The 127,611-nt window shown below is 35.8% G+C and overlaps 9 protein-coding genes across 10 annotated transcripts; 2 read left to right on the top strand and 7 right to left on the bottom strand.

Annotated features, from left to right (window-relative positions):
* Window positions 1–310: 310 nt before the first annotated feature.
* On the bottom strand, window positions 311–1,162 carry LOC136797450 (uncharacterized transmembrane protein DDB_G0289901-like). The gene has a single exon (XM_067054025.1). It carries the CDS (start codon window positions 1,160–1,162, stop codon window positions 311–313), a length of 852 nt encoding a protein of 283 aa, XP_066910126.1.
* A 4,270-nt stretch (window positions 1,163–5,432) lies between these two features.
* LOC136797500 (eukaryotic translation initiation factor 3 subunit L-like) lies at window positions 5,433–33,717 on the bottom strand. Its single transcript, XM_067054076.1, has 17 exons — window positions 33,430–33,717; window positions 21,988–22,073; window positions 21,501–21,535; window positions 20,992–21,071; window positions 20,722–20,783; window positions 20,168–20,231; window positions 19,319–19,476; window positions 18,563–18,808; window positions 12,187–12,357; window positions 11,760–11,822; window positions 10,927–11,097; window positions 10,391–10,464; window positions 9,031–9,088; window positions 7,743–7,781; window positions 7,453–7,545; window positions 6,997–7,077; window positions 5,433–5,524 (listed from the first exon to the last, which is right to left on the bottom strand). Exons 1-17 carry the CDS (start codon window positions 33,452–33,454, stop codon window positions 5,492–5,494), a joined length of 1,539 nt encoding a protein of 512 aa, XP_066910177.1. The 5' UTR covers window positions 33,455–33,717; the 3' UTR covers window positions 5,433–5,491.
* Window positions 33,718–36,164: 2,447 nt separating this feature from the next.
* On the top strand, window positions 36,165–43,286 carry LOC136797499 (uncharacterized). The gene is made up of 6 exons (XM_067054075.1): window positions 36,165–36,271; window positions 37,494–37,648; window positions 38,769–38,969; window positions 41,641–41,837; window positions 42,057–42,206; window positions 42,931–43,286. The coding sequence occupies exons 2-6, from the start codon at window positions 37,512–37,514 to the stop codon at window positions 43,137–43,139; spliced, it is 894 nt and encodes a 297-aa protein (XP_066910176.1). The 5' UTR covers window positions 36,165–36,271; window positions 37,494–37,511; the 3' UTR covers window positions 43,140–43,286.
* A 23,484-nt stretch (window positions 43,287–66,770) lies between these two features.
* Window positions 66,771–82,871, bottom strand: LOC136797502 (mediator of RNA polymerase II transcription subunit 7-like). Of its 2 annotated transcripts, XM_067054080.1 has the most exons (7): window positions 82,638–82,871; window positions 70,300–70,375; window positions 69,742–69,836; window positions 69,178–69,255; window positions 68,161–68,234; window positions 67,411–67,648; window positions 66,771–67,143 (listed from the first exon to the last, which is right to left on the bottom strand). In XM_067054080.1, exons 1-6 carry the CDS (start codon window positions 82,815–82,817, stop codon window positions 67,426–67,428), a joined length of 726 nt encoding a protein of 241 aa, XP_066910181.1. In that variant the 5' UTR covers window positions 82,818–82,871; the 3' UTR covers window positions 66,771–67,143; window positions 67,411–67,425. The 2 variants fall into 2 exon arrangements, with proteins under 2 accessions (XP_066910181.1, XP_066910180.1); XM_067054079.1 differs by having other exon boundaries at window positions 66,771–67,648.
* Window positions 82,872–82,901: 30 nt separating this feature from the next.
* LOC136797503 (NADH dehydrogenase [ubiquinone] 1 alpha subcomplex subunit 3-like) lies at window positions 82,902–88,361 on the top strand. Its single transcript, XM_067054081.1, has 3 exons — window positions 82,902–83,066; window positions 87,641–87,721; window positions 88,136–88,361. The coding sequence occupies exons 1-3, from the start codon at window positions 82,961–82,963 to the stop codon at window positions 88,225–88,227; spliced, it is 279 nt and encodes a 92-aa protein (XP_066910182.1). The 5' UTR covers window positions 82,902–82,960; the 3' UTR covers window positions 88,228–88,361.
* A 1,604-nt stretch (window positions 88,362–89,965) lies between these two features.
* Window positions 89,966–92,088, bottom strand: LOC136797505 (patched domain-containing protein 3-like). Its single transcript, XM_067054082.1, has 4 exons — window positions 91,958–92,088; window positions 91,540–91,673; window positions 91,006–91,246; window positions 89,966–90,339 (listed from the first exon to the last, which is right to left on the bottom strand). Exons 1-4 carry the CDS (start codon window positions 92,073–92,075, stop codon window positions 90,305–90,307), a joined length of 528 nt encoding a protein of 175 aa, XP_066910183.1. The 5' UTR covers window positions 92,076–92,088; the 3' UTR covers window positions 89,966–90,304.
* Window positions 92,089–92,767: 679 nt separating this feature from the next.
* Window positions 92,768–107,181, bottom strand: LOC136797449 (NPC1-like intracellular cholesterol transporter 1). Its single transcript, XM_067054024.1, has 13 exons — window positions 106,993–107,181; window positions 106,443–106,655; window positions 105,467–105,586; window positions 104,576–104,849; window positions 103,830–104,048; window positions 97,754–97,877; window positions 96,790–96,965; window positions 95,621–95,872; window positions 94,559–94,696; window positions 94,110–94,317; window positions 93,528–93,646; window positions 93,115–93,282; window positions 92,768–92,917 (listed from the first exon to the last, which is right to left on the bottom strand). Exons 1-13 carry the CDS (start codon window positions 107,166–107,168, stop codon window positions 92,768–92,770), a joined length of 2,337 nt encoding a protein of 778 aa, XP_066910125.1. The 5' UTR covers window positions 107,169–107,181.
* On the bottom strand, window positions 98,331–103,795 carry LOC136797498 (uncharacterized). The gene has a single exon (XM_067054074.1). The coding sequence runs from the start codon at window positions 103,136–103,138 to the stop codon at window positions 98,540–98,542; it is 4,599 nt and encodes a 1,532-aa protein (XP_066910175.1). The 5' UTR covers window positions 103,139–103,795; the 3' UTR covers window positions 98,331–98,539.
* A 7,473-nt stretch (window positions 107,182–114,654) lies between the features above and the next one.
* LOC136797448 (uncharacterized) lies at window positions 114,655–120,997 on the bottom strand. The gene is made up of 2 exons (XM_067054023.1): window positions 120,796–120,997; window positions 114,655–118,910 (listed from the first exon to the last, which is right to left on the bottom strand). Exons 1-2 carry the CDS (start codon window positions 120,995–120,997, stop codon window positions 114,655–114,657), a joined length of 4,458 nt encoding a protein of 1,485 aa, XP_066910124.1.
* Window positions 120,998–127,611: the final 6,614 nt, after the last annotated feature.

Raw genomic sequence — 127,611 nt, 5'->3', positions numbered from 1 at the left:
AAATTTCCCCTTACTAAATCGTTTGTGGCTAAAAGATTTCGTTGAGTGTTTCCCTTTTTTTCAAATATTAAGGGTATGGCGCTTATTATTGTTTGTGGTCTTAAAAAAGTCGGCCAGGAAGCTCAAACAATGAAGAATATGTAACAACATTATCTAAAAATTTTTGTCTTCGGCCCTATCAGATACAAAATTTGATAAGCTAAAGCCCCTGAGCGGGGTAGTCAAGTTTAAGAAAAATAATACTTAACTAAATCAAACAAAATATTGAACTGTTTAAGATTTTCATTGTCCTGTTTAATTGCACGATTTATCAGTTTTTTTTATTCATTATGCCATTGTTACACTGGGCAAATGATTCATTCAAAGAAATTTGTTTATTTTTTTCAGATTGATCTAAATTTCTTTGAATCTTCCAATCAACTCTTCGTGCCTTTCTCTCTTTAGTTGCTCGATTGTTCTTTGCATATGCGGCCGATTCAGTTACAGCTCCCATGATAAGCGTTGAAGATAGATTCTCGTCTTTATTTCCAATGGTGGATATCCCAGCCTTTGTCACTCCTGATACTGCACCAGCAGCCACCCTGGAGACTACTTTTCCTGTTCCACGGTTGAGATTGAGATTTGTAGCCACACTAGCAGCTTTGTCGTCAAGATTTCTAGATGTTGATGATATAGCACTTCCTGCAGCTCCTGACAAGGCACCTTTCCATAATGCACTTCCATCAAATTTTTCTCCTGCGGCTACTCTTGCTCCTTGCCGAATAGCGCTATCTCCGACCCCGACAATAGTCTCTGTAGATGCACGAGTAACAGCTTTGGCAACACCCCTTGAAGCAACCTGACCAAACTTATCTGCAGCTTTATTTGCCACGGCACCGCTAATTCCCGCTGCGGCTCCACCAAGTGCGCCTGTGGCTGCCCCTGCCCAGAGTGCATGACCGTTAAACTTGTACTCTTCATCGCCAGCAAGGCGATGCTTGGCAACGTTGGCCCCTTCAACAATGGCTGAGGATCCAGTCTGAGCCACTGCTCCAAGTACTGCACCAGCAGCAATCTTGCCACCGGTTGTAGCGGCTTGGGTAGCAGCGCTACCCGCTCCACCAGTCAGTGCACCACCAAGTTTACCTACTTCAATGTCCAAAACATAAGAAGCAGCATTCATTTTTTCTTTTTTTTGCAATAGCTGTGATTCCATTTGTTGCAGAAGATACGCCTGCACCAAGAGCCATACCACCAATACCACCAGTCAAGACAGTCAGAGCAACGCCACCTACTGCAGCACCAACGCCACCGGCTATCGCAGCAGTTTTCTGCGCCACATCGTGATCACCACCAACATTGCACTTACAAGTGCACGAGAAAGATCCCTCACACCAGTAGCTAGAGTGATTGTCAGATTCGTGATTCTGACAGTAACTGCACTTTGATTGTGAGGTACCCATCTTGCTGAAAATAAAACACAAGTTTTTATGCAGGTTGTGCAACCAGGGAAAGTGTCATTTTGTGTTAATTCATGATATGCACCATTGCAACGTCTTCCACGTACCCAACAGCTGATTGGTTGTAAGTGACGTAAAAACAGTCAATACGTTTCAACAAATCAGCTGTTGGGTCCGTGATGGAGGACATTACAATGATGCATTATCATCATGAATCGGACGGAAGGTGATTGAACGAATTCCCATTTTTAGTTCAGTTAAAAAGCTAGTTCAAAAAATACGTTGAATTTCGTTCTTTCACTTACATCTTCTACCTATTTCTTCACAGAACTTTGATGCTGAACCGAGCTTTATTGGTCAGCCCCGGTGACCCTTCAAATCTCTTTCACGATTTTTTTCTTCGTTTAAGACTCAACTTATAATTCCGTTTTCGGATTATTTTCGGAAAACAAGTTATCGGGAAAAATTTGGCGCGAAAAATATTTTTTCTTGGAAGACAAAAGAAACACATTTGCGTGATTTGCGCATAATAATAAAAGAACACTATAATTAAAAAGAAGAAAGTGAAAAATGATTTTTTTTATTTATTCAATAAATTGTAAGAAGCCATTGTATTGTAAATAAATAGAGAATGTAAAAGAAAGTTTTTGGTCAGCCCCAGCTGAGCATTCATTTCGCTATTATTCCGCAGCAGCAGAAGAAGTAAGAAGCAGGGTCAGAAAAAAAAACGTGTTTCCCCGATTTCTAAAGTTTTTATCCGATCGGGTTAAGTTTGGTTTCCCGATCTGTGTATTTGCTCTGCAGCTTTTTTAGGGCAGCGTTCCGGTTGGGATACGCTTTCAATTCATCCAATCGGGCTAAGTTTGGTTTCCCGATATGTGTCAAAAACAATTCAATATGGCTGCCAAGGCGGTGCTTTTTCGTTCGTTCGGTGTTTATCTCTTGCCAGCTTTTATTTATACAATTATATCATTATATCTTGTTGAAGTGGCTTTTAAACTTATAACTAAGGAAGATACAACACTGGAGTTAGATTATAAGGATGTTCTTTTCTTTAAAGTATGAAGATTTTAACTTATTTGCTCAAGTTTTTTCCTGAATTGTGAGTTATTTTTTTACCTGTAGACCTCATTATTTTTTTGTAGCATGAAAACATATTTTTTCATTTTGGACTTGAATATAGAATAACCACCAACAATTACTGGAATTTGATGGAGTGTATATACCGTGAGATTGGGTAACTTGCATCAGTGAAGGCTAACATGCATAGCCCTCAAATGAATGACCTGGCTGGTCATTAAAATAGAACTACGCAGCTCCACTTGCAGCTCTACTCTACCACTTTTGTTTTGATTTAACTTTTTATTTTAATGACCAGCCAGGTCTTTCATTTGAGGGCTATGCATGTTAGCCTCCACTGATGCAAGTTACCCAATCTCACGGTATATTACAGTTCACAGCTTAATTATCTGATTATTCACAAAAATAATGTTTTCTCGAACTTGGTGTTTTCTTTTGATTTGATAGACATTTTATATGCTTGTTCTTCTGGACTTGGAGATAATATTGATAAAGCGTAAGTGGAAATTGATCAAGTATACTAAAGTACCGCTCCTATGTGAATTTGAGAAAGACTGAAGTTCTTCATCAAATTATTGACGCAAAAATGATTTTTTCCTAGACTTTGTGTGTTTGTGCGTTTTTCACTGGCAGTTACGTTTGTTTTTCGGACCGACTGGAGATAATATTGATAAAGCGTAAATGGAAATTGATCAAGTATACTAAAGTACCGCTCCTATGTGAATTTGAGAAAGACTGAAGTTCTTCATCAAATTATTGACACAAAAATGATTTTTTCCTAGACTTTGTGTGTTTGTGCGTTTTTCACTGGCAGTTACATTTGTTTTTTGGACCGACTGGAGATAATTATGATAAAGCGTAAATGGAAATTGATCAAGTATATTAAAGTACCGCTCCTATGTGAATTTGAGAAAGACCGAAGTTCTTCATCAAATTATTGACGCAAAAATGATTTTTTCCTAGACTTTGTGTGCATTTTTCACTGGCAGTTACGTTTGTTTTTTGGACCGACTGGAGATAATTATGATAAAGCGTTAATGGAAATTGATCAAGTATATTAAAGTACAGCTCCTATGTAAATATGAGAAAGACCGAGGTTCTTCATCATCAAATTATTGACGCAAAAATGATTTTTTTCTAGACTTGCGTTTTTCACTGGCAGTTACGTTTGTTTTTTGGACCGAATTTGAGATAATTATGATAAAGCGTTAATGGAAATTAATCAAGTATATTAAAGTACAGCTCCTATGTAAATTTGAGAAAGAACGAAGTTCTTCATCAAATTATTGACGTAAAAATGATTTTTTCTAGACTTGCGCTTTTCACTGCGATTTGATGGCGGACACTTAAACATTCTGGAATATTAATGATAAATAATAAATGTATATAAATGGACTAAATAAAAATCCTGAATTTTCTGACCCTTAGAGAGACTAATTTAAAACTTTCAGATTTTTCCAACCCTTAGAGAGACTTTGAAAGGTGAAAAAACCGACCCTTACCGTCCGCGCATACCAATCATCCATTTTTGCCTAAGTACCCCCCCCCCCGGGACTGATTTACAGCATCTTAGTTTTTGAAACTTTTTTGATTTTTTGTCCAGCTTGAGCTTGAATATATAATTATAAGTCTAAGCTTAATAAAAAATGAAAAGTGTATACATTTTTTGTGATTTTTGATAAGTACAGTACATGTTTTTTTTTTTATAAGCATAACGCTTATAAGCATATGAAGGCTCAGATTTGCAGTATTCCTAAGCATAACATGAGCATATATGTCAGCCATAATATTTTTCAAGTGGTCATTTTTATCTGTTTTTGTTTCATTTTTATCTGGTTTGGTAGAGGTCAAGTAAAAAATAAGACATTCCACGGCTAGCTACATTCCACTGCTCCCAAAATCTGAACAATTTTTTTACAAAATTTCTGAAATTTCATTAAAAAACTTGGCTCGGGGTGAATCATAAGCATAATTCTTAAGCATATAATAAGCATAAACTATGCCTGGATGCTTTGAGAACTTAAGCATACACGAGCCTGACCAAGGGGCATAGACTTGCTTATAAAAAAAAAACATGTATGCCTTGCATTTAATTTCCTTGCAAGGATTCTTATTTTCTTGAATCTGTTGTTGATGTAGCCTTTTGTTGCTGTTCATCTGTATATCTAATTTTTATTATCTAAATATCTATCCTAATTAAGAGACGAATAATTATTCTGTCATACAGATTGTAACATGGCATATTTTCGTTAATCCATATTGTATACAACCGTAAATTTGATGATTACTCTCGTTTTAGTGAATCATATCAATTTTTAACAACATATCTTTCTAATCATATTAAGCAATTTAGGCTGACCTTCCAGCGCAGCTGGTTTATTGTCATTAGGATGTATCAAGCTGTGAAATCAGTAGAATAGAAGGTTCGCGTTTTTCCATTCCTTTATTAATAAAATTGAAAATAATGAAAAATTACCTGAATCCTCCTCTTCCCGTTAACTAAAAAACAACTTTTAAAAATTAGTTTGTTCTCCTATGATATTGCAGGTCATATGATTACATTCATGTCTAAGCAAAGTAAAAACTCATCCTACTTCGATTGGCCTTAACAATGAATGGATGTCAATTACTCGTCCCAAGTTCTAAGAACTTTCACTCTTTGGAAAACCCTCGGATACCTCTTTTAGGTTGAAAACACACTGAATAAATAACATGTTTATTCTAGAGAAATGTTATCACGTTACAGAAACAAACAAATAGTCTTTTTTTCTGTAGCTAGCTCCTCATCCAAAACCGGGATGTCGTTGATAGCGTAGAAAAAACGCGGGCAACGTCTATGAGCTATCCTTCTGCCGGAAAAGTTAATCTCAAATTTCAAACAAACAAGAAAAAAAAAACAAAAAAAAACGGCAATTTGACTTTATAATCGATGAATTTTCTTTCCGTAAATGACAATATTAGTGAAAATATCCTTAACTATGCATCTTCACGAAATTTCGATTGATCTGTAACAAAGAAAGGAGGTAAAAATGATTAAAGGTAAAATACATAGAGCTTTTTAAGGTTTTGTTTTTAAATAAGAGAAATATCGTTTGCTTACTCATCAACTTTAATTTAGAAGCTTTTTCGTATTGATTTGACAGAAGGAGGAAAATAAAACAAACTTTTATGTTTATTCAGCACGATATAACAATAGGGAGACAATGTCTAGATACGAAATATGTGTCTAATATGAAACGGGAATCTTTATGTAAGAGTAAAACCGTTAAGTCGCCAAAGCTCGGACTTCATTGTGGGAATTACAATCACTACCGAAACATATTGACACAGTTTTAGGTATTTTAACCTTTTTCAGGATTTAAAGCTCGGCTGAGGATTACGATTTCAGTATTTCCACTTTGTTTCATTGGAATTTCTCGATTAGGTAAAAGTTTAGTGGCTTTAAGGATATATTCTCAGCCTTATTGAGAATGTTCTAAATATTAAAACTCATGTTAAAACTCTACTTTCAAAGCGGACTTTAAAATCATTTGCGGTTTTAAAATTTTCAGGTAATTCTCCGTTAGTGCCAAATATTACGGTGGTGATTGTAGTTATGGCTAACTCGATTTATCGATGACCTGAAAAATACTTTTTGTAATGAAAAAAGTACATATTTTTGTACAAAAGTGACGTGGAGTTGCTGCTACAACAATGCAACAGGGAACTTTATATTTTGTACACGTAAGAATATACTGTACTCTGTTGAACTAACCGGACTACTGACACTTTTTCGTACGCCGATAACTCGCTACCGTATATCACAACGATAATCCTTTTCAGACTTCCAAGGACAGGGGGGGGTCAAGCAGTTAATCCAGAACATCATCCGTAGTAACTGATTTTGGATAATATTTAGGACCACCCACCCATTCTGACACTTAATCCACACTGGATTTACTGTTTTTCAGTCACAATCTTTGTATACCACCCCCTAAAACAGTCCACCGGGGCATTTTGGCATGCATTAAGTTATTTTAATTGATGTTGGTCGCCTTTCTAAGTAATTTTCGCAAATTGTCTACCATTTTTAATCTGTTTTAATCGGATTTTTGTTTACAACAAAAGGGGCGAATCACCCGATTTTATAACATCTTGAAAATTAGTGAAAACGGAATTTGTAAACAAAGCAGGAGAAAGTTAAAGCAAGACTTTGATGCAGTTTGACGTTTAAAGACAGAAGAAGAGGCAAAAACGAGCATGAATCAGAATAAATGAATTTTACAGAATGACAGAAAATGCAGTTATTTCACTTTTTTTCCCCAGAATTCTTTCAGAGACCATCCCTTTGGTAGTTAATCCACTCTTGGATTAACTATATTTTTCAAAATTTGAAAATGGACCACCACGGTCAAAACAGGCATAGTGTTTTGGATTAACTGCTTGAACCCCCTCTGCCAAGGAACGAATTAGCGAAACTTGGTGGAAAAATGCTTACCTCGTCAATTTTGTTGATTTGTCGAATGAAATAATCACCATAGCGACGAGCGATTTTTGTGTCGGCGATGTGAATCATATCCTGTAAGGAAATCAGAGTTTAATTTAATATAGAACTTCTCTAGACGCATTTAATCTTCGTTTCATTTTTTTTCTTTTTCTTTTTCTTTGATTGATAAGGTATTTATTTGTAACATTACGCAGTGTTCAAAGCAACGTTCTTATACTCAGACATAAAATAGACTTGACACAACCCAACCAAGTACAGTTTGGCCCAAGAATTCGTAAAACATCATTGAATTTTTCTGAATATTGGGACAGAAAAGTTTCTTTGTAAACACCATGATTACAGTTGGAAGGGGGGGTTAAAATGGCCATGACGAGGGTTCAGTAAGAGCCAGTTATGTTTGTGTTAGTAATTTATTGATAAAAGAAAAGCAACAATATAAATCCTCACATTGTTGATGAAGAAGTCAGTTTCCGGCGAAGACTGGAACTCCCCTTCTAAAGCATCAGATCCTTTGGTCCATACCAAGTTTCTTTGTTTGTGCTTGAAAAAAAATACAGAACAAAATTATACTTCTTTTATCAAGCCGTTACTTGTTTCTACTAGATTTATTGACCTGTTGTTTGTTGAGCAAACAGAGCTGCTTTACTGTATATACGAACAAATTACGATCGAGATATTCTTGATATATCATGATAGTAATCCACTCATATCTGTTCAAACAGCAACAAGGGGTTTACCTTGAAACAAAGCAAGGCTGTTTGGAGTGTGCCTTCGTCCTGAAATAAAGAGAAAGATCAAATAAGATATACTTGAACATTTTAAAGTTCCCCTAATTTCCCTTTATTGGTCAGCCCCGGTGACCCTTCAAATCTCTTTTTTCCAGCGTCTCCAGTCTTGCTTTTTATTCCGATTTCAGATTATTTTTGGAAACAAGTTATCGGGAAAACTTTGGCGCGAAAGATATTTTACAAAGTGTGGCGTAACATAAACTTAGAATCGTCATAACTTTTGATTGAGTTATCGAAACTGGACGGAATTTCCTAAGCAGCTTCCTCAATATAAAATGCCCACGCTTGAGACGTATAATGTACTAAATGTTAAGTCTAGTCCTAACCTAAGAATGCTATAATAATATTTTAGGATGATTTTCCCAAAAAAGTTAAGAATATCCATGATGAAATGGATTTACACCATTCTTATAAAAAAGCGTGTACTAGACAGCTAACTGTGCCCTGGGGGAGGCACTTAGGCAAAATTGGGTACGTCTACTTTTATTTTCGGGGCGAAAATGGGAAACTTTTTTAATTTTTCGTTCTGACCAGGGTCCCAATTTTGTCAAAAATTCATATCTGACAGAGTCCACTTTTCAAACTCCAGCGGCACGTCCCCGTCGACCGCCAAGGTCAATGCCCCCCCCCTGGAACCGTGCACACTCAACTTTAAACGAAGGGCGGCCTTGACTGGAGAAAAAATACATAAATCAACATAAAAATGCCAAAAATGAACAAAAGTGACGAAAGCCGCAGTGAACATATTATAAAGCGGCCGCCTCGGATACTTTCTCAGAGAATAAAGAACAGGTTTAGGACATTCTAACGAAAAGATTTACGTATGTGAAATTCCAAGGATGAAATAATCTATCACATCTCTGTCTGCTTTGGACAAATTCAACTTTGTGTTAAAGTTTTTTTTGTCTTAAGTTCAACCAAAATGAGCTTTTCAACCTCTTTGGCTTTAACATCAAATTAGGTTTCTTGATTGTACTTCCTTCTATAATCGTTTTAAGCTTATTGGGCTGACCTTCCAGCGCAGCTGGTTTATTCAATTAAAAAACGACACCCTTAGTAAAAGGTTCATTTAAGAATAACATCTCCTAGTCTACACAATAGACAGCTCCAGGCTTTTATACCTTAGGTTTTACAAAACGAAGGCACATACGACGTAGCCTAAACATCTCCCGCTTGGCACTTCCTTTTCCAGATCTTTAGAAAAGTTTGAGGGAGGAAATATAATAAAATAACTTACAAGTTCGGACAAGGAGGCAAGCTTTGGGATTGACATCGTTGTATACAGCTTCAAATAACTGAAAAATAATGAAGGCAGAGGTTATTCATGTTTTTAACGTAATTCCCGCTATGGCAGGGGGTATTGAAGGGGCTAGAGATGAATCTTCTGTCCCCCCTGATCATGGAAGAAAACGTCCAAATCTGTTGTAAAATTGAACAATTGCTTCCATAACGGCACAAGTTAATAAACGTAGTCTCTATAACGTTGTTAGTACATAGGGCACACTTTTTGAAAAACAATTTTACACTTCCACTGAAAGGGTATAATAATAATCACGAACAAGTGATACTTTTATGGACCTACCTAGTTATGCATTTAACACATATATAATTGATATCTACGTGAGCGTGACCATTAAACAATCATTCAGAACACAAATAGTGACAATCTATTAAAATTAGTCATTTGTTTCTTATAAAAAAAAAACGTTTCGAGACCAAAATTTCATGCTCTTGAAATATTCTTTCATACTCAAGACTTCATGAGCAAAAAAAAACATCTATCTCATAAAAAAATTGAGTAATTTGGCTAACAACATTGATGTATGCTTATTAATAGTGATTCTTATAGATAAACATGCGTTTTTTGAGCCAACAAAACTTTTTTGAAAAAATCTATTGAGCCATCTTTTACCTATGATGGTACCCTACCTTCATGCAAAAAATCAGAAAAAGTTAATGATCCAATTTTTCACAAAGTCCAAAAAACCCGTTTTTTAGTCGTTTTTTGGCCCAAATTTACCCCCAAATTTTTTTTTTCGAAAATCGGACTCTGTCACATTTTGAGAGTTTATAGTTATGCATCTTCGTGGAAAAAATCAGAAAAATGTAATGAGCCAATCACGAGGAAAGCTAATAACGAACGGACGAACGAACGAACGAACGAACGGACAAAGGTTACTCTCGGGTACCTAATAGCCGGGGGGGGGGGGCCCGCTAATTAATTTTTCGAAAATTTTCCACCCAGGACATTCTTATTCCAACCCCCCCGCTTATTGATCTTTGGGAAAATTTTTTTGTGAAAGTTACCTCTTTTGCCCTAATTCTGCTGTATCAGCCTCCTTTTCGAACATTTTCCACCCAGGACATTTTTATTCCAACCCCCCCGCATATTAAATTTTGAGATTTTTTCCAATCCCCCTGCTTATTCCAAACCCCCCGGCTATTAGGTACCCGAGAGTAATTTATAGGACCTCCACCCCACCGGGGTAGGTCCAATAACAGTAGAAGTAGGAGTTTGAGCATGAAGAACAGATCCAGTTTTTACCCAATAATTTCAAATATGTTGTGGAAATGGCATAAACATTTCGAAGAAGTACCTGCGGATGACGGGGATGATGCTTTGTTGTTGGACCTCAACCATGAACATTCGAAGTTGTAAATTGAATGGGTCCTAAAATGAACGTTAATTATAATTACAGTGGAGCCTCCATCACTCGAACACGCACGGGGTAACACAAATGTATTCGAGTTAAGGAAATTTCGAGTTTTGGAGTAAGCTTTGCAAGGCATAGTTAACTGAAGGAACAATACTTGTTCAAATTAAGGAGTTTTGAGTTAAAGAGACTCTATTGTATATGATCAAATAAATTTTGATAATAAATTAAAATAAATTTCACATGATTATGATGGTTTAAAACAATTCAGAATTGTTTAGGTGAGGATGAATTATTCAAAATCTGAATGAAGGTCAATGTTTTTTAAGGTGACTTCGCAATTTTTTTAGATAATAATTAGGACACTGATTAGGATTTAACTTAGGATAAGCAATCTTCAGTATCAGTACCGCCAGAATCACATCACTACTACTGAAAAATAGAACTAAATCAATTTGACATCGAAGAAATGAACCTACCAGATGTGAATTAGCAGGTGGATTGTCGTAATTTGGTGGAATGGGTGAGATGAATTTCGGACAAGCGAAAGAAAAACATTCTTCAAAGACCGAGATATCACCTTTCTGCATTTTCAACGTTTTATCAAGGTTCTTCTCCCGCAAGTGTTGGTTCACACTTTCGTCGATTCTCTAGAGAGAAACAAAGGGATATTGACCAATCAGGTTGTTTAATCATGGGATATTGACCAATATCAGGTTGTTAAATCATGGAATATTGACCAATCAGGTTGTTAAATCATGGGATATTGACCAATCAGGTTGTTTAATCATTTATCCTGCATAAACGTCATATAAAGGCCTAGACCATTGATTTCAAAGCTAGATCCGAAACTCCATGATCAGAATTAAAGCCATTTATTTCCCATCCTTAACACGTGACCCGTTAGTTTTTCAAACAAAATTTCCAAATGCGGGGCAAAGTTAAGACTTCATTTTTTCTTGCTTGAGAAAGGTGGCTTCTAACTCAGTGGCCTGAACTTTAAAATAGTAATGTTATTATTTCAAAGGCTTGCTTAAGCCGGCGTAAGGCGAACGGCGTCGAAAAAAATAACGATTCGATGCTCCAAGAATTTATTCATGGGTTTGTTCTTATTACAACAAGGGTAGCCTTTTTGTGTTTGTCATAGGTCGTGAAGAGCCTTTTTTTTCTAGAATGTTTTTTTATCCCTTTTTTTATGCCTACTGATTTACAAACACTTTGTTGACTTTTAGGGTCATTCACTCATTCAGACATGATTCAGTTTGTTCGGGAAAAGTTTATAAATGAGAGGCGTCTGGTTGGGCGTACTTACTTGAGGGCAGAGAACGAGACAAATGCACAAGAGGGTGTACATTTGATCAACCTTCTTCTTGATCTAAAGGTAGAAAAAACAAAGCATTATCACATTGATACGTCAATAATACCCACTATTCTAAAACATTTCCGTGAAGAGTATCTATGAACCCGACCGTAGACTATTGTTTGAGCGCGTGATATATCTGACAAACTCTCACTGGTACTCAAACAAAGATAGATAATTACAAAGATAGATAATTACAAAGGCACTTATGATTACAATATAAAGGAAATAAAACACGAATCATTAGACTCCTAAGAAAATCGACCAGCTGTTTTTTTTTCATTTGGCCGTTTCAAGTGGTTGGAACTTCATCCTAGATTAGTAAATTTCTCAGGTAAGCAAACTGACAAATTCACACCTTTGAGCTGACAAAACTGACCTGTTCAAACTGGTATGATTTAGTCTGGATGATATGTTTTGCACGTTGAACATACAACAAAACATTGACGAAACTTCGAATGGCATCCTCATATCGTCTCATCATCATGTATGCGAAACCAACGTAGTAATAGGTCGTCACCTGACATGCTGGTACTCGAGAGTATAACGACTGAAAAATTAAACGAAATGAAATCTTTTGCTTACTCATCAATCTTTATTTACAAGCTTTTACACATTGACACGGGTGTGGAGCAAGATTGGTCAGAAAAAGGAAAAGGAAAACACAATTTTACGGTTCAGCATAATATAACAATTGGAAGACACCGTCCTAATAGGAAATATGTGTCTGGTACGAAACGGGAACACTTATGTAAAAATAAAACCTTTAACTCAGAACTTGCTAGAATAAAGGCATTAGACAGTATTAGCTTTCAGGTGTTTTACGACAAAATTTTGAACATGAGGTTTTAACTTCCTTTAAAGCGAACTAATTTTGGCGATAACAAATTAATCATGTCAGACAAAGTGTCATAGCAAGTTTAGAGTACTACTCCCTCACCAAACACTTCGTCAAGTTTTCAATAAAGAAAACATTTTCTTTAATTTAGCAAAACAAGTGTACTGAAAGTACTACAGAAGTCTCAAATACCATCAGCGATTGATTTTGCAAAAGAAATTTAAAGACGTGGGCAAAAATTTCCCTTGTCAGACTTATAACGAGGGAATTAAATGTAATATGTAATTCATATAGCCTTTCAAAACATAACGATTAAGAATACATTTTAATTAGAGAATCAGAGAAAAATAGTCAAATAATTGTCAGACCAAACGTCATAGCAAGTTCAGAGTACATTACTCCCTCACCAAACATTTCGTCAAATTTTCAATAAAGAAAACCTTTCTTTAATTTAGCAAAACAAGTGTACTGAAAATACTACAGAGGTCTCGAATACCATCAGCGATTGATTTTGCAAAAGATAAATGAAATCGTGAAACAGAAAGAAATGTGTTTTTGAATACAATACATAGGGTATTAATTGAACTCAATGTGACAAAAAAACAAGAATGAATTTCATTTTGCAAGCATATTTACTGATAAAACTATAAATGAAAGTTCCACCAGTGATTGTGCTTGCAAAACCTGGTCAGGAAATACTCAAAGCGAGACAAAAAACACACAGAAAGGACAAAATAAAATGATATGGAAAGTAAATGTTGGACAAAGTGTCATAGCAAGATCATGGAGTGACTCCCTTACCAAACATTTCGTCAAGTTTTCAAAAAAGAAAACGTTTTCTTCAATTTAGCAAAACAAGTGTACTGAAAGTACTACAGAGGTCTCGAATACCATCAGCGATTGATTTTGCAAAAGATAAATGAAATCGTGAAATCGAGAAATTTATTTTTGAATACAACACATAGGGTATTAATTGAACTCAATGTGACGAAAATACAAAAACTAATTTTTGTTTCGCAAGCATGTTTACTGATAAAACTATAAATGAAAGTTCCACCAGTGATTGTGCTTGCAAAACCTGGTCAGGAAAATTTTCAAAGTGAGACAATAAACACACAGAAAAGATAAAATGACATGAAAGGCGAAAAATGTTGGACAAAGTGTCATAGCAAGATTACAGAGTGACTCCCTCGCCAAACATTTCGTCAAGTTTTAAATAAAGAAAACTTTTCTTTAATTTAGCAAAACAAGTGTACTGAAAGTACTACAGAGGTCTCGAATACCATCAGCGATTGATTTTGCAAAAGATAAATGAAATCGTGAAACAGACTCCTCAAGAAATGTATTTTTGAATACAACACATAGGGTATTATTTGAACTCAATGTGACGAAAATACAAGAATGAATTTCATTTTGCAAGCATGTTTACTAATGAAGCCATAAAATGAAAGCTCCACCAGTGATTGTGCTTGCAAAACTTTAAGAGAAAATGCTCAAAGTGAGACAAAAAGCACACAGAAAGGACAAAATAAAATGATATGGAAAGTAAATGTTGGACAAGAGGTCATAGCAAGATCATAGAGTGACTCCCTTACCAAACATTTCGTCAAGTTTTCAAAAAAGAAAACGTTTTCTTTAATTTAGCAAAACAAGTGTACTGAAAGTACTACAGAAGTCTCAAATACCATCAGCGATTGATTTTGCAAAAGATAAATGAAATCGTGAAACAGACTCCTCAAGAAATGTATTTTTGAATACAACACATAGGGTATTATTTGAACTCAATGTGACGAAAATACAAGAATGAATTTCATTTTGCAAGCATGTTTACTAATGAAGCCATAAAATGAAAGCTCCACCAGTGATTGTGCATGCAAAACTTTAAGAGAAAATGCTCAAAGTGAGACAAAAAGCACACAGAAAGGACAAAATAAAATGATATGAAAAGTAAATGTTGGACAAGAGGTCATAGGGACATGTTTTTTAATTGTTTCGTTTTTGGCATTTTCAAAAAAGCTAAATTTTGATTGGGGTAACTTGGAGGTCCGAAATTTTCACAGGATGTTAGTAGTGATGATAGGAACCCAAAAAGTTATTTTCCCAAAATTCTAGCTGTTGTAGGGGCCAGTTAGGAGCAAATTTTAGCATTTGTATGTGTTTCGGAAAATGATCTAAATCAGAGCTAAAAACCCAGGAAGTTGTCTATCTGACCAATGATTCTCATAGAGGGATGGCAATTAAAGTAGCCTATTGTTAAAAGGCCCACATTTTCCTATTATGGGGCCCTTTTTAGAGCACTTTTTTAGCACCTATTTCCCCATTGACAATAAGTGCCAAAACACCAAAGTAAAAGGCTTGATTAGGTATAAGACTTCCATAGCTTCTTTTGAAATAGTTGAATAATCAAGTTATTAACACCAATATAGCACTTGAGCTGTTAAAGGGCCCGTTTGGAGCTAAATTTAGCATTTTTCCACTAAAAATACTGCAGCAGAATTACTAGTATGTTTCTAAACACCTAATTAAAAGGCTGGAGTGGGTGTAAAACCTTCATAACTTCCTTTGAAGTAGTTTAATAATCAAGTTATTAACACCAATAAAACATTTCAGCTGTTAAAGGGCCCGTTTGGAGCTAAATTTAGCATTTTCCACTGGAAATACTGCAATTTATTCTGCTTCTCTTACTAAAATTAACTTTACACCTAGTCTAATTTTTGCTAAATTCAGCTCATTTTGAGACCTAGGAACATAAAATAACCTCATGAAGTTCTGTTCAATTGTGTATCAAACATTAATGATAACTTATTTGATGTTCAAAACCTTTTCAGGGTCCAGAATCGAGCAAATATATTTAACATTTTCCGTTAAAATGCTAAAATACTGCTCGTTTTTGGTCCATTTAACTATGACAAAGATCACAGAAAAGACTTTTTAAGCTTCGTGAATGATCCAAGCATCAAATAGCGCCTAAATGAGCTATGAAATAACAATAACCTTCGGGTTTTCAAATTTTAGCATAAAGACATGGCCTTCAAGAACTCTGTGTCCAGTCAATGCTAAATTTTTGCTCATAAAAGGACCCTGGAATGCTTTATATCGGCCAAATTTGGTTTTTCTTTCTTTTTGAATGCCTCAAGTATGCATACTATCAATATCATAGTTCTTTTGTGTTTATCTTAACTGTGCTGGTGGATTAAAAAAAAGCCACACCCAATGCTAAAAACATGCTCATAATAGGACCATACAACCATTTTTAGTGATTGCTTATGTTGGTATATTGATCTTATAAGGTATAAAAAGGCATGTGCAAAGTATTAGAGTCATAGCCGAAAAATTGAGAGAGATACAAGCCTCTATATCCAAATGCTAAGTATTTGCTCCTACTAAAATGCTAAGTATTGGCTCATTTTTGGACCGCACTTTGTTGAAGCATAAGTCATGACAGATTTAAGCTTTAGAAAAAATTCTTTTAAATTTTTAAAGTTCATCTTTTCCACGCAACCATCATCAGGGCATAATTTTAGTTCATTCATTATATTAGAAATGAATGATGATTTCCCAAGACCCCTAAAAACGAAACAATTAAAAAACATGTCCATAGCAAGATCATAGAGTGACTCCCTTACCAAACATTTCGTCAAGTTTTCAAAAAAGAAAACGTTTTCTTTAATTTAGCAAAACAAGTGTACTGAAAGTACTACAGAAGTCTCAAATACCATCAGCGATTGATTTTGCAAAAAATAAATGAAATCGTGAAACAGAAAGAAATGTGTTTTTGAATACAATACATAGGGTATTAATTGAACTCAATGTGACGAAAATACAAAAACTAATTTTTGTTTCGCAAGCATGTTTACTGACAAAACTATAAATGAAAGTTCCACCAGTGATTGTGCTTGCAAAACCTGGTCAGGAAAATTCTCAAAGTGAGACAAAAAACACACAGAAAAGATAAAATGACATGAAAGGCGAAAAATGTTGGACAAAGTGTCATAGCAAGATTACAGAGTGACTCCCTCGCCAAACATTTCGTCAAGTTTTCAATAAAGAAAACTTTTCTTTAATTTAGCAAAACAAGTGTACTGAAAGTACTACAGAGGTCTCGAATACCATCAGCGATTGATTTTGCAAAAGATAAATGAAATCGTGAAACAGACTCCTCAAGAAATGTATTTTTGAATACAACACATAGGGTATTATTTGAACTCAATGTGACGAAAATACAAGAATGAATTTCATTTTGCAAGCATGTTTACTAATGAAGCCATAAAATGAAAGCTCCACCAGTGATTGTGCTTGCAAAACTTTAAGAGAAAATGCTCAAAGTGAGACAAAAAGCACACAGAAAGGACAAAATAAAATGATATGGAAAGTAAATGTTGGACAAGATGTCATAGCAAGATCATAGAGTGACTCCCTTACCAAACATTTCGTCAAGTTTTCAAAAAAGAAAACGTTTTCTTTAATTTAGCAAAACAAGTGTACTGAAAGTACTACAGAAGTCTCAAATACCATCAGCGATTGATTTTGCAAAAGATAAATGAAATCGTGAAACAGACTCCTCAAGAAATGTATTTTTGAATACAACACATAGGGTATTATTTGAACTCAATGTGACGAAAATACAAGAATGAATTTCATTTTGCAAGCATGTTTACTAATGAAGCCATAAAATGAAAGCTCCACCAGTGATTGTGCTTGCAAAACTTTAAGAGAAAATGCTCAAAGTGAGACAAAAAGCACACAGAAAGGACAAAATAAAATGATATGAAAAGTAAATGTTGGACAAGAGGTCATAGCAAGATCATAGAGTGACTCCCTTACCAAACATTTCGTCAAGTTTTCAAAAAAGAAAACGTTTTCTTCAATTTAGCAAAACAAGTGTACTGAAAGTACTACAGAAGTCTCAAATACCATCAGCGATTGATTTTGCAAAAAATAAATGAAATCGTGAAGTCGAGAAATTTATTTTTGAATACAACACATAGGGTATTAATTGAACTCAATGTGACGAAAATACAAAAACTAATTTTTGTTTCGCAAGCATGTTTACTGACAAAACTATAAATGAAAGTTCCACCAGTGATTGTGCTTGCAAAACCTGGTCAGGAAAATTCTCAAAGTGAGACAAAAAACACACAGAAAAGATAAAATGACATGAAAGGCGAAAAATGTTGGACAAAGTGTCATAGCAAGATTACAGAGTGACTCCCTCGCCAAACATTTCGTCAAGTTTTCAATAAAGAAAACTTTTCTTTAATTTAGCAAAACAAGTGTACTGAAAGTACTACAGAAGTCTCGAATACCATCAGCAATTTATTTTGCAAAAGATAAATGAAATCGTGAAAAAGACTCCTCAAGAAATGTATTTTTGAATACAACACATAGGGTATTATTTAAACTCAATGTGACGAAAATACAAAAATGATTTTCATTTTGCAAGCATGTTTACTGATAAAACTATGAATGAAAGTTCCAACAGTGATTGTGTTTGCACGTTCATGTCATGGTGACAGATTTGACCAAAATTTGGTTGTTGTAGAAAAAAATATGCACGATTCCAAAATTCACAAAATTCCACAATTTCAAAAAATGAATCCTCGTGCCAGGCAAAACGTCATAGCAAGTTCATTTTCAAACTAACGTCAAAGTTATACAAATAGTTCACTAAATTTAATTCTTCCAAAGGCTTATCATTCGGACAGAAAATTTCTGATTTAATCTAAGTGACAGATTTCTGACTACAGATGGTAATGTTACATCAATGAAACCAAAACATAGAGAAAAGATAACAACGGGAACCTCTATTATTCTGAGGAAGAACATATCCTCAGAAATCTTTATATATAGTCTCTGTCAACAATAAACGATTTTGAGGTAACTAGACACGGTATAACAAAAGAAAAATTGGACCCACCTTTTTATTTAGATCAACACTGCCTAAAACCTTGATAGCTTGGTGATAGTCGCCCAACAATGAATGAAGACGTAGTAATCCAATCAAGCTGAAATAACCCAACATTTTGTATAAAGGAAGTTTTCCATATTCTCCAGCAACTGTATCAGGGTCTTCGTCATTGGAATAAACCTCAAGTTGCTCATTGATTCGAGAGGTGTCCACCAGACAGTAAAGTACATTCAATACGCTGTGTACATTCCAAACCTACAAAATTAAAAAATAGTTATCAGTCATTATAAATTATTGAGCTCTGGTAATTTGGGTTGGAAATCCCCTTGTCTTAAAATAAGGTTTTTCTCACTATCACTAGCCTGGAAACCTGGAAACGAAGACATGTTTGCTGAATCCAATCTTTCTGATTATTATGATGGTCATAGCATAGCTTTGGCATACGGGTTAGGTTGCCAGGAGAGACCTAGCACAAGTTTCTGTGTGTGTATTTTGATAGGCTTAGAAATCCCTGAATTGATTTAGAAATTCTGATCTGAAGTTTGAAAAAAATGCTAATAGACAAGCTACATGTCATTTCACTGTTTGCAATTATGCCGTAGCCTTTGTCTAGTTCCATTTTAAAAGTTTCAATTCATAGCAGAGGTTCCTTTGAACTTTCAGACAATGACAACAAAGTTCAATATGCTAAGTTATATGTGAGACACACTGTTATTTTTATTTAGTTTTGTTTGTCCGGAAATAAAACTTACGCTTTAACTATACCTTATGTACGTTATCCTTCAGTGATTTAATATCATCCTCAGTTTTATTCATAATTTTAGCACGGTATTGACAGAAAGATTGGAATTGGTAAATAAATTCATCGATAATATCCCACATCCATTGATTAGGAAGAACTAAGGAAGATGGTGTTGTGTCGTCTAAAACAGAATCAAATAAAGCAATGTTACCTTAAGGAAACTAATGTTAGCGATCAGAAAAAAAGTTCAGAAAAATCAGAATTCGCAGGAACTAGTTTTCACCAATTTGCCTTATTTCGGACACATTACTTTCATTTTCCTAGGCATTTTTCAACTTTTTTAATTAGGTACTCTTAGGTGCCAAATAAACGGGCCCCCCCCCGCTTGTTAATTTTTCGATTTTTTTCCAACCCCCCCGGACCTTATTAGGACCCCCCCGTTTATTAATTTTTGAAAAAATGCCCAGCTATCAAAAGGAAATTTCCTTGTTTTACTCTAAAAAGCCTAAATTTAGTCTATTTTGACCCTTTTTAGGGTTTTTTTAAGGTCCATTTTCCAACCCCCCCCCGGTAATTAGGTCCCCCCGTTTATTTAATTAAAAAAAGTTTTCCACCCCCCCCCCGTTTATTCATTTATTGGGCACCTAAGAGTACAAAGATTTAGATTTGATAAGAATATCCGAGACTGTGCAGATGAAGGTTAGGGTCGTAGCCATTGCATTTCAAGTCACTTTCTTTGTAAACCTGAATTTAATCCCATAAGGCTTATGGAATAAGGGATAAAATGTTGAAAATGATAAAATTGAAATAATATTACATTATAAGACTGCTTTTAGGCTTTAGTAAACTATTTGAACAACATTTGAACTTACCAAGGATATAGTTGAAAAGTTCACAATAATTGAAATATGATTGATATCTATGTTCAATGGTAGGCTAAAATAAAGACAATATTTTCAAATAATACCTTGATGATAAACATTTTGATCTCAAACACAGGTTAATCAAGGTTTTCCATATATATTTTGAAGTGTCCTAATGGACCATTCCACCATTTTATAACCATGGGGGTGGACGAAATTTCAGCTAGTCCCAAAGAAATTACAGAGGGGTCTAGAGAACTTTTACGTTTTTCCAGAGACCTAATTCAAATTTCCAGGGAGGTCAAAGTAATTCTGAAATTTCCAAGGGGTAAAAGATTGCTTTTAGTCTGCGAACCCTCATTTGCAGCATAAAGTAGATTTTTTCCTAGGTTGATTAAATTAAGAAGAAACTTTTTCCAGAGTATACAATCTGCACGATTTCAATAGTTTTATTTGGCTTGAGAAGGTTTGTCCATCACATTGTATGAATTTTAAATGGTACAACTACAACCAAGTGGTGTACAATACAATTTAAATGGTTAGAATCTAGAAATCAAGCTCACCTTTAGTTTTGAGTAAATATGTCTGTAGTAAAGTTCTTTGTATAATGTGAGGAAGAGTTTATCTATGGAAAAAAGGACAGAATATTGGAATAGCATTTTTAATAATAAAGTCTCAGATCTTCATGGCTTGTATTGGCTGTTTTCACATTTAATAACGAAATCCTACAAGTCAATTGAGACAGAAATCCTTGTGAAAAATCTCAACTGATGGATTAAATTATAATTCCTGTTTATTGACAAATAAATTTTATCTTGGGTATTATTCCCTACCATCTTGGACTAAGGGAGCAATTGATTCAGCTTCGGGCCATGGACATTTTGTGAAATACTGTTCTGTTAATCTGTTGAATCTGAAAAAGAAAAAAACATACTTTAAAAAGTTTGCAGTGAATAACCAGCATGATGCAGTAAGTCATAGATTTTAATGATCCTCTTAACATGAATAATTTAATACTTCTATTCTAACTTATTATATATTAATATCTGCAAAATGTTTATTATATTATAGTTTTCAATAGTCCATAACTACAAATATTTTCTATTAATTTTTGCTTATTTATGGGCCTTCAATCTCCAGTCCAATTAATTTTGTGCTTTCATGCCTAATATCAACCCAATGTTTTTATCCATTATGCTTGGTGTCAGGCAGATGAACATAACGTATCAGAACGTATTAAATCCAATAAAAATATCATATTTCTTTGTCATTGGTGTTGCAAAAACCAAGCAAAAATTGGAATACATACTAATTAGCAAATAATAAAGATATGGAAACTCACCCTTCATCATATATTTGTTGAATTTCAAATAAATTCTAAAACAAAAAAGAGAATTATTATCATGAAGTGAATATAAAGAATATTGTCTTCTTGCACGATATTATAATAATTACTGCTTTATTGCAGTATTAGGGCTGTATATCATGCAGTGCTTGTCCATTGAGTTTAAAGCTTATAGAAGAAATATACCATCACAAAATAAAGATTTAAACAAACATCCTTCATCGTGATTGCGGCGCAAATAAAAAACTTTTTCTAGCCTGGAAATGTTAAAGATTCTCCACCAACCCTTCAAGCTTAATAGCTGTTTAGGTGATCACAAGCACAAATTTTAATAATGATAGCCTCGTCTAATTGATTTGCCTATAACAAGACAACTGTTGCCTAGAGACAAAATTATTAGTCCCGTTTGAGTGCCTCTTAAACAGGCAAAAAGTCTAATAAAAAGTTATATATTCTAAACACTCTAGGGCATAAATTTACTTACACGGTCACAAATCTGTTGGTAAAAATATACAATAAAATTTTGAACAACTTCTGATACTAAGTATCCTGGGACTTGTGGATCACCATCTAAAAGAGAGAGAATGTAATAGAAAAATTAGCTTTGGATTATTATTTTATTAGATTATTTAAACAAAACTGTTTTCCAGTCAGTTCCAGCGATAAAGCAAACCTTAAAAAAAACTTGTGAGGCAAAAATAAGTCTATGTATTTCATACAAATAAACATCCCAATGGATGTAACCTGCAAGCATTCCTGGGTTTACTTTTTTGATAACATTGATGACTGGAACTGCTAGAATAGCGTAAGGTTGACCCTAAAAAATATTTTGTTTTTGGTCTACTGCCTAGGTGAAAATCTTTTTCATTGTCCTGTGGCTGCACTTCAAACTTTTGCAGCTCTTCCAATTTTCATCAAATTCTCTCATAATTCAATATTTTTTACACTCAAGTGATCAAAAAAATCGTTCAAAAAAATGGGTCAAAATTAGTTTGAATACTGAAAGAACACAACATACAATGTGAACACATCTCTAAGTTTCCCATCATATGATTCCCTACAGCTACTTATTTTAAATAAATGCCCTCCTACCATAGAGGAGAACTTCAATTTGCCTAAGGGGTAGGGTGTAGCGGTTGTGGCGGTTGATTTCTAGCAAAGAAATTTTCATCAGAAAAATATCAATTTTTAGAGAATTTCATTCCATGCAAAAAGTTACTTTTCCATGTTTCTTTTTGATTGGATTTATTGGTGACAGTGTTTTATTTCTATTTTTATTTGTTTGAGTTCCAGCTGGCTCTCAAGCCCATTTCGCTACCGTGAAGTCGGGTACCTTAAGGGAACTTATTTTGGCGGGAACTAATTTTGGCGAGCGGCAAAAATCTTAAAAAAATTTAATTTTGGTGGGAACTAATTTTGGCGAATGACAGCATAATTATTTCTATTTTGCCTTATTTTGAGCAATTTTGATGAATTTCAGGGGTTAATTAGGCAAGGAAACAAAAAATTTAATTTTGACGGGAACTTATTTTGGCGAGTAAGCAAAATATTTAATTTTGGCGGAACTAATTTTGGCAAATTTCGTCTAAATTCGCCAAATTCGCCAAAATTAGTTCCCACCAAAATAAGTTCCCTTAAGGTAACTTGCATCGGTGAGGCTAACATGCATAGCCCTCAAATGACTGACCAATCAAAGCAGCAAAATTTCAAAACAAATGAACTACGCAGCTCCGATCGCAGCTCTACTCTACCATTTTTGTTTTGATTTAACTTTGTATTTTAAGGACTAGCCAGCTCATTCATTTGAGGGCTAGCTATGCATGTTAGCCTCTACTGATGCAAGTTACCCGCCTTCACGATACTATAGACTCTTTCAATAGACCTTATGCTAGACACAATGTCATGTTGCATAATTGAACACACCACATTAAAACAATGAAGCATTAACAGGGTGTCTACGGATTGTTTTTCTGGATTTTCAAGGTTTTCAAGGTTTTTTGGTCATTTTGAAGTGGTTTTTCAAGGTTTTTTGGCAAAAACTTTGGCACTTTTAAAGGTTTTTTTCTACAGGAATTTTGGTTTTTATTCAGGCTGGAATTTTTGTTGGTTTGCCGTCACCCTACCGACCCTGCCTCGAAACCTGCCGACCCAAAAAAATTTATTGCCATTTTAAAGAAGATTTTTTTTCCTTCAAAAACTTCAAACAATAAAAAATCAAAACTCGTATCTTGTTTGTCTCAAGCATAAGAATCGTAAATTCTCTGCTAGCACTTCTGTTATTTATTCAAAATTACCTAAATGTAAACAAACTGTTAACCCTTCCATAGAAGAAAATTTCATAAATCGCCAAAATAAAAAAAAATTCCGATCGACCGACCCACCTCCAAAATCTAGGGTCGGGTGGCGGCAAACCGACAATTTTTTAAGCCCAGCCTCAGAGTGGTACTCTCAGGTGCCTGTACGTTTATTTTTTGTGTGTCAAATTTCCCGCATGTACGCACCTTATTAGGACCTGTACGTTTATTTATTTTGAAGAATTTTCCCGCCTGTACGTTTATTCCCTCCTGTACGTTTATTTATTTTGACTCAATATCGCCTGATTCATACTGGAAAAAATTTGTTATTTTCAACATGTGAAAAAAGTTCAAGATACTTTCTCTTCTCAAAACTGATAAAAAATATTGACTCAATTAATTTATTCGTTACTTACAGTAATGAAAGATTATTTAAGTACTTGTCATTGATAAAAAATAGAATCTCTTATAGATCAATGACAAGTACTCAAATAACGACTTAAGTCAGTCGTTTCGACCTGGATGTTCTACTTTTGAAAAATTGGTAGATTTTTCCCTGTACATTTATTTTAGCCTGTACGTTTATTTATTTTAGCTCTGATTTCTCGCCTGTACGTTTATTTCAACCTGTACGTTTATTTTGGTCTGTACGTTTATTAGGCACGCGAGAGTAGGTGAAAGAAAAATAGAGGACAGCAAATAAAATTTATTTGCTTTTGGTGCCCGGGGAATTACTTCCACAGTTAAATTCCTATCTCCCTCTCGAGAACAATACCACAAAAAGAAATACTCCAGCTCCCTAGTCTTCCAACTGTAGAAATAAAGAATTAGAAGCAAAACCAATTGTTTACAGTGACCGAGGAGGCGCAACCATGGTTTGCGCAAACAAGAGAAAATTTTGATTTCGACTCTTTCAAATGGCTAAAAAGCGCTTTGTTTCTGAATTTTTTTTAAACAAAAATCAATTGCCAAAAGAGTTGTTTTAAGGAATCCTCGAAATTTTATTGATGAACGGCCATTATTCCAAGACGCCCTGAAGCGATTTGAAAATTGGGGAACAGTCAATTTCTTAGGGCTCATGCTAACGGAAAATTAGTGACAAAAACTCAGCTAATGATAATAGAATGTTGCATTCGTTGCGACAGGATTGCAACAGAAACAAGGAAATATGGAATTCTCTAAATGTTATAAAGGTTTAGCGCCGCAGACTGTTTTTTACTTATTCTTACTTTTCGAATGACTGGATAATGCTTTTCAAGGTTTTTAACGATTTTTCAAGGTTTTCAAGGTTGGTTGGTTAATTTTCAAGGTTTTCAAGGTTTTCAAGGTCCCGTAGACACCCTGATTACTGTATAATTATTAAATAAGAGTTAGGGAAGCCATCCAGGATCCGACTGAATGTTTACACAGATAAGTTTCCACAAAGCACCAGCAAGAACAAAATGGCTGAGAATGGCTGAAATTAGACCTTTAATAAATATAAATCTTTTGGTAAAAGCCCTGTTAATTCTGTTTGGCTATATGAAAAGCTTATTCTCTGTCAAGATCTTTTTATTTGAGATTGATTGCTTTACCACACTTCTGTTTGGTTTTGGAACGCAAACTACCGATGTTTAAACTTTTCAATATATCTCCAGAACTAACAGATTTTTTGAAAGTCTGTAAAAAAGTCCAAGTTCCTAAATAGTTTTACTATGTTCTGTGAAAAAATCATAACCATCAGTAAAATACTTGTTCATCTATTTAAGATTGAAGAAAAAAAATTTGTGATGAAAAAAAAACCTTGAGCACAAAAAAAAGGTATAGGAAGCTTTACTGAAGGCGGCATGAGGCTGGGACTATTTATTTACAAGATATGAACAAAAAAAGGCACTTTTTTGGGTGATAATTAAGATTTATTTTACAAACTTTAATTCTCTTACCCCTGTCCCACGCCGCCTTGATGTGAGCGAGGGAACCATGTTGGCTACCGCTAATGAAAATTTCAGATCAAAACAAACAAGGAATAAATTCCTGTAACTCGATGAAAATTGGAAAAAGCTGGTTTTTGACTGTTTCTGAGCCTAAAAAGTGCTATTTTTTGGTAAAAGCTATGCAATTCATGTTTGGATTTCTAGAAAGCTTACCCTTTCATTGTCAATATATTTTTCATTTGAAAGTAATTGCTTCATGGAATAAAAAGATATAGTCAAATCTTGTAGGGTCATTTTTCAAAAAATTTTTACCTATTAAATCAGTTTTTGCATTTCGCCATTTTACCCTATGCAAATGCACGTGATATTACCAAGAATTTGCAGCAGTTCAATGCGATTGCCTCAACCAGTTTGCAGAGTATGGCAAGGCTGCACTCAGGCCATATTTTAGAAAGGCAAGGCAGCGTCCGTTAGTGGCCAAAAAGGGCACTTTTTCCAGTGTTTTTCCACTAAAAAGACTCTTTTTACCAGTATTTTAGTAATTTCAAGACAGGCAGCGTCCGATAACCGGACGCTTAAAGGGCATGAAAAATGGCCTGGCACTCGAGAAAAAATTCGGAAATACCAAGTTCCACACTGGAAGAATGCACCAGATAAATCTTGGTCTGGACAAGGTGCACCCATACGCAAGGGGGGGAGGGCACTGACCTTGGGTTGGCGGTCGAGACAGGGTCGTGGGGCTGGAGTTTAAGAAATGGACCTTGTCAGATATGAATGAAGAAGACCATATTAGTGGCAAAACGTTGGAGCGTTTGACGTCACTCGCGCGACAAGGTTGGCAAACGATATCATACTCCAGGATGCATCGTCTCTTATTTTCCCCCTATTTTCTACTTTCCTATCTTATATCCTGATTTTCTATCTTTCTCAAGTGTTTCTAACTGTTTTCTAAGTATTTTTCTGAAATTTGCCCGTACCGGTGAAACAGGTCACCAACCGCGGCTCGAACCACCAAATGCAAGCAACCTTGGTTTACAAACCCAATTCCTAACTGCTTGCGCCAACAAGACACGACAGAAAATTGTCATTCACAAATAAATATAGCGTGTAATTTACAGACCTTAATTAAGAAAGCTCCAAACCCTACCGGTGCCCCTACAAGGATCCCTACAGGATCCAAAGTTCAGTCACAGGGTACGAATAGCCCTAAGAAGGCCTTTGGCCTTATATTGTGACTCTCGAGCTCCAACCCTAACTGATAATAACCGAACCCCCGTCTACGTCCGCGGATTGAAAAATTTCACTTGCATCCTGGAGTATGATATCGTTTGCCAACCACGCGACAGGTTACCCACTCGTTATTTGTTGATCCCGATAGGCGATATTGCTAAAATGAGCTGCATTGAGGAAAAATAACTGAACTCATAGTGGGCAACACCCCTCCAACCCCCACCTGAAAAAGGTTACCCCCACCTACATAGGGTTACCCCCACCTGAAATCTCATATCAGCCCAACCCCCACCTTTTTCAGCAACCCCCACCTTTTTCAGCAACCCCCACCTAAATTTGTAAAATCTTCGAACCCCCACCTGAAAATTCAGTTTATCCTTTTTTCCTTTAGGAAACATATGTCGTCATAGGTAATGGATATAAAGAATGTGCTTTGTTTGAACACTCACTCATTAAAATTAGTTTTAGTTTTCTTTTAGGTTTTTGAAGTTGAAAAAGACAAAAAAGTACAAAATCAAACGAAGTTAAATACAGAAAACTTGACAACCCCCACCTGAAAAATGTTACCCCCACCTGAAATTTCTCATCAACCCAACCCCCACCTATTTTTAAAAATCTGAAAATCCTCAACCCCCCCCCCAGAATCCAGGGGGGGTGCCCACTATGTGAACTCTGCACTTAAGGTTAAAAAACTGTCTGAACTACTTGCACCTGAAAACCTCAACTATTGCACCTGAAGACCTCAATTATTGCACCTACACTCAACTTTTTCTGAGTTGTGCACTTGATCTCAAGCAAACATGCCACTGGCTTCAATATTTCCTAGCAGTTAGTCACACTAGGAAATCAAGCTTTCAGAAAAAAGAACATCAGTCATCTACAGGATGTATTTGAAACAACACGGATGAGAGTTACCTGAATCAAGTTCGAGTTCCTAAGACAATTAATTAAAACTTGAAAACTTAAAATGAGACAAAAGGACAAAATGCGAACATGCAGCATCCAGAATATCAACCAACCAAATTTTGTCATTCAATTCCCGAGACAGCGCTTCGATGTTTACATGCTAAAGTAAAAATAATTTCAGACATGTAGATTTTAATTAATTTTCGGTTGCGTGAATGCGTGAAAACTGGAAAAAAAATGCGTGAATGCGTGAATTGAAAAAACTTGCGTGAACGTGAAAATTCATTTTTTGATAGCGTGAATGCGTGAATCTGGGCTATTTCGTGCGTGAATATCTGAATTTTCCCTTTTTTCCACCGATCATCATGTGCAGTTTTCCTGATTTTCCTATTTTTCCCCGATTTTTCCTGAAAATTTTCCGATTTCCTGAAAAATCGGGTTATTGCGTGAAACTCGAGGAAAATTTGCGTGAATGCGTGAATTTCAGTTAGGGAAACCATCCAGGATCCTGCCATTCTATCAGCCAGCAAAAACTGAATGACACTTGTAAACTTAAGTTTCTTACCATTTTCCATCGAAAACAATTACTGCTTCCCAAAGCCGGAGACCAAAGCAAATGATCTTTCTTGATAAGGGCGCCCTTTTGGATCTATTGTTAACTCACTTAAAATGGTGGACAAAGTTGCGGAATAACGAAGGCGCCCACTGCTTCGAGGGTGGTAACGCCAAAACGCCCAATATGACCAGCCAACAGAAGGCGAGTTTGTTGCCGCGCGAGTTACGTCATGCACTCCACCGTAGCGAAAGCGCGAATGACATTTCACAATTATAAGAATATCTTATGTGTTTAAATTCTATTTAACTTTGAGAGCTTCATGGAAGATGAAGAAGAAGAAAGATGAAAAATGCGCTGGTTAATTTTTTTTAAATAGGTGTGTTCTATCATTGTTGAAAGTTGAAGAAATTTCTACCGACGCATATTTTTTTTTACAGCTAATTAAAGGCACAGTCTGCTTATACTTACTATGTATGCTATATCATCTAGGCAAAAAACGGTAAAAAAAGACACAAACACAATTTTTTTATGAGCGTGGTTATGATTTTTTTGATTGCGGCCGCGTACAGGAACTCGCCAAATGTTCCTAACTGAATTTCGAAAAAAAATTGCGTGATTGCGTGAATTGAGGGTCGGCCTCATTAATCCCCTTAAAATTTTTGTGCCGCATTTTTTTTTGCTTGCGAGTCAAGTAAACGATGTAGCACTTTCGCAGCATTAATCTTTGATTCGCATTTTGGAGTGACGCTAGTGTGACTAACTGCCTAGGAGCAGATGTGTTCTAAATTATTGAAATGCATCAATCTATGTTCAGCTGACCAAAATGACACCTAAAAATGACAAAATGACCTGTCAAGATTTTTGCTGCATTCCACAAATTGCAATTGCAATTATTCGATTGCGTTCATTTGTGTTCAATTGATTCGGCGTTCGATTCGTTCGATTGATACCGTCTTGAAATGGTAACACACAAGTTTTATTGCCCCGTAGGGGCTTTTGTTGCTTCACGTAGCGGACTTGCTCGCCAGAAAAATATTCATGATTCAGATTCATGTTGTTTCGTACGATTTTTTTCGTGATATTTTTTTAACTTTCGTGCATTTTACACAGAGCATTTGTGAAAGCGAGAAATCGAAAGTCGGAAAAGGATAATTACAAGGTCTCAAAAGAAGGTTGTCTATAGCTCATTCCGACATTTTAAATTTTCCGGGGGTTTTGTTGTTTGGAATTGATTAACTAAAAGTTAGGTAGGGTCAGGGTTGCTAGTAACGGCTTGTCACTGTGCCGGGTGCATACTCGGCGCCTTGGGCCCCGCAGGGTTGCTAGTAACGGCTCGAATTTCAGTCAGGTTATAAGTCGATGTCGGAATGAGCAGTAGACAACCTTCTTTTGAGACCTTGTAATTATCCTCTCCCTCGAAAGTCCCGTCTTCACTGCCAGTCCACACAGCTAAGCTTTCCTTTCACAAACAACAAACAGCACACAAGATTTCTGCTTGGTTAATATCTTTTTAACATAGTTGCTCAACTGGATTTACTTGAGGGACATTGTTTGCTACTAAATGAATAAGTATCAAACTACTGATATTGGATCAAACCTTATACGATTGTCAGAATGGACGAGTTGCAGTTATGCGCTGCTCTACACGTTGCTCTACCGAAACCCTACTGATACTATAAAGGCATAGAAAAAAGGGAAATTGAATGTTAATTCATATTGTTTACCTATATAGTGACTTCATTTTGAAGGAAATTAAATTTATAATTTTTTAAGCCTTGCTTGCGCCAAAACGTGCCAAAAACTGGGTACAAACATTGAGTTTCTTACAGAAGGTTTAGTGAGTGAGACATGCCAATGAGAATATACTATGACTAACATGAACTGATTCATTCTCGTGGACATTTGAAGCACAGTGTTACAGCAAAAAATGGTTGAGCATGGGGATTAGCGAGCAGAAAAATGTAAACAGAAGCGGAACAAAAGCCGAAAAACGATGGATTATATGGAGTACTGTATTTGATGCTATTTTGTGAATAATTCTTTACGCCAATATTGAAGCTTTAGCAAACTTTAAAAATGCTGTTTATGTCACTGTGCCAGAACGGTACTTTACTTTGTGTGTATGTACGCGGAAGATTTTTAGCCTCGTATTATGAACAGACTCGAACACTCTCTCTACTAATACCACAACTGCACACTGTACCTTGTTGATGTTGAACGCAGGAGCGTACTTTGCTCAAATTAAAACTGAACAAACTTTTTGACTTTTTAGAACCAGACGTCCAATAAAGTACAAACACAATGTTGTACCTACCTGTGAAATGAAAAGTTTTTAACCATGTTGACGGTGGTTACAACGGGACACGGTATCTGAAATTCCCTTAGCTTTTATTTTCAAAACATATGGATTGAAGACAAGATGAATCTGTTTTTATGGGAGCGAAACAAACACACTTGTTGAAATACAAAACAAAGCCTGGCACTACTTTAATTGGATCAATTTATATAGACCTTTTCGCCTTTGCGTCCGCCATATTGAATTGTATGCAAAAATTTAGGTGGCCGAATTGCCGTGGTGAAATTCCCTTAGAAAGTATGCAAAACATATGCAAGTTTACACAAAGATTAAAAAGATAACAAAGCATCTTATAAATAAATATTATAATCATTAGAACAATAAAAGATGGAATTTCTTAATCCAAAAGGAAATATTTACAGAACAACAAAAGCCTTTTAGGAATTTGTTCTTAAAGACATTGCATATTCTGTTTTCATGCCATAAAAAAATTCCACGAAGACGGAGTACACACATCAAACTTTCAGAACACGCAAACTGAAAGCAGTAATTATGACGTCACACTTTCTCAATGTTTTGATTTGATCATTTGGCGGCTCTATTCCCCCCAGGAGAATAATTTGCCGTCAACCGAATAAGGATTGTTTTTTACCTTCGCGGGTGATTTTTCAGTTTGAGTTTCTGTCTAATGTTATGGTCTTTTGAAGTGCTTGTTCTAAGAGATGAGTGAATATAATTGTTTTTAGTTTCAAGAGAAGCAAATTTAATCTTTCTTCTACAAGATTACACTTTAATATAATGCCAATTATGCATGTAAATTTTAAATTAATACTTTCTTTTTGCATATGTTTTGCATACTTTCTAAGGGAATTTCACCACGGCAAATTCGCCACCATTTTTTTTGCATACAATTCAATATGGCGGACGCAAAGGCGAAAAGGTCTATTTCGCAGGAATTACCTTAAGAGTATGAATTTATGCATTTATGCGAGGATAAATTAATGCAGGATTAATTAATTGGGCCCTAATTCGCATTATTTAAATTTGGCAATTTTTCAGCCAGTCACATTGATTAATTCCGCATAATAATTTATTCTACTATTAATTTATAATCACGGTTGGGCATCCACTATCCACAAAATTTAAGCTTTTTGCAAGGACTTATTTTCGTGTTTTCCCACGTTAAGTTATTTTCAAAAAGTGATAAAATAAGTTTTGGTATTTTTATGTATTAACAGTCATTTTGTTGAAGAATCTCCACTTTCTTGCTTGCCAGGGAAGTGGAAGTGGATTACAGCAATAGAAAAAATTGTGTACAGTGGCGTATTAGATGATGTTTTAATATTTTCAAGGTGACTAATTTTCGCTGAAGGCACCTTTTCAGATTTTCTTAGGATTTTATTTTAATATAGTCCCGTGAGTGGTCCTAAATCCGACAGCCCTGCCTAATTCCGACCCCCCAAATAAAGGTTATGAAAAAAAATTCTATGTTTACAAACACTCCTTCTCCAAGTTGAACGAAAAACTATTGCAAGAATTCTCAAAACAAATTCAAAACATCTAACAAGATGGCTATAATGTCAAAATGTCAATAATGTAATTAAAAAGTGTGAGTTGTAAAAGTCTGAATGTAATTACCTTTTATTATTATTTATGATGTTTGACATATTGCAAAAAAAATTATGTTTCGTATAAGAAGCAATTATTGTTAATTATTTGGTTCAACTGGTTTACTGTATCAAATTTCCCAGTTTAGTTGACACTTTGGTATTTTCGTTGCGTCACAGCAAAAGGTTTTTTTTATTTTAGTTTGTATCTTTGAAAGACCACGTCGGATTTAGGCAGGGCTGTCGGATTTAGGACCACTCACGGTCTTTCGTAAATAAGAACAAAGGCTGTGAAATCGGGGAAATTTTTAATCCCTGAAAATTAATACCTTTATTAAAAGTATCTGATTCAACTGCCAATTTTGAGAACATATCTTTAGAGCAAATTCATATCTTTAGTAACCACGAAGAAATTTTTTTCTAACTAAAAACTTTTTGCAGAAACACGTATAAAGATTGTTAAAGTTTTTCAGATAATTTTCAGTAACCTTTATGATACAAATAAATTATATCTACAGTATCCCACCAGTCCAAAGTTACTTACTTTTTAAATATAAAATCAAATGACTGAAATTGTATTCAATTTCATGGAATTCACCTTTAATCTGCATTATGTATTCTTTATGGGAGGGAAGCACTTTCAGTTTCACAGTACACATTCTTATGATTGGGTTTTCAAAAGTGATTTTTATCTGGTGCTTGAATAGAAAATCAACTTTGATATCATTCTAGTTCATGTTGCGAAATCTTTAATGGTTTTAATTTAGGTCACTTTGCATCAGAAAGTGTAGATTTAACATGTTTTTTTTTTTGGATTGACACTTTTGTTATGTATGGATCTTACTGAGAGAATTTTAACCGCATCGGCTCGTGTTTCTTAGCTTTAAACAGCTCTAGTAACATTGAGAACTTTTTATGAAGACTCACTTCAGCAATTTATAGTCTGATTATGATTCCCTTGCTCTCTTCATGGCTAAGTTCCTCTGGGCTAATATCTGCTATCGGCGGGGCATTCATAGCGACAGCTACTTGCTAGTATATATTATATACACCTGTAAGTGGCAATAATTTCAATTCAATTTTCAAGTATATATTTCATTGTATTTAAAGAAAAGTATATTTACCTTGACTAGTGTGTTGTTCTTCCATATTTCAAAACAGCAGCATAAAATCAATGAATTATGATTAACTTTTCAGGATAAAAATCAAAATGTGAGTGTTTTGCTTTTGTACTTGCTTGGTGTGTGTGTCCTTCAAGCAGTTTCTTTCTCGTGGTGTTTAGCGTTTTTGAAAAGGTCGGTTATAAAACCGTTGTTGAACTGGGAATTGAAAACCTGCTGAAAGAAGGGAAACCAGAATATCTCCAACGAACTTGATAACCATTCGATTACCAGTTACCCCGATTATAACCCCGAAAAGGAGCAAGAGCCGCAAAGATACAAACAAAAAATCAAAATTTCTAAAAAGGGTTTCCATCACGCATTTAGATTTACTGCATATGTACATATTTTTCAGGCTATTTCTATTCTGAAGAAAAATAACCTTGATCATTATAAAAGATAATTGCTTTCACTAGATTTCTAAGCCAATAAAAATACGAGGGTAAAGAAATCTGGCTGACCAAATCCGGAACGCCATCGCCAATATAAAAACCAGAAAATTACTGCCACCGCAGCGAGCCTCAAGCGCGTGAGCGAGGAGGAAGCATAGCTTCACGCAAGATATTGGACTCGAATTCTTGCGCGTTTTTGTTGTCAGTATTTTAGTTCCGGTTAATATAATATTTGATGCCCGGTTAGATTTCATAGTCAGAAGCTCGTCTGTTTTGGCATGCGCGGCAGACGTTTGATATTAATTTCGTATAGCAAAAGTATTACTTTTCAAAGCAAAAATCTGAAAGTTTTAAATTAGTCTCTCTAAGGGTCGGTTTTGGATGTCCCGTCCGCACATACCCCTCATTCGCCAACCTTAGTACCCCCGGGATATCACTACATCAACACATACAGCAGGTATGATTTTTTAACAGGTAGAAATAGGTGTAAATTTAAATAGTTGATCTAGTTGTGTATGACAGATTATCAGTTACTAAGTATTTCACAGAGGAATTTATGGCAGGGAGTGTCCTGGGGAATATTTGGGCCACAATAGATTGGTATCGTTAATCTACTGTAATGATATTAGGTAAGCCAGACTAGACCTATGATTAATCGAACTTATTGAACCAATCGAACAATCAAACTCCATCGAACGATTAAAGTTCGGGTAAAATAAATTAATCGAATTCTGATAAGATTTTGTCTTAAATTGTGCGTGTCCGATCAAGTTCGATCAATGAGTTGCGGTTGGATTAGTACAATTTTTCAACTGGTTCGACAAGTTTGATTGAACAATCAGGTCTGGACTACATTAAAGAGGGCTCCATTACATATCAGTTGATCGATTATTCAACGATTGGCTCTACTAAGATGATCGACAGATCGATTGTTAAACGATTGCAAGTTCAATCAATCATATCAGCAAATCAATGATGAATACATCCAGATTTTGGAATAGGCTCGATTACCTCCCAAAAGTTGGTCTAAGACCGACAGACCGTCTTTTCAAAGTCGTGGTGACGGGAAACGCGAGCTATTTTTTACAAACAGTCTAATGTCGACATCCCTCATGTAATTCCGAAGGATTAAAAGGAAGGTCAAATTACTAATTGAAAAAAAATGTTTTCCTCGCTGACCCTTTATCAGAAATTCCGACCTTTTATCATTCCATCCCAGCTGGCACACAACGTTGTTTCAACGTTCATATAACAGTATATGGATGTTGTGAACGTTAGATAAAGGTCGAAGCAGCGTCGTGTGTCAGCTGGGATAGTTTGAAGAAGGTTATAGAAATTAGATGATGGATGTCAACATTAGACAAACTTACGGTATTGATTATTGGAGCCAATTGATTGGTCAATGATTTAAAAATGTTTCGATATACCGGGTGTGCCACAAATAAGTTACACCAAATTTTAAGTTAGGCTTTCCTCTGAATGATTCCGAAATAATCTTTGGAAAATCTCTTTTCTACTGCCTACAATATCAAATCAAAGAGGGTAACTTATTTGTGGCACACCCGGTATATATGTGAAGAAATAATAATTTCTGTCCAACTATTATTCCCTAAGGAGATTCAGGACATTTCGTCCTTATTAGGACTCTTCAGCACTGCATACTGCTATATTAAATACTATGGTGACCGGACGTTTCCCCGACGGACGTTTCCCCGACAGATTAAGTCAATCATAAATTCTCAAAGATGTTTTATATAGCTCCACTTCCAACGATACCGTCGTTTTCTGTAAGATTCTCATTTCCGCACTTAGCTTCCTTTGTCACTTTTCTAGTGGAAAAAGACCAGGACTTAGGGTAGTTGAGAAACAAGCTTCGGAAACTTAGACAATTTCATGAGTAACACAAGATTTTCCCTACCTTTAAAGATAAACCCTTTCCAATCTCAGGAAAAATTGCGCAAAGATTCTGGAAAGATGACAAGAATCTTAGTGCAGAAATGAGAATCTTATACAAAACCACGGTATGGATCCGGGGCAAGCAACAGCAGTAAAAAAATTTTAGCTTTAAGGGAAGATATCTTTATGCAGAAATCCCACCCTATTCAGCCAATTTAAAATATTTCATGTATTTTTCAAAATTTATGTTGTCTGATTTGTTCTTATAAAAAGATTACACCATGTTGAATATATTCATTGCTGTTGTCATGGGGATTCAATTCATGTAAAAATAATTATCAAACTCCTGGGACCTCTATTAAATAATGTATGCATAGATTTCCCATTTTTAAAATTGAATATTTATAGAGTAAGAATAAGCTGCTCGAGCTGTTTTAAAAAAGAAACTGTATAGAATATCAGGAAGAAAGAGTAGAGAAAAGGGGAGTTTGAAAATTGGTGAAAATCCTGTATGAAAGGTAGGTTACGAAAGTTGTTTTGACAAAAATTGAAAATACTTTTTGAAAACAAATTTTAACACAAACTTTACAAGGAAATTTGTGAGGCCTTGGATTGAGGACCGAACTTGAAGTGATTATGGTAAAATAATGGAGTACATTGAGATTTAGCCAGAGTGTTAGGCGTGATGTCTAACCAACCTGCAAATTTTCACTACACTTATACAATACAGACGTCCAATAACCCCCTTCTCACAGACCCACTGGGAACCCTTCCCACTGGAAAAATTGGCAAAAATATCTCCCCAATTGTGCTATTTCTTCTATCCCTCTGAATCTTCTGGCTAAAAAACAATGGAATTCAAGTCCCCAGCCATAAAAAATATGGGAATATCATTCCCAGTCCAATTTTGGTCCGGTATTTTTACCACTACTAGCTGATAAAATCCCAACGGGTCTGTGAGAAGGGGGTGTCCCAATCGCAAACAAATCTTCGTTGCAGTTCGTTTTATCGCATCCAATCAGATTTGAGTATTAAGGATGCCAATGAAAACGACAATTTCTCGTTTTTGTGTTTTGATAGAATGTTACGCTCCAAACAAAGAGAAAAAGTTTGTCATTTTTGAATGCTCTCGAGAATAACGGCTACCTTAACGGAACTAATTTTGGCGGGAATTAATTTTGGCGAGCGGCGGCGAAAATATTTAAGAATTTTAATTTTGGCGGGAACTAATTATGGCGAATAGTGAATGTTTTTAATTTTGGCGGGAACTAATTTTGGCGAATGACAGTGTAAATCTGTTCTATGTTGCCTTATTTTGAGCAATTTTGATGAATTTCAGGGTTTATTTAGGCAAGGAAACAAAAAATTTAATTTTGGCGGGAACTTATTTTGGCGAGTGCGCAAAATGTTTAATTTTGGCGGGAACTAAATTTGGCGAATTTCGTCTAAATTCGCCAAATTCGCCAAAATTAGTTCCCTTTAAGGTATGTTATTGTTTTGGCCTTCGATAACAAAAAATATTTCTTATCGTCTTGATTCGATTTGTGGCTGACACTGACCCCTAAAAAGAAAGATCTTTCGGCAAAGGCGAGCATGTCTTTACCGAGTTTGTTTTCAACAGTTTACATCTGATTAAATTATGCTATTAGTTTTCGGTCTGAATCTTGGCACGTTGAGATTTACAGTGGTTTTAAAGCTAAATATATTACTTGATTCCAGCTTAACCTATTCTTCTTGCAGAGAATAAAGGAATACAAGATGCCTCCTAAACATATTATGATTTCATACAATTGGGACATCCAAGACCTGGTCAAGAAAGTTGTGAGTGGGTTAAAATCACGTGGTATCCCGGTATGGATGGACTTAGATGCCATGAGTGGTGATATCAATTCAAGGTGAAAGAAATATATACATCCCAGTGTCACAAACCCGGGGGACTCAAACACAACTGGAAATTTGGCCCTTTTCGTTCCTGGTGGGGAAAATACACTACAATATCCCAGTAGGAAGTTGATCTTGATTTCATCAAAAAAAATCATATCGCAACCATTTTGATTCCATATAACCATTCCTCATGGTGAGCCGGGACAATAGAATTTCGATCTCTATTAGGATTTCGATAGAAATCTTCATCCCGCTTTCCACCAGGGCATTGTTACAGGGATGTAAATACAGTTGATCCTCTTCTGATTTTCAGACTTATACTTAATTGTCTTACAGTAATACAAAAAACTTTTTCGTTAGTTTTAATTTGCGAAATACTTTAAAACCTGTCTCGCTGATGCCTTACACGTTTTTTTTTTTTTTAAGAAACACACTTTTAAGAAACATGAGGCTCAGAATGCCTAAAAACTAAGAAACATCTAAGAAACATGCTGAGCCTGAGAATGAGAAAATAACATTTTTTAATTCGGTTTTTCTTAAGAACCTTCCAATCCAGCCTTCCATGAGGCTGATTATGTCAAAAAGTTTAGAAACATGTAAGAAACATTCAAGGCTCAAAAGGCCGATTTCTTAAGAAACATTGAGGCTGCTTGGTAAAACTAGTTTCTTAAAAAAAAAAAACGTGTACAAAACGATTCATTTTTACACCGACGACAATGATTTGGATAGAGCGGATAGCTGAAATTGCAACAAGGTCTTTAGGCAAACTAAGTGCTCATAAGAAGTTCTTATTGGGGACCCCTATTTAGAATTATACTGAAATTTATATCTTTCTCGAACCCAGTTCCTTAGTTTGCTTGATACACCTTTTTGACCGCAGTCGCGCGTTCAGGTGCGTGCCATTTAATTATTTAATTATCCCACTAAACTCGATCCAATCCTTTTTTGACACATTTTTCTATTGCGAAAAAAGGACTGGGACGGTTTTAGTGGGATAAAGCGGACAATTGGCAGCTACGGTCGAAAAGGTGTATTTTGATAGCGCTCTCGATTACGTCCATCAATAAAATAAAAGTGGTGCAATAGTTCATATTTTAATAAACTGTGTACTTTATTTTCACTTTTAAACAGCATGGCGGAGGGAGTAGACGGTTGCAAGGCTATCGTTTGTTTCATGACACAAAAATATCAAGACAGTAAGAACTGCAAACGAGAATTGACATACGCTGACCAACAAGAAAAAGATATTATCCCTTGCATGGCTCAAAAAGATTACAAAGCTCAAAGCTGGTTGGGAATTGTCACTGCTGGACTTTTGTGGATGAACTTCAGGTACCCTTTGATTCTCACATAATCTCACAGCAATCAACAAAATTATTTTTTCAGGTTAAGAAGGTTGCGAGGTGGTTCTTCGAGTATCCATTTTTTCAAGAATAACTTATTCCAGCAATCTACTTTAATGGGATATACTTTCGCGGGGATTAAATTTCGCGGGGACTTAATTTCGCGTGTAGCACTATTGGGTGGGAATATTTTCATGATTTTTTGACTTCTACTGTCAAATCATGCATGTTGGTTGTTGAAATACACATTATTTGCGCTTCTTTGACGCAGGTAACCATTCAAAAAGTATTATTTTACATATTTAATCCCCGCGAAAGTTTATCCAATTAAAGAATAGACCTAAGAATAAGAAATTAAAATTCACCGACTTGGCAAGATATTTAAAACTTAAATCTCGGTTTGTTCTGCTTTGATAGTGTCATATTTCTTTGATAATATGTAATATTTTCATATTAAGGGGGTAGTCATATCAGATTTTGAAAATTGGTGAAAAATTTATCAATTTCCGGATTTAGGGCTTTTTAGGATCCTTTATCCTTCCTGAACATACCCTGAAAATTTCAAGGCCGTAGCATAAATATCTGCCGATATATTGGGTTTCTTATGAGCCGTGATATACAATTTTCTCCTTAGCAACGGGAAATCGCATCCGTTGCTAGGGCCTCATTTCCGTATGGGATGAGCTGGAGTTTTTACAAGATACTTCACTAATTGGTCATTCAAAGTGATAGAGATGACGCGTTCTTTAGAAAAAGTAATAAGATTCTTTTATTACATCTTAACGACCACCCAAATCAAATAAGAGCTTGTAAAAACTCCAGCTTGTCCCTTTCCGTATGGCTGCTCTAAACATAGCATCATGACATACCAAATGAAAGCTCTTTTTACGCCCTTTTTGGGCGTCTAAGTCAATACCGCCTTTTTTCCCCGGGATTTCTCAATATGACGTAATTAAAGATGGTAACCGAAGAAGTGGTATTTTCAAAAACATTCACATTTTGGAGGCAGTCAGCTGTGTTTTTGACATGGAAACTGAGCTTATGTATTGTTTTGGATTGAATTATGATATTATTGAATGTTTCATTTCATTTCTCACATCTGGGAAAGCTTTGGAAGCCTATATTTTGAGTGAAAGCAACAATTTGATTCTGCGAACTGATGTTTTCGAACAGTAAAACTTGTACATCGAAAAAAACTTTTCAAAGTGATGGACTATAGACTTTGAATAAGGTTTGAAGCAAGGAACCAAACACATTCAATGATGTATCCATTATGATTCTTAAATCCAGTGGAAATCTAGTCTTTGATGAATCATGGCACTCATGGTGCCAGAGGCGATCCTGGAAAATTGAGTAAAACTATGCATGATTGACGTTCAACCTGAAGACACGTTTCCCTAAGATCAACACTGAAATTCAACTGTAAATGATATAAACAGATTTGAGAGAGCACAAGGATGATATATTTTGTTGGCAATATGTTTTTTGATGAGAAAATGCACTTTAATTGACTTAAAGCCATGTTTACGCGTTGTACGCAGAGTTGACGCAAAATACTTGGAGATTCCCGGAGCACGTGAAAGGCCATTTTTTTCAAAAAACTTAGACTATTTTAGTATTTCCAGTACCTTTTCAACATTAAAAGTTATGTATCAATCCATTTTGGTCAACCACAGTAAAAATTTTGTAAAACGGTCTATGCATCGCAGAAAAATTGAGAAAAACCTCTATTTTCAACTTTCTGCGCCGTTTTCTCAAAACACGTTTTAGGGGGTTTTCGCACACCTTGTCAGCCTTTTCTCAGGATTGAGAAAAGCTATTGACTTGAAATTTTCAGGGTAGTTTTCCATTATGGTAAGCCTCAGGATGAATGAAGCAGTTTTTCAAAAAAATCATTTTTTGACTTTTAAACTGAAAAAGTACAAATTTTAGGTTCCAGACCCCCTGGCTTGAAATTTTGAAAAATTTTTCCACTCATTCTGGAGACTTTCATAATATTAACCTTCACCAGAAAAAATTTTTTGAATAGCTTTCTTAGCTTTTCCTAAAAAGGTGACACAATATTTTTATAGCTTTTACCCCCTGGACGATATTACCCCCGTCTTTGCTATTTTTAGAATTTTTTTTTAATTTTTCATATCCTTTATAGTTGTGCTACAGTTGTGGAAAGTTTCATTGAAAAATATTTACTACTTCACAAGATATAACAAAAAGTTTAAAAAATGACATTTCAAATTTCTCATATGACTACCCCCTTAAATCTTGATGATGTGTACAGATTTTTATCATGAGAAAATTTGGTATATTGCAAATGACATTGTCTCAAACGTTCATGGATTGTTTACCGTGAATCGTATATCGGGTTTTCCTTGAAATACAACCTGTGATTCTCTAATTCGATCTTCAAGGGACTAAAAATGTTCCTCGAATTACAGAAAGATTTGAATTACAGCGAATACTTTGTACAACTTTCCAGCTAAGGGGACCAATAATTATATTCGAAATACAGAAAAATTCGAATAATTTAATAGAGGTTTGAATTGAAAATCACTGCAGATAGATTTTTTCGCAATACGCTATCACAGTGTATATTCAGTATGACTCACGATAAAGATTGTATGTTCGAATCTTTTTCATTTTTTTTTATTTTCACGTTGTAGGGACGATAGTCAACTAGAAACCAAAATTGATTCTCTAGCTAAGGAAATAATCTCTCAAACCGGAAGTGACTGGATGAAAGGCGTAACAGGCTCCACAGCTAGGCCAGCCGTTGCGGAATCAAGGCCAAAAGATCTGGAAGATAAAGTGAGCCGGGCTTTCAAGCATTGCTCAACTGGACAGTTCTTGGCAGAATCGGGTAAATAAATTATTATTCAACATCAAACTCAGGGGGGAGCAAAGAACAAACCGATATTTTCTGAAAGTAGATTCAACTGGAGTCAGTTTTTTGTCAATTTATTGAAGCATGGGAACAAATGAATTCCTGTATCATGCCGAAAAGAAGCAAGTGTATTTGAAACAAATTGCACTGAAATTTCCTTTTTAACTGCCAAATGAATTTTCTTTCTATTTTCAGGCCAAACAAAATTTCATCCAGCCAGTGGCAACAGAAACAACTTGGTCTTACGCAATCAAGCAGAAGCTACAAGTTTCTGGGTGCAAGAACGAAAGGGTGGGAAGGGAGAAATTATTTTCTTCAAAAATTACAGCACTAATGGATATTTAGGTAACACAAATTTTACTCTTTTTAGCATTATCAATCACCCTCGTTAAGCTTGGGGAGTCGAGCCCTTTTATATAAATGACCTTATGACCAGGTCGAGCTTGCTCGGCTTGCGATGACACGTTCTCTCCACTGTTGCTGATGTCCCATGGCATTTGGAAGGTCTTCCTTTGAGCAGCCTGCACCATCTCTCAGTATGTTGATGTAGGTTTTGTTTGGTCTACCCCTTGTTCTTTTTCCGTGAAAAGGCTCCCAAAGTATTACCTCTGAGGCTAGCTCATTTTTGCCCCGCCAGCCGTGGCCAGAAAAACGTAGGCGCTGTTCTCGGATTGTTGATGTTATAATGATCTTATACGGTCACATTAAGTCATATCAAGAATGAAGAATGGCTAGTGACTGATGGTAAATGATATATGATACCAAGGAAATTTTAAACCGTCCAGTAACCTGAGCTCCTTGCATGTTTTTTATCATTATTATGCTATAGTTCTTGTTAAAAATCCCTCCAAAGACTGTTAACAGGGGTTGGAGCGGAGGATTATTGGGCTGTGAGCTACCGGGCACGTGTCGAGCCTCGGACTTTTAATAGAACGAAAAAAGGGAACTTTTGTGTTGGGACTACTTTGACCAAATTTTGTTTTTTCAAGGGCAAAAAAGTTGAAATTTTCCAAATTTTCTGACCCTTAGTGTGACTGAAATTAGCCTCGTTCGAATTTTCTAATTGCAGGCTATGATGCAAACGGCGACTACACTTACACCAAAGCCCAACATTACGGCGCCGAAGAGTGGACACTGAAGGTTGATGAATCTGACAATACAGGAAAGAGGGCTGTCGTTATTTTCGCCGTTTACGGTAAAAAATATCTCGGAATTAAAAATGGAAAATTATCAGGATTCCCAAGTCTAAATCCTGCTTGCAGATGGTATTTGGAATAATTTTTTAAAATTTTTGTTTGCTATTGTTTGAAAATTGTCTATTAATATTTTATTAAATTTCCTAAGGGTATAACCTAACTAACCTAAGTAAGAATTGTAGTGCGTAAATAATATTTAATTTTTTCTCAATTAAAACTTGAATCTTAAGGTGGGAGTCACATGAAGGATTGAGAAAATTGAAATTTTACATTTTTCATCATATCTTTTGAAGCAGAAAAGATTTCTAAATAAAACTTTCCAGAAATGTAATATAACTATAGAGAATGTGAAAAATTAAAAAAAAATTCTAAAAATAGCCAAGACGGGGGTAATATCAGCCAGGGGGTAATGCACTATCGAAATACTATGGCAGCGTTTTAGAAAAATCTATAAAAGCTATTTCAAAAATTTTTTTTGGAGGTTGCTAGTATTTGGATAAGCTGTGGAATGAATGGAATTTTTTTTCAAAATTTCATTCCAGGGGGTCTGGAACCTTAAAAATGGAAAAAAATTTTTTAGAGTTAAAAATTGAAAAGTGATTTTTTTTTTCAAATCTACTCCATCATTCCATAGCAAACCATAATGAGCAACCCCTGAAAATTTCATGATCATAGCTCTTTCCAATCCTGAAAAAACGTTGCCAAGGTGTGCGAAAACCCCCTGAAACCTATTTTGAGAAAATGGTCCGTAAAGTCAGAATTGAGATATATATCTCTATTTCTCTGTAATAAATCAACCGTTTTACAAAATTCTTTCCGTGTTTGACTAAAATGGAATAAAGTACTACTTTATATACTTTAGAAAGGGCTTAGAAATACCAAAATAGTCCAGAAATTCCAAATTATCACTTTCACGTGATGCGCGCCAATCCTTAAAATTTTGTGCCAAACTCCACGTCAACATCTATTTAAGTCAATTTTAATGTGTTTTCACAACAAAAACCACATTTTCAATGTAATAGATCAACCTAGTGTATTTTCCTCACTGCATCTGTCAGTTATAAGTTAATTTAAAGTTGATCTGTAGTGATACAAGAATCCACTTGTACTTGGACGTCTAGCCGTAAGCCGTGCACAATTTCTCCTCGTGAATGTAAATAATCCAGAGGGTGGAGGGAGCGTCCCAGACCTTCAATAATTCATCACACACAATTGTTAAACCAGCCTCCAGGCTTTCAATTTCCTTAACACTTGGATCTTTGAATAGATACATCATTGAATATGCCTTCGGTCCATTGTTTGTTCTTCAAAGTTTTTCGGTGTCAAACTAAGTTCATCGGAAACGTTGAGTTTGAGAATCAAGTCTTTGGTTTCACCTAGCTCAAGCTTCCTTAGTTGAGAAGAATGACATTAAAGAGCTAAAGATGTCATCAGTCAGTCCAACATTGCCAAATTCAAACAGTTTTCTTGTCAAAAACACTGCTGACAGCCTCCAAATTTGTTGTTTTTTAAAAAATATTACTTTTTTGGTTACCATCTTTAATTACGTCATATTAGGAATTCCCGCGGAAAAAAGGCGGTATTGACTTAGACGCCCGAAAAGGGCGTAAAAAAATCTTTCGTTTGGTATGCCATGATCCTATGTTTAGATCAGCCATAAAGAAATTGGGCCCTAGCAACGGGTATGATTTTTCGTTGCTAAGGAAAATACTTTAGATCATGGTCTAGAAAAAACCTTATATCTTAGGAAATATAAATGCTACGGCCTTAAAATTTTCAAGGTGTGTTCAGAAAGGGTATAGGGTCATGAAACGCGCAAAATCCCGAAATCGATAATTTTTTCACCAAATCTCAAAGCTTCATGTGACTCCCACCTTAATCTAATTTAATTTTTTTTCATGATGATCGCTTGTGGTTTTACAAAAAACTTCAAGTAACAATCATCCCAGTTTGCACTACACTACTAAGTTGGAGCAGTAACATCATTAAAATAAAATCCCCAAAGACACTAATACCGAGAATTTATAGCCGACTAAAGTCTTTTCCGTAGAAAACTAACAAACTAGGGGTTGGGAGAGATAAAGAATTTAATACGGAGCCTGAAAAGAGAACCAAGAATGAATGTACGTCAATTTGTATGAAGCTATCTGTGGTCCAAACAAATTATTAAAAAGCAAATACAACATTTTGTAATACACTCCAGGCTTGACTTGAGACTTTGTTATTTGTCAAACAAATATAAGGATTTTTGGTGTCTTATAATTTAAGCTAGTAGTGATCTTTGAACTCAGTTTAAAGGTCAAAATTACTTTTACCTTTCGCGAAAAGGAATTAGCTGGTCCGTCGCCCAATAAATTTTTTATTTGGTTTTAAGTTCCTAATCATAAAAAGGGGAGATATTTCTTCCTTAAACGTTTTTTTTCAATTTCCTTAATAATTCAGCACAATCTTAAAATGTTCTTGACTTGTTTTTGAAATTGTAACGGTCATATATCATTTATGCTTATAAAAACATTTAGTACTCATGTCCCCGAGTGTTACTTTACTACTACCTTAAGGGAACTTATTTTGGCGGGAACTAATTTTGACGAGCAGCAAAAATCCTGAAAATTTTTAATTTTGGCGAGAACTTATTTTGGTGATTGATGATTTTTTTTAATTTTGGCGGGAACTAATTTTGGTGAATGACAGCATAAATCTGTTCTATTTTGCCTTATTTGAAGCTTTTTTGTGAGCTCAAGAAGTTTTTTTAGCAAAATACCAAAAAATTTAATTTTGGCAAGAACTTATTTTGGCGAGTAAGCAAAATAATTAATTTTGGCGGGAACCAATTTTGGCGAATTTTGCCAAAATTAGTTCCTGCCAAAATAAGTTCACTTAAGGTATGTCCCAGAGCAAATTGCTAAATAAACAAGAGCGTTTCTTATTCGAACTACGTCGCTAAAAGATATTTGTGAGTGGAATATTATCAAGTTAAAAATTTGGAAAAAGAAAAGAAAAATAGAAATGAAAAATGAAGAAGAAAAAAATCAACTTCTTTTAGAAATGTGGTATAATTACCATTTTCACAAGAGTGATTCTTCAATCTTAGATCATCATGACTGTGAAAAAATCTTTCAAAAATATTCATTCAATCAACGGATTAGAATAGGTGGATTAAGAACTCATAGAAAACACTCCTCGTTAGGTTATCAAACTTTTTTACGAGTTTGCTAGCAATTAAAACTTGATAAGTTGTAAAAAAGTTGTAAAAAATCATTACTTTCAACATTTTCATTGGTCATTACGTATCACGTGGTACATTTTAAATAAGAAAATGCACTTTTTTAGCCCTTTCTATCCAATGCAGAAATTAGCCAAATAATTTGAAATTTATTTTCCTAATTCTAAATACAGTCTTCTTTCACCAGTATGCAACCCATTCGTGACCCATCGATAGTTTCTTAGTTATAGACCATACGTTAATTTTCACTTATCTGAAGATTGCCATTGACAAAAGATTAAAAATTTACATTAAAACTGGTCTAGCGTTTGTTGATGCTAAAACTTAAGTGCAGGATTTAAAATATTTGCAAAATCATCAAAATTGATCGAATCATAGGACAAATTCGTTTTCGAAACTGTATAAATTGGAAAATTGTTCTTATAAAAACAATGAAAAAACTAAACGAGGAGTGCGCAGAGTCATTTATAGATTTTTCTTGTAACAATGAGAAGACAATGGATCTCTCTTGGGAGCAACGAGAGAAGTTAATCCACCTATTCTAATCCGTTGATCAACCAATAACAAACTTTGTTTGATATCTTTTGATTGACTGAATATTTATGAATTTATGAAAATTCTTTTCACAGTCATGATGATCTAAGATTGAAGAATCACTCTTGTGAAGATGGTAACTATACCACATTTCTACAAGAAGTTGATTTTTTTCTTCTTCATTTTTCATTTTCTTCTTTTTCAATTTCTTTTTTCTTGATAATATTCCACTAACAAGTATCTTTTCAACGAGCACAAAATCGCAACTTGATTCAAATTCTATCAAAATTTACAGCCATTTTTGTCTCAGCTGCAAATTATTTTGAGACAGACTTTAAGTTTCTAAAATTCAAAAACACGATACACATCCCCTATATCGAAACATATCAAAGGGGATGTGTGTAGTCTATAGTCTTAACTATAAAGGGAAACTTCTTGTACTGTTAAATGTCCTTAAAAATAAACTTCAGTGGAGTACCACTTGAAAATCAATCACTCAATTCTAAAATTAACCTTCACAATTTCTGACGTATTTTCGTTTAAGTATTTTTGAAAATACCCTAAATAAATAAGTGAAATTTTAGACCCTTGAAGAAAAATACCATTTGGCACCAATGTGGAATTTATATTGCTTAACACCAGCTTGCACAGACATTAGGGTGGGAACTTCACTACAGTAAGATGATTCTGGGATACAGAAAAATGTATACATCAGAAAGCATTCTACATGTTTTTTTCTTTTATAAGCATAACGTTCATGAGCATATGTAGGCTCAGTTTTTGCTACCTAAACAATGGCTCTATTGTTTGAGAATAATAGAATGCTTTGCATAATACGAGGGATAGACTCTTGCTTATAAAAAAAACAACATGTATTCCGGATGACCTAGTTATCCGCTCCCCAAAATCTGATGCAAAATTTTTGAGTCTGGACAGTAAGAAAATAATAATATTTGCAATACAGTATATCTGATGAGCCGACTTTGCTAAAGTTTTATCTTAACATAACAAAAAACAACTTTGCAGGTTTGGACATGAAAATCAAACAAAATGCACACTGCTTTGAAGTGACAGAAAATCACAAAAGGGTCAAGTGGCACGCGCTTGCTCTCATTGCAAAGCCTGACAGTCATAGACTTTCTTAAAACATAGACTTTAGACTTGATGTTCAAAGTCAAGATTTCATCACCGTGAGAAAGTAACGAGCACCATGGATATTGGGCCTACCTAATGATAAATATAGAATGGAAAAAGAAAAGGAAGTAAAATAAGAAACGGCATATTTCCGGCATTTTCGATAAAAAAATCCGAAAAATCGAATGAGCCAATCCTGAGAAAAGCTTGCATCAGACGAACGGAAGGACCAGGTTAATTTATTGGACCTCCGCCCACCGGGGTAGGTCCAAAAAGGCACGGTTAGAAACGACATGTTGTATTTTACCGAATTTTAGATTCTGTTTAGATAAAGAAGCTTTCAAAAATCACGATTTCAAGATTTATTTCAGACGATGCTATTGTCCATTAGAGGGCTAGTAGACCGCAAGGCTTTGAGCCATCACGGCAGCTTACGAAAAAATAGCAGATGAGATGGAGTTTTTGTAAGATACTTTAGAATACTAAAGATACTTAAGATTTGGTCATTTGAAGGAATAAAAATGACGCTTTCTTTAGAAAAAGTAACAAAATTGTTTTATTACTGGTTAACGAACAACCAAATCAAACAAGAGCTTGCAAAAACTCCATCTCGGTAGACTTTGGAAACAACGTTCACTGTAAACACCTCCCCCACTGCTCACTCTGCACAAATTTATCCCACCTCTTAAATTATCCTCTTTTAGTGACCTTGATTGTGTAAACGATGGGATCGTCTACTCTCGGGTACTTAATAGCCGTCCCCCCCGCTAATTAATTTTTCGAAAATTTTCCACCCAGGACATTCTTATTCCAACCCCCCCCCGCTTATTAATTTTTGGGAAAATGTTTTTGAAAGTTCCCTTTTTTGTCCTAATTCAGCTGTATTAGCCTCCTTTTCAAAAATTTTCCACCCAGGACATTTTTATTCCAACCCCCCCCCCGCTTATTAAGTTTTGAGATTTTTTCCAACCCCCCCCCCGCTATCAGGCAACCGAGAGTAAGTTTATTTCTATCTTAACTGGCAAAAAATTAGGCTGGATCACAGTAATAAGTTTCGGACAGATGGGAATGGTAAAAAACCGATAATTCTTTTGATAATTTTGAAATGCAGATATTTTTTTTCATAATTTCGTTTTAAATAAATATATACTTCTGGTTTTGTATAGAAAAATTAAAATTTGCAAAAAAATAAAAATAAATTAATATTATATTATTTACGAACGTAACAAATGCAATTTTTTACCCCGTGAAAATAGCAATCCTGCGAATTTTGCATGAAAAACAAATTCATTTATAATCATAGTTTGGTTTCACGTAGCGATAACATGATTGATTTTCGATTGATTTTTGACTCGATATCCTCACGAATGTCTGTATTATTATTTTTGCCTTGTTTAACCAAACTATTCTTCGTGTTGTTTCGCTTCAATAGTTTTTCTACTTCTTGTTTGACGCTTAATTGAAGTTCAAGTGTATCATTAGTTTCCTCGTCAAACGAGGGCTCTGAAATAATCGGTAACTCGCTAGCACTACTCGCCAAACTCGATCTTCGCGAGTTACGCGGTGAAGGAAAGAGTTTTTCGCCCGCCGTCCATGACGAGCGACGACCTTCATAGAACGCAGGTAATTGTGTGTTATTCATTAAATGTCGGCAATTGTAACAATAGTTAATAATCGTCTGTTGAGGTTGATCTAATTTCAATTTATCGATTGAATCGGTTGATTTCGATCGACTACAGTTTATACACCGAATATAGTCGATTGAGTCTTTTGAGTCGTTGCTAGCCTCGTTATCGATTTCATCCTCGCTTTCACACTCTTCGATAACTTCAGGAATACTACTTGCGCCACTACTACGACGTGAATCGCAACCACCGCTATACGGGAAATTCTCAACACGTTTTTTTAACCCAACAACAGGCGATCCACGTGACGTAGGTATCTCTGAAAGACGCGAATCCAGAGAATTGTGACTGCGATTTTGAAACGCCTCTAAACCGCATCTGGAATCATTGAATATGTGAATTTCCTCGTTTTCAGGTAGAGAACCTTTACGTATAGCTAACGGCGACGGAGTTTTCGACACGTAACGACGTCGAGACGTAAGAGGTGAACGCACATCCATTAGATCACTGACTATGTTCATCGAATTGATGTTTTTACGGTGCGGCGACAAATCTCGGGCGGGAGTTTCCAATATTTTGGTCATTTTTCTACAATACAATTTTGTTGGTTCTTTGTTGTTATTTATTTTACTATTGCTAAAATGAAGGAAGAGATCATTTTTTTAAATGAATAAAAATCCGTTCGTATCTCTATTACCTATCAATACACCTTTTCGACCGTAGCCGCCAATTGTCGCGCGGTCATTTTTTTGTCCGTTTTACCACCCTAGAACCGTCCGAGTCTTTTTTTCTATTGTCTATAGGTGCGAAAAAAAGACTGGGAATGTTTTAGGGTGGTAAAAAATCAATTGGCGACTACGGTCGAAAAGGTGTATTTCCATCAATATTTACAAAGTAAACCTTCCAAGCAGGCTATATGCTTCACCTTGTAAAAATAAGATAAGTATAAAAATTAACGAGAATATTTTAAGTTAAGCTCCATTAGACATTCCTATACTGTGGAATAGAAAGTTTCCTAGCCACTTATCATTGTTTTGACCAAAGTTTAAGATTGGAATCTAGACTAGAGACAAACGCAATAAAACTTTTTTATAAATATATAATATACAGTTGACGCTCTCTAGCTCGACGTTCTACTATTCGATAAGCTCCATTATTCGATAAAATTGAAAGTCACCATCAAAAAGAAACTCTCAGAAACGACAACTGAACATTCGATACGCTCCTTTATCCGATTAAAATTCAATTCCCATTGAAAATCGAATTAGAGAAGGTCGATTGTAAAATTGGGAAAAAATGCAACTGACTTCACCCATATCCAAACATAGCCAGATGCAAGACATCTTAAAAACATAACTTGAGAAACAAAATTGTCAAATCTTTTTACCAAAATTGTAACAAAAAATACAAAAAGAATCAAGTTACCCTAGAAAAACAAGAGGACAATGATTTTCAACGAAAGTCGATCCATGCTTTACTCATAACAGTAAAGACTTGACAGTTTAGGGAAAATTAATTTGTCACCACAGATCTATTGAATGAGTCAATAATAATTTTCATACATTTTCACATAAGGACCGATTAAAATATCGAAAGTTAACCTTTTGACGCAAATACCAAGTGAAAACAAAAATTAATGCGTTCCACAGACCTCTTTTACAGTCATAACCAAGTTGCATTCGCTGAGTACGATTCATTGTCCTTAACAAAAGTCACAAATGTATAACCATCATAGCATTACAGTGATATTAGAAGGAAAACTCAAGGCCTTAAAAACAGTTAAAACACTAAAAAAATCACTTCAAAAAGGTGAAAGTCTGCTCACTGCCAGGCTTGGCATACAATCAAATGAACCTAGAACACAAGTCCAAAACATCAACACTTCAATCCTCAAAAGAGATTAGAATTATCTGGGAAAGTCACTAATACAGTTATGCAGACTGTCACATATGACCGTGAGAACTCCTTGAATTGATCGTATAAGTCCCATGCTTCCAACATAAGCTGTTTTTCACCTCTTGACGCAATCCCAAATATTTTACGTGGGATAACAAAATAGTATAATACAAATACAAGCCTTGTGCGTGACTTGTGAGAAGAGAGGCTATTTGCCCATACTTAGGAGTGCAAAAATTGACTATAAGAACTAAAACACAAGAATAACGCAACCAACGGGACAATACAGACAACTGAAAAGTTGTTTAAATTATTCTCTGCAATTCGAATCTTCCTCTGATTCCAATCAAGTTTTGATCCCAATAAGATCGAATTAGAGAGAGTCAACTGTACAATCAAAAGGATAAAGCGTTTTATGAGGAGCCAAAGGCGATGACTGATTGGTCTAACACGTCAGGGCAACAAACCAGGGATCTGCCAGTTTATCATGTGCATCCTTAATGCTGGATAGTTGCTAGGTCTACTTACGAGTCAGCTGGCCGTGGATGTCGTAGACATGCTAAATACACAGTTGACGCTCTCTAATTCGGTCTTCAAGGGGAATCGGATTTCATCGAATAAGGGAGCGTATCGAATATTAGAGCGTGGTTTATGAGAGTTTCTTGTTGACGAGGACTTTAAATTTCATCACATAGTAGAACGTCGAATTAGAGAGCGTCAACTGTATTGCTAAATGTATTTCGCAGCGTTGCTACAGAATAACTCGAACAAATAACTTCTAAGTTCTAAAGTTTAATTTTCAACCAAATAGTTAAAATTTATTCCATGTGTTTCTCCTTCTATCTGTGTTGATCTTACAAAAAATCAACTTCAAGTATTTGAAGTGGTTTATGGTCAAAATACTTAATACCAAAATGATAAGGTTAGAGATATCGAATGTTTAAAACCCACGCAAACTCAAAAAAGTCAATATGGCATGGAATGGAAAGAGGTTGTTTCCTGTTTTGCAGAAATAAAAAATTATATCGATATTTTTTGACGCATGATAATTTTGTTTTTATTCGGGAGTTTCACAAAAATTAAGAATTTAAGTCAAAAAACATCAATTCCAATCTGTTCTAAACAATTCTCACAAAATCAATCGTTGTCCAACGTCTGAACGTTACGGTGTTGTATCACTCCGAAACGAAACGGTTCCGAAACACTGTATGAACGTCAAAATTAGAAAAGCAAAACAGATCGAAACGGTTTCGCTCAACTATTTTCATCGATACGAAACCGCAACGTTTGAAAATTGTATATCTGCAGCAGATATGGTGCGGTCAAAATTAATTTGCACATGTAACACCTTTCAAAGACTATCATTGCATTGGAATCCTTAGAGCTCTAGAAGAACAAAACATTTCTTTGCAAAACTGTTACCGAAAACTCAGCTAAAAAATAACCTTAACCTAACCTAATACTAAAATCTTAGAGCCGAAGAGTTTCTTTTCTAGTGTTTTTAATAGTTTAGTTTTTGATGTTTGCTTATACAATAGTCAAAGCCTGGAAGAAAGTATGTAAAAAATCGCTTTGGAACAAACAAAAAATAAAATGCAACAAATCTGCAACAGACACAATTATTTTAATGTTATGATATCTATGAAATGAGACACTAACTTCTTACTGTAGTACATCTATTAGAAAAAATTGGAAGCTAAATACAGCTTTTCGACCGTAGCCGCCAATTGCCGCGCGGACATTTTTTGTCCGTTTAACCACCCTAAAACCGTCCCAGTCTTTTTTTCGCACCTATAGACAACAAAAAGAAGGTGTAAAAAAAGGATTTAATCGAGTTTAGGGTGGTAAATTAAATAATAAAGTGACACGCGCCTGACCGCGCGACTACAGTCGAAAAGGTGTACACTAACGGTGTTATTATCTATATATTTTTTATACAAAAGCAAACCTTTATCATTTAGTAAAATCAAAAGTGAGGTAGGTCAAGCTGAACTATGACGTATTTTAGAGGATCTTTATCAAGCAATATACCAAAAATAATATTCTTTATCAGTGTTGCGATCATCACCAACGAAGAATATAGTTTGAAACAATTGAAAAACAGCAAAGAAACGTCATACGAAAAACCTTCTCTTTACGCTAGAGATTAAAAACCAGCATGCAAAATCGTCAAAAACAAGAAGCAACTTTGAAAGCGACACGATTGTGGTAGTAGCATAACAATCCATTGGAACTTCGAATTTTTTGCGCTTTCTTAATACACAGTGAAAAAGCCAATACAATCCATAATACAATTCACAAATATCTTAACTAAAACTATCTACCTCAATGACTAATATAACAATAATATTAAGATCAAATTGCTGCGTTATGCCATTACACGCTTTTTTTTTTATAAGAATACACTTTATAAGAATGTCCATGATGAAAATGGCCAAAAAAGTAAGAATATGGTAAGAATATCACCATCATGGAATTTAGCAACTAAACCTAAGAATGTCATTTTCAATGCAATTTAACCTGTAGATTGCCAATTTCGATCTTAAACTAAGAATACCGTAAGAATATTTTTGGATGATTTTCGCCAAAAAGTTAAGAATATCTATGATGAAATGAAAAAACACCATTCTTATAAAAAAAAAAGCGTGTATAATATAACAGGCACGCTATCCTGCTGTTTTACAGTCTAAGAATAATTTTATAAGAACAGGGAGCTTAAATGTTCAAAAAATAAGAACAATTTAAGAAGATCCAATTCATCCAAGAATAGCTACATTTTAAGGAAATCAAATTCAGAAGAATGGAAATGGAACAGAAAACCCAAATTTCAGTCAATTCTTTTTAGCTAAAATTAGAATAGAATCTTGGCTGAATGTTGAGAGAATAAAGATTTTAACAGTCCAGTTTTACAAAAAATTAAACAGCAAGTTGATTCTTACAAAAAGAGTATATTGATGAAAAGTCAACGATGGCATACTGAGACAGACACAAGTACATAACGCTTCGATGGCCAAAATATTAAAAGCTTTGCGGACTCTGAAACACCCTATTTCTTAGGAAGATGGACAAAAATACTCACAAAATGGTGAAAATGAGAAAATGTTAAGAACATTTTAGGCTTAGAACACAAAAAATTAAGAACATCCGTAGGATTAAACAATTTTGGATGTTCTTATAAAAAAGTGTGTTCTGTTGTGTATGCGGCAAAAGATTGTCGCGCAGGATAATTTCGTGAGAAAGACGGATATTAGAATTTCTTGATTTCTAGCAGTATTTCCGTTACAACTCAGTTGATTTTCAGAGAACAGAAAAATAAAACTGAGGTTTTTTTGGTGTCAACGGTGTCAACAGAAGGTCTACTTTGTGAAAAAAAATTGCTCGGCGTCAGAAGGGTTTACCTTCACGGGAATTTAAATCATCCCAAATTATAGCTTGAGTTTGCAATCTACGTAAGAATAAAGTTAAGTAAAATTAACAAACATTTTTGATGACATCAAAGAATTAAATCGTCCGTGCTGTGAACGTAAAGCGATTGAAAAAAACGGTCGTGAGAATTACTAATATAACGTTGTGTGTGTTAGTATCAAGAAAATTCGACTTTGTTAGCAGGCATCTTTTTAGCTTAAGAATGTTGTTTTCCACTTGCATCGAAAATCAATTGAATAGAATACAATGAGGTTTAAAAATGTTGAAAAATAAGAACAATTTAAGAACAATATGGACTCGTGCAGGAATTTAAAATGAAATGAATTCCAAGCAGAATTTTAGACAAATTGAGACAGATTAAGAGCCAAACTAGTAAAAATAGGGTACAAAACCTTATATGCCTCAATTTTACCTTCAAAATAGGAACACGATAAGAACAATTTGAAAATCAAATTGCCAATATAAAGAAGAACAGAAGAACCTCAAAAAGATTACTGGCTCTGATAAAGAATAACTAGTAAATTGTCCCAAACCGACACTAAAATCAGCTGTTTAGTATTACACAGCACACCTGTTTCCTATCGATCAGAGGTACATATGAAAGTTATAATGAAATTAACAGCAATATCACCATGAACCAAAAATACCAAAAAAACAATGAATCATTCATCTGTCTGTCATCATCCAGGCTGTCATTAGCGAGTTTATGTATTTGCCCTTTTGATGACGGTAGAGTGACTGAAGTGTTTTGGAATAACCCGCAGTTCTGACCCGAAAGATCGTCCTCAGTTGTTCAGAATCTAGTCAAATTAGAACCTTACCGTCTCCGTCGCAGAAAAAAAACACATACATAAACTTGGTATTAATACACATAGGCCGTAGATCGAGAAAAAAAACCAAGACTAAAGTTCAAAAGCATCATCATAGAAATGACGCTATCGACAACTGAGAACTAAATTGCAAAAACAGCATTAATTAAAAAAAAAGTTTGACTGTGTATAAAAATATATTTTCTTATATACGTAAGACGACACTGTTATTACAATATACAATATTTGAAAAATATTGTGCCTTATTTGGCATTGAGTGTTTTGGTCGTGAATCAGCACGACTTATATACATCACGAATAGAAACAGAAAGATTTAAAAAAGGAAAAACATTGACCTGTTTTGTATTCAAATTAAGCGGACACGATTTTGTTCCTCTATTTAGATTGCAGTAGCGTGGTGGCAGATTTAGATATGGCAGTTTTCGGCCAAAAAGAGAGAAAATACCCCATAACTTTCGTACTCGCTTCGTTAGCGTAATTATTAAAAAACATATTTACTTTTCACAGGGGGCACCGAAAATTTTCTAATAAAATTGCCTCCCCAGTTTGGCTGAATTTTATTCGACCTCTACTGATTGATTGGAAGGCAGACAGTTTTGATTTTAAACTGTCATACCTCTAAATTTTGAAGGACATTTTCATATTTTCTTGAAATTAAATTACAAGGTTTAAGAATTAGAAGATCGTCACCAAGACAATTCAAAAGGTAGAAATCGTCTATAATTACAGGGAAAATAATCTTTCTCTCGCGATTGGCCATACAGCACCTGACCCCGAGAATGTAGGTGAAATTTGAATCAGACCTGAAAGATGTAGATTTGAATTTTTAAAAACAATGAATGTTTTCAATGAAATTTTGAACCTCCAAAATCCTTTCCCAGGGGTTAGTTTCATTACTTTTGATAGATAGGCTAATTTTTTTTGTCCTTGAAGTTGACTCCCATTTTCGTTATAACCCCCAGAATGTAGGTTTGGTTTTATGGCTTTAAATCTGGTAATAGTAAAATGTTGATATTTTTTCAAATGGATTAATTATAACAGCAAATTTTAGAAATATTTTGTGCCAAAACAATATTCTAAAGAGCATTTTGTTATTCTGAAAAATGGATTTTTTCGCTTTTTAACCCCCAGAATGTAGGTGAAAAGATTTGGTTGTTGAGAGCAGAATTTCAGTATTCATCCGAAATTATTAATTTCTAAAAGAAATTCATACTTTAGAAATATACTCTGACAAAAAATTAACAAAGATATTAATTTTATGTGCTACAAATGAGGAAAAGTAAAAGAAAGGAAGAAAAGAAGAGACAAGAAAGTTGTTTTTATTTTGTAGGTTGAAAATATTTTGTTAAAATATGTGAATAATGTAACTATACCCCTGCCTCACAGCCATTGAGTTTCAAGCCGAAGGCTAGAGGTCAATCTCTAACCTTTCTCAGGCAAGAAAAATTGAAGCCTTAAAATATGCGCCGTATTTTTCATGACGGATTGAATCTAGCAATTCCTTTGTTTTCGAGTGATATATTTTTCAAAATGAAGCGGTAAATTTTAGTTTCAATCTGTCATTTGTGTAAAAACCAGGCGGGTCGCTCAAGGCCGCGCAACTTTGGTAGGATTTGTTGGCTTCAAATCCTACCAAGGAGATTGACCTCTAGCCTTCGGCTTGAAACTCAATGCTCACAGCCCCGTTGGAACTTTTCGAGTCTGCTAAATTGCGTGGGTTGCGTGGGTGCGTGGGTGCGTGGGTCGATATTTTTGCGTGGGTCATTTTTTTGCGTGGGTGCGTGGGTCGAAATATTTTTTGCGTGGGTCAAATTTTTTGCGTGGGTCATATTTTTTGCGTGGGTCAAATTTTTTGCGTGGGTCAAATTTTTTGCGTGGGTCATATTTTTTGCGTGGGTCATATTTTTTGCGTGGGTCATATTTTTTGAGTGAGTCATTATTTTTGCATGGGTCAAAATTTTTGCGTGGGTCAAAATTCTTTCTGTAATTCGAAAAAATTCCTTCCCTTGAAATTCGAACTGGTCACATCCAAAATGTTGGATGTGTTTTATACATAACACGTTTTGGTTTATTTTGTTTATTTTGCATAGCTGTACAGTTCTGTACTTTCTGACTAATAATATGGTGAATTTGTTCCAATAAACGAGGTCGGAAAGAATGTTTCCAACAAAGGAGTGTCTTTTTATAAGTGGAAGCTTTATAGAATCTTTTTAGAAGCTTTATAGCTTCTTATAGCACGCTTTAATCTTTTGGGTTTCCTCTGAGTGTTTAAAGAACAAAGCAAATGGCCTCAAAATCTGAAATTTTTTTTGCAAAAGTTATATTCACTAGGCGACCGATTACTAAACAATTTAATCGTTGTCAATTATTTCGTCCACCCCACTTGTAATTTCTTTGATTTAAGTACATTAAAGGCCAATTTAAAAAATTGGACGAAATAAAGACGCTGTACTTTTTTTCAAACCAAGAGAAAAAGGGAGGAAAAAATTCAATAGAAAGGAAAGAAGCAATGGACGGTCATATCTCATTTTTTTGCTTAAAGTTATAGTGTTTATTTCCATGACACTGGAATCCTGAAATATAGCATGCGAAAATTCAAAAGTGTGATCCTGAAGTGTGTCTACAAAAATTAGACGGGTGTGTGCTGATTCTGTATAATATTATAGTAAATATAAGTGCAGCTATGTAAAATAAACCACAAGGTGTTACTACATAAAAACTGTGTGCTTTTGTTTAGTTTTCGTAGATATATACACAACACATTTTTGTATAAGATAACTTGAAAATTTTAATTTGACAAAAAAAACGTGTTAGCTAGCTCGAAAGTTTTAATTTGGTAAACAAATCGAGTTAGCTAAAAAGTCACCAAAAAAATAGTGACCCACTCAAAAACTTTGAACCACGCAAAAAATAATGATCCACGCAAAAAATATGACCCACGCAAAAAATAATGACCCACGCAAAAAAATATGACCCACGCAAAAAATATGACCCACGCAAAAAATTTGACCCACGCAAAATTTTTGACCCACGCGAAAAATATTTTGACCCACGCACCCACGCAAAAAAATGACCCACGCAAAAATATTGACCCACGCAAAAATATTGACCCACGTACCCACGCAACCCACGCAATTTAGCAGACTCGAACTTTTCCCACAACGGGTACAAAGATTTCTACTAAAGTCCCAATGTGGATAGAAATTCTATTGTTTCAAACTTAGGCAAGTTTTCTAATTGGGGTGGGGTCCCAGCGGGTCTGGGATACGTCGAAAAAGCTCAAAATGTCAACATCAATCATCTCTCAGGTAGTACTTTCATGTTATGGAAATACAACAAATAAGTTTTACATAATTTGACAAACTTTTTTGTGTCGGATTATGAAAGCCCAAAATTGAAGGTCGACTAACCCCAAAAAGTAGGTCAAACATTTTCGTCAAAATATCTGACTTAGAACAATAAATTTTGAAATGGACTATTTTTCCCATTTCCTTTGTTCATTAGGAGTAAGAAAATACCCTATCATCATAACTTAATTCCCATAGATTTCGATTTAGAGAAGATTTATTCAAAAAATGCCTCAATTCAGGTTGTATCCGATCAACTTTGATTCAGATTTCCGTTGGAAAATACTAATTCAAGTTTAAATTTTATGTCTATAAATGATAAGTAATATGTAACAGCAGCCTCTGATACAACTTTTTATGAAGTTGAACTATCGTTAACGCTACAACGCTAAAAAATGAGAAACCTACATTCTCGGGGTTTACTGCATTCTCGGGGTCAGGTGCTGTAAGCATTCACGGCGACTTAGATTTGATCCTTAAAATTTATTGTTTACAGGGACAATGATATCATAAATTGTTAACGGGTGTCTAGTTTATAGTCCGTTGAGATCAAATCCTAATTTGAAACCTTCTTTCAGTTCTAAGATTTAAAATTTAATTTAAGATTTAAACAATAGGACAGGTTTGCTAGTTGATGCATTTGATTTATCCAAGAGTCTATTTGTCAACAAACAAACACGAACGTCAAACACCTCTTAAGCACGTTCATGCTATAAATAAAGTTTGGAGTAACACGATACAATTTATCAAAATTCCAAAACGTTATCATTATTTAGTCAGCTCGTCAACAACTCTTATACTAACAATTCTAAAGATGGAATTTGTTGTCGATAAACCGTAGATATTTAGAAATACTTCTCGCGCATACTCTTGTGTGTGTAGGGGGGGATATTGCAATTTTTGGAAAAGAATCAACCCCAAAATGACCCCCCCCCCATTTTACGACCTTTATGCTACAAAGTGCCAAAATTGGCCAAAAACCTTCATTTTCCTAAGGATTTTTAGCAAAATCGCAATTAATCGTGACCACCACCATTTTGCTGATTTTTATCTGGAGTACCGACCCCCCTGCTTATTCCACCCCCTACAATTAAGCACACAAGAGTACGGAGTGAACAACTCTATAAACTCAAGGTTATGAACGCGGATAGTGTAGTAGTTGATAGCCCACCTGACGGTTGCCTGTTCACAGACCCAGTATCTACGGCTAATTTTAAAATTCATTGCCGTAGAGGGTCTGTTGTCATTGTCTTTTCTCATTCGAGATTTTTCAAACCGACCGCTGCGATGGAGTGTTGGTGAAAGAGGGGAGACGAGTAGAAAAGTGTTGCTATTTATAAATCATACCTCATCGCAGATGTCTCCGTACGGGAATTTTAGATCAAACAGTTAAACAATTAACAATTCCCCTTTTTAACAAGATATTGTATCGTAGAAGATTGCGACTTTAGCCTTTGACAATGACTACGGAATAATTCTCGCGAAAATCAATCCCCTTATAGCACAGATACTGTACCAATAGCACGAAACACTTTAGAAATATTCAGTTTTGTTTTAACATTAGATGGGCGTTGTTTCGATGTGGCAGCGTGACTTTTTCTTCTGATACTTCTAAATTGTGTGAATAACAGAAAAATTAAAAGCAAACATTTTGTGAAATCTTAAATCCCTTTTAACGTAAAAAGTCGAGAAACAGAGAATTTTAATCGGATTTTTGCAGGGAATTTTCCTTGCTAAGCAAACAAAAAGGAGCAATATTTACCCTTTCTTATGACGTAACATGTACGAAATGAACTTTCCGTTCGTTATTGACCAAGGATGAAGCTGTGAGCTTGAAGAATGAACAATCAAAAAATTGACTGATCGATGAAACGACCAAACAAAAGAAAGAATTAAAGGAAAAGCAGAAGAAAGAATGATATTGCACCAAAGAACGAACGAACGAACGAACGAACGAACGAACGAACGAACGAACGAACGAACGAACGAACGAACGAACGAACGAACGAACGAACGAACGAACGAACGAACGAACGAACGAACGAACGAACGAACGAACGAACGAGCAAACGAACGAACGAACGAACGAACGAGTAGGGTAGTAAGAATACACCGTTTTACGGTTAGCTGCTTCGTATAAAAAGTCACTAAAATTTCGAGTAAACAAACCATCTCATTGGCTAAAAGCCGACTTGTTTACTCAAAATTTTGGTGACTTTTTATACGAAACGGCTAACCGGAAAAAGGTGTATTCACCAAAGTAAATACAAGTTTAATTGAAATATCTTAAATATCTATGACACTTGTTAGTTCACGTCCTAAATATGACAAGGTTCAATGTAAACTCATCTTTATAAATATAACATAAATATATAGCTATGACATGCCTTTCCTTGTACGGCTAAAGAACCACATTTTCCTCTCAATACTTTAGTTCCTCTGTGGATACTCCTTATATGGGAAATCTCGTGCATTTTCTTCAAAATGTTATCGTCCTTTTCTTTCAATTGTGGATTCTATATTTTGAGTTTTATTCTTCAGCTTCTTTTCTAACGGTTGATAATAATCAACCAACGTTTGAGATAAGAAGAGATTGAAATCAAGACTAACATTCTTCTGGTCACGGCAAGTGAAAAAGGTAAACTTCAAAGATGGACGGAAAATTTTTCCCTCCTTTTTTAATATTGACATGAAAATATGATTTTGTGACCGCGCTGCGATAAAAGAGTCTCAAAGAAATCTCACCAGATGCTTTCTACTCGCATCTACTTTTGGACTAAGTGCAGGGGGGGGGGTTGGCAAAAATCTCAAAACTTAATAAGTGGGGGGGGGGGGGTGGAATAAAGTTGTCCTGGGTGGAAAATTTTTAAAAAGGAGGCTAATACAGCAGAATTAGGACAAAAGAGGGAACTTTCAAACATTTTCCCAAAATTATTGAGCAGGGAGGGGGGGTGTTGGAATAAGAATGCCTTGGGTGTAAAATTTTCGAAATATTAATTAGCGGGCGGGGGAGGCCATTAAGTACCCGAGAGTAACCGATGCAAGATTGAAATTGTGGCAATTTTTCATGATGAGTTGATTGCTTGATCTCCTTCGTCAATGCAAAGGTCCTTTCAGAGTTTGACGACTTTTCAATCGTTTGCTAAACGAAGGAGACAGAAAAATTTGATATGGTAAAAAAAATAGATGATAACTACCTCAAACCTCAATAACTCAAAACTCTAAAAAAATTAATGACTCCTTGTTCTCGAGAGAACCTTTCTTGCTCCCCTATAGCTCGAAAGACAATTGACCATTCTGATCAAACCTTACAGAAACTAAAACGAGAAAGTTGGAATCTAAGCTATCATCAAGTAAGGACAATTTACGAAGAAGAAAGAAGAAGAAAAAATGAACAAGAAATATCACTTTGGTGCGAATCTTACATGAAGCTTTATTTTTCAATTTTCGTCTAAATTGTCGGCAAAGATGTCAAAAAGAAAGCTAAAAAATGAAGAATGTGTCTAAGTGAAAAAGTCAATATTGAAAGGTTGATAAGATCTGTTGTTTTGTTTTTCCGAAGCAAAGGGCAAAGTTCATTTGGGTTAAATGCTTACTTGCTCTTCCGGAAAATGAACAGCTTTTTACCTTTAGTTCTATAGTTCCTCATAAACTCCACTTCATTTGTTATTCTTTGGATTTTTTCCAACCCTCGACACCATTGAGTTACAAGCCCGAAGGGCTAGACTCGAAACCCGCGTGGATTTCACACGAACGCTAGATATCGCCAGATCTCGAAAAATATGCCGCGTGAAAACAAAGAAAGTGCTAGGTTCAATCCGTCATCCTAAATGCGGCGCAAATATTAAGACTTCACTTTTTCTTCTTTGAGAAAGATTGAAAACTCATATCTAGCTCCTTATCTAGCCCCTTCGGGGGCTTTAAACACAATGCTTGACACCCCCGACAAAGGCGTAAGCGCCGCATACCGCTAAAAAGCCCTAGATTACTGGGCTATCCACGCAAAATATCGATCATATCTACTGTATTACACTGATTATACCACTCCAGGCTATACTATAATCTATTCCAGATAAAGTGACAACTTAGGAGAAGAATATCAACAAACACCCACCCACAAGTTTTTCTAACTTGAAATAAAAACATTGTAATATATTATGTATACTCCCCCACACGATATGCTAATTTTAGAGAAAAAAAATAGAAATTATTCGACGTAATGAACATGAACATATACTAAATGTTTTTAAATATCTCTCTTAGTTGAAGAAGACACTGTTCATGAGAGAAAAAGTAACGAAATGTGGAAGGTTATTTTCATAAAAACAAACTATTATAAGAACATAATGCCCAAATATTAAGAACATGTGAAGGCTTTGTTAACTATAAAACACCAAATTTTTTGGGAAGATGGAAAAAAATTCTCACGAAATTGTGAAAATAAGAACATTTTAAGAACATTTTTAGAGTTAAAACTCAAAAAGTTAAGAACATCCGAAAGCTTCGAAAATGTTGATAGTTCTTAGAAAAAAACGTGTAAAGTATGTAGCTGAAAATTTCGAACTGTGCCTTTACAGTGTTTAGCTTGTTTTGATTTAAATTTAAATTCGAAAAGTTCTCTACGTTCTTTGTAGAGCTCGAAATATATTTTTTTACATCTTGAGTGACTTAGCTTAGCATGAAAACGATAACAAAGAAATCAAAAAATAATTGAAAATTAGAAAACCTTTCACTGCGAGAAACCCTTTGCCTGTCGAGTAAAGAAAAATGATAGAAAACTAAAAATGATGCTCATAATATCTTACATGACGCAGGCGAACCTTATCTACACGGTTTTTATAAGTATCACGTTTATAAGGAACTTGAGGCTGAAAATGGTTCGAAAAATAAAAAAAATTGTTAAGGAACTGTTCAGGGTGAGAATTTGAAATATGGTGTTTCAGAGTTCATAAAGCCTTAAAATGTTTTTAACTTGTTTTCAACATTTTGGCCATCGAGGCCCTAAGTTCTTATATGGTTTGTTCTTATACAAAACGTGTACTTAATTGAGCTACATAAACCGCGTACTGCAGACAAGGTGGTATTAATACAAAAATATTTCTAAAGATGTTTCAAGCCCTATCAATTGAAATCTCCCAACAGTGACAAAGTGAACTGCCAGCAACCAGCAAAATTGAATATAAATCCAAAAAGTGTCGGATAATATAGCTAGCTACCAGATTCGAGTGTCTATCCTACTTCACTTCCTGACATGTACTACGTATATTAATCTTAGAGAAGACTATATTATATGAATGGATCTATTTTTAACATCCTCTTTCATTTTCATTTTTCATCAAAATATGTTCGAATAAATGACGTCATGAAGATTTATATACGGAAAAAAACTCAAAATCCTTCTTCTTTATTTCGCACCTTTCAATATGCGAATATTTATTAATATGACGATATATCATGAACATATGAAAACGCATAAGGAAATGAATGATTGAGAAACTACAAAATTGTTTATGTGTATAAAAACATCAACGAATTTTATTAAGCCCAATACTGTATATCCCTAGAACCGAATGATATGTAGATTAGCAAGCGTCTGTCTTTCCTTGGACATAGAAACACAGGAAGAGTGTTTAAAAAGAGTTCTTATAAAAATAGGAATTACCGCGGGAGAGTGGTTTGAAAAGTGAACATAGCGAGTCCATTGCAAGCGTAAGCTGCAGCAAAATACAACGCCGTGGTTTACTAGTCTAAATGATGTATTGTTGACCCTCTCTAATTCGATCTTCAAGAAACATAAAATTATCAAAACACATTTTTTACCCACAAATAAAACTTTTTTATAACTTTGTCTACTACACTTTATGGTTAGCAAAACCAGGCGCCTGACCTTGAACATAGCATCCAAAAAAGGTCCATCTAACGTTCATAAAATTCTTATAATAACACGGTAGACCAACGTCGCTATGTGAAATGGCTGCACTCCATGCTAGGCTAAACCAGGAATCCAAAGAAATTCTATGTGAGACAGACTTTCCCCTGCACATCTATGTGGGAAGGGGCCAACAACATACCAATCGAAACTGAAAAAATTGTGAATTCGTAGACAATCAAGAGAGACTTTTCCTTATACATCTATGTGGGAAGGGGAAACGATGTCTGTGCTCATGTGAAGCTCATATGAGAGAATTCAAAGATATCACAATATGAAATACACAGTTTTTTCTCTAAGAACAAAGTGTATAAGAATATCATCAAGCGCTTCCAAGGCTAAAAAGTATAATGACATTAAATGTCAAACTGGTCTTTGCGAACATAAAAAATGCAATTTCTAGGAAAACCATATAATAAGGAAATACTGATCATTAAAATATTTTTAGAGGAACATTTTCTAGGCTTAGGCAGACATAACTCACTAAGGTAAGAACATCTGAAGATCTCTTAACTATTTGAAGTTCTTTAAAAAACCCTTTAATAAAAGCAAAGTGTAGAGGTCAACTGGCAAATGGAAATTACATATTGATGACGACCTCCTGATATCGAAAAGCAGAGAACTAAAACTGAAATAAATGATGAATTTCAAAGATAAGACACACGAACAAAATTTTTTTGTTTTGACTTTGTCTTCATTATCTTCCCTTCTTTCGTGTATTTATATTAAAGATAAGATTATATAAAAGTGGAAAATTCATTACAACGTGAGAGGCAAAGCTTTTCATTTACAAGTCTTTTTATAAGAACAAACTATATAAGAACATAAGGCTTCGGTGGCCAAAATGTTAAGACCAGTTTAAGGACATTTTAAAGCTTCATGGACTCTAAAACATCCAAATTCTTAGGAAATTGCACAGAAACACTCATAAAATGGTGAAATTAAGAACATTTTAAGAACAAACTCAAAAAGTTAAATTAACATAGAAAGGCTTCAACAATTTTGAATGTTCTTATTATAAAAAACATGTAGATGATAAAAGTTAAACCAGAAATTAATTTTCTGATCCTCTTTTCACTTGTTATCCTCAATCTGACTAATACCCCTCTGCTTCACATTCATTAAATAATTCTTTATTTTTTTAATGGAGTTAACATTCGAGAGTACGTGACTGATTGAAAATAAAAGAATATTCTTTTTATCCACACGATTTGAATTCTTATGAATATTTCTAGAATACCGTATATATGCGTAAAAACATTGAAGACTAATCAATCTTATTGATAAACAATAGAAAAAAATAATGTTTTTCCGCGTTAAACTTATATCAGCCTAGTTTCCATAATACATATTTTTTCTAAGTACATTCAACATTTTGAAGCCTTCGGATGTTCTTAACTTTCAGAGTTTTTAAAACCTTAAAATGCTTAGCTTTTCCTTGTTATTTTGGCCTTTGAAGACTTATGTTCTTATAACTGTTACACGTTTTTTTATAAGGGCATCCAAAATTTGTGAAGCCTTAGGATGTTCTTAACTTTTTGACCTTTAAGCCTAAAATGTTCTTAATCTCACCATCTTGTGAGCATTTTTTGTCCATTTTGGAAAAGAAATTGGCCATTCTAGAGTCTTTAAAGCCTTAAAATGTTCTTAACTTGTTCCTAACATTTTGACCATCGAAGCCTTATGATCTTATAGTTTGTTCTTATAAAAAAACGTGTAGTCGTCCTATTTTCCGTGAATTATGAGTCAAGTAATCGAGGAGGATAATATCATCAGAGGTTCACATTATTTTCATTATGATATAATGCAAATATCTCAATATTTATGTGTTTTTATCTGTGAAAGTTTTGAAATGTTTTAAACGAGTTCAGTATTGGTTATGGCTATCGTATAAAAATACATATAATCTGAAGTCTTCACGCATCAACTCGCTTTCATTGTCCAGAATAAAAACTGCAAAGGTCATTTTCATTCAAAAGCTGACCATTTTGGGTTTGTTTGCTTCTGAAATAATATGCACTGTTCTCGCAACAAGATTTTGAATTTAAATTCCTTTTAAAGCTTCTCTTGTGTCAATTTTCTCCTCTCGACATTGAGCCAATTTTCCATTTATATTTGATCATTATGTCCATTATTGCCCATCTTTAAAATGATATCCATATTTTATTAATATATCTGAGCCCTTAATAAACCATTTGACTCATATACTATTTCATTTCATATGCAATTTAAATCCATCACCCCAATCCACGGCTTTCCACCTACAGTATCGTACCACGCCTTTGATGGTTGGACCAATACCTCCCGATTTTAAGGGACACTTCAAAGCTAACCCAAATGTGATAGATTTTATATATAAAACATATCATATTCACATAATCAATGAATGAAACGAAAATAAGGGAATACCTGACACCCCAAATATCATGGTATTCCATCCAAAATATCAGCCATGATTTTATGTTGGAGACTTGCTAGTGTGTCTTGGTGCTCAGTTGAAATAACTTTCTTGTTGTCCGAAAGATTAGGTTTAGTTTCGGACACCTCTTGTTGTTCTTTGGAAGTGTTACCACTGGTCGAAGGTGCTGAAGGGGTGTTTAGGTTTGTTAAGCTATTTTTGAGTATAGTTCGTGCTTTCTCAATATTTCTGAAATAAAAAGAAAATTAGGGAAATTAAAGTAATGATCGACTGCAATCGCCCATTTTGATTCGGATTACTTTTGATCAGATTTTAATATCTAATATTTGCGAGATTTAATTTCGCGAGCTCGAAGAAAAGTTGTACTCGGGATTCAGCAATTTAATTTTTTTTTCGTGGATTTAATTTTGAAAATGAGCCTGAAACCATATGGAAATAGTCATGAAAATAATAATTTTATCAAATATAGAGTATCTAGAGTACGATTTATTTTTCCAGTCAGAAAGAGAAAATGGCAAAAATTTTGCAAAAAAGAATTGAAATTAGCTCTTGCTAAAAATCTGCCATCTATCATGGTAGTCCGAAGAAAGAGTGACCAAGAAACAACAGTCGTAGACAGACGCAACAAATTCAATACAACTTTTTGTCTGTTAAGCAAGACAAGATATGATTTGCTACATATTGATTTTTGTAGATTCTGCCAACACAAGAAAAAATGAAGACAAAATGTATTGAATTACTCTCTGAGTCGTTCAGTTGTTTCAACTCGTTGTAACTTCTGTCTGTGAAGCATGATCCTCAGTGTTTCACGCGCCTAATGATGATATAAATATATCAATAGAAAATAACCAAATAAAAGATATAATAATACGAGAGAATTTTCAAGAGGTTATAATGGTAAGAACAGGCCAATAAAAATCCTGGATTTCCTTGAAGTGCCTCAGTTTTCTAGAAACAGTTTTAAAAATAACTGATTATAACACAATGGTGGGACCCGCTACCCACTGGAAAATTGACCAAATACTTGTCCCCGGTGAGAAAATGCCCTACGATTTCAGCCCCACTGGAAAATCGACTTTGTTTTCATCGCCATTTAAAATTCAAAGTAAACAAGCGAAACTTTTACGAACCTACCTGTTTATAAAACGAATAATGAAAGTTTAATAAAGGGAATATAGAAACAAAAACTGAATAATTTAAAATTTAAAATTTTTTTTTTCAAAAAATCAGTTTTTTCATATTTAGCACATTGTAATTCTACGTCTTTGTACAAATCATTAGGAAAAACTAATGAAACTATTTTTCAAGTCCAAAAAACCCTATTTTGGGGCAAATTTCTTTATCAAAAATCGGGCTCTGTCACATTTGGGTAATCACCATTTTGCACCTTCGTACCAAAAATCACAAAATTCCTATGATTCAATCCTGAGAAAAGTTGGTAACAGACGAACGGACAAACGGATGGACGGACGAACACAGGTTAATTTATAGGACCTCCAGGTAGGTCCAAAGAAATCCACTCCAAAGGCATCACCAATGCATTTTTTGACCTGAGAATATATTAGAGATTCCATCCCTATTAGGATTTCGATAGAACTTTTCACCCCCACTGTGGGAAGAACTTCCACCAGGGCTGACAGCCTGTGAGATCAAACCCACAACCCTTGGATTGTAAGGCGATTGTTCTACCGACTGAGCTACCCGACCACAATAAGACAGTCGTGTAAAAGAAGAAAGCAGACGAAAGTTATATGTACTTGATGAGGTCGGAATTCATTGATGAGGTGATGAAGGTTGATAAACATCAATTTTATTTCTTCGATTTTCTTAACTCTCTAAAAGGCAAGTGGAAAGTGTCATATAAATACAGTTAATGTAACTGAGGTGAATATATTCAAATTCAAACTTGAGAAGTTGATGACTTTTTCTTCAACTTGTGCTGTGCTTTCGATCAAATTTATGGAAACATTTCAATAATGTGCCATTCCATTAAAGTTCCATACAGGGAAGGGGGGGGGGGTAGACAAACCTTTTCAAGTCAACATGTTTTGCAAATATGTGGATACCCCCTGAAAAATGGCAAAATTTTGCACAAAAAAATTGAACAAATCATTAAAGTGACAGTGGACAAACTAAAATAAGTCTCTTACCCACTGGAAAATGAAAAAAACTGGACATGAGATGGAGTAGCTCGAATAAAGCAAAATCGAGGACGGTAAAAGTGCTGATTTACCGTCGCCCTCAGTTGGTCATGATCTAGTCAAATTAGAACCTTACCGTCTCCGTCGCTGAAAAACACACATACATAAACTCGCTAATACCTCTTCTGAGCCAGGAGCATCTATCATGATATCCAACAATTCCATATAATTGACCAAGATTGAGTGGTTCAACTTTTTCATCTCAACAATATGATCTGAAGTAAAGAAAGTATAAAAGAAATCTTTTGACTAAGCATCATAGCATTTTAATTTAGTTCCACAAACTTCTTGTACAGAAGAAAAAGATAGATAATTCTTCAAGAACCTATAAACAAAATATATAAAATAAAAAACCTATAAAAAATATATAAACACAGGCAAAAATAAAAAAATGTGTTTCCAGAAACCAGCCTGGTGAAAAGGAATAATTTTCTGACCCAGCCGCAGACTTTGTTAGTAGTTGATACATTAGTATTCAGGGCTTACTTCATATTGTTTGTTTGTACATAAAAGTTATCTTTAAAGTTCTATTTCATCGATCTTTAAGTTATCAAAAATAGCAAAGTAAAAAATTTTCCGGCCGGCCATGAGAGCTTTTTTCTTTCACCCGCATTCCGGAAACACTACATTTTTTTTATTTTCGCCTAAATACAAATTTATTTTTAAAAAGTATCATACCAAACTTTTTTGATTTGACTGCATAAAGTCGTTTCAGCCCTTGGCTTTCCAGAGGTTGAATTATCTCATCATCAGTCTAAAAGAGAAATTCACAATTTTGAATTTGGCGAAAACCTCAATGCCTAGAAGGATCAACAAACATACCTTCAGCAATGGCTTTATTAAAAGTCAAACGTAAAAGATATTCTTTTTGGCCTTTGATAAATCAAAACAGAATTGAAATCTTTATTTGATCAATTTTAATTTGCTCTTTTCAGTAAACTGGTCAGCAGTAAATGCAAAACTTTGTGATATCATCATCAACCCAAATTTGTTTCCATTTGATGTATTTGAAGTCAAAAAAAAATCTAAATGAATTTTTCAGAAAAGACGATTTAGAACAAACTCATTATTCAAATCAATTCTTTAATTATAAATTAAGGTGTGCGGATACCTTCTAAACCACACGTTTGACTCTTTTATCAATGCATTTCAATCCACGAATATTTCGGTATTAAATGTTGTAGTAGTAGTAGTAGTATTAAAGTATAAATTTCTGAGAATGTTATTAAATTCTCTATCGCTTGATCTGACAACAATCAATAATTTCAATTGACAAAGAATTACACGATAACAAAAGGAATTCTGCCCATTTCCTCTGTAATAATTCCAATTCCCCTTATTCTAAAAATTTAATCATATGCGGCAATCTCATTGGTTTAAATTTAAAAATACTTTCCGATGGAGCAACTTACAGAAAGCCACTTCTATTTGAATATAAATATAAAGCAAATTTGCTACTACCACCAAGATCTTCACTAGTTTAACAACTAGCAAGTAGCTGTCGCTATGAATGCCCCGCTGATAGCAGATATTAGCCCAGAGGAACTTAGCCATGAAGAGAGCAAGGGAATCATAATCAGACTATAAATTGGTGAAATGAGTCTTCATAGAAAGTGCTCAATGTTACTAGAGCTGTTTAAAGTTAAGAAACACGAGCCGATGCGGTTAAAATTTCCTCAATAAGATCCATACATAACGATAGTGTTAATCCAAAAAAAAAACATGTTAAATCTACACTTTTTGATGCAAAGTGACCTGAATTAAAACCATTACTGTACAGATTTCGCAACATGTTAGGACCTAGAATGATATCAAAGTTGATTTTCTTCAATCGCCAGATAAAAATCTTTTGAAAACCCAAACATAAGAATGTGTACTGTGAAACTGAAAGTGCTTCCCTCCCATAAAGAATACATAATGCAGATTAAAGGTGAATTCCAAAATGAAATTGAATACAATTTCATTCATTTGATTTGAAATTTAAAAAGTAAGTAACTTTGGACTGGTGGCATACTGTAGATATAATCTATTTGTATCAAAGGTTACTGAAAATTATCTGAAAAACTTTAACAATGTTTTTATACGTGTTTCTGCAAAAAGTTTTCAGTTAGCTTGAATAAAATTTCTTCATGGTTACTAAAGATATAAATTTGATAGTTGCTCTCAAAATTGGCAGTTGAATCAGATAATTTTAATAAAGGTATTAATTTTCAGGGATTAAATTTGCCGGATTTCACAGCCTTTGTTCTTATTTACAAAAGACCATAAAATAAAATCCTAAGAAAATCTGAAAAGGGGCCTTCAGCAAAAATTGGTCACCATGAAAATATTAAAACATCATCTAATCCGCCACTGTACACAATTTTTTTCTACCGCTGTAATCCACTTCCACTTCCCTGGCAAGCAAGAAAGCGGAGATTCTTCAACGAAATGACTGGTATTTCAGACACCGTGTCCCGTTGTAACCACCGTCAACATGGTTAAAAACTTTTCACTTCACAGGTGGGTACAACATTGTGTTTGTATTTTATTGGACGTCTGGTTCTAAAAAGTCAAAAAGTTTGTTCAGTTTTGATTTGAGCAAAGTACGCTCCTACGTTTAACATCAACACGGTACAGTGTACAGTGGTGGTAATAGTAGAGAGAGTGTTCGAGTCTGTTCATAATATGTGACAAAACAATTCAAATTGAAATTACTCCAATAGCGTGTGTAATAATAAGCTTTTCTTAGAAGCTTGAAATGTTTTGTCCCAGTCTGGAATTCAGGTAACTAGGGCTGAAAATCTTCGGGGTACATACACATCGCATCGAAGTACCGTTCTGGCACAGTGGCATAAACATCATTTTCAAAGTTTGCTAAAACTTCAATATTGGCGTAAAAAATTATTCACAATATAGCATCAAATACTCCATAATCCATCGTTTTTTTGGCTTTTGTTCCGCTTCTGTTTACATTTTTCTGCTCGCTGCTCCCCATGCTCAACCATTATTTTGCTGTAACACTGTGCTTCAAATGTCCACGAGAATTAATCAGTTCATGTTAGTCATAGTATATTCTCATTGGCATGTCTCACTCACTAAACCTTCTGTAAGAAACTCAATGTTGGTACCAGTTTTTGGCACGTTTTGGCGCAAGGATTACTCTTTGAAAAATTACTTTCGGCGCATGCAATATCCATATAGGGTACTGGGTTCAGTAGGGTTTCGGTAGAGCAGCGTATAAAACTGTCCAGACACTGTCAGACTGTGTGTGTAAAACACACTGTCATTGTACATTGAAGATGTCATCCATTTCTGACAATCGTATAAGGTTTGATATTAACCAAGCAAAAATCTTGTGATCTGTTTGTTGTTTGTGAAACCTTTAAAGCTGCGTAGACTGGCAGTGCAAACGGGACTTTCGATTTCTCGCTTTCACAAGTGCTCTGTGTAAAATGCACGAAAGTTAAAAAAATATCACGAAAAAAATCTGAAGAAACAACATGAATATTTTTCTGGCGAGCAAGTCCGCTACGTGAAGCAACAAAAGCCCCTGCGGGGCAATCAGTCATTTTCTTTTGTTTCAAAGTTTTAATTAATTGTTTCAGTCAATATTCTAAAAAGGTAGGACAGTGTCCGTTAGTGGTCAAGAAGGGTACTTTTTCAACTATTTTCCCACTAAAAAGGCTGTTTTTACCAAATTTTAGTGAATCCAGGAGGGGCAATCGTAGAAATTTCTATAAGGCTTTATTATGATTTATTCATTGCATCTAAAATTCGGCAGGATGGATGGGATACTTTGGAATACCTATCAAAAAGTTTGTTCTTTAAAGTGCGATTACAAAGATATCTTTTTTATCCAACAAAAGCAGCTTTTTTTGAAGCCATTACAAGGCGCTGTTTCTAAAAATGTGCCTGTTCAACGACTGATTTATGAAACTAAAGCGCAACCATGACGTCACAAAATCCTCTTTTTCTCAAAGAAACGGAAAATTCAAGTATCAATAACTTAATGAATTTAAAAGATTTTAAGTTCGTTCTTTTTTCAATATTTTTGTTTCTATCAGAGCTTTCCTATGTAAAAAAATGAGGTACATGAATTTTCTGACCTTAGATCCCCTTTAAAAAGGGTGCGCTATCAATGAAAGTTATTGTGACATGCCACATGTTATCGGAACTCTGGAACTTTCCGGAGAAGATATCCGCGATATAATTACGATAGCGCTCGCTGTGCTAATCATGTGAAAACTAACTGTGCATTCGCATGGAAGTGAAACCTCATGTTTTTATATTTTTTCGATATTTCGACCATGTGACAAATTCAATTTCATTAATGGCTGGGCCATCATATCAATATTTTTTGTAACCATCAGTTAGGAACATTTGGCGAGTTCCTGTACGCGACCGCGATCTAAAAAATCATAACAACACTCATTAAAAAATGACGTTCGTGTCTTTTCGCACTTTTTTTAGCCTAGACAATGTAGCAAACATAGTAAATATAAGCACACTGTGCCTTTAATTGGCTGAAGTTTTTTTTTGCGTCGGAAATTTTTTTTCAAACTTTCAGCAATGATTGACCCAACTGTTACAATTAAAATTAGCCAGCGCATTTTTTATCTTCTTATCTTCTTAATATTCAATTAAGCACTCAAAGTTTACTGAATTTAAGCACATAAGATATTCTTATAATTATTGATATTCACTAAAACACCGTTCGTTGTGCGCTGCGGTGGAGTGTATGACGTAACTCGCGCGGTAACTAACTCGCTTTATGTTGGAAGATCATATTGGGCGTTAGCTAGCTAGCGGTTGCCCCTGTCTTTCCCCAACTCTTTCCACCATTTTAGATGGCCATAACAATAGATCCAAAAGGGCGCCATAATCTTGGAAGATAATTTGTTTTGGTCTCCAGGAAGTAGCAATGTTTTTGGTTGTTTTTGATGGAAAATAGTAAGAAACTTAACTTTACAAGTGGCATTTAGTTTTTGCTGGCTTATAGAATGGCAGGATCCTGGATGGTTTCCCTAACTGACCATGTTAAAAAAAAACAGGTTTTTAGAACGTGTTAAAAATCACTTGCTCCGGAACTTTCCGGAGAGAAAAATAGTGTTTTTTAAAAAGCTGCTTGGGAAAACTCCGGAAGTTTCCGGAGCGCCGGGAGGGTACTACCGTGAGATCGGGTATCTTGCATCAGTGGAGGCTAACATGCATAGCCCTTAAATGACTGACCAATCTAAGCAGCAAAATTTCAAAACATATGAACTACGCAGCTTCTCTCACAGCCGGTACTCTACCATTTTTGTTTTGATTTAACTTTGTATTTTATTAAGGACCAGACAGGTCCTTCATTTGAGGGCTATGCATGTTAGCCTCCACTGATAGTTAGCCACACTAGGAAATCAAGCTTTCAGAAAAAAAACATCAGCCAGATGTTAGGGAAAGTTAGGCAGTTAGGGAAACCATACAGGATCCTACCATTCTATCAGCCAGCAAAAACTGAATGACACTTGTAAACTTAAGTTTCTTACCATTTTCCATTGAAAACAATCGAAAACATTACTACTTCCCAAAGCCGGAGACCAAAGCAAATGATCTTTCTTGATGAGGGCACCCTTTTGGATCTATTGTTAACTCATTTAAAATGGTGGACAGAGTTGCGGAATGACGAAGGCGCCCACTGCTTCGAGGGTGGTAACGCCAAAACGCCCAATATGACCAGCCAACAGAAGGCGAGTTTGTTGCCGCGCGAGTTACGTCATGCACTCCACCGTAGCAAAATCGCGAATGACATTTCACAATTATAAGAATATCTTATGTGCTTAATTCTATTTGACTTTGAGAGCTTCATGGAAGATGAAGAAGTAGGGGGCCGTTGACAAACGACTTTCCTCAGTCATTTTTCTCGTCGAAGCATTAATTGGTGATTGGGAATAAGGTGTTAATGTCGTGTGGTTTTTTTTGTCTTAGCTTTTCTTCACATGTTTCTACTTTTTGGACTGATGAAATTTGTAAGTGAGACTTTCCATTTTTTTTAAACTTTTTTATCGGCATTGCAGTGACCCCCTCCCACCCCTTACGGCCAGAAGTCGTTAAAAAAAAGGAAAATCGTTTGTCGACGGCCCCTAGAAAGATGAAAAATGCGCTGGTTAATTTTTTTTAAATAGGTGTGTTCTATCATTGTTGAAAGTTGAAGAAATTTCTAGCGACGCATAATTTTTTACAGCCAATTTAAGGCACAGTCTGCTTATACTTACTATGTTTGCTTTATCATGTAGGCAAAAAACGGTAAAAAAAGACACAAACACAATTTTTTTATGAGTGTGGTTATGATTTCTTTGATTGCGGCTGCGTACAGGAACTCACCAAATGTTCCTGTAATGTATTTGAAACAACAAGGATGCGAGTTACCTGAATCAAGTTAGCAAGACAATTAATTAAAACTTGAAAGTTTGAAACAAAATAAAACGTGCAGCAGCCAAAATCAACCAACCAAAGTTTGTCATTCAATTTCTGAGATAGCGCTTCGATTTTTAAGGCCTTGTTTATACGTTAAAGTAAAAACAATTCCGCACATGTAAATGGGTTCAGTGTTTGTTGAGGTCCGGCAAAATTTCCTGGAATGACCTTTCTGGGTTCAAAAACATTCGGTCGCAAACTAGACTGGTGGCCAACTGGGCTGGGAACTCTACTGAGCACTTAGTACTGCTCGCTTCGAAAGTTTTTTATTCTATTTATAAGAAGATCGTCTCAAACAAAAATCAAAGCAAACGCTAAGACAGTCGAGGATTATGCCCTAAATAAGAGAATACCCAAGTTAGAGGATTACCTTATTTAGGAGATTTTCAGTCTCTTATTTAAGAGAACGCTACCTAAACTAGGAGAATTCTTTACGTTTCACAAATTTACTTCAGAGCAGACTATTTGCGCAATATGAAAATAAGATCACGTGAAAGATCACGTTTCCGTGATTCCAATGACCCAAAAACCAAAATAAAATACCTTTTCATTCTTTTTCAAACTTCGAAAAACCATAAATAGCCTCATTTGCATGTGTTGACGTAATTTTTAAAATAATGAAGAAACACCCTCAACCTTCAAAACGCGTTTTTTCTCAAACCCCCCTTATTTAGGAGAGACAAGAGCGACTCACTTTCTGTTTGACCTGCGTTTTGACCGCGCTTAAACGCGTTTCTTAAATATGGCCCGATCTATATTATTACTTTTCACAAAATTCTCATGATGTAGATCGGCCTTTAGATTGATAGACCCTAACCATCCTAGGTCCACAAAACAAAAGCAGAACTCAACCAAATTTTGCTAGAAAGGAGAAAAAAACGAGTCGATCTATGAAGTTCAAAACTTGCGCAAAATGATGAGAAGGCCAAAAATTAACGAAGAAAGGAAAGTCTCCTAGTTAAGAGAAAGAAATCTCCTACTTAAGAGACCTTCTCTTAAATAGAGTATATCTCTTATTTAGGGCATAATCCTCGACTGTAAGAGTGTGTTACTGTAAAAGTCTAAACATTGGTAGTCCAGGGTCTGGAGCTCAACTATTTTTTGCCTTTGATAATCTGATGGTGGAAAAAATAGAGCGCCATCAGTATATCAAGAAGCGAAGATACTTACGGCAGACTCTCTGACTAAAACATTGGTAAAAAAGGATTTTCAAAAAAGTTAAATATAAGTTGAAAAATTGAGTTAAACAGTTTCAGTTGCCAACTGGTCAGGGGACTCTAATATACCATCCATGATCAGCATATGGATGGACACAACCAGACGATCTCAATCGAACGGAATCGACGATCGAACCAGTCAAACCAAATCGAACGCAATTGACCGATTGAAATTCGATTGTCGAACGCAATCGAATCTCAATCGAATATTACCGCAATTTTCAGATTCGATTGATATTCGATTGCGTTCGATTGATGTTCGACAGACCTTTTTTCAAAGAGGACGTCCTGTTGAATAATTATGTACCGTGAGATTGGGTAACTTGCATCAGTGGAGGCTAACATGCATAGCCCTCAAATGAAAGACCTGGCTGGTCATTAAAATACAACTACGCAGCTCCTCTCGCATCTCTAGTCTACCATTTTTGTTTTGACTTAACTTTGTATTTTAATGACCAGCTAGGTCTTTCATTTGAGGGCTATGCATGTTAGCCTCCACTGATGCAAGTTACCCAATCTCACGGTAGTCCGGCCATAAAAACAATGAAGAGCCATGCATAATTACTGTATCATGCATATTGTAATAATTATGTATGGTTTTATCATTGTTTTTCTGCTGGACTACATAATTATTCAACAGTTAGCCACACTAGCGTCCCGCCAAAATGCGTATCAAAGATAAATGCTGCGAAAGCGCTATATCGTTTACTTGACTCTCAAGCAAAAAAATGCGCCGCAAAACTTCTAAAGGGATTCATGAAAAAATAACCCGGCGCTTTTTAATGAAATAAGCATTTTCAAAAACTTTGAGAAATTGCTTAAAATTTGTGCCATAGATGAAAAAATTTGAGCCAAGCCAACCTTGAAAACTAATTTGAAGATCAACTTCCCAAGAAAAAGATCTACGGGGGAGGCGGAACCCACCTAGATCCCCGCACTGCCGGATAGGCTATCTCCCGGAAATTTTGCCGGACCTCAAACAATGACCCATTTACATGTGCATAATTGTCTCGGTCCTAAGAATTCAATTTTGGACAGATTTGATCAAAACGATATTCTTGCTGAACTCGATGGTTTGATAAACCATTGCAAAGAAAAGAACGTTGAAGACGCCATCATTACTGACATCAACATAAAAACACTGGCTTATATAAAGAAATGCAAGAAACAACATACAACCCGTAACTTACCCCTTACAAAACGTTACCTGAAAGAAAATAAACTGTTGGCGGTTCCTTTTGATAAAGGAGTAGGTATTTGTTTGATGAAGATCACCACTTACGACCAGAAAATAATGGACATATTGAGTTTTGCCCCAATTTGAAAAGGTTATATCGACACGAAAGAACGCCAAAAACCCGGTTTTAAAGGAAGAGGAAAAGATATGTAAGTTGCTCGAAAAACTTAAAAGAGATAATGAAATTAGTGACGCTCTCTTTCTAAAACTAAAGCCGATAGGAAGTCAACCTCCACGATTATACGGACTGGCAAAAATACATAAGAACGGTATACCAATTCGACCAGTATTATCTATGCCAGGATCACCCTACTTCAACATTGCAAAACAAATAGCTGACTGGTTATCTGCTGTTCCAGAATGCAAAATCAACTCATCTACAAAAGAAATTGCTGACCAGTTAGCTGATATTGTCCTGGAAGATAACAAAGAGATGGTCAGTTTTGATGTTGTCTCATTATATACAAATGTTCCAGTCGACGAAGCCATTGAAGTTTGCGCAAACTTGCTCTACGACGGTACGCTAAAAAAACCACCTATTAATAAGAACACGTTTACAAAACTGCTAAATGTTTGTAGCAAGAATGTTATAATGTCAACAAATGATGGTCTATTCAGACAAATTGATGGGTTAGCAATGGGTAGTCCACCAGCCCCAATGTTAGCCAACGCTTGGATGAGTACCTTCGACGCAGCAATAAGTAACGATGCGGTACTTTACACTCGATATATGGACAATATACTACGAGATATAAATAAGAACGCTATCGACCAGAAACTTGAAGAGATAAATTCGCTACATCCGTCGCTGAAGTTTACCGTAGAAAGGGAAACAAACTGCTGTACAATCCCATTTCTTGATATGAAGATTACCCGCTCAGAGAATAAGTTAGAGTCGTCTTGGTATACAAAAGACACAGATACTGGTTTACTAATGAATTTTCACGCTCTTGCTCCATTAAAGTATAAAAAATCTGTTGTTATTGGAATGATTCATCGTATTTTCAGAGCATGTAGCTCTTACAAAACATTCCATGAGGGTTTAGAGCGTGCTAAAGTAATCCTTAACAGAAATCAATATCCCGAACCGCTAGTTGATTCTATCATACGAGATACTTTAAACAAATAGTTTGAAAAAGAAGAACCTCCTGTGGTGGAAGAAAATGAAGATGAAGAAGATGAGCCGAAAATGTTTTTTGTTGAATACAGGGGAAAATTATCTGAGGAATTGAAATATAACCTTGGAAAGTTGAAAGCCCCTTGTCGTGTCATATTTACTTTGAAAAAGTTAAAAACAGTGCTACCATCATTGAAGTCCTCCGTGGAAAAATCCTTAAAAAGTGGTGTAGTTTATAAAATTACCTGTCCACGATGTAATTCGTGCTATGTCGGCCAAACACGGCGACATCTTATCACCCGAATTAAGGAGCACGGTAGGAAAAACGCACCCGTTACCATTCACATGACGTCATGCCAGCACTCATTAACAATGGATGACGTAGCCATTTTGAAAGGTAGTTCTCGTTCGGCAAGCCATTTAATGACACTAGAGGCACTTTTTATTAATCAATTAAAGCCTCAACTGAACACAAAAGACGAGTATAGAAGCCGTACATTAGTAGTCAAGTTTTAATTGTAGTTTTTTATTCTTTTATTGTTTGTTGTCACATGGGATTTTCCTTAGTAGCAACAATTTTATTACATATTATATTTTTTTTTGCAGTAGCATTTTCATTTCTCACTTTTTTCTGTAAGTATGGTTGTTTTTACTGTAGATATGTGAACATATACATTTTTATCGGAGATTTTTATAATCTTGTTTTTATTGAATTTTAGACCTGAAGATGATCAATAGATCGAAATATATCGTTAAAAAATAAAATAATTGCTCGTTGTTGGTTAATTGAAAAATGTAATTGTTTTACTTTAGCGTATAAACAAGGCCTTAAAAATCGAAGCGCTGTCTCGGGAATTGAATGACAAATTTTCGTTGGTTGATTTTGGCTGCTGCACGTTTTATTTTGTTTCCAACTTTTAGTTTTAATTATTATTGTCTTGCGAACTTGATTCAGGTAAGGACACGATCAATAATATGAGACACCATTGTGGACATCATAAAATTGTCCAAAAATTTGTTTTGTTAATAAGTTTCTGAATTTTAATTGTCATGGGTTGAAAATTTAGCAGAAGTTAGATATTACTACGTTCTTTAAATATTTTTTTTCGAAAAACTAAAAACTTCATTTTTGACAAAGATATGATAAAAAATTAACATTGTTAACTTTTTATCAATTCAATGAAAGTCTAAACAGTCTGAAATCCCCCAAAATGAAAAATAATTTATTACTATGTTTAATTTAGCCATATATTAAATATTTACAAAAGCGTTAACAAAATATTGATAAATTTGTAACACTGGTACACTCAGAAAATTACGAAAATGGTTTGCTGCCCTTGGAACCGAGCAAGTTAGATTTTAGACAATTTCATGAGAAAGTGAATTTATCAGATAGAAATAACAATTGTTGCATGTATTTTGGACACAAAAATGATAAATTTTTAACAATTTTGGCAAAAATTGAACTTAATCTTAGCAAGGAAAAAATATAAGCAATTTTTAGGTTTCAAATCAGGGTTCCAAAACTAGTGAAAATTACTGAAACTAAATTGCAGAAATGTACTTTCAGATAACCAATCTTTAAATCTGACAAGTTAAAGATATGCGGATGCAACGTTTCAGGATAATAGAATATGAAAATATGTAATTCGTAAGTACTCTAGATTTGGATAAAACCCTGTTATAGTGTTTCACGTTAGTTCTGTTTAGTATTTTGTTAATATTTTATCAGTATTTTTGTTAATATTAGTGTTTGATTTATTCTAGGGTGTTTTTAATTAGGTTGTAGATCAGCTTCTTGAGCATTTTGAAAGTCTTAATTGAGTATCTTTAAGTGGCAAAGACTAAAAAAACTATAACAGAAAGTATATTGTTTAAAATATTATCTTCTATGGTCTGTTAACATTTTATCATTTGAATTCTATCTTTTTCTGATTTCGCTCCATTGATACTCAAGATTTTGTTAATATGCAAACAATTGGTCATTTTTTAACCATTTATGTCAATTTTGATAACATTTTAACACACTACTTAATTAGTGTAATATTTACAAGTACATACTAGTTTTGGTTAAGTTTTTATCTATTTTTGTTCAAGTTATTCAAAATTGTAGTTCTGCGTATAGTTTAAAGAGATATGTATCAAAACAAAGAGTTAAAAATAAACGACCCAAATTTTGGCAGTTTCCCACAAATTTATGTTAAAAATTACCAAGTTTTGAACTTCAATCTGTTAAAAAATTATCATTTCATTGTTTTTGAGCCTGAAACCTGTCAAATTTGATAAAAAATTATCATATTTTTGGTCTGTCCAAAGGATTTTCAATTTCAAGGTCAAATTAAAGTTTTAGACTATTTTTTATCATTTCCAAAAAAAAGACCTTGTTAATTTTTTATCATTTTTTTGTCATCACTTTAGGTGTTAATAAGTTGTCTTGATTTGATCGTTGTGACACAGGACCTCAACAGTGTTAAATATTTATCAATTTTTGAAGATAACATATCCACTGATATTTGTCAACATTCACTATGTTCAAATAATTGATAAAAGTTTAACACATGGTATCAATGTCCACAAGTAGGCCAAAATTGGTCTCATATTATTGATCGTGTCCGTAACTCTCATCCTTGTTGTTGAAATGTATCCTGTAGATTTGACTGATGTTTTTTCTGAAAGCTAGATTTCCTAGTGTGACTAACTGTTCAACAGGGTGGCCTCTTTGAAAAAAGGTCTATTGTGTTCGATTGTGTTCGATCGTCGATTCATTGACCCCGGATTGTTCACGGAATCGACGATCGAACCAGTCGAACAACAATCGAACCAATCGTATATTATACCCAGAATTTTGACGTTCGATTGAGATTCGATTGCGTTCGACAATCGAATTTCAATCGGTCAATTGCGTTCGATTTGGTTCGACTGGTTCGATCGTCGATTCCGTTCGATTGAGATCCTCTGGACACAAAAAAGTCAAAAAATTGCGAAAAAAAAATTCAAAATTCTTTACCTTTTGTGTGTGTCCAAACATTGAATATTCACCATCTATCACTGGAGGTGGCTTCGGAACAGTTCCAGCTTTCATATTTTCGTTTGTATATTGTTTGAAATAAAATGTTGGTGGTAGTGGAAATGATAGTTGAGCATCTTCAGCCCCTGCAGCAGCAGCATTACCATTTGCGGTCGCCATGTTTGTTTCGCCTTACCTGAAGTTGTTCTTTAAGTCACAAGATGCGTGCATTTCTTTACCCTAACGCTTGCCAGCTCTCCCCGAGAGTCTCAAAAAGCGGTCGCGAACAAACGCCGAATCACTTTTCCATTTCCATTTCCAAGATGGCGGCGTCCGTAGCTCGTCCGATGAGAAACCTTTTCAATTACTTGAAGAACGCTTGGGATAGAGAGCCTATTATTGTCGTTTCGTTTGCTTTCGGTGGCTTTGGTAAGTCATGTTTATTTTCTTTTTATATATTTCAAAGATGAATTTGGAATAAACTGCAACATAACATACAAAAGGCTCTGCGGTTGATGCCACGCAAAGTTTTCACTTTCTTTCTGCTTCTGTCGCTGCTGGTCTTTCCGTCAGTCAGCAGGGAAAAATCGTCCAAGAAATTGCCAACTCACATTCTATCATGTAAAAATTCTTTAAGCTGGAGATATGAGGGAGGTCAGTCGAAATTTCAAACTCCTTTTGGGCCATCCAAGAAAATTTTTGTTACCCTGTCGGACAACGTGCACTTTTTAATTTTTTCTAGCCTCAGAAATAATTTTTCTTTTCCAGTGGTGTGGTCTGAAATATCAATGAAAATCCATGTACTTTTGCAAGATGCATCGGAAATCCCATTCGTTTTTGCCTTTTTTTAAGGCGGGCATCACAAATAACTTGTGTTCGCGTCGTCCGACCGGCTGATGATTTTTCCTAATTTTCCGACTTTTTTGAGTTGGAAAGTTGGAAAAACGTCAGATTTTTATAAGTATAATATAGTCCCAGCTTTATCCCACTTTTAGTGAACCTTCCTACAGTGAGGCTGGAACTTCGATTTTTGAGGATTACGATTTTACCAGCTTTTTAGCAATTTTTGCCTCGCTAACCCAAATCTCGCAACCTCTTTACCTTAAAGGAAGATCGAAATTAGAGTTTTTCAGCGTTCCGAAAAAAACACAAAGCAAAAATTTTTCCATCTTCACAGGATCGATTCTCAACAACAAAATACATCTTTTGGTCTTTGGATTTGTTTCTGACGTTTTTCCTTCAAAGAATATCGATCACATTCCTTTTTCCCTCGAGCACGCGAGAAAAAAATGATTAGCTCGCTTTCTCGCGCGGGCGAAAAAAGATGAGGCGGCAATCTTGCACTGAGAGAGTGTTACTTAGTTTCCGCCCTATTTTGCGCCCACAATATAATGGTCCAAATACGGGGGTATTCCAAATGATAAACAATGTCGTTCTGTAAGTGTTTATTTTCTAAGAGATACAGACAGTATATTGAATATTATTAACTTATTTATTTAAGTATCTATGAGCCCAAAAATTTTAATATCTGGTTAAATAAAAAACAAACGATATCAGTTCTGTTTTTCCTCAAACCCCCGGGAAAAGTTTTTTGGCCGACTTAGCTATTTTACAAATTTCGGAAAAGAACTCCCATAGGAATTCCGATACATAACGAAAAGAAAAAAGATAACAGGTATAGCTTTTTCTAATCCTGGAATATCGAGGTTCCAGCTACACTGTCCGGGAGGTCGTCAGTAATCCGACACTTTCTAGTCCGACAGTATAAATGTCCGAAGTTTGGTTTGACGAATGCGTCAGTATTCCGACAACAATTTTGTCCGACAACAAGTAAAAAAAAAACATATAAAAAACGTAATATGAATCGCAGAAGAGGAGGCACATTTTTTTCTATAAATCCAAAGTTCCGATTTTGAGGTTACTCTCGGGTACCTAATAGCCGGGGGGTTTGGAATAAGCAGGGGGGTTGGAAAAAATCTCAAAATTTAATAAGCGGGGGGGTTGGAATAAAAATGTCCTGGGTGGAAAATGTTCGAAAAGGAGGCTGATACAGCAGAATTAGGGCAAAAGAGGGAACTTCTAAATTTTTTTTCCCAAAAATCAATAAGCGGGGGGGTTGGAATAAGAATGTCCTGGGTGGAAAATTTTCGAAAAATTAATTAGCGGGCCCCCCCCCGGCTATTAGGTACCCGAGAGTAGGCACCTAAACCCGACTTTTCTTAAATTTTGGTAAGCTTGTTAGGATTAGGCTTTCAAGAGTCAAGAAATTGGATTTAGCTGTTTTTACGACTCTTCTTTAGTGATTTGCAACCCTGATTGTTCCTTTATTTCTAATTATGTCAAAATTCCGCCAAAATCAACTTTTATTAATATTATCTCAGTGAAAAACCCTTATTCAACATTTGACACTCAAAAATCCTTCGTTTTCGGACAAAAGTGACGTCGGAAAAAAAGACTTCCAAATTTTAAATTTATTTTATAGATTCGGACTAGAAAGTGTCGGACTAGTGACATGCACCCCACTGTCCTATACCTTTTGTCCTTCAGAAAAGCCAAAAACATTAGCCTTAATCCTTTGCTTGCAGCTCTTGTGGCTTTTCAATTAGAGATACCACTTTTCTTGCTGCCATCTTGAATTTATGTCACTTTCGCTTTCTCTAGTCCAATAAGACACGGCGATTTGAGTCACGTGAGTCAAATCGCGTGTCTTATTGGACTAGAGAAAGTGAAAGTGAAATCGCACGATCTAATTGGATGAAAAAATTATTGTGTGAACTGGGGCTGAATATAATTCTCATTTTAAATTCAAGATGGCAGCAAGAAAAGTACGTCTTTTTGCTCACTGACCTTTATATAACCCTGGACCAAACAATATCTGCCATCTTTGATTGGAGTTTTTTTAGAATTGGTACCCAAGGAGAAGCCATTGCAATGTTAAAAATTAACGTCTAACGCCGCTACATCATCAAAAGAATTTGAGGAAAAGTAGACCTAGCGCTCTCGATGCATTTACACCGCTATCGAGTAGTGCCGACATTAGGGTACCAATTTTCAAAAAACTCCGATCAAAGATTTTGCTTGGCTGGGATTGAGAAGCTTTGTCCAGGGTATATAAAGGTCAGTGTTTTTGCTTTGGAAAAAATGTTGTAAATTCTGGTTGATTTTAAGGTTTTTTCCTCTCTTCTCTCATTTACTTTGATTAGTATAGGCTTCTTCAATGTTTTGGGAAGGTAAGTTTATAAAAGTTATTTGTTTTTCGGAATGACTCTAGCGTAGCTTTTCAAATTTCTGATAGATTTGATTTTCGCCCAACTCATGGTTTGAAAATCCATTTTTCCGACGTTTTTTTTGCCGACCGACCGACCGACTCGTTTTTTAGACCTAAAAACGACGCGAACACAAGTTATTTGTGATGCCCGCCTAATTCAATTGCCTTGGAAATTCATACATTTTCTTCTTTCGCCTGGGAAATTTTGAATTTTGGTTAAACCTTTTGCCCCTCCGTAATCCTGTGTCTTCCGCCCCCCCCTGTTACAGACAAATTCTGGAATGGCCCATTCCATTTTGAAGTTCCATTTTTTGGAGTTTTTGTACAAAAGCCTCCCACCATCTTGTAACCTCTCCATAGCACTGAAATCGAAAGTGTTTTACAAAAAAATCATTGCGGGAAGTTTGGGACGAGTGTGTTTTTCCGTAGCGCAAGCTACAAACAGGGGTCACCATACCATTAACTTCCCCTTAGCACTTTCCACCCGAAGCTATTTGATTAAAGATTTTTTCAGATTTAGAATGAAAAAACATGTATCTTGTTAAAATGTTATCGTTGGTTAAAAAATATTGTAGATTTTTAAAGGAAAAATTTGCATTTTTAAGTGCATATTTTAACTTCCTGAAAAAAGTAGAACGCTCTAGTCAGCCAACATGGTACGTTTCAAAAGCTAAACTGGATTAGTTTTTATGTTATTATAACTCCTTAAATAGGTTTTGCATATTTCCCTATGAAACCTTACTACAGCAAATTCTCTACCATTCCCGCTATTTTTCATAAAAGGCTTCTACTTCCTGCAAAATAAGATTTCACCAAAATTGGTCCAACTGGGCATGGGACAGAACTTGGGATTTTGGTCCCCCAGAAAATAAAACATCTTTGTAAACAATTACGCAAGCAAATCAAGCAAGAAAATTTTTGGGTATTTTTTGTTATTTTGGCTAAAAATTAAATGCTACTTCTCAGGTGTAAAACAGCAAAGGGACACCAAAATTAGTAGTCAAAGGCACCTTTTTGCACCCCATGTCTTTCAACTGCTTCAAAAAATCGGCAACAGGGGGGGGAGTTGCCACCAAGCTAATGCACTTTTCTAGCAAAAAAGGCCAGGACTCTGGGTAGTTGAAAAATGAGCTTCAGAAAGTTAGGAAGTTTCGTAAGTAAACACTAGATTTTCTGTACCTTTAGAAAAAAGCATTTCCAATTTCATGCAGGTCGAATCTTGGCATTCAAAAATTTTCCAGAAATGTCAGCGGAATCTTAGTCTAAGAAACAACAGTGTATCTGCATTTAATCAAAGATGGTGGATGGTGGAAAGGGGAATGGTCTATAGACATTTTACTAGTTAGGATGTTGTGTTAAATAATTTGAAAAACCCTAGCATTAAAACAATGAAACAATATTTGCATAATTATTTCAACTGTGCATTAATTTTTTCGTATCATTATTTTGGTGCTGGAGTTTTTAATTATTCAACATGAAATCCTTAGCTAAAGGCCTATTTGGAAGGTTGGAAATACTGATTGAAACTTTATTTCTCTGTTTTAAGCAACCTTCTTATAAAGAAGGTTGATAAAATAAGATAGGGTTGTTGACATTGGATCATCTTCAATCTTCATTACAGTAATCTGCCAAAGTCATTTGATATTTAATAGTTTTATCATAATATTAATATTATAAGTCAATGTGTTAGAAAATCAGAACGTTTGGAACTAAGATTTCCTTATTTCTTTTTTAGGTTTAGCTGCTTTTACAGCAAGTCCTTATACTTATAAGCAAGCTGAGGAGATGAAGAATTGGCCATCAGTTTACAATTACTGTAAGTTCTACTAATTTTAAATTTGCTAAGGTTCACTGTTCTTTTTATTTTTCTACTTCAAGATGACTTGTTTTTCTTCACATTTTATTCTGTTCTCCATTCGTCTATAGTCTAGTTACTAGATAGAGTTTTGTCTTGAAAGGGATGGATGCTACCTATTTGGACTTAGTCCATTAACTCAAACAGCTAACTTCTTTAGTTCCAGGTTCTGTCTGGGAGACCTTTTCATACCCCTATTTATTAAAATCTAATTGGTTTAAAATACCCAAATCTTGATCCGAAACTGTTATAGCTAGAATGAAAAGAGTTCCTTTTTACATTTTTCCAAAGTCTTCTGAATAAAAATGTTTAGACAAAGGTTTATTTAAAGGATTGTCCTATGATATACGATTTTAATGTGTTTTTTTTATTCAGACAATTTACCAACTACCACTGATCGCTATATGGAAGATATCCCTGATGACGTCACACAACGAAAAGTATGGCGCACAGATTACGACGATTAGTATGTCTTCTTTATAATTTTTATTTTTTTAAGTAATTGTTTTCCATAGTAAAGAATGTAAATGTACATATGCTAGAAAATGAGGAGAATTTTGTTTTTGTTTTGCTGAAATAGATTTTCCACTTCACTCCAGAATATTCAATCCAAAGTATTTTATTTGTAAATCACTTTGCTATACTCGAAATTTTTTCGGCAATCTTATATTTGAAAAAACGAGCTTGAGATCTCTCCCTAAACGTGAACAGTTTCTGCAAATATATCTAAGAATATAAGCAGGTATAGACACGTAAAAATTAATTTGAAAAGTGACTGGGCGTTGGCTTGTGTTCTTGGCGACCAAAACCGTTGCTGAAGCCATCGCCATTATTAAAACCAAAACGATTTGATTCAACAAATGGCTTTTCGTCGCCAGGTTTCCGGATAATTCCATACTATGTATAATTTTTTTCTCTGATTCAAAGAAAATTTTTTGGTCTTAAATGGTTATGGAATCAGAGATAGGGAAAGCGAAACTGACCTGGATCTGGATAAACCAAAAGCAATCGTTATTGGACTCATTTGCAAACAGGAATAAAATAAAATAGTTTGTACACTTCTAACTTTAACTGCATTGTTTATTTTAAATTATCAATTTTCTTTATTCTCGATTTTCAAGTAAAACGAAATGTCACTTTTATTAATAAAATATAAATATTGTAATATTGTAATACTGGATATTACAATGTTACATTCCACAATATAAACAAATAACATAATTATGTACACACTTTCATTAAAAAAAAACGTTTCTCAGTTAGAAATGGATACTGTATGTACAAAAATATTACAAAATAAATGACTCCCGATACCAGACTTAAAGAACCCATTGAACTCTTTTATTCTGGTCAGAGCTTTTAGCACGTGATATGGTCGAACTAAGCTCTTATTGCTTTATTTAAAGGATCATCATTGTTTTAAGATCAATTCTAAGCCTGAATCCATTTGAATAATTATTCATCATAAAATGGTAATAACAATTTTCAGTGATTTACCCCCCGGACAACGGAGTTTACTCTGGGGGACAAGCATCAGTTGACCCCCCAGAGCAAATTTACCCCCCGGAGAAGGCAAATTTTGATGATTTTCTCGCTACCCCCGGACAATATATCCTCCACCCCCCATGTACAAACATTTTATGGAAGAGCCCAATATTGTAAGTGATAAAAGGATTCTGTGAGATTGTTCTCGGGCTCTCCCATGAAAGACTTCCATTGCAATAACCACCTTTTCTGTTATTTGTATCTTGGTTTCAGGGCGATCCCGAAAGTTTAGTAAAGCTCGAATTGCAGATGTATAACGATAAATTCTGTGTATACATTTACTCGCCATCTGGATAATGCTATCACTATGTCTCACTAACACTTTGCCGATTTGGTAGTATGAAGGTTTCGACCGCAGATTTGCACTGCAATGGACTGTGTTCGAATCTCAAGCACTTCCAGGCAGAGTGTTAGGGAAATATGGCGAGAATCTGCTACAATGGGCTTTTCCAGAAAAAAATTTAATATTGGGGGTGGAGGATATAACATTTTTTGGAAATTTACCCCCCGGACATTGTGATTTTTGGCCCCCTGACAAGCATTTGTTGACCCCATTGACAATGAAAATTACCCCCAAACATAGCAACTTTACCCCGGTCAAGGCAAATTTTGTAGATTTTTCACTACCCCCGGACACTATATCCTCCCCCCCCCCCCCCCCCCCATGTACTGGAAGAGCCCAATTTCAAGATCGTATTTAAAAAAGTTTTACACAGTGACTGTTATTAAAAATCTAACATATCTAGTAAATGAATGTCTTTGAGCTTTTGATTAATATCTCTTTATAAGCACGGTATTTTGATTGTCATTTCTTCTCAAATTGAAGACCTGTATCGAATACTGTTTAGTCGATTTTTTTTGTTATGTTCGCATAACCTTAGCCCTTTTGTATTGGCATGAAGGTAGAGTCATCCACTTTACGCTTTGAAGCGAAAAGTCTGTCATTTATAAGCCATTATCCTCTCAGGCTTTATCAGCTTTTACGTTTCCTTCTTTTCATCATTCTGGTACATAAGCTTTGTTTTGTTTGCCACCTAAAAAAAACAGAAAGAAAATTTGTTCCAGTTGGTTCGTTTTGTTTATGCTTAGTTTCACGAGGCCCCCACTGAGTCCCTGCTCACCTCGTACAGCGATTACGCCGAACGTACCATAAAAACAAAAAATTTTCTCTGATAAATCATGCATTTTGAAAAAAAAAAGACCGCGTGATAATGCAAGGAAAAGAGCCCAGTCACACTTTTACAGAAACCGTTGGGGGCCTCTTTTATTGTAACGTGTGTTGTTGTATTTTGAATATAGACTTAGCGTTTAAAGCCTCCATTCCCGAATCGCTCTTTTTCTTCAATGCAAAAGTTTTTGAGTTATCTCTATATACGTATACAGAAAAGGCGCTATGTCAATCCCCGGCGCAACCAAAACCTCATTCGCTTGAGTTTTGTATTTTTGGATTTCTTTGTCCACTCGTACCTTTTGCCGGGCTTAACCATCGTACAGAATTGACCATATCGGATTTTTTGATTTTTCTAAAAAAGCGATGCATTGTGGGATTGTTTCGAGTGTATTACAGTACAATAGAATTCCCTCGAGAAATTCCTAAGAGATTTCTATTGTAATACACTCGAAACAATCCCACAATGCATCGCTTTTTTAGAAAAATCAAAAACTCCAATATGGTCTATTACTACAGTTATAGTTTTTACCTTTGTCAATAACTATGGACATTTCATTGTTTTGATCGTCAACTTTCTTTTGCATTTCATGTTGTTGATGTGGTTGCCGACCTTCCTCCTTTTTTTGTCCTGAGTCAGCAATTTTCTTTCTATTAGCTGAATACATGCTACCTGTATGATCGGCGTAAGGTGCTGGCCCGATTAAGCTTAGTATAACTGGTAGGAAGACCATACCGTGGAAAAGTCCGAACCCAACCACGAGGAAAAACACCTGAAATAGAAAATAATAAAGTTTGTGTTTGGGTTTTACGATCCAGTTGTGCATTAGATCATGAAACGTTTTGCTATATTCACGTTATTCGATTCCAATGTTGCATGATTGGGTTTAAGGCATCTGGCCATTTATTTAGAAGGCTTACACTGGGAACCAACTTTAACTTTGAATGATGTTTATTATGAGTTGACCCTTCCTTGATGTTTCACTCAAAGAGAAGTTTCTTTCGGTCAACCTCAAGTTTTCTTTAAAAATGATATTATTATTGTATTTTTTTAGTAAATACCTACCTTGAAAAATGTCATGAAGACATAAGATTTTGAGGCAGCTAGCAACGCGAAGGCCTGGAATGTAGAGAATCCACCGTGAATTACAGCTGGTCCCACTTCATGAAGGGCGTCAGTCATTCTCTGGTTCCGATCACCTGATCATAAAGATAAAAAGTAATTTTGTCAAAAGTTCCACTTTCTTCATTAATTCGATAACCTAGCTGTCACGAAATGTCAAGTTAACGCCCACTTTAATTCTCATAACGCCCATAAAACGTCCAATGAACGTCTGAACGACTTTGCATGCCGCCTAGGAATTTTTTCGTAATGTACATTTTCTTTGGTGATTTAGCTACACTTACTTAAATTAAAGAAAAATTCTATTATTGAGGAGATGTAAATTAGTGAAGTCAAATATTGTGATAGACCACTGACTTACCTGCTCTGGAGGCCATAAAACCATGTGCAATATGTACCGAATAATCAACAGTCAATCCAATAGCGATGACCAGAATAATTGTGGTCACAGTATCGATAGTTAATCCCCAGAATCCCATGAATGCTGCGATCTCAATCTACAAAAAAAACATTGTTTTGTTTAATTCCCAATTAAATACACTTTTACGCTTTCACAATCTGCTGAAAGTGATTGTTGCAGTGTGCAAGTTATCTAGATTCTCAGCTTCGTGGTTATTGAATACCATCAAAACTTGAGTCGGATTTGACTGAGTAAATTACGACTTTAGCTTTGTTTAATCCGACCCTTTTTTATAGTTATTACCAGGAAGTACTTCTTTCCCTGGATTGTTACCGAGTTTATGTATATGTGTTTATCTGCGCCGGAGACGGTAAGGTTCTAATTTGTCTACATCCTGACTGACGACTGACGTAGGACGACGGTAAATCAACACTTTTACCGTCCTCGATTTTGCAGGTCAAAACTGCGAGTTATTCCAAATCGCTTCAGTCATTTTACTGTCCTCAAAAGTGCAAATACATAAACTTGCTGTTTTTGATCCAAATTTAAGTCTGGGTATGCTTACAAGTGTTATGCTTCTACCTTAAGGGAACTTTTTTTGGCGAGAACTAATTTTGGCGGGCAGCAAATATCCTAAATTTTTTTTATTTTGGCGGGAACTTATTTTGGCGAATAGTGAATTTTTTTAATTTTGGCGGGAACTAATTTTGGCGAATTTCGTCTAAATTCGCCAAATCCGCCAAAATTAGTTCCCGCCAAAATAAGTTCCCTTTAAGGTACATAAAACACTCTTACCAAAGAGAAAGCGACGCAGGCCACCACCATAAGTGAAGCCAGAAAGTTGGATAACAAGAATAATGTTACAATAAGTACACATCCACCAGCTAGTGACAAGTTGCGTATCAGTTCAATGCCGATGACCTGTTGATAAATGATATGAAGGTCTGTGTTTATTGTGAGCCTTTTCCATTCTCTATTATTAGAGTTTCAGTGTTTGAACGAATTCTCATTCAGCCTGATTAGGCTTCTTCAAGAAAATACTATTGCCTAGTTTTGCCTCTCAAAGGCCCTCGGAACTGTTTGGTCTATATTTTACGGCGATTTCCTAATGTACTAACCTTGTTGGTAGACCAATTGATGTATCTTTGTGAAAAGGCGAACGGTAGCACTTCTTCTCCACCATCAGACATGAAGCCAGGCTTTATTATTTCTGTGATGGAATCCATCGCTTTGACTTGTTCTTTTGATCCAACTAATTGTTTGTGAGAATACCCTATTTTTGAAGCCTGGAAACAAAACAAGAGGGTTTTATACTGTATCTTATCTGCGAGTGAAGATGTTGTTTTTGTCTTGTGTGAGAATGTCCTGAGCCAGTCAGTATCTAGTCAGCAAGGACGTCAGTTAGTAAAGTTTGATCTATTGAACCTTGTTCTTGCTTCTGATGCCATTTATTATGCGAAGCTCCCAGTGGAGTTCCTGTGTGAGTCTGTCCCCAGTCAGAATCTAGACTACTGAATTATTTAGCACTTACCCTAATTTTATTGTCATTGTTGAAGACCATCATCCTTCTGTAATTACCCCCGTCTTTTGTTGTCAAGAAAACATTCAATAATTGATAAAATCGTGCTTCGTTTGGGAGCTTACATGTTTCTGAAATGGAAAAAAGCGTATAGTGTGATCTATTCAACCTTGTTTTTGTACCTTATTCCCATTTATTATGAGGCTCGCCCTCCTGATCACGCCATCACGCCAAAAGAAATTATAATCACGCCACAACACCGAAAATATCATCCATCGTAACCAAAAAAATACCCAATCACACCAAGCAAACTGCTTGAGGACCGCTTAGATGCTAGTAAAAGGTATTTTATTTGGGGTTAATCTCAAGATTTTTATCTACACTAAGGAGATTTAATATAATATCCGTCAGATGGACAGGTTCTCCTAAGCCTTCTTAAAATCATCATTATAAACACATCGTGTCCCTGCCCAGCTGAGCATGGTTTTGGTAAAAAATTTGATTATCTTTTATGAGAATTTACAACGGTTTAAATTCTTGTATTCTTGCAGCTACCTTGAGTTTTGTACTAAAAATCATAATGTGAAACCTTACCTATAGTACAATTAACCGGTGTCAATTCATTTATATAATTCCCCACCAACCATTCTTCATAATGGTGAAACCAACTATTCATCGTTCCTTGTGAAATATAATCATCAGACTCCAATACTCTTTTCATCTTATCCAGTTGTTCTTTGGAATTATAATAATCAATTTGTCCGATATATACGTTACCAGGTATCCCGTTCCCCGGAAATGCCTAAAACCGGAAAAAACGGAAATTTTATCAATACAGGCTCACATTATGCTGAGCATTATATTGTTCTCAGACAATAGAGCCACTGTTTAGGTACCAAAAACTGAGCCTGTATAATATGCTTATAAAAGAAAAAAATGTATTATTTCAAGCAAAGAATGCTGTCTTGTTTGCTTTACAAAATTTTATTCCATTTTACCTTAAAATGGCTGATAGATGTAGACTTAGTTTTGTTTTCACTTACGATTCTGTCTTTCTCGACGAACATTCTCGGTCTTGAATCAGACGGTAAAAACCAAATGAAATCGAAATTCTGTTCTAATTCTGTTAACCCATAGCAACCAGCTCCTAACAGTCCCACAACAATTGTTAAAACAATGACCTAAAGTGAAATGAGGTTTCAAGCTAATGTGGTTTAATCTATGGAATTTCTATTTGTCTGAGTTGTCAGATACACTCACTTCTCACAGACCCACTGAGACCCCTTCCCACTGTAGAAAATTGGTGAAAATATCGTTCCCCAGTGGAAGATTATACTCAAGTTTTTGTCCCGCTGAAAATAATCAATCAGATAATTAAATCCTCACTGCAAGATAATGTGCTATTTTTCCCATCCCAAATAAATTTCTTAGCTCGAAAACAATAGAATTCAAATTCCCAGCAATAAAAAAACATGAGAATATCAATCCCCATCGAGTTTTGGTCCATTACTGGCTGTAAAAATCCTACCGGGTCTGCGAGAAAGGGGTGTTCAGATGACTGATAATCAATTTAAAATTGTATTAAAAAACCCAGCAGCCGATTTCTTTGGGGGGGGGGCGCCGAAATACAAAGAGGGCAAAAAAAACGCTGCTGATTACAAATTTCGGCGCCCCTTTGCTCTTTTACACCCCAAAAAATACCCCAAAAGTTTCGTGCTCGCTTCGCTCGCGTAATTTTTACAAAAATATTTACTTTTCATAGAGGGCACAAAAATCAAAATATTCTAAAATTGCCTCCCCAGTTTACCCGGATTTTAGTCGACCCACCACGTTACTGCTTATAATCTAAATTTTCTCATGATTAGTTTCCTGTACAGGAGGGGTTCCTCAGGAAACAAGGTATGTGAACTACAAGATATCCTGAAAATCAAGCTTAGTGATCATTGAGCCATCATTGTAAGTTTAGAGAACTTCATTAGCTTTGAAGCTAGTACACATTTGTATGAAATTCGACTAAAAGAATGGCAAAAAGAAAGCTTATTTGGCTTGACCCTGATAATATAAAGTCACCTGTTAGCTAATAAAGGATGAGCTTTTTTGCATACCTTCCCTGGAACAGATAGAATCATTGGTGCATATAACTTCTTCAGAACATCTGTAAGAATATTCGATTCAGAACATCTAAACGGTTCGTAGTCTTCTGATAATTTTAAGCAACATAGACAAGCATCTCGTCTATTTCGTTGTCTCTTAGCATCCAATGTTAACAGAGCAGTGAATAAAGTGATAGTCAGTAAGAATATAGCTAGGATACCGATCGCACACCAAATACTGAATGAACGGAGGGCTGGTAAAATCTGAAAATGTGACAATAACATATTTCACTAAACAAGTATTTAAAAAAAGAACTTTTAGTTAATTGTTGACCAAATTATGTTTGTCTACCTCTATTTGCGCTAAAGCGTAGCACTCAAGGGAACGCACTTTAAGACCACTGAGTAATTACTTTAAGCGTACAAACTTTCGCGAGCAGAAACTTTCGCGAGCAGAAACTTTCGCGACTTTCACGAATTTTAGCCCTTTTTGCGAAAGTAAATGTCTTTGAAAATTCTTGAAAAGGCCATTCGCGAAAGTTTATGCTCGCGAAAATTTTGACAAAATACAAAATCTGTAAAATTTCAAAATTCAACTAAAATGTCAGGTTTATGGCAATTTTTTGCCTGTTATAGACTCAAAAGTCAAGAACAAAAGTTTCATCAATTTCAAGAAGTGTTTGTCCTTCTTAGCCATTTTTTCATGTGAAAATTTAAATCTTGACGCGAAAGTTTGTATGCCTAAAGTAGTATGGAATGATAAGATAGAGAAAGCGTTAGTAGAATTGTGAAGATACAAGAAAATATTTTTAGCTAGTGAAAGGTTAACTATTAGGAAATACTCTAACCTTACAACAGATGCTGTACCAATAACAAGGGAGAGGTTAAGTTATAGGAATTAGTCCAACTTACAGTTGCTGCACCAATAGCAAGGCTAGTGAGAGGTTAACTTGTGGATTAATAAATTTGGCGTGGATTAATTTCGCAAATTTCGGCCCTTAGTCCTCGCGAAAAAATTAAAAACCGAATTTCGACCAAAAACCTTAGGAATATAGCATTACTAGCATTACTGGAAGAAAAACCTCCACCTAACGAACTTTAATCCACGCGAAATTTTAGATTCTCGATTCGCAAAAAAAAAAAGTCCTAGCGAAAATTAATCCACTTAAGGGCCAACTTACAGTTGCTGCACCAATAGCAAAAGCACAAATATCAGTCACTGAAGTCACCAAGACAGATACACCAGCATGCCGCATTGCCAATGAAACCTTTTCAGGGATGGGCCGATCATCGGGGTTCGGTCCACCAACGTTATACCAACTTTGCACGATAACAAAAATATCGTCCACTCCAATACCTAAATAAAAAGGGTACAACGGGTGAAAGTCTTGCATGCTTATATATCGAGCATGCGTACAATGTTCCCCTTCCAAAAATCATCTACTCGTTTGCTTGTCAGTACTCCTGTTTGCCTATTTTCTGTATATTATTTACCCCCTGTTTTTTTACTTATTTCCATGTTGATGTGTGACTTATATACTGTACCCCTTTAAATTACCGTCTGGCAATCAATATGTCTACATATTCTTCTTACTAAGCTTTATAAAAGCCCAAGAAGCAGTTTCTCGATCCTGGCCAAACTAAATATTTGATAGAAGTTTTAACGAGAGTGGTACTTTAATATGTAATAGTTATCGGACATTTGCGAGTACAATATGAGAAATATTTCACGAGTTCCGAGATTTTTCCGTACAATATTTTCCGAGCCTTTAGTCGAGGAAAATATACGGAAAAAATTCGGAACGAGTGAAATATTTCCTTATTGTACGAGCAAAGGTCTGATAACTGGTTTATAACTGGTGTACTCTTTTTAACCAATCAGATTGCAGATCTTTTTTGGATCGCCGATAAAATGATATATCACAACTTGATGTGAGTCAAAATATTTTTGATAGAATATTTCATTGAATTCTAAACCGACCCACATCAAATATGATCTATGATTGCGGATATAGCTTAGTGAAGGGTTTTGACAAAAGTATATCAACATATAAAACAAAGGATTTGAATATCAGTCTCTTTCTCATATGTGTGCTATGGTAAAATTCATTGATTCACCTTTGATTCTGCAATGTAATAACTTACCTAACATTAAGAATGGAAGGACATTGTGAACACTGGTGTATTTGAGTTGAAATGCTGATCCAAGTCCATAAGCAATTCCAATCGATATCCCTATGATGCCAATTCCTGATAAGGCTAAAAAGATCTGTAAGAAGAAAGTGAATTTTTATTTTTGATTGTTTTTTTTATTGTTTTTGATTTCGGACACCCATTCTATTTCTCGGAGACTTTTATCCTTTTCTAACAACTTTGTAAAGTAACCATTTCTACCCTGCCCGCCTTGACTTTTACCGTAGTCGAATGCTCTACCACTGCACTACGGTCGCTGATTGATGAGATGAATAGCTTCTCTTCTGTTCACAGCAGATACCCGTCCAGTTATGAAGTGGTCTCTAGGAGAATTCGAATAATTTCTCTTTTGAAAACAAAATACACGCGAAACGGCTCGATTGCTGGTCCAGGCCCGGTGGAGACGGGGGAGACTATAGCCTCCTCAATTTTGAGCAAATAAGATTTTTAGCGAATTTTATCTAGTTTTGAGCCTTCAGCCTTCCCACTTTCACGGTTATTCCGCCGGGCCTGTAGTCAATTGTAAATAATAACCAGGAGGTTTTTCTACTTTAGTAATATTTACGTTAGTGAATGTTTGACTGAAACGATATAAAGAATATATACAATGAAGGTGATATATGTCTATCTCCCCCCTAGGTTCAAAATGTCCAACATAAAGATAAAATATAGGATCATCTTATCAGTCCTTTCTGTTATGATCCATCGAAAAAGAAAAAAAAATGAAACAGGGCTGGATCATTCTTTCAGTCCCTTGTTATTATGATCCAGCAGACGACGTAGGGCCAGAGGTAACTTCTGTGCTGTTGTGGGTGAAGACAGTTCTCTGGCTGAACCAACGTCTCCAGGGTTGCCGGACGTCGGAGTCGGAGGCGGAGTTTGTACGGGCAAGTCATGAACGATGGAATCCCTCGGAGGATTGACATTGGGTGTCGATGGGGTGTCCCCTGGAGTGGATCGAGGTGTTTCCATTGGGCCATCAAGTTTTGCTGGTCGGATGTATTTGAAGTCATGAATTGGATGGCGGTGTGCAGTCTTCTGGACAGCTGGGACGAATTTGCGTAAGAACCGTCGATTGCGATTTGTTGGCAGACCAGAGCCGTCCATTCGAACTGTGTATTTGTCAAATTGATGAACTTCAACAACTTTGCCTGTTTTGTCCCATTTGTGTGGGTGGGGTCCACGTTGGTTCTGGACCCTAACATGGTCACCAATTATAAGTGGCGGGAGTTGTTTGGTGTGTTCGGACCATCGTTCAGAAGCAATCATATGGCGATGACGTAAGGCGTCTTCTCGTTTGTTCAAAGTGTCCACCCATGTGGGGTGGGGTCTGTAGCGTCCAGGTTGAATTGGGATGAAATCTTTCACAGGTTTTCCGAAGATGCACAACGCAGGTGAGAGACCAGTTGATGGATCTGGGCAGTTGCGATATTGTAGTAGTGCTCTCTGTAGTTTATCTGTGTCCAAACTACCGTTGGGGCCAGTGTTGTCAGTGATCAGTCGTTTTGCTGTCTTGACACCAATTTCAGCTCTGCAATTCGAATGTGGGAAAGCTACCGAAGAAAATCGTTGATGGACTCCCCAGTTCTTCAAGAATGTGGTGGTGGCGTGTGATTTGAATTCTGGTCCTTCATCTGATGCTAGCTCCTCGGGGATACCAAAAGTGGAGAACTGTTTGCGAAGACAATCTATCAGGCCTTTCGATCCTTCTTGAGCGCGGTCAATGGTTGGCCAATTTGAGTATCTGTCTACTGTTATCAGGTAATGTTGGCCTTCATACTGAAAGAAGTCAGCACAGATAAGTTGAAATGGATATTCTGGAGATGGTGTTGGATATGGAGGTGAGCTTGGTTGCGATGGAGCGTTTCGGTTGCAGGCATTACAATTGTTGCGTTGTTGTTGAATATCTTTGGTGATACCTGGCCAGAATACTGATGACTTAGCACGGGATAGCATCATGCCAGTGCTTTGGTGGGCTGCATGAAGGGAATCCAGGGTCTGGGCCCTAAGTGACGGTGGGATGATAATCCTGTGGTTGTATAACACGACACCATCAACGTAATGGAGATCACTTCTGTATTGATGGTATTGTTGGATGTCTGGTGGAAGGTCCTCTTTCTTGTTTGGGAATCCATCTTCCAGTGCTTTGATGAGATACATCATGGATACACTGCTTTGTGTAGCAACCTTCACCATGTCCCATGTAATTGCTTGAAAGGCGGATCCAATGGACAAGATTTCGTCATAATCGTCATCCCCAGTGTCTTTAGGTGCTTCACCAACTGGGTATCTGGAGAATGCGTTTGGGATGATGTTCTTCAGGCCAGGGATGTGAGTGATGGTGAATTTGAATGGAAGGGTCTTTTCTTTGAGGTCCCTCAGACGAGTGTTTGGGATGTCATTTAGAGATCTGTCGCTGAAGATTTTGAGAAGGGGTTTATGGTCGGTGTTCACAATCAGATTTGAGCAGCCAAGGGTGAAATATCTTGTCTTTTCCAGTGCATCAGCAACCGCTAATGCTTCGCCGACTATGGGGTAGTAATTGGATTCAGATTTGTTTGTGAATCTACTGCCAGTCAGTGTGATCTTCCATCCATCATGACAGCAACCAGGTTTCGAGCCTTCACATTGGCATTGCTTCTGCAGGAGCCAGTAACCGACGCCTTTCTTCGACCAATCAGTAGCTAAACACGTTGGCTTGTCCTTGTCGAAAATGGTGATACCCTCTGCAATTTGGTTGACAATGAGCTGTTTGGATAGTTGGAACGTCTCGTCCAATTGCTTGTTCCATATGAAAGGTGTGTTTGGACGAAGGAGGTGTCTGAATGGTTGGAGTATTTCAGCGGATGGGAAGGCATAAGACACTTGATTGATCAAGCCAAACCATGATCGGATATCGTGGATGTTGCGAGGGGTTGGGAAGTCCTCAATTGCTTCGAAGAATCTTCTACACGGCTTGACGTTGTCCAGAGTTATTTCAAAGCCAGCAAACGTGACACAATCTTGGGCGAATTGGACTTTTTCAGGATTGAGTGTGACACCATTTCTCCCCAATAAATCTAAGTAGTCAACAGCTTGAAAGAAACTAGCTTCAATGTCATTTGCCCAGAGTAGTGAGTCATCGATGCATTTGGTCTTGTCTGGGACGTTCGAGACTATTTCATCCAGTCTTCTGGTATATCCGTCACCAGAAGCGATGTAGCCTTGGGGTGCAACCTTGTATCTGTATCTTCCCCAGGGGGTGATGAAGGTGGTCAGATGACGATCGTCTGGTTCAAGTGGGATGCTGTGGTAGCCATTCCAGCAATCAAAGACAGTCTTCTTCTTTCCGGAGGGAACAAGGCAGGCCTGGTGGAATGGTGACATTGTGTGATGGGTCTCCCTGGTGGCATTTGCATTAAGCGCCTGGAAGTCAACGGTTCTCCGAGGTGTGCCATCCTTCTTTGCACAGACCACCATTCGATGGCACCAGGTAACGGGTTCCCCGACTGGGACAGGTTCTATTACCCTCAGCCTTGTATCTTGGTCCAATCTAGCTTTGACGTCTTCTTGCCAATGCAAAGGGACAGGCACAGGAGTGTGGTATGCTTTTGGTGTTGCAGACGGATCGATCATCAGGTGAAGTGGCTTGGTGTCTACCATTGGAAGTGGTTGATGGCTGCATGTGTTAAAGGTGCTGGAGCGATAGTAGCTGATGAGCCAGTCTTGTAGCTTGGACCTGTTTTCTTCAGTTGCTGGGAAGGGAAGTTTCGTAGGTTTTGCTGGTTGCAGCTCCCTCTTTGGACAGTCGCAGTTTGATGTTAGTGCACTCTTTGGTGGTCGGGATGATGTGATGGATACTTCTGAAGTAGGATCAGGTGAGCTTGTCGGTCCTTCATCTTCTACCTCTTGGATTGCACCAACTTCACCAATCGTGGGGAAATCGTTTGATATGATCCCAAGTTCGACACACGCTTGCTTGCTGAGGAAGAATCTGTTGGTTACTTCAGTTGCGTAAACCACTTGTCTTGTCTCTTTGGTGTCACCGTTGGCTGAACGTCCCTTGATGAGGAGGATGGCAGCTCCAAGGATTGGCATAGAATTGTTGTTGGCCGCCTTGATTTTCATTGTTGCTGGTATCAAGTCTTCTTCTCCAAGGCCAAGTCTTTGCAGGTGTTTGATGCTAATGACACAACTCTGGCATCCTGTGTCAGCCATTGCTTCAAATGTTGATGATGTGTGCTTTTTCTCATCTAGATGGTACCCAAGTCTTGAGTAATCTTCAGCTGCCACCGAGACAGAGAGCTTGATGCATGGCTGTGGCTGGGAATCTCTCTTGATCCATCTGTCAGTGTATAAGTGGTGGTCGAGAGCAGTGGATGATGAAAGAGCATTGTTTGTGTTGGAGGTTGTAGAACAAAGGAAAGATTCCAATGCTGATACTTCAGTGGTTGCCTTGTTCTTCTGTCTACAAACCACTGCCAAGTGATGGCTCTTCTGGCAGTAATCACATGTTTTGTTGAAGGCTGGACACTTCATCTTTCTGATGGTTGATGATGAGTTCTTTCCGTGACCCTTCTTGCCGCAGTAGTTACAGGACCCTTCTTTGACCTGCTCTCGCTGGTTTCTTTTGTATTGGCTGATTCCAGCTGCTTGGGAGTCATGCAGTTTGTTGGCGGAGCGTCGACCAGCTTCTTTCTTTTCAACAAATTGAAGGACTTCCTCAAGTGACATGTCTTGATTTTGGTCACTGAGAAGATCAAGTTGGATATCATTGTCATATAGTCCTTGAACAACTACATCACGCAGTATATGGTCACTGTAGTTGATTTCACGCTCGCATTGGCAAGTGAGGATGTATTTGCATATGCCAGCTTGTCCTTTGATACGTGCAGCAAAGGACCTTATTGGTTCGTCACGGTCCTGCTTCATCTCATTGAGTGTCACTCTTGCAACCATGGTGTTTTCTTCGCGGACAGCTAAGCTTTTGATTGCTGCAAGTACTTCCGCTTGTGTCTTTGTTGTGAGTGTTCCCCCAGAAAGGCGAGTGAGATCCTTTCGGAGTTCGTCATCGCAGCATTCGAGTAATTGTATGACCAATTCTGGGCCAGTGATCTTGGTGGCTGTGACGTAGTCTTGCCATCGAACTGTGAAGTAAGACCAATCTTCACTGGAACCGCCAGTTGTTATCGTAGGACGTTTCACTTTCTCAACACGTGCAGTTTCTCGAACAGCGAGTCCTTGTTGGGGCGTGTGGACACCAGATGCGTGAATCTTGAGAAGTGTGCTTGCAAGATCAGGCTCAGTGTCTATTGTCGCATAGTCACATTCAGGAAAAGGGCATTGGACCACAACCATGACTCAAGGTGTCAGATTGTGTAAGATAAAAACTCTCTGACCTGTGTAGTTCGGGGCTAACCCGATTTGTGAATGTGTTTTTCTTGACAGGTGAGCGTCTAATGTTGGTCCAGACACCAGAGTGAAAACGAAACGTCTCGGTGTTGCACAAACAAATAAGGTAATAAACGTTATACCTGTATAGTTCGGGGCTAACCCGATATGGAGAAGCTTTGGGTGGCAGTTATAGCCGGTTGTGCTGGACCAAGTAGATGCAACCACAAAGTTGTAACAGCAGAGTTGCCAGTTGATGCGATATAGCAGAGTTGCCAGTTGATGTGACGTAGCAGAGTTGCCAGTTGATGTGACGTAGCAGAGTTGCTAGTTCTAGTTGGAGTGTGTAGCAGAGTTGCCAGTTAATGAAAAGTGAGTGCAGAGATGCAAGACTTGTGTATAGCCAGTGTGTTGTTGGAAGCCAGCTGGTTGGGTATATTGGTGACCCGATCGTCGAGCTGAGCTTGCCTCTCGGACAAGGCTGTGTTGAGATATTCCTCCAAGTCAGTTGATTATAAGTCAAACATAAATAATAACCAGGAGGTTTTTCTACTTTAGTAATATTTACGTTAGTGAATGTTTGACTGAAACGATATAAAGAATATATACAATGAAGGTGATATATGTCTAAATTGACTAAAATATTATGAGTACTTACTTTATGATCAATCCTTGAGAATGACCCCAACATGATAGATAGATATATAATCACCATGATGTAACCAAACACAAAGAACTTCAAATCTCCACTTGATGCATTTCTCGAGGCTTCATTATTTGACCATAAGGAGAAAGTGTATACATTGAAACCACTAGGAGCGTTGTTTTGAAAGGTCTTTTCTAGTTCTTCTTCCCACGTGTTTGCCAGTTCATCAACCTGTTTAAAGATATAGATGGTTTTTATTTCCTCAAAAGAACCATTTTAGCGAAAATTTGCAATTTGCAGATTCTCAATTATCGTGAAAGAAACGTCCACGGTCCATTACTTAAGGTAATATCCATAGAAAACCCTCAGAAACTATTCTTAATATAGGCCTTTCACTGGAAATAATTTCAAACTGACAGAATAATATTGCTCAGCGACACCGACCATTCCTAATGTAGGCTTTCATTTGGGATAATTTCGAACTGACAGAATATTGTATTGTCAAGGAATTTCATTACTCTAGTCCTAATCTTTTGATTAAAATTTCTTAGTTGTGTTTATTTCTCTTCAGATAATAATGTTTCACTGCATGGCGCTCTAAAGCAGGATTCTACTTTTTCCCTTTCTTCTCTTTACGCAATTCACGTTTGCTAGGCTTTAGATTTCGGAAGCCATGTTTGACTGTCATTCCTACATTCCATATTTTTCATTTTCACTTAGACAATAAAAGACATCATACTTTCTTACAGCACACTTACATTACGTCCTGTTGCTTTATCAAAGACATCTTGTTTCTTTAGCCGGTAATCCACTTTCAATACGGGCGCACCAGTAATATTCCCAGTACTATCCCGTTGCACTGGACCCCCGATAATACGTTCCATCACTATACTACGGCCGGTCATCGGACTTACAACGCCGGGTGTGTTGATAGTGTTTTTGATATCTGTTTCAGTAAGACTTGAGATCAGAGTGAGGTTGTAACTCCATAGTTCGAGAACTGATGATGGTATACATACTGATCCACCAGGTCTAAACAAATTCGTCAAAGCTAAGTTAATTATCTATCAATTTTAATCATTATTGGATCACATGTTTAGAATATTTATCAATTTTCCTTTTTCTCGCGCCAGAATCTTAATCCTACCTACCCAGACCTACCTATAGCAGCGCAGTAAAGGCTGACTTGGAATACACTATGTACGGCTGTTCTCTCACATTGACAAAACTTACTCTCTTAAGCGATAATTTCGTAAGCGATAATTTCGCTTTTCAATTTGTGGGGATAAAATACTAATTCGATGTTTTAGCAACGGATCTTTACAAACCCTAAACTATCCGCCATCTTTGGCCGGAGTGTTTTTTTTATAGTGTTAAAATTTTGTGTGCAAGTGAATGTAAACTTAGCGCACTCGGTGCGGGTATGACACTTTCAAAAAAAACTCCGATTAACATATTTAGCTTGGCTGGGGTTGAGAAACTGCCTCCCGGGTTTATAACCCAGCTGGCACACAACGTTGTTTTAACGTTCAAATAACGTAGTTTGAACGTTATGAATGTCAAATGGACGTTGTTTTGACGTTGTGTGCCGGCTGGGAAAGAACACAGTGGTTTTAAGCTGCTGAAATGATAAGATTTAACTGACTTACGTATAACAGATATCATTCCATTGTAGTTTATCTGTTCCATTATGCATGAGGCGAACTTTCTGATCTACTTCATACAACTTGATTAAACCATCTCTGGTCAGCAAGTTTGATTGACCAGTACTGTAAGAAAGACAAAGAAAAAAGGTATTATGATAGTTCCGCCATATTGAATCTCTCAGTGGAAAGCACATCGGCTTCAACTTATGGCTAGAAAGTACGATGGTCGTAATCAAGCTGACACACAACGTTATTTCAACATCTACCTAATGTTCACAACGTCCATATAATGTTAGATGAACGTTGAAACATTGTTGTGTGCCAGTTGGGAAACACCAAATCACCAGTTAGTTCACTTTTCTACAATCACCGTCAAAACTAACAGCAAAATTGCAAGAATCCTTATTTACTGCCGCATTTCATGTTTGACACGGTATAATAGTCCCTTTTGTCTTTAAACATCGAAACACCGACAGAAAAAGGCTATAACCTTCACGCCGTCAAGTACGTACACCCGTAAATTAATGCTACTGTAACCCACCCCCGTGACTATGAGTTACGATAGACTTTGACATTTCTTTTAGCCCTCAATCACCTTTCCCTTGGTAAAAGAAATTTTCGTTAGTCTACCGATTTCTTTCTGCCCCTGTATTTATAAAAGAACCTTTCCTAATCACAAGCACCATGGAGCTGAAACGCAAACATTTACAAAGTCGCAGGTATAGTCTATAAGGAGGACGAATCCGTTAGAAGATGCCAGCAGCCCAAAATACCCATTCTTGGTTCTCAATTCGAGTCTTTGAATTCTTGATATTCATGACGTAATCTTTTATACGGAAACACCCGAAAACACCGGGCGTTTGCCACAAGTTTTGAATTTAGACAATGAAACTGGTGGCAAACGCCTGGTACTTTTCGTGTGTAAAAGATTACGTCATGAACACATCAAGAATTTGAATTTCAGAATAAAAATCCTCACCTTTCCAACAACAGACCGGAAGATCTAGTAGCCAATGGGAAGACATCATCGATCCATTCTTTATGTTTAATGGGATCTGATGATTGTGAGACCCAGTTCTTCTCTCCACGATTTTCTTCTTCTAGCTCTGTAATCCCGGCAATACAGAGAAAACTTACTAAAAGTGAGATGAGAATCACTTTGACTGGATTCATGGCTACCTTCAAGCCAACCCTAAAAATAAATAGAGTTCAAGTTCATAAGAGTATATGTGTGGGATTTCAGAAAGACATTATGATAGAACATGTATATAATGTCACCGATTTTTCCACTAGGTCAAGCTCAAACCTGGAACTTTATAGACAAATTTCATTTGTTTGTAGTAAAAGTGTCGAGCCGCTTACTTCTCTAATAGACGCTCCCGACGAATTCCATACTCTTCGTCTATTAGAGACCTGAGAGTAAAAATTACAACACTTCTTACACTAAAGATAGAACGATTTTCTAACATTAAGCGTTATGTGGCTAGCTTTAACATAAAAGTTGAAGGTGAAGCATGCATAACACTTACGACGCGAAAAAATTCTCAAGACCAGCATTTATTTTGTTGGTGAAATTTTTACAACATCCGTCGCTTTCACTCTTCTCTTGTTCTTTGCTGTTCACTACTTTGACGCCATTTTGTTGTTGTGGTGCATGTTCAGGTGTGGTTGGCATGGCAACGCTATCATTGAATTGCGGTGCCATATTTCTGTATAATTTAGTCCTTTTTTGTCTAAAATGTTCAATGTATTTCGGAAACCTGTTAAACTTTTTACCAGTCCGTCGTCAGGATGTAGAAATAACCTGTACAGTTTTCAAGCTAAAAAGACTTAGGCAAAAATGGGTGCTTGGTATGTGCGGACGGTAAGTAGTAGAGGGAATTTTGTAAAATCGGTCGATTGTTTTGGTCAAAGCATTTGTTATACATTTTTGGAAAGCTAAGGGGTAGGGGAATCAAAATTATTTAGGTTCCAATTTTTTTCGGACACTTTGGTGTGCTTTTCGGACAAATATGACGGTCTCAGGTTTTTTCACCTTTCAAAGTCTCTCTAAGGGCTGCAAAAATCAAAAAAATTTAAATTAGTCTCTCTCTCTCTCTAAGGGTAAGGGTTGGAAAATTCACAATTTCTAGGAAATGTTTTTGATTTAGAGTGAAAAATTGTAAAAAAGTCTCTTTAAGGGTAGGGAATTTTTCAAAAATCGAAGAAAATTTTTCAAAAAAGTCTCTCTAAGGGTCACCTTTTCAGCAAAAATCATTCTCTCTAAGGGTCGGTTTTTGGACGTCCAATCCGCACATACCCATCATCCGCCAACCCCAGTATCCCCCCCCCTGAGTGTCCTAGTCAGCAAAAACTACAGTCAGTCCCATTTTTCCTAATCATACACGTCATATTCCTTCAAACTTCAAAACCAGCTCGCGTGAGTGAACTTTTTTATATATTTCCAATTAATTATAAAAGAGAATTTTCATATCATATATATTTAAATCAGTTTTGGATTAATTGTTTGATACTCGTGAGATCGTCTTGTAATATCTGCTATGATGAAATACTTTCTAATATCATCAGAATATTTTTCGCACAATTCTACTTTAGTTGCCCCGGCTATAAGAAGGCCCTTTTTATAAGCGTGAGCACACTTTTTATAAACACAAGTTTTTTTTACTATCATTCTATCTTTATTTTTGGTGAACTCGTATCCAGTCTCTTTGCTTGCTTTTTGATGATTCTGATAGCGCTCACGTATCACGCATAGCGCACCGCGCTGAATCTAAAAATCTTGATGTGTTTGTACGAGTTTCAATCCCATCAGCCTTTAGGTTAATCTCTTTTGCACGTTAATTGAATAACGCAATAACGATCAAAAGTATGCTTAGACCTAGATCATGTACCCCAGTGATTTTTCAAAACACTTTTTCATGTATGTATCTATATTTTTTAACAAAATTTAACTTTTTTGTCGCTTACAAGCAAAAATAGCTTACCATATTCAAGATTTTTCTCTTCACCATTGCCATGGCCTCCGAGCAAAGATTTTGGGTCTATATAAAGATATTTTAGCGAATTTTTTTTCTTTTCCCGTACAAGAAATTTAACTACCAAGCAAAACCCATTAAAACTTTTATTATTGCCTTGGCTAAATAGCAAAAAGGAACATTTTTCAACTAATTCTTCGTCTTTTTTCTCATTTAGTCAATGAGATCTAATTTTGGTATCCAGAATTTTAACTACCAAGCAAAACCCATTAAAACTTTTATTATTTCCCTGGCTAAATAGCAAAAAGGAACATTTTTCAACTAATTCTTTGTCTTTTTTTCATTTAGTCATTGAGATCTAATTTTGGTATCCAGAATTTTAACTACCAAGCAAAACCCATTAAAGCTTTTATTATTTCCCTGGCTAAATAGCAAAAAGGAACATTTTTCAACTAATTCTTCGTCTTTTTTCTCATTTAGTCACTGAGATCTAATTTTGGTATCCAGAATTTTAACTACCAAGCAAAACCCATTAAAACTTTTATAATTGCCCTGGCTAAATAGCAAAAAGGAACATTTTTCAACTAACTCTTCGTCTTTTTTCTCATTTAATCACTGAAATCTAATTTTGGTATCCACAATTGTAACTATCAAGCAAAACCCATTAAAAATTTTTGCTAAATGACAAAAAGGAACATTTTCTCAACTAATTTTTCATCTTTTTCTCTTCAAGTTTCATTCCTTCTCTCATTCCCATATAAAAAATTACTCCAAAAAAATAACGTTTCATTTTTTCTCCCTTCTTCGGAAAAGAGATATATATCCCATGAAATATTGATTGACTTCAGAAGAAAGGTGATAAAATATTATAACGAGAACTTGGAAAGTTTGTTAATGCTGTCAAGGACCACTGAATTATGAAGAAATCTTAATATAAAAACCCCAAATTATATTTTCCTTTACGGTAAAGATTGTTCTTATTTAGCGGTAAAAATAGGTTTACAATTACAAACAGATTTATAGAGAAAGTGATCCCGAAAGTATTGCAAAACTGTCGGCACCCAAAAGAAAATTGATTATTACAAATATCAAAGTAAAGATTAAAAGATTTGCTTGTGTGAAGTATCTGATCTTCATCCTCATCTCAAAAGGTCAAAATTCTGAGGGGCAGTTTTCCAGGGGCAACTTCCGGGGGGGGGGGATTCCCGGAGCACATTTCCTAGAATTGTTAAAAAAGAGGGTTGTCCAGCTCGTTTGTAGTTACCTGTGTCCTTAAGAGTCCTCCATTCTTGATATGCGTAAGCCAAGATGACGTCATATTTTTTAACGGAAGCACTCGAAAAAAGCCAGATTTTGACCTCCGTGTTTCTATTTTTAGTAACAGGGAGGGGTCAAATCTCGGATTTTTTTGGGTGTTTCCGTTTAGAAAAATGACTTACGCATATCAAGAACATGATTACCTTTGTCTTGCCAAGTGTGTGGTCCAAGATCGTGAAAATAACTTCCACTGACGCAGGGGACAAAGTAGCCTGTTAGACGAAAACCGCTTTTTTATCGCGTTTTAAATCAAAGAAAATATTTGGTTTGGTTTGTGGGAAGGTACTGGCTACGGACGAAGTAAATCTGACTGAACTTTGCTTCCTGATGATTTTGATGGCGCTGATTCCAGTGAAATAGACTAGAGGAATTTTGTCACCTTAGTATTTTTCACTTTCGTTTTCAAAAATTACATAAAAACACCAAAACAATGTAATATGACAAAACCTCTGAAATTAGAAAAAAATTGGGGTGTTTGCCCGGGGGGGGGGGGTACTAGGGCAAGATGGGTTACGGGGATGCTCCGCTGGTCAGGGTACCTTTTTTAACCTCCACGAGTCCCAGGTAGCCCAGGTAGGGTTGCAAAAACACCAAAATAGAAAAATCAGTCCCTGTAGGGTGCCTATTTTTGGAAAATTTGGGGAAAAAGTAGAACATTTTGAAATTTTAGTTCCATTCAGGGTCACCTTTTTCGCAAATTTCGAGTCCCACGTAGGGTCCATTTTTCGAACCTCAGCGGAGCATCCCCGTCGGTCGACAAACGTGGTACCCCCCGGGGGTGTTTGTCATGGTTTTCTGTTTGTTTTTTCGCCAAAGGGGCTGGATCTAGTGTCATGCATTTGCTACCACCTCAAGCAGAGCCAAAAAATTGAATCTGCCAAATTACAAGGGTCACTTATCAGAGTCATCTAGTCTAGAAAGTGGCAGGTGGCTAGGGACGAAGGGAGACTTTAATCGATTTTAGTGAACCATGAACATATAAACGATTGGACATCTATCTTTTATTGTCTCTTTGAAGCGAGCTTCGTTGCCACCTGTATTTCAAAATTGATATGAAAAATCCGACAATTTCTTTAAATTATTTAGGTAAAAGGATTAATAGAGCTTGAACATTATTCCCAATTCACAAAAAAAGTTACTCTCGAATTTTTTCACAAGTTTGTAATATATTTTATCAACATTTTTAACTCTAAAATGCAGAATTTCAACTGCGTGTATACTTTAGAATCCCTTTTGTCACTCCAATAATTTTTTTATGACTTGAAAAAAAATAGCTTGCCAAAGTTCAGAGCCTGTGTCATAAGAATATCGAAATTAGAAGGCGACACTCTTTAAAATTATTAGACAAATTTAAAAATATTATTCGGAGTTTTGACAAGCTGACGATGATTTTGCTTCTTTGTTATCATATAGATAAAAGACTTGAGAAGAGTAGAACAACAGAGACTTTTGTCAAAGTTTTGACGTTGTTAGCAAGGTACTCCCAAGTGGTATATCATCAAAATCTATTGTTTCATTTTATGCTTTTAACGCAGCGGCAACGAAGCTAGCAGCCCTTTCTACAGAAAGACAAAGGAGATGGATGTCTAGTCGTTTATATGTTCATGAGTGAACCAAAGAGTTAAATCCAATCTCTAATGCAACTTAGGAAATATGAAAAATAATAAACGACTCTTACCTTCAGCAAATGTAGCAAAGCTTGAGTACATACTGGAAACTTTTTCGCCAGCCCAGGACAGTTATTGTAGCTTCTCAGTTACTCAGTTATTACACATAGCCCTTTCTCACAAACCCACTGGGACCCCCTTTTCCACTGAAGGAATTGACCAAAATATCCTATCCGGTGAAAATTACGCTCCAATTTTTGTCCACACTGAAAATAATTAACCAATCCTCACTGCAAAATATTTTGTTATTTAATATTTTTTATTTAAACAAAAACCCCAGCCATAAAAACTATGGGAATATTAATCTCCATCGAGTTGCAGTTCGTTATTTTTACCCCCCCCCCCAGACTGGCTGAAAAACTCCCACCGGGTTTACTGTTTATAGGGGGTATTTTCACTCAGCTATTACCTGCTGTTCATGCCTCCTTTCTTTCACTTTCAACGCAAAGACATCATCTGCTGTAAAACCTCTCGTTTGAAATTACAATTTTAAAATTTAATAGTCTATACAAGACTAACCAAAGTCTTTGGACTAAAATGCACAGCTCGTTCAGCCAGCATACAATGTAATTTCAACATCTTCCTAAAGTCATCTAGACGTTATTCATCTAGACGTAATTTAAACATTTTCCTAACGTCATCTAAGCGCATCTAACGTCATCTAGACATTCAGACGTTTTTCAGACGTTGTTCAGATGTCTTTTGGACGTCATATGGACGTTATTTAGATGTCATTTAGACGTTGTGATCCGTAAGTTACTTTCAAATAAGAAAAAGAATTCTCTAATTTTCATGTGTTCGATTTTCATCAAAACGAAAAAAAAATACACCAGATGACACTGACTATATCATTTTCGTGGTTGGCGTGGTCCTTTGGTTGCCAAGGTAACCCTTCTTTACAATTAGTTCTTTTGACCTGACAAACAATCTTATCGGGTAATTATGAATTATTGAACAAGAGAATATTTCAATTCGAAGGTTTCTTCTTTCTTTCTTTCTTCTATCATTGGAAAGAGTTGAAGAATAAAAAAGTATCGCCTGTCCCTATGATACCATTGCCTTTAGCTAAAAGGTCTCCCCTACAATTTTTAGGCATGATGGAACGTGTTAAATTCCCGGGCTAATTCTAAAAGGTTTTTGTCATGGGAAAGATGTACTAAATGAGATAAATTTTCGCGGGGATTAAATTTCGCGGATGACACTATTGGAAGGGGGGTTTGTACTTTTACGGTGTGACGGGATTGGCCCTTTTTTAGTACGGTATTACGAGATTTGACGAAAAAAAAGACGGGAAAACGGTATCTTAAAATCAGACGGTGACGGTATTTGGCCTTATTTTTTGTCATTATGCCGGTATTTGAACCTGTGCAAACCGGTGTGACGGTGTTATTATTTTTTTCAATTTTCGGGATTCCGGGATTCAGCAAAAATGTTGACGGTAAGACGGTATTTCGAACCCCTACAAACCCCCCCCCTTGGAAGGCAATATCTCATGATCTTGTGTCTCTAAGTTTAACTGCCAAATCGTGCATGTTTTTTTTTTAAAACACATTACCAGCGCTTCTTTCACGCCACTAAACGCCATTAAACGTCAATATACCCCAATTTTGGTATTCAAATACCGTCGGTTCCCAGTTCATACTCAGTTTAAGGGCAAAGGTTCCTAAGGCTTAGTTGCTTGATTTTCTAGCCATTCTCAGGGCTGCACGCTTAGCAACTCGATTGCTTGTACAAAAATGTGTATGGTATAGTCCCCCGCTCCCTTGGATAACCTCCCATCGAGACAGGGTCATATTTTTTAAAACTTTGCCCATAAACCTTCGCATTTCTTAGTTTTGACACCCTTAAAGTGAATTTTGGAAACCCTTAACCCTTAAGGCACTGCATCTACGGTAGATCACTTACACGCTTTTTCTTTTTGTTAGAATACACTTTATAAGAATATTCATGATGAAACTGGCTAAAAAATTAAGAACAAGCTAAGAATACCGCCGTCATATCAAGAAATTTGGCAAGTGAAGCTAGTAAGAATACTATTTTTAGAGACTTTTACCTGTAGATTGCAAATTATTCCCTAGCAATGCTAGTAAGTTTTACAAAAATGCCAAATTCTTACTTGACGTATATATTGCGTACTAAGATTTAGGGTGTGCTGGCATCCTAACCTAAGAATACTGTTAAGAATAGTTAAGAATACCCATGATGAAATGGAAAAACACCATTCTTATAAAAAAGTCTGTACCCTGAATAACCTCCACCGCTCCCTTGTCCTCTCCATGCCTCCTACCACCCCTTTAACACGCCTGTGTCACAGACCCACTGGGAACCAATCCACACTTGAAAATTTGACAAAAATTTGGTCCCCGATGGGAAAATACCCTGGAATTTCAGCCCCACTGGAAATTGACTTTGATTTCATCCCCACTCTAAAATCAATAAAATTTCTATCCCCGTTGGGTTTTCGATAGGGATTTTTATCCCTACTGATGAAAAAAGTTCCACCGGGGCTGTGAGACAGGGGTGCGCTTTAAAAGTCGTTTCTTTCCCATTGAAAGTTATTCGTTCGTGATATATTTCCAAAATAATATTATTTTAATCAGTCACTTCAAAAAAAAGATTTTCCAATCAAATTTATCAAAATCTTGCCTTTTTCTTTTTAGTCCAATTTAAAATGAATTCAAATTGTGAAAAATAATATTCAAATATTCAAATTCCAATAGACTTTTAGGGTTGTAGGGAAAAGGGAAAACCATTAGCGGAATTTGTTTATAGTTTTTGTTTATAACATAAACAGTGATTAAAATTTGAACCATTTTCTCTTTGTTGGAAGAAGAAAAACAAATACGAAGAAATTAGCGGTTTCTAAAGATTGTGGCCCTACCCAAAAAACTTTTTCAATTTTTTGTCCACTTTAGTCATTTTGGCCACTTTTCAGGGTGAAAATGGGAAAAGATTTTCGACAGGGTCCCAAATTTACCAAATAACCATATCTGAAAGGGTCCATTTTTCAAACTCTAGCGGCACGTCCCCGTAGGTCGTCAAGGTCAGCGCCTCCCTCTGGGTTTCAGCTATTTAATTGTTTTTTTCATAAAAAATATACTATCTTTACCTACAGACCTTATGCGGCTGCGGTCATAACTAAACTAACTCAAAAGAATACAAAGGACTGTAATATGCTATAATATAATATATGCTAATATATGCTAAATATACAATGACGTAATACGTATAATTATACTTTCTTTTCCGACACTCCCGCCACGGCCACGAACGTTAAAGTGTCTTTTTCATCAACAAATTTGATAGTGACCTTTTCGTCGGTCTCTTCATTTTTCCTGGAATACTCAAATGGATAAAGTTTGTTTACTGGGCGTTTATAATTCATCAATTTGCCGTTTGTAATAACCGATAGTTCACAGGCTCGAACTTTACCGTCCGTGCTTCTAATAAGTTTTGTGATTTTACCCAGTTTCCAATTCTGTCTTTTGACCTTGTCATCGTGGATTAGTACCACGTCATCAGTTCTTGGAACTACGTCAATATTGGACGTTTTAGCAATGTTTCTCGATCGTTCACGAAGTGATACGAGATATTCATTTGACCATCGATCCCAAAATTGATCTAGAATCGTTTGTAAGTAGACGTAACGTGTGTCCAAATCGACATTTTCGTTTTCTTCTTCGTTCAAGTTTGGCGCGATATTCGTGTTCAGGTCACGCCCATAAATTAACTTATTGGGTGTCAAAGGATCAACATTTTCCTCAGTGTAAAGGTATGTCAATGGTCGATTATTCAAAATATTCTCGACCTCTTTCAAAATAGTTAACATTTCCTCATAGTTCAGCTTAGCGTTTTCGATGGATTTTCGTAAACAGCGTTTGACGGATCGGACAAGACGTTCAAAAAAGCCTCCATACCACGGAACTTTTGCAATGTTAAATTTCCACAGTGTTCCTCTGTTTGCCATGAAATTTTGTACGTCTGTTGAGATAAAATTAGTCCCGTTATCAGATATCATGACTTTTGGCGTGCCATGAGTAGAAATCAATCTCTTTAACAGGTTAACACAAGTCGGTCCGGAACAGTCTGAAACGAGGTCTAAGTAGACGGCCCTCGTTGTTGTACACGTTGTTAAGGCGATCCAGGCTTTGTGAGTTTCATTGTTCTTTGCGTAAATGTCTTTCACGTAGACTGGTCCGAGATAATCTATGCCCATATTTTCGTAAGCATAGTTTGCAGTAACTCGTTCTCTCGGCAGTGATGGTTCGTTTGGGTAACCATACGGTTTACCCTCGTGTTTTCGGCATGTGGTGCATTCTTTGATCACCGTTTTGATTAAGTTTCTTGGTTTTGTAATCCAATAGCGTTTTCGAAGGTTTGTAAGAGTCTGACTTACTCCATTGTGCATGACGTTTGCATGTGATTCTCGAATGATCATTTTCGCTATTGGGTGTTTTCTGTCTATAAGAAGGGGGTGCTTTTGTTCATACGTTAACTCAGAGTTTTTCAACCTCCCTCCACAACGCCACAAACCATTTTCGTCTTGGAACAAGTCCAATTGTTTCTTCAAATTTGTAAAGTTTTTGCCATTCTCCAAACCACGCTGGGAATCTTCAATCAATAGATTTCTTGCAAGTTCCAATTCAACAATTGATAACACACCACCACAATCTTTATTGTTATGTATTATTTGTTTTGTTTTATTATTTATTTGTTTGGTTTCTATTGTATCTTCTTCTTCTTTCTTGAGCGTGATTTTACTCACGAAATGGATTGCCCAAGCTAACACTCGGGATGTTTTACTAAAATCATTAAACTTTTTGTAATCAATAATTTCACTAATATTGATTTTTGCTGCACTCAAATCAGTTGAGGCAGGTGTAGCTGTAACAGAAGTTGTATTAGTTTTAAAACTAAAACCTGGTTTTAAATCTGGCCAGGCATTCTCCTTCTCAGTCAAGAACTGAGGTCCGTAAAACCACAATTCATTACGAGCAAGACCGAGAGGGTAATGTACCTTTGTCAAAATGTCAGAGGGATTAATCTCTGAAGGTACAAGTTTTAGGTGGGATAGAGGCTTTTTAATGACAGTCTTAATTTTCTTCACTCTATCCTCTACATAACTGTCCTCATTCTTTTTCTCATTCTGGACCCACGCACAAGCAATGGACGAATCTGTCCAGTAGAAAGTTTCAGAAATATTGTAAGAGTTCTTAAGGGCTTCTATAACCGCAGGACCATGCGAAGTTGCCAAAAGGATACCATTTAATTCGTTTCTGGGAGTTGTATTGTGTTTTGACTTTAAGTTTTTAGCAGATATAATTCGATTCTTGGACGAAACAAGGGCTGTTTTTACACTACCAGACTCCAATACGAATCGTAGATATACCGCCGCCCCAAACATATATTTGGATGCGTCACTGAAAATATGAGCTCCGACTGTTTTAATATTGTCATGGAGACTCTCTATACAATAGGGACGATCAATTTCGATTTTGTCAATTTTGTTGAATTCAAGGAGAATTTTTTCCCAACGCTCAGTTAGTCTATCAGGTAAAATGTCATCCCAGTCAAATTTTTCCTCACAGATATCTTGAAATAAAGTTTTAAACGAAACGAAAAGTGGGCTTATCAGTCCCAAAGGATCATAAATCGAAGCCATGTTATGTAAAATAGCACGTTTGGTTGGCATGGCGACGAATTTTTCACGAAGCTCTCGAAAATTGAAATAAACGGTATCATTGTTTCTGTCCCAATTCAAACCTAGGACCTTTTGTTCAGATGAAAATTCTTTATCCTCAGGAAATAAATCATAAACAATATTCTCTAGTTCTCTATTGCTTGCTTTGAACTTTCTCAAATTAAACCCTCCATCGTGGAGGTTTCTTTTTGAACTCATATAAAAGTCAACAGCTTCTTCAATTGTGTTAGCTCCTGACGTCATATCATCGACATGTAAAGAATTTTTCAACTTCTCTTTGTTTTCGAGAGAGTCTGTACAGTTTGTGATATGTTTGTTTAACGTGGCTTGTAACAAAAAGGGGGATGCATTCAATCCAAATAAAACACGTGCAAAACGATATTCACAAAGTTTATTTTCTTCAAAATTTTCGTAATCGATACTGTGAGGGTTCTCAAACCAAATAAAACGAACAAAATCTCTATTTTCCGGTGTAACTCCTATCTGAAGGAAGGCTTTCTCAATATCAGCCGTAAATGCATAATTGTAACTACGAAATCTCAATAAAACATCTCCAAGTAATTCTGTAATCGACGGGCCAGGATTCAAAGTGTCATTTAAACTTTCTCCTCCCTTGTAACTTTTGCATGATGCATCAAATACTATTCTCACTTTCGTAGATTGTTTATCTTCTCTCACTACCGGTCTGTGCGGCAAGTAATGTGTTTGACCAATTTCGTAATGTTCAACTTTTTCGATCACCCCGGCGGAGAGCTGTTGTTGTAAAATCTCATCATAAGTTCTCAAAAATTCTAGGTTGTCTTTGAACTGTTTCTGAACCATGTTTTTCAAGCGAATCTTACTTCTGGCGTAGTTGTCTCCCAAATTTGTAATCTCCTCCTTGAAGGGTAACTTAATTTCATAATGACCATCTTTGAAAACTGTGTCACTTTCGAACTCATCAAGAATCTCTTGTACGTTGGGGTCACTTTTCGGGTTTGTCTCAAAACACTTCGCGTAACTTTCTCTGATCTGTTCATCAGGACTAAGACTTGTAGCACATTTCATCGTATGCGTACTGAATACTGACGTTTTAGAGCTTCCGGAATTCTCATCAACCGGACCACTCAAAATAAAACCCAAATTCGTTTCAACAGCAACAGGACCCGAAGTCCCTTTAATTTGATTACTCCCAACAAATCTCCAGTAATCTTTGCACCCAATTAAAATGTCAATTTTCAAAGGGGAATTATAGAGATTACTATCTGCAAGCTCAATCCCTTGTAAATGGGAATAGCTTTTCACGGCAACTTCAATGGGTTGATTCTCAATAGGAAGACAAATATCAGACACTAAGGCCTTCACCAAAACTTTTTCATTGGTTTTTGAAATCACTTCAAATTCAACAAGTTCTAAATCCTTTTCAGATTTTCCGTTTCCGAAGGATTTGATGCTCACTGTTTTCTTGTCAATTGGTTCTAGTTTCAAAAGTTTTTTCGCTTCAGGGCTGATGTAAGTTTGCTGGCTACCACTGTCAAATAAGAGACGTAAATTTTCCGAATTCTTTCCGTTTTTGATTTTTGCAACAGCAGTTTGTAACAAAACAGTTTGAAATTTCGCAGAAGTCAAGTTTGATGTCGTTGTGTCAGGCTCAGTTTTTTGAGTTGTAGCAGGAGGGGTAGGAGCTGGGCTTTGTGAATCGTTTTTAGACTCGTCTTTCTTTTTAAAGGTACAGATGGCGTTGTTATGTTTACCGCCACATTTAAAACATTTCCACTTTTTCGAGCAATTAGAAGACATATGATTAGCTGCAAAACAAATAAAACAACGTCTTTCTCTTTGCAAAATTGATCTCCTGACTTCAGGTTTTGTTATTATTTCACAGTTTTTAGAGGCGTGGCCTCGACGACAAAAGACGCACATTGGTGAATTCCTTTCTCTTTGTTGTTCACCGCTCTTTCTTTCCTCTCTCTTCTCTTTGTGATGATAATTATTTCTTTGTGAAACGAATAAACTTTCTGTTGTTGAATAATAACTGTTTTCGTTTCGTTAGAAAATAAATCTTTTGAAATTTTCTCCCTCGCAGAGAGTTCATTTTCAAAAACTTTCAAAATGTCATTTATATTCCAAATTTCTCCTGGAGTATTTCTCGAGACGAGTAGTCGAAAATCATTTGGCAATTTTTTAATTACAATTGGAATTAACATTGGCCCGAAAGTTTCACTCTTGCAATCTAATGCCTCTAGGCTTCTGACCTGCGATTCAATTCGGTCGAACAGTTTTCTTAATCCTTTTATGTCTTTTTCGTCGTCAACACTCTCTAGTCCCAATAATACGTCCATATGGGCCGAAATAAGGGTTTGTTTATCACCAAATCTTTTAGCTAAAAGTTCTCTAGCATTCTCATAATTTTCATTCGTAAGATTCAAGCCTTTAATGCATTCAGACGCTTCTCCTTCCAACAAAGATACTAAATAGTTCATTTTTTCGACGTTTGATAAATGACCATTTTTATGGATAGCCTCTTCGAACGATTGAGAAAAGGATTGATATTCTGTAGGGTCTCCTGAGAAAGTTTTAATTTTCATTTTCGGAAGCGCAACTGATTTTGCTTTGTTGGACGATACACTAGCCTCTGTAACTGGTTGATACTGCTTGGCTGGCAAACTGGCCCTGATCCTGTGATCAGCTTCGGTTTGTGTAATTTACGATGCACGATCCAACGATTCACGATGCGCGATGCACGATCCATGCATATATTATGTTAATCATTCTAATTATGCACGAATAAGTTTTCATAATGCTAGCTACAAACATCATATAACAATAACGAAAAAAAAAATTAAAAAAGAAGGTGAAATAATTTATCATAATCAGAATGATTAAAATAACTTATATCTTCTGTGTAGAAAAAAACAAAAATTGATATAACGAGAGAAAGAAAATGTTCGCCGCATGCCTCACTCGTTTTTAAAATGAAAGAAAAAGCCTTGACGTCATAGAAAAGTTTTGGCGCGAAAAATTTATTAAGACACAAACTCATTTTTGTACGTTCATTATTTTTTTAAGAACAGTGAATAATGTAAATAAGGAATCATTGGCTACATTATTACTTTTGGCATGTTCTTATAAAAGCCTTTCACCAACTGAATTGCAACTGGTGCCCTTATTTATTTGATCTTTTTCTTTGTTTGATGATCAAGTTAATTCATTTGATCTTTCTCACAAAAAGTGAGTTTATGCACGTGCTCTTCATTAAAAAACGTCTTCCCTACTTTACCACAACATTGTAAATTTTTGTTTATAACCCTGTCTCAATCCAATGCATTTGGTTGGTTTAATCGGAGAAACGTTTTTTTTAAATAAAAAGGTTACAAGATATTCAATTCAAAGCATGGGCAAAAAAGTTTATGTTTTGATTTGATTTGATTGTTGAGGTTAAAATATATATACACGCATACTTTACATTGATTTTCCAGGAATACAAAAGAAGGAATTAAAATATGTGATTACTAAAACCTGTAAATGCATAATTAGAATAATTAACATAATATATGCATGGATCGTGCATCGTGCATCGTGAATCGTTGGATCGCGCATCGTAAATTACACGAACCGGATCAGCTTTGTTCATGAGAAGTTTACATTTACTCTCAATTGCATAATTAGTGTTAACAAATGTGTCAAACTCACCGTCTGATTCGATGGTTTCTCCGACTTCTTCACATGCTTGTACAAAACGATTGGTTTTATCCAACATCATATTCATTAAACCAGTTAACTCATTAATCCTTTCGGTATCAAGTTTTTCATTTTCATCTAGAATTCCATTTATATCTCCTTCGATATTTTTCAAATTACTAGTCAACGATCTGAGCGTTCTTTTTGTAGCCATAATTGCAAACTGTATACAACAAGCCCAAGAAACGATTTAAAACAATTCAAAACTCAATCAACAAACAGTGTCTAAAATATATGAAGTGATCAAAACAACTTTCCAACCACAAATTTTTATTTATTTTTCCTTCTTGTTACTTTTTCTTATTTTCTATCTTCTTTTATTTTTATCCGGTTCGGTGGACCATTTCATAAAATATATACTATCTTTACCTACAGACCTTATGCGGCTGCGGTCATAACTAAACTAACTCAAAAGAATACAAAGGACTGTAATATGCTATAATATAATATATGCTAATATATGCTAAATATACAATGACGTAATACGTATAATTATACTTTCTTTTCCGACAGTTTTGTCATTTCAATTAACAAATCAATCTCTTACCCAGAGTCACTTACATCACAATTTGATTTTGGTAAGCGAGGTTGGGTTCGATTTTGTTGACAAGTAGCCTGAAAACTGTTGTAAGCAGACCTTTCCTGTCTAGTCGAGAAGCTTTAAATAAATATATTTAATACGTCCTTGTTTCTTAATGTTGGTGATCTCAAATACGGCTCCCATTGGATAAACACATTTCTTCTCAGCGTCTCCCTCCGAGAAGAACCCAACATCTCTTGGTAGATAAATGGAATCTGGTTTTGCATTGTCAAAAACAAGTACGATGGAATATTCTCCGAGCTCTGTAGCAATTCTTTGATCTCGTGTAGAAGTCACGAAATCCGTAAACATAATCCTAATACCTTTCTTTAGTTTTGAATAAAGTTGATGTTGATGAGATTGTGGATCTTCAGCCCGTTGTAGACTCTTTATTTTCACGTATTCCGAAATACGTGGTATAAAATCAATCAAGTTTTCACTTGGTAAATTCACAGGGCGGTACGTGGTGCTACTCACTTTTGTAAAACGCTTTTCATCCCAACACGTCAAAATGGCATCGAGTACGAGATCAAATAAAACTTCTTTTAAGTCCTCATCATCTGGTCGAGTTTTTAGCCCAAAGTCTTTTGAAACTGAATTAATAAAGGCATTTTGAATACAGCATTTGTTGTAGAAATTGAGTATTTTTTCATACATCTCTTCTTTACTTCCAGAATCTTTCACTTCATCTGCAAAAGCTTTATCAATGGTATAAAGCGTATCGTACAGATACTTGGAAATATCTTTCCAACCTTTTCATTAGCATTTGATCATTTATCTTGGATAATAGCATTTGGAGATGTTTTTCAGGGCTTTCAGCTGGTACAATCATTGAATTCTTAAAACTGGTAACAATTTTGTAAAAGAGTGGTAGGCCCTCACTCATGAAACCTGAACCAGTAGAAGAGGTTGTCACAAATGAAATCGCATTATCTAACCTCTCTTTGCGCAAAGTCATATCATAGTTCTCAATTAATTTCCTTACATCACCCCGATTCTCCAAATACTTTGCCAACTCTAAACCAGACATTCCAGCTGGAGCACTTTCGGTATCTTTCTTAGTTTTTACAAAAATATCACATGTGTACATAGCTAGAAGTTTTTCAACTATTTTACTATTGTTCCAATATATAGCTTGGTGTAAAATACTCCAAGATCGTTTTTCAGGGATACAGTTGACTAGGTACGGCTTTCTAGCTATCAAAGCTAGACTAGCTTCCCAGTCATCATTTTTAGCTCCCAAAACAGCTTTCTCGAGATCGAAGCCATCCTCTACGGTATTGATTTTTCTCCCAATTTCATTCCCCATAATCCTTCCTCTCTTTGAGAAATTGATAGTTAATCTAAAAATAAAAAACAAAGGTATTCTTAAATCAAACCTGTACTGACCAATGTATAGCAATCAATTTTTGAGGGTTTTTCAGACAATTTAGAGTTTCTCTACCAAGGAAAACATCCCCTTCTCACAGACCCACTTACTCTGTACTAGAAGTGTATCTCACGTTTATCGCCTCGTAGTACACTCTGTGCGCATTGTATGTTTGATAAAAAAACCCCGGTACAGAAACCTCTGCGATGAAGTATGATATCAACAAATATCAACACTTCTCTCATCGTCTCCCTTTTTCCCACCAACACTCCATCGCAGCGGTAGGTTTGAAAATTCTCAAATGAGAAAAGACAATGACAACAGACCCTCTACGGTAATCAATTTTGAAATTAGCTGTAGATACTGGCGTTTTGTGCAGACAAAGACCCACTGGGAAACCTTCCCACTGAAAAAGTTAGCCATAATATCGTCCCCAATGGAAAATTATACTCAGATTTTTGTCCCCGTTGAAAATAATCAGATAAGCAAATCCCCACTGCAAAATAATGTGCTATTTTTTCCATCCCCACTCGAATTTTCTTACTCGAAAACAATATAATTCAAATCCCCCAGCAATAAAAAACATGGCAATATCAATCCCCATCGAGTTTTGGTCTGCTATTTCTACCCCGACTGGCTGATGAAATTTCTCCGTGTCTGTGAGAAGAGGGTGTAGAAAAGATAATTCGAAAATTCGATTAAATAACTAGTTGGTTTTAGCCAGCACTTTCAATGCAGCTATAATCCCCGAAATGATAGGAATGAAAATGGAAACCTTATTATATTGTATCTCAAGAAAACGTCAAGAAACAGCCCCACGTAAGTTGCTACTCCCCCTACAACTGAAGTGAAGAGAGTGCAATGCTTCAATAAAATTTGTAAGTATTTTATTGATTTCCTCTTCTACGCTGGTATCAATCATTTATGTATCTCTGGCATGGCTATTCTCAATCGAAAATTCAACATGGAAAAATATGACGTCATTATTCATGTCGTAGTTTAATAATCTGAATTACGCATACTGAATAACAATGCGCAACCCAAATAAAAATTTAAAGCACGTTTCATTCTATATCTGAACATCAGCTTTTTGTTTACTTTTTTTGACTATTCCCACACCCCCTTCTCACAGACTAACTGGAACTTCTTCCAACTGGAAAAATTTGCCAAAATATTCTCCCCAGTAGAAATTTATCCCCCATTTTGAATTTTTGTCCCCGCTGAAAATAATCAAATAAACCAATGGTCTCTTCCAAAAAAAGTTGTATATGGGGACGGTGGATGATATAACAATTTTCAGTGATTTACCCCCCGGACAAAGTGACTTTTGGCCCCCTGGACAACAGGTTTTACCCCCCGGACAAGCATCAGTTGACAGTTGACCCCCCGGACAACCCAAAATACCCCCAGACAGAGCAAATTTACCCCCCGGACAAGGCAAATTTTGATTATTTTTTGCTACCCACCCCCCCCCCCCCCCACCCCCCCAAACGGACAATATATCCTCCACCTGGAACATTTTCTTGAAGAGCCCAATCCTCATTGCAATTTTTTTCCATCCCAACTGTATTTTCTGACTTAAAATAAAATAACAAAATAACAAAATAATTTAAATTCCCAGACATAAAAAATATAGGAATATGTTTCCCAATATCAATTTCATTTCAGTTCGATGTTTTTTATCGAATCTGTAAGAAGGGAGTGTATTCCATATTTATTCAAACATTGATGGCTTGGTGGTGACATCTGCATTACGCCTTACAATATGGTAAAAAGACCATAGAGATTAGATATAAGCAAATCCTCATCCTCACTGAATTTTCTGGCTCGAAAACAATGGAATTCAAATCTTCAGACATAATAAACATGGAAATTTCATTCCACATCGAGTTTTCCCAGCCGACACACAACGTCAAAACAACGTTCATGTGACATTCATAAAGTCCAAATAACGTTATTTGAACGTTAAAACATCCGTTATTTTTATCCCCACAAGCTGAAAAAAATCCTACCGGGTCTGTGAGAAGGGGTGTCTTAACGTTTTTAGCCTGTTCTACTATACACATTTTTTTTATAAGAACATCAACAATTTTTGTAGCCTCATTTTTTGAGTTTTAAGCATGGCGTTCTACATTTAGAACGTCATGGTTTTAAGCCTAAAAATGTTCTTAACATGTTCTTATTTTCACCATTATGTGAATATTTGTGTCCATTTTCCTAAGGAATTGGGTGGTTTAGAGTTCGCGAAGCCTTAAAATGTTTTAACTTGTTCTTGTGTCCTTATGTTCATATAGTTTGTCCTATTTGGATAAAACTAGCCTTATGAAAAGCTACAGTATAGGGTGTACAAGATTATGTATACGGTCTACGCAAGGAGTTGCTGATTAATTAATTGCATGTTCCAAGGATAAAAGTGGTGTAATCCAGGTAGAAAAAGTGGAGCGCTCCTCTTCTTTCGGATAGCAGCCATCGAAAAGGGAGTTTTCAGCTCAATGTCGTTTGCAAAAAAGCTACTTACTAGCCTCGTCCCTGTGTATTCCAGGCTTTATTTGCGTTACTAGTGGGCGTCAGAGAATACCTTGGTGTAGGCTGATGCCGAAATTCATAAAACAATAACTCATAAAAAAATCTGACGTTACAATGTTACCGTACTTACCTATAACAATCCAATTAAGTTCCATTAACAATCAAATCGATCTGATTGGTTGAAACTCAAAATTATGATGTAATTAACCTAAATAAACCAATCAGTGCTCAGAAAAAGCGTTTGATTTTGAGGGAAATTTTGGATTGTTATACTGTGGGTAAGTACGGTACACCACAGTGGAATTATCTAGCGCTATCAGTAAGCATCAAAAGCTGATAATACACAGGGAACGGCGTAGCCAGGGATCCACTTAAAGCTTGTTTTATAGACTGGATAGCGCGATTAAGTGGCCGTAGTATATGGTAATATGGTTTTGCTTAGCAACAGTCCGCCAGATTTTCGTTGTTTTTGGAAGGTAAAAACAGTACGAAGCAATGTTTTTATTTGAGAATAAGGGATTGCAAATCTGTTATTGATGTTTGTTTCTCATTTTTGATTATGTTATCCAACTCCAAGTAGTTTTATCGTTATTTGGTTTTTTAATATTTTCTCTCAAAATGGTGACCTCGCCAAACGCTCCTAGTCTACTTCACTTAACTCGTCATAAAAAATTATCAAAAAGCAAAGTTCAGCCAAAAGTAGACTCTATTCTAGGAACAACGCTGGCTACTTACTAACTTTTATTTGGACTGATGACTGATACGTTAAATAGAGAAAAATGTCAACTATGTCAGCAATAAACAACGAAGAGATTACAAGTATAAGGTTTCTATGTAGGTAGCTTTTTTATTTGCTTTGCATGAAAGTTATCTTTCCAAAGTACAACATTATTGTATTGATATTGTATAAAAACAAAAATTATATAAGAACATAAGGCTTCGATGACCAAAATGTTAAGAACAAATTAAGCCTTTGCGGGTAGGTAAAAATGATCGAAAAATGTTGAAATTAAGAACATGTTAAGAACTTTTTTTGCCTAAAAACCCAAAAAAATTAAGAACATCCGAAAGCTTCAATAATTTTGGATATTCTTATAAAAAACGTGTAAAGAGGTTTTATAGTTTTTAATTGCTTTATAGTAACATGACCATGAGGTATAAGTTTTAACAGACATGTTGAATAATCTTTATACTCATAGCAAACGAATATCATTGAAGCTATTGAAGGGATCGCAATCTATATCAATTTTCGAAAGTAAAGTTACCTTATGAGCTTTTTAGTAAAGGTTTGCTTGGCAATGATGGGAATCAAGCTTAATAGACGTTTTTTATAAGAACAAACTATATAAGAAGAAATAAGGCTTCAATGGCCAAAATGTTAAAAACAAGTTAATAACATTTTTAGGCTTCGCGGACTCGAAAACAGCCAACTTCTTGGCTGGAGAAATGCATGCAAATAGGGGAAAATAAGAACCTAAGAACATGGTAAAAACATTTATAGGCTTAAAGCTCAAAAAGTTAAGAACATCCAAAGGCTTCCAAATTTGTTTTCTTGTAGAGAAAGATAAGGCAAGCTTTGTCAAAAGATTTATATTTAATCTTATAAAGATTTATGTTTAATCGGGGGAACTACCTTTTTTATGGGGTACTATTTCATAAGATACAAGGAGAGACAATTATCTGTTTGTGTTATATGTATTCATGTATAGACAGATAAAGTCGCAGTTAGAGATTAGATATGTATGGTTAAGTTGTTCATTGGGATCAGTGAAATGGTTCCTTGAAAATTTGACAGACGTTGAAAATTAGGATATAAGTGTCTGAAAGTTTTCCTTTGCATGATATGTGTATGACTTTTAGTAGAATGATCTTTTTACATTATATTGATCATTGACATTTAGGAACACGGTGTTGAAGTGAATTTTCATTTATTTCTACACCTCTGTCTCATTTGCATCATGCATCAAGAGTTTTGTCTGATGATGAAATCCCTGTGTGAGATCCAATGGGCTTTTCCAATTAAGTCCGTTACAGGGGGTGGACGACGGCGGAATTCCGAGGCAAATTTTTTTTTTTGAAATTCCTGGATTTCCGAGTGCTTTTTTTATCTGAAAATTCCTGTCATCCACCCCCTATATCAAATTTTTTCTGGAAGAGCTCAATGAAAAAGTCAGCAGTCAAGTTAAATTGGATTAGGGATATATCATATTTCTAGTACAGTATATACTTAATATGATTTATAAAACAGGGGTGATAAAAAATGTCATCGATCCATGTAGATGAAATGACATCT

Source organism: Clytia hemisphaerica, unplaced genomic scaffold (assembly GCF_902728285.1).
Source record: "Clytia hemisphaerica strain Z4C2 unplaced genomic scaffold, Clytia hemisphaerica genome assembly, whole genome shotgun sequence".
In the NCBI taxonomy this organism is placed as follows: Eukaryota; Metazoa; Cnidaria; class Hydrozoa; order Leptothecata; family Clytiidae; genus Clytia; species Clytia hemisphaerica.
This window is presented reverse-complemented; position numbering and strand designations above follow the sequence as displayed.

Bases quoted from the DNA above. Each gene is read 5' to 3' on its own strand.
- LOC136797450 (XM_067054025.1), bottom strand. From the start codon at position 1,162: ATGAATGCTGCTTCTTATGTTTTGGACATTGAAGTAGGTAAACTTGGT.
- LOC136797499 (XM_067054075.1), top strand. From the start codon at position 37,512: ATGCCTCCTAAACATATTATGATTTCATACAATTGGGACATCCAAGAC. The intron at 37,649-38,768 runs GTGAAAGAAATA...ACTTTTAAACAG, and splicing joins AGTGGTGATATCAATTCAAG to CATGGCGGAGGGAGTAGACG. The intron at 38,970-41,640 runs GTACCCTTTGAT...TTCACGTTGTAG, and splicing joins CTTTTGTGGATGAACTTCAG to GGACGATAGTCAACTAGAAA.
- LOC136797502 (XM_067054079.1), bottom strand. From the start codon at position 82,817: ATGGCGACCGCAAATGGTAATGCTGCTGCTGCAGGGGCTGAAGATGCT. The intron at 70,376-82,637 runs GTAAAGAATTTT...TTTCTCTTTTAG, and splicing joins TGTTTGGACACACACAAAAG to ACTGATGATGAGATAATTCA. The intron at 68,235-69,177 runs GTACATATAACT...TATCATCATTAG, and splicing joins ATGAATTCCGACCTCATCAA to GCGCGTGAAACACTGAGGAT.
- LOC136797503 (XM_067054081.1), top strand. From the start codon at position 82,961: ATGGCGGCGTCCGTAGCTCGTCCGATGAGAAACCTTTTCAATTACTTG. The intron at 83,067-87,640 runs GTAAGTCATGTT...TTTCTTTTTTAG, and splicing joins GTTTGCTTTCGGTGGCTTTG to GTTTAGCTGCTTTTACAGCA. The intron at 87,722-88,135 runs GTAAGTTCTACT...TTTTTTATTCAG, and splicing joins GCCATCAGTTTACAATTACT to ACAATTTACCAACTACCACT.
- LOC136797498 (XM_067054074.1), bottom strand. From the start codon at position 103,138: ATGGTTGTGGTCCAATGCCCTTTTCCTGAATGTGACTATGCGACAATA.
- LOC136797505 (XM_067054082.1), bottom strand. From the start codon at position 92,075: ATGGGATTCTGGGGATTAACTATCGATACTGTGACCACAATTATTCTG. The intron at 91,674-91,957 runs GTAAGTCAGTGG...CTTTATGATCAG, and splicing joins TTTTATGGCCTCCAGAGCAG to GTGATCGGAACCAGAGAATG. The intron at 90,340-91,005 runs GTAAAAACTATA...TGTTTTTTTTAG, and splicing joins GTCCATAGTTATTGACAAAG to GTGGCAAACAAAACAAAGCT.
- LOC136797449 (XM_067054024.1), bottom strand. From the start codon at position 107,168: ATGGCACCGCAATTCAATGATAGCGTTGCCATGCCAACCACACCTGAA. The intron at 105,587-106,442 runs GTGAGGATTTTT...TCTTTCTTACAG, and splicing joins TCCGGTCTGTTGTTGGAAAG to TACTGGTCAATCAAACTTGC. The intron at 95,873-96,789 runs GTAAGTTGGCCC...TCACATTTTCAG, and splicing joins TTGCTATTGGTGCAGCAACT to ATTTTACCAGCCCTCCGTTC.
- LOC136797448 (XM_067054023.1), bottom strand. From the start codon at position 120,997: ATGGCTACAAAAAGAACGCTCAGATCGTTGACTAGTAATTTGAAAAAT. The intron at 118,911-120,795 runs GTGAGTTTGACA...TTTGTTTTGCAG, and splicing joins AGAAACCATCGAATCAGACG to CTAATCATATGTCTTCTAAT.
- LOC136797500 (XM_067054076.1), bottom strand. From the start codon at position 33,454: ATGGAAGAACAACACACTAGTCAAG. The intron at 21,536-21,987 runs GTAAGTAAATTT...TTTTTGTTTTAG, and splicing joins ACCAACAGATTTGTGACCGT to AATTTATTTGAAATTCAACA. The intron at 10,465-10,926 runs GTAGGTTCATTT...CGTTCATTTTAG, and splicing joins CACCTGCTAATTCACATCTG to GACCCATTCAATTTACAACT.